Source organism: Corylus avellana, chromosome ca9 (assembly GCF_901000735.1).
Source record: "Corylus avellana chromosome ca9, CavTom2PMs-1.0".
In the NCBI taxonomy this organism is placed as follows: domain Eukaryota; kingdom Viridiplantae; phylum Streptophyta; class Magnoliopsida; order Fagales; family Betulaceae; genus Corylus; species Corylus avellana.
Genome location: NC_081549.1, coordinates 6,531,045 through 6,662,596, shown reverse-complemented (window position 1 = coordinate 6,662,596; position 131,552 = coordinate 6,531,045). Strand labels below are relative to the sequence as shown.

The 131,552-nt window shown below is 35.8% G+C and overlaps 12 protein-coding genes and 1 pseudogene across 15 annotated transcripts; 8 read left to right on the top strand and 5 right to left on the bottom strand.

The window, feature by feature from the left end:
• The first annotated feature begins 14,804 nt into the window (after window positions 1-14,804).
• Window positions 14,805-20,287, top strand: LOC132191463 (eukaryotic translation initiation factor 3 subunit C-like). Its single transcript, XM_059606484.1, has 4 exons — window positions 14,805-14,902; window positions 15,894-15,964; window positions 16,083-17,873; window positions 19,060-20,287. Exons 2-4 carry the CDS (start codon window positions 15,938-15,940, stop codon window positions 20,059-20,061), a joined length of 2,820 nt encoding a protein of 939 aa, XP_059462467.1. The 5' UTR covers window positions 14,805-14,902; window positions 15,894-15,937; the 3' UTR covers window positions 20,062-20,287.
• A 2,217-nt stretch (window positions 20,288-22,504) lies between these two features.
• On the bottom strand, window positions 22,505-24,800 carry LOC132191953 (uncharacterized). The gene is made up of 3 exons (XM_059607098.1): window positions 24,651-24,800; window positions 23,561-24,496; window positions 22,505-23,002 (listed from the first exon to the last, which is right to left on the bottom strand). The coding sequence occupies exons 2-3, from the start codon at window positions 24,482-24,484 to the stop codon at window positions 22,757-22,759; spliced, it is 1,170 nt and encodes a 389-aa protein (XP_059463081.1). The 5' UTR covers window positions 24,485-24,496; window positions 24,651-24,800; the 3' UTR covers window positions 22,505-22,756.
• Window positions 24,801-24,947: 147 nt separating this feature from the next.
• LOC132192188 (mediator of RNA polymerase II transcription subunit 7a) lies at window positions 24,948-29,341 on the top strand. 2 transcript variants are annotated; one of them, XM_059607450.1, is made up of 7 exons: window positions 24,948-25,139; window positions 25,254-25,412; window positions 25,778-25,847; window positions 26,645-26,811; window positions 26,895-26,968; window positions 28,919-29,026; window positions 29,121-29,341. In XM_059607450.1, the coding sequence occupies exons 2-6, from the start codon at window positions 25,278-25,280 to the stop codon at window positions 28,977-28,979; spliced, it is 507 nt and encodes a 168-aa protein (XP_059463433.1). In that variant the 5' UTR covers window positions 24,948-25,139; window positions 25,254-25,277; the 3' UTR covers window positions 28,980-29,026; window positions 29,121-29,341. The 2 variants fall into 2 exon arrangements, with proteins under 2 accessions (XP_059463433.1, XP_059463432.1); XM_059607449.1 differs by having other exon boundaries at window positions 28,919-29,341.
• Window positions 29,342-30,724: 1,383 nt separating this feature from the next.
• On the top strand, window positions 30,725-49,740 carry LOC132191418 (uncharacterized). Of its 3 annotated transcripts, XM_059606417.1 has the most exons (15): window positions 30,726-31,093; window positions 34,565-34,699; window positions 34,859-34,938; window positions 35,074-35,157; window positions 36,069-36,156; window positions 36,587-36,747; window positions 36,894-38,898; window positions 40,183-40,493; window positions 41,441-41,756; window positions 41,961-42,116; window positions 42,308-42,449; window positions 46,414-46,490; window positions 47,475-47,593; window positions 48,552-48,660; window positions 49,138-49,740. In XM_059606417.1, exons 1-15 carry the CDS (start codon window positions 30,923-30,925, stop codon window positions 49,336-49,338), a joined length of 4,155 nt encoding a protein of 1,384 aa, XP_059462400.1. In that variant the 5' UTR covers window positions 30,726-30,922; the 3' UTR covers window positions 49,339-49,740. The 3 variants fall into 3 exon arrangements, with proteins under 3 accessions (XP_059462401.1, XP_059462400.1, XP_059462402.1); XM_059606418.1 differs by lacking the exon at window positions 41,961-42,116 and having other exon boundaries at window positions 30,725-31,093; XM_059606419.1 differs by lacking the exon at window positions 34,859-34,938 and having other exon boundaries at window positions 31,003-31,093.
• Window positions 49,741-51,002: 1,262 nt separating this feature from the next.
• On the bottom strand, window positions 51,003-52,333 carry LOC132162113 (F-box protein CPR1-like). Its single transcript, XM_059572369.1, has one exon. The coding sequence runs from the start codon at window positions 52,166-52,168 to the stop codon at window positions 51,056-51,058; it is 1,113 nt and encodes a 370-aa protein (XP_059428352.1). The 5' UTR covers window positions 52,169-52,333; the 3' UTR covers window positions 51,003-51,055.
• Window positions 52,334-54,435: 2,102 nt separating this feature from the next.
• On the top strand, window positions 54,436-55,759 carry LOC132162227 (strigolactone esterase D14-like; annotated as a pseudogene).
• A 311-nt stretch (window positions 55,760-56,070) lies between these two features.
• Window positions 56,071-83,368, bottom strand: LOC132191428 (rRNA biogenesis protein RRP5). The gene is made up of 40 exons (XM_059606441.1): window positions 82,969-83,368; window positions 82,160-82,365; window positions 81,199-81,339; window positions 80,870-81,043; window positions 79,923-80,022; window positions 78,966-79,084; window positions 78,747-78,869; window positions 78,579-78,650; window positions 77,851-77,943; window positions 76,987-77,100; window positions 76,763-76,885; window positions 72,338-72,523; window positions 72,066-72,140; window positions 71,495-71,631; window positions 69,947-70,081; window positions 69,504-69,649; window positions 69,347-69,412; window positions 67,757-67,863; window positions 67,551-67,631; window positions 67,373-67,447; window positions 67,168-67,269; window positions 65,494-65,662; window positions 65,258-65,406; window positions 65,046-65,129; window positions 64,845-64,945; window positions 64,276-64,429; window positions 64,003-64,077; window positions 63,753-63,897; window positions 61,909-62,539; window positions 61,226-61,286; window positions 60,445-60,590; window positions 60,169-60,352; window positions 59,673-59,771; window positions 58,988-59,373; window positions 58,704-58,880; window positions 57,473-57,569; window positions 57,224-57,379; window positions 56,917-57,147; window positions 56,746-56,829; window positions 56,071-56,641 (listed from the first exon to the last, which is right to left on the bottom strand). Exons 1-40 carry the CDS (start codon window positions 83,153-83,155, stop codon window positions 56,534-56,536), a joined length of 5,799 nt encoding a protein of 1,932 aa, XP_059462424.1. The 5' UTR covers window positions 83,156-83,368; the 3' UTR covers window positions 56,071-56,533.
• Window positions 83,369-90,293: 6,925 nt separating this feature from the next.
• On the top strand, window positions 90,294-95,234 carry LOC132191825 (serine/arginine-rich SC35-like splicing factor SCL33). Its single transcript, XM_059606935.1, has 6 exons — window positions 90,294-90,461; window positions 91,467-91,624; window positions 92,976-93,053; window positions 93,665-93,829; window positions 94,218-94,295; window positions 94,530-95,234. The coding sequence occupies exons 1-6, from the start codon at window positions 90,330-90,332 to the stop codon at window positions 94,699-94,701; spliced, it is 783 nt and encodes a 260-aa protein (XP_059462918.1). The 5' UTR covers window positions 90,294-90,329; the 3' UTR covers window positions 94,702-95,234.
• Window positions 95,003-96,669, bottom strand: LOC132191824 (F-box/kelch-repeat protein At2g44130-like). Its single transcript, XM_059606934.1, has one exon. The coding sequence runs from the start codon at window positions 96,234-96,236 to the stop codon at window positions 95,208-95,210; it is 1,029 nt and encodes a 342-aa protein (XP_059462917.1). The 5' UTR covers window positions 96,237-96,669; the 3' UTR covers window positions 95,003-95,207.
• Window positions 96,670-109,509: 12,840 nt separating this feature from the next.
• LOC132162225 (uncharacterized) lies at window positions 109,510-111,474 on the bottom strand. The gene is made up of 2 exons (XM_059572488.1): window positions 111,394-111,474; window positions 109,510-109,746 (listed from the first exon to the last, which is right to left on the bottom strand). Exons 1-2 carry the CDS (start codon window positions 111,472-111,474, stop codon window positions 109,510-109,512), a joined length of 318 nt encoding a protein of 105 aa, XP_059428471.1.
• A 5,121-nt stretch (window positions 111,475-116,595) lies between these two features.
• Window positions 116,596-117,000, top strand: LOC132162224 (uncharacterized). The gene has a single exon (XM_059572487.1). The coding sequence runs from the start codon at window positions 116,596-116,598 to the stop codon at window positions 116,998-117,000; it is 405 nt and encodes a 134-aa protein (XP_059428470.1).
• A 2,880-nt stretch (window positions 117,001-119,880) lies between these two features.
• Window positions 119,881-122,179, top strand: LOC132192109 (uncharacterized). The gene is made up of 3 exons (XM_059607326.1): window positions 119,881-120,201; window positions 120,497-120,838; window positions 121,472-122,179. Exons 1-3 carry the CDS (start codon window positions 119,983-119,985, stop codon window positions 121,997-121,999), a joined length of 1,089 nt encoding a protein of 362 aa, XP_059463309.1. The 5' UTR covers window positions 119,881-119,982; the 3' UTR covers window positions 122,000-122,179.
• A 3,355-nt stretch (window positions 122,180-125,534) lies between these two features.
• On the top strand, window positions 125,535-131,090 carry LOC132191883 (histone-lysine N-methyltransferase ATXR4). The gene is made up of 7 exons (XM_059607004.1): window positions 125,535-125,903; window positions 127,093-127,148; window positions 127,983-128,109; window positions 128,642-128,711; window positions 128,820-128,999; window positions 129,995-130,066; window positions 130,862-131,090. Exons 1-7 carry the CDS (start codon window positions 125,535-125,537, stop codon window positions 130,978-130,980), a joined length of 993 nt encoding a protein of 330 aa, XP_059462987.1. The 3' UTR covers window positions 130,981-131,090.
• The last annotated feature ends 462 nt before the right edge of the window (window positions 131,091-131,552 follow it).

The following is a 131,552-nucleotide window of genomic DNA, read 5'->3' as shown; positions in this document are numbered from 1 at the left end:
ATTAAACGGATGATCTCATCTTCATTTATTGTCCAAACTTTCCTTAAGAGAAATGCATTTAATAAAACTTTAAAAACAAACCATCTCTGCTCCACAAGAACTGCACAATCTGCCAGCCGCCTCCTTGTTCGGAAACTCTTGTACACTTTCTGCAACTTCAATGCAGCCTGGTACCTATGCTTTGTTGGGCCTGACAATGGTGATTGGTGAGTTTTCTCAGACAATCCATCTGATCTTTGAAATTGGTCTCCAATGTCTTCAGTCTTAGAGTTCACACATCTACCAAATACAGTGTTTTCCATTTCTGCAGAAGGAGTTTTGACTGAATCACGGCCATTGAAACTGACTGAATCACGGCCATTGAAACTGACTGATCGCAGCTGACTCCTTACATCTCCGCCCCTAAAACTAATTGATCGTACAAGAATAGCTTCAAAGCGACTATCCACATCATCAAGGTCAGCTAATGGACAAGATAAGGATATCCCCATCGATCAAAATGGGATGCCTTGTATATCCAAATGACCAAGGTCTCAATCAACAAGTTCTAAGGGGACTAGATACCTGTTGAAATATATAAAAGTCAAAAATTAAACACCAGAAATCTGTAAATTGGTACCTACAAGAGACAATCAAATGGTAAAGAAAATAACACTTCGAGGGTATATGATTGACTTCATGAACACCTGCCCATACTTTGTTTAATGAAAAGAAGAAAAGGAAAATGCCTGAAAAAAGTTAGCCAATGTTGAGCATTTCATGCCTTCCCCACAGTTTGTTTTCCCCCATAAACGAATTAAGTTCCCTCAAAGAGCATACCTTTTAAAATAAAAAATAAAAAGAAAGAACACAAAAAGGATCGTACAGAATCTTGAGCATTTGAATAACTACACATTATGAATTCCTCAAGCACATCATAGACAATATTATAAGACCATATATCATAAAAGAACTCCAAAATGCACAACTCATATTCCTGGAGTGCATTTTTCTTTGTAGGCCAAAAATACTTCTTAATATAAATGGGAAAACAGGTTCAGACTCTCATTTCAATCAAACAGCACAAGAAGAAGAAAAAACACCATTAACGTAGTTGATCTTTTCCTCTACAACCCAACTTTTATATATACATATAAATACATATCTATTTTTTTTTTTCTTTTGAATATGTGGGTAAACTCTACAGGTTTCATCAAGGATATATCCCGGAACGGAAGGGCCTCTTCAAACCTACCCATTTCAATCAAACAACATGATAACATAACCCATATGTCGTTTTTCAAAAATTCCTCTTTCTCTTCACGGATTTATCAAGAAGTTTCAATAAAAAAGGAAGAAAACCCAACAACATGAGAATGAAAAGTAGGAAACAGATATGAAATGAAGCCGTATAGAAGTCTAACCTTAATCCATCGGAGACGAAGTGAGAAATCAGAGATGCGACTGGCTTCAACACACAATCGAAATGATAGGTAGAGACACAAGAAAACCAAAAAGAGAAATGGCCCAATGGGGATTTGTTGGTGGCAATGTGAGAGAGAGCGAACAATGTGGCGGGGTGGTGAAAGAGGTTTTTGTGTTTGTTATCCAGAGGTTCAAAGATTACCCCTCTCTCTCTCTCTCTCTCTCTCTCTCCCTCTCTCAAAGCTTTCTCTGTCTCTGAAGCTCTACCACGTTGGCTATGTGTCATTCTTGCATACGTATATATAGAAGAGAGAGAGAGAGAGATGAGAGTGAAGTAACAGAAGCATCGGTCGCCCTCCACTTGTGCAATTGACAATGAAAGAAATGTTTTTCTTTTTTCTTTTTTTGTTTAAAAAAAAATAATTGTCCAAAACCTTTTTTTGGTTTAAAGTAGATACTAATGAGACTTATTATTAATTTTGCCAATAACATTGACAGCTCGAACGGTTGATTCGTTTGGTTAATACTTCGTTTTGAATTCTCACTCAACTTATATATATGGTTTTTGTGGATGAAATTGTGTATATTGAATTTACCCAATAAAAATAAATCGCTTTATAAAAAAATAAATAAATAAGTCGCGAAGTTACGCTACCTTAAACGTCTTTCACTTTATTAAAAAAAAATGACTTATTAATTTTTGTGATAAAGTTCATATAATTTGAATTAAAATGATAATAAATTGTAGAGTTAAATCACCACCTCCTTAAAAACTTTAACTTGTGTGTATCGTCTCCTTCACCCTGGCCACTGCTGCTGTTTGCTGATTATTTGTTTGTGTTTTTGGTTTTGAATAAGAGTTTTTTTTCCTTCTAAATCTGCCTTTATGAGCGATCTATGGGGCGAGGAGGATTAAATCTATGATAGATTTTCTCTCAGGGTCGGAAAATAAAGATTGAAAAATATAGCTACTTATGTCTTAGATCTAGTATGCCCAAGAGCAGGTCTGTGCATTAACTGCAATTATACATAGGTTAACGAAAAAGTTAAGGTCATAGATAGTACGTAATTGTAAGATCTGTATTGTATCTATGACGTTGTAACTTCATAGCTTTGGGCTATGATTTTTCAAAGCTTTTATACTCTATGATGTAAGAGTTTTATGCCCTGAATCTTATTATCAATGAAATTACAAAGATTCCCCATTAAAAAAAAAAAAAAAAAAACTTTAACTTATGAGAAATAAATAATTTAATTATTTAACTAATATTTTAACCCATTAAAAATTTCTATTAAAGTACAAGCAAATGCTGCTACTTGAATTAAAAAGAGAATAAATTGTAAAGTTAAAGTTTAAACTCAAAATTGACACTAATCATTCTCAAAAACTTAAGCTCATAAAAACAAAAGGAGATAATTTAATTATTTAATTAATATTATAACAAATTAAAAAATTAAAACTACATAAACTCTCATTACATATATTTGTAACACAAATATTGCACTGCTTCTAATTGACTTCACGAAGAATAGTATGTTGGAAAATATTTTTCAAAATGGTTTTTTGTTACCTAGTAAAGACCAACATTTATTGACGGTTCATGCCCAAATTGAGGTGCTTGACTTCCGTCTTCACACGATGAGTCTTGAGATTGACATTAAACGACCGTTTCAAACAAACAAAAAGACTTCAAACGACAGTGAAAGCATTACAAGTCTATCAATGGGTAGAACTGGTCTATAAAAGATGATGCAAGCATCTACATGTTACTATCAACTTTGGACCTTTGGTATATATGACTATATGAGCAAAGTCTCAAGTAATCCTACTTTTGGTAGACTCTGAAATGTACCAAACTAATATTTCCTCTAGTTTGAAATTACAATTTTATCCTATAATTGTTGACATGGCAATTGTTAAAACAATAAATAAAAATTTGTTAGAAACAGATCTTTTCTATTTCAAATCTGTATTCGCGTTGGTTGGACATTACTCTACTTGTTTACGCTGATTGTTGAATAAATATTTGAAAGTTAATTGGCTTCAGTTCGGTTTCGATTAGAATTGGATCCGTTAAAATTGAGGCATATGTCCTATAATAAAACACAAGAAACACGTGTTTCAATTTTATTTAGTCTATTTTCAAATGAAACTGGACTCAAGAATCAACCTATATTACTTGTTTAAACTAAATTTTTTGAAACAGAAATATGATTGAGATAAGTGAAGCCCCTAAGTGGTTGCAAGGCTTGGTAAAGAGACCTTCAATATTTTGTGGTAACTACCCTTAATGAGTAAGTGCCAAACGCGCAATAAATATATATATAGGAAACGGATTATCTTTATTTCAGTTAGTTATCCAGTTACGGTTTATTTGGGATTGCGGTTTTAATAAATGCGATTTTTAAAATTGTGTTTTTAAAATCGCTACTTATTAAAATTGCAAAAGCGTTTGATAAAACATGTTAAATTTTTTTTTTTTTTTTACCAAATATTTGTTATGCGAAATTGTAATTTTGGTTTAAAATTGTGTCTTTTCAAATAAACACCCCATAAGAAATCGCAAACGTTTTTTCCTATTTTAGATTAAGTGTTTTTTAAATCGAAATGTCAAGTACCTTACGTTTTGCGATATTTTTTAAAAATGTATATTATTATTTCAAAATCGCAATCCAAAACGCAGATTATTCAGGACAAAATTGTCATTTTATTTTTATTTTTACAAATTTACATCATTTTTTTATAACTAAAATCGATTTCTCTCGATTTCATTTGAAATATATATATATATATATATATATGACGATTTGATATTAAAAGCCGCAGAAGGGAAATATGTTTTTGTAGGTAGCTTGGGCATACTATTAATTGTTTGAAAAATCTTTTGTAAACTGATGGGGGCCAAAGAATCTTTTAATGGCCACCAGTTGTGTGATGATTAGAGACTTTTGGGTACCTACCTACAAGGCTACAACTATATTAATTAAGGTTTAGTTGAGCTAATTGTGTTTTATATTCTGGGTGGATAAGGAGTGACGTGGCTTTACTCTAAAAGGATCACTTCACATTTGTCAAAATGTAGTTTATAGACTTATACTTAAATATTATTTTTTTTTATAAAAAAAAACATGGATATTTGGTACATTAAACATTGACTTTTACAGTGAAGAACCCTTTGGTAATATGATAAAATAATAATAATAATAATAATAATAATAATCTCCTAGTAGATCAATTAAAAAAATAAATAAAAACCTCAAAGCTAAATGTAAGTTAGGTAGATTACACCTCATTCAACTATTTTATTTTATTAAACCATGATATACATAAGGGTGAAGTTAAACAACACGCTGGCGTGCGTGGCACGTCAATGTAAAAAGATTTTTTTTTTTATAATTAAAAAATTTTTTAAAAAAAAAATTTACACTAACGTGCCATGCACGCAGCGTGTTGTGTATCATGGTCCTATACATAATACATGCACAACTTGTTCACTCCTCTGTCTTCCTCAGATATTTTATTTAGGAAACCAAATGACTCTTGGGTGAGGACCATAGGCCCCCAATAGCCTTTTGGTCCCATCTTAAATTATGCACATATTTTAAAAGGATTTTTTGGTCTTAGGGTAATATTATTTTTTAAAAATTAGGTGAGAGAAATAATGGTCAGTTTATTTTTTTATTTTTGTAAAAAATAATATACACCTATGATAGAAAGACAATAGGAGAGTACCTAACATTTCTCTTTTAAAATCAAGCGAGTCACGTTCGGCTCAATAAATATTTAACTAAATTTTAACTAACGAATTAATTTTTTCTATTTTAATTATTCACTTTTTCAAAATACGTATATTCAACTCAGTATTTTAATTATTAACTTTCACTTTTCAATTTAAAATATTATTTATTTATGTACTTTCTTGATTTTCAAAGAAAAAAATATACCATTAATTACACTTCACCCTCCCAAAGTTTGAGCGGATTTTCAACTTGACTTCTAATGTTTCAATTTTTACAGTGTACCTTATCAAAGTTTCAAAAAATTTCAATGTGGCCCATCCATTAACAATTTTCGTCCAATTTAACTGAAAATTGGTCGGGGGCCAAACACATGTATTTTTTTGTCTTAAATTTTCAAAATGTCCCTATGTATTTTAACAAATTTCAAAACTGCCCCAAGGCAAACAAAAAAAAAAAAATTGGGGGTGGCTGTACCTTTGGCCATTTTTGGGGTAGCCCCCCATCTAGCCAGATTGGGTGTGGTCAAAAGTCGAAACCACCCCCATTTGGCTCCTGGCCACCTCCCAAAATGGCCCGAAGGGCAAAATTTTGAACATTTTTTTAAAAAAATAAAAAATAAAATTAATAGGGGCAATTTAGTATTTTTTTTTTAATTTCTGTTAGAGAAAACTAAAATAGTTAATGAATGGGTCACACTGAATTTTTTTTTTTTTTTTAACTTTAATGTGGTGCATTATAAAAATTAAAACATTTGAGGTCAAATTAAAAATTAGCTCAAACTTTGAGGGGTAAAATATATTAAACCTAAAAAGATAACATTATTGCTGAATTTATTGAATTGCAGTTCTCAACAAATTTGCTAAGCCAAATAAATTCTTTTCGAGAAATTTTTAGTGATTTTATTGAGTTGCAGTTCTCAACAAATTTACTATTTTGTCAAGTGCGTGCTCGTGTATAGACTATATATTTCATTCTTCTTTTATAATGGATTTACTATATTTTCGAAATTATGGTCAGAAAATAATAATAACATCCGGTTGACCTTGGAGTCAGTGTTTTACTAAACTGCAATTTCCTCGAACCTTCTTTACGACAATGCAATTATCGCTCTTGATGAGAAAAAGTGACCACATTTAACTCTAATCATTACTTTCCAGCTATTTTCATCTATTTTCTACAAAATCCTGCTTCCCCACTTTCAACAATGAACGGCTCCCAATTTCAAGAAAACTTCAAAGTAAACTGTTTTTTTTTATTATTTTTTTTATAACCTTTTCTCGTGTTGAATTAAAGTCGGTTTGAAATTACGTTTAAAAAATATAACTTTTAAATAAAAAAAATTTCTGAACAAAAACTTTATTTTTAAGCTTTTGTTAAAAGTGTGTTTTAATTATTTTTAGACTTTTTAAACTCTTAAAAGCGCTTTTAATTTTTTTACTAAACAAGTATTTTTTTTTTAAACAAGCTTTTTTTAGTGTTAAAAACACTTTTAAAATTCTCAAACGCAATCTCAATCAGACTATTAAAAAAAGAAAAAAAATATCTAAATTTTATAGCTTTACAAAATATCTAATATATATATATATATATATATATATATATATTTTATTTTCATATTCATTTTGATTTCTTTTTCTTTCTTGGGTGGATTTTTTCCAGATCATTTTTCCTTCTTGGAAATGGGATGGGTGGGGTGTCGTTTGTTAGAGCGTGAAAATCACGCGCATTAAAGTGAATTAAGGTTTTCGGAGATGAAAGTCAAAGCATGTGTCTTGGAAAATTTTGTCATCGCCAAGTTGCCAACTGTCGTACTCATATCCCAAGGCAAGCAGCTTCTTTGTACGTTGTCGCGTACGAACCTCAAAAACATGCGTGGCGCGAAAACCGAGGCCCACGTTTTTCACTTTTTGCATGATTTTTTTTTTTTTTTTTTTTTTTTGTGTGTTTGGTTGCCGTTGGTGAAGACACCCCTCCAACTTATATTGACTAAATCACCCTTAAGTCAGTTGATAGAAACTAGATTAGAAAACAAAAAACAAAAAAACTAGTACCTATAAATGTCATTTGCCTTTTAAAATGAGAAAATAACATATTCTTCCATTCATCTTTTGTTTAAATTAATTACTGGATTTTTTTATATCAATTTTACAAATATTTTATAAACTTATGTAATAAGATTTTGTAATTATTAAATGAGAGCCCCTTCTGTAAGAATGTGGTGTAAAACTTATTTTTACTGCTTTTAATAAAATATGACACATTAAGTAAGAACATCAAATATAATAGGGATAAAAATATCGTATTTTTAATTTAAATTAATCCCATCAACTTTTTTATTAATTCTAACCCAATACTCACCACTCATCATCGAAGTCTCACCAATCAAAACCGATCAAAACAGTGGATCCAATGGTTTATCAAATGTTAAGAGAATAAAAATTATTTGGTACAACTAGTTTTATTATTTTTTGGTGTAAAATTTCTAGTTTATACCATATCTTGATTGAAGTTATTCTCTTATTAAATTGATTATTTTTTTTTAAAAAAATATTGAATGACTATTAAACCCAAGTCTCCTACCACATGAATATATTAAAATAAAAATAGGATAGAGACGTGGTGCAAAGCATTAGTCGTATAAAAAAATGATTGGTATTTTAAGTTTAGCTAAGCAGCATAGCGGTGAAGAGTGGACCTTAACGCTGTTCCCGATTTGCCAATACTGGGATTTGCTGGAATTTGATTGGACAGCGCTTTTTTGGATGAGTGGGATTGCGTACAGCTGTACTTTTCCCTCGCAGAACCCGACCAATTAGATTAGGTGAAGACCATCCTCTTCCTTTTATGTCCAACGCGCTTGTTTCTGAGCTCAAGCACCGACACAAATAGAGAGTTTTTATTTATTTTATTATTAGTTTTTTAATTTATACGACCGAAAGGGATTTAACAGTATAAATCAATTTTTAATTTCATTATTATATCATTTTATTTATATAATAATCTATTAAATACAGCAATTTGGATCGATTAGTAGACTGACCAATTCAACAACACGATGGTTGATCGTTGAAGGACATCTTTGTAAAGGCAGAATTTGGATTTTAGTAGCATTTGGATTTAAGAATTTTCTATGAATAAACAAAAGATGAGTTTTGAACTACAAAATTAAATAAATAAATGAACACAATATAAGATTTGAATGACCATTCATGAGTAGTGGAGCAATTATAAAGATTTTTAGGACCTGGCCCTTCAACCCATATCATGTCTGCATTCATATTAGACTGTTAAATTATCGATTTTTTAAAAAGTTTAAGTTAATAAAAAGAGATAAATTTAATCACTTAATTATTATTTTAACACTTTCCTACACACGTGAAATATTTAATTGAAATATAGTGAATTGACCGAGTCAATGTTCGATTCTAGGACCTTTGACTATGATATCATGTTAAATTTGAAGAATTTTGTGGGCGTATCATAAAATCGGTTCAATAAAAGAGGGTTGTACACTCCTTATAAACATGCACAGGGTTTTGTCCACAAGCAAGCAATGTGAGATTATTCCTCAGCACTTCCCTCACATCACGTGCATGCCAGTATCTTTCCTAATCCTTGTTACAGAGTAAGTAGTGTGGGTCACATTCATCTTGTGGTAGGCTTTGATACCATGAAGAATTTTGTGGGCCTCGCCTAACTCATCTCATAAAATTGGTTTAATAAGAAATGGTTGCCAATTTCTTATAAACATGCCAAAGATCTTATCATTAATCCTCAACAAAGAAATTTAGATATATAGGAAGGAAAGAATTCGAGAATCTCATTCAATGGATTAAATAATTATTTCGTATTATCTTCGAAAGAGATTCTAGAAGAACAATTTGATTAATTCAACACATGAAACATTTTTTCAAACCAAAAAAAATAAAAACACCCATTTGAAAGCATATTTTATCCCCCCCAAAAAAAGAGAAAAAATTGGTGGAGGAATTTTTTTTTTTTTTTTAAAAAAAAAAAGGAAAGAGCGAAATATATAAAAACAAAAAGATTTTTTTTATGCAAGTTCAATGTCCGTTGGAACGATTCATAGACTCGAATTCAAGTCAAACTCGAAATAGTGGATCCATTTTGATTTCTATTTGTTGGTATTTGCATAAGCATACGCGTAAACAATTATTAATTTATTATATGTGAAAAATAAAATAAAATAAAAAATAGAGGAAAAAGGAAAAAAAAAGTTGCGAGCAATATAGGAGGAAAAAGAATAGTAAAAGGGAATTCCAAATTCCAAATCTTTGACGTATACTTTCTGTCCCAGCGACTCTCCACGACTCACCCAGAAAAAGCCTTTTCCCCTTGACCCACTCCGTTATACGGGCGGTCAAGATAGGGTAATTGACTAATTGGTCTGCCCCCACAAAACACCCAAAAATGAAAAATATTAAGTCTTTTTTCAAGAACTTTCCACCATTTTTTCTTGAGTTTCGCTTTACCTAATCTGAATGAATCTTATTGAGATTTTTCCACAATGACTTCGTCAATTCTGTTATTTACTTAAAATGAGATATGCTTTTTGTATCCTGGCTAGTATATTTTTGTTAAGTTGGCATGTTTTATCTTCTTTGTTTTTTTTTTTTAATTAATGATAAATAGAATATGCCAACTCAGCAAAAATATACATGAAATGAACATTAGAATGCAAAAATCCATTCGTCTTAATTCAATGAAGACAGTGGCGGAGTTAATGAACTTGTACATTTTTCTAATTTTTTTCTTCTTTTCTAATCACTAATACTTAAATACAATGAGAAATTGAGCTTAGAATTGTATCAAATTCTTCAATTAAATGTTTAAATTCTAACAACCAATATTCTCAACATTTAATAACCAAAATATCCAAATTACAAGACCACTTATATTAGGAATTGAGCTTAGAGCAGGAGAAAATAAAAAGAATTTTTTTATTATTATTATTTTAGGGGGTGCCATGTGGAACTTTGGGTAGGAATTTTTTTTTTTAAAAAAAAAAAAAAATCTTTGGCACCCCCAAAGCTTAACATAGCTCTGCCACTGAATGAGGATGACTCTAGGTTGTGGTGAGTATCGGTCCGGTCGGTGTCAGTAGGGACATTTTCACGAACCGAAATGTGGAAGTCAATTAAGTGGATTAATTAACCGACTTCATACTGACAATGAATAGTTTCAACTTTTTTCGGTTAATCAGTTAGGCAGCTAATAGGAGGTCTAAAACATATGCTTTATAAATGAAAAGAAAAAAGCAAACTCATAGAGTACTGACTAAAAGGACAACTACAAATTAACTAGGCAAAACAATAAGAAAATTGATCTGATAAAATTCAAATTTCAGTTGAAAAATTGATTAAGTCAATTAATGATATTAATGGATGATTATTATTATTATTATTATTATTTAATTTTCTACCACCTACAAAACCAAGTTAACGTTGAAACAATATTTTTATTCTACCTACCAACTGCTGATAATCGGTTGCCGGTCAGTGACGGCTTAGTAACGGTCGATAAACGGTAAACGATTAATCTATTGATCCCTAAGTGTAGGTTGTAGCATTTACTTCAATCAATATTTTGTAATTAAAAAGCAAAATGAGCAGAAACAATAGAAGGATGTAAATCCTCTGAAATTTTCTGCCCGAATTCTAAAATGTTCGGGCAGACAGTGAAAAAGAGGAGCTCGAGCTGTTGAAGGTGAGATCAGCCATTACGTGCTTGAAGACCAAAAAAAAAAAAAATCGAACCAGCAATAGGGAGATTAGTTGAATAGGTACAAGGAGAAGTCAAATATAAGAGAAAGAAGTCCCAAATTCTGAAGAGAAATTGTCTGGAAACATGGAGTTCATCATATGAAACATTGAAAGCTGCTCAAAATAAAGACATGGTTCAACAGTACAATTGTAGAGAGTTCACAAAGGTGTAAAATGAAGTGTATTGACGACATGTAGGACACATTCTCTTCCATCAAACCATGATATATTTTCCAACAATTTTATTTTTTGAATTGTTAACCATTCCGACAGCAAGTGTAAGTGACTTTTTATAAGGGTTTATTTGTCCAAATAAGGGACTGTTTGGTTTGCAGAATAGTCATCTAAAATAAAATGGCTATTCATATGGAATAGTCATTCTTTTGGTTGGTAAGGGTCTATCCTAAGAATAATTATTCCCGTGTGAATCACTAATCCTTTATACACAGGAATTGATATTGCTGTAAAAAAATGAGAAGAATAGCTATTCCTCTAAAAAAATAAGAGCTACTCATGAGGAAATGGACAAAGTTTTTCAAAAAAAAAATCTTTTATATATATATATATATATATATATATATATATTTTTTCTCTCAAACTTAAAAATAAAAAAATAAAAACAAAAAATATATATATCATGTGGGTGGTCGGCCGCCACACGTTCAACCTTTTTTATTTATTTTTAATTTTTTTATTTTTAATTTGAGTTTTGGAAAAATTAGAAATCAAATGGGTTTTTTTTAGTAATTTTGGTTTAATTCCAATTATGAAATATGTGTTGGTACAAAACTAAAGAATTTGAATAATTATTCAATTCCAGCATCTTCTATTTTCAATAATAACTATTTATTTTTTTAATGAATACCCGTAAACCAAACGGGGCCTAAGTTTCAAACAACTTGCTTATAAGTTATTTGCTTGAACACATGAGTCTCGTAAAGACTCACTCACATATTATGTAATAATGGGCCCGAGAATAACATCCAACTCATACTTGGGTGGGCTTGGTTCCCGGTGGTAACATGGGCTTGTTCTATGTCATGCATTTGAGAAATATTTGGATTTTAATGCCTATTTCTCAAATGCCCAATGTGAATGTTAAGGACATATACCCAAAGAGTAAGCCCAATATGAATATGTTAAGGATAATGACTAATAGAGTAAAGCAATGCCCATGTACAGAAAGGGTAAGCCCAATATGAATGTTAAGGAAAGGAGATTGAACAAGGCTTGGAAAACTTTGGCGCGCCCAAGAGAGGGATTTGGCTTGCATGCTGTTATTTAGTAACAGTATGTATGTTGTAGTTTAATCAATGGTCAAGATTGAATTTCTCAAAATCTCTCTTCATTTTCTCTCTCCTAATAAAAGTTTCTAAAAGTAAGTCAACTTTAAAATTTAGTATTAACCGTTGATTAAACTACAGCATACATGCTGTTATTTTAATAACAGCATATAAGCCGAATCCCCAAGAGAGAATGGCCGGACCTTGTACGCAGAGCAGACTAAGAATGGGCGACGAACGACTTCATTTACTATTTATATAACTTCTTGTAAAAATATTCATTAATGGTGGGATACAAATTTAATTTATACAAACTAGTCTTTGAAATGGAAGACAATAGACTTGACATAAACTAAAGGGATAAATATAAAAAAACCCTCCAAATTATTAGTCGGTTGCAATATAGCCTCCAAATGTTCAAAAGGTACTAGAGTAGCCCACAAACTACCAAAATGTATCAAAAATGTCACTTATTTTTTTTATATTCCTATAATACCCCTATTCTTTTAACAAATAAAATAATAAAATAATTGTAAAAAAAAAAACCAAACAATTTTTTAAAAATACAAGAAAACCAACTGGCGAATAAAAAAAAGAAAAAAAGTTTTTTTGGAATAAATAATAAATAATTAGTCACTGTAGTTTACCTAAATTACAAATTGATTCATGTCGTATTAAAGTAAAATTAAAGGTACGGTTCTTGAGATGTTCTAAAAAAAAAAGTACTAAAGCCCATCAAACTACCAAATTGATTTTGCTTTAATAGGACATGAAGCAATTTGTAATTTAGGCCAACTACAGTGACTAATTATTTATTTATTCCAAAAAAAATTATTTATTTATTTATTTGTCCATTGTTTTTTTTTTTTTACAATTATTTTATTATTTTATTTGTTAAAAGAATAGGAGTATTATAGGAATATAAAAAAATAAGTGGCATTTTTGATAAATTTTGGTAGTTTGGGACTTTGGGAGCTACTTTAGTACCTTTTGAACATTGAGAGCTATATTGCAAACGACTAGTAGTTTTGGAAGGGTTTTTTTATATTTTTCCCAAAACTAAACCTTTTGTGCGTGGTAAAATCTTGTGTTTTCCTTTTAATATCATTTGGAGCAATATACTGATGTGTTATTTTTTATTAGAGGGTACAAAGGATTTGATTTATGCTAGGTTCATATAAAAGTTATTCTCTTATTGGACACAAATTTCCTCAAAACTAGTTTGAAGAAAATTTCCTTCAACCTACCTTGATAAGTGACAAGTGTCATTCAACATATTTGAGTTTTAAAAAAATTAATGTCTGGGTTTCTATGTTAGTATAATGTCAATAAATGACTGTTAAAAATATTATAAAAAACTAGGGGTGTCAACCAGGTCCGGTTTCCCATTTTTTGGCCAAAACCGGAACTAGAACCGGGACCCCGGTTAATAGGGGTCCCGGTTCCTGGCTGGTTCCGGTTTTACCCGGTCCGGTAACCGTTTTTTTTTTTTTAAAAAAAATGGTTTTTAGGCTTATTTTAGGTATTGAGCCTAAAATAAGCCTTTTTTTTTTTTTTTTCATAAGTTGACCTATTTTTTAAAAAATCTATTAGTCTTTTTGTCTAAATTAAATTGGCTTTGTTGTGATTGTTCCAAACAATTAAAAAATAAACCTAAAAAAGTCCAAAAATCCTAAAAAATCAATATTTTTGCCTATTTGGGCCTTAGAAATAAAAAATTAATTTTTTAAAATACCCTAAACCTAAACCTAAGTGTAAAAAATATTAATATATATTAAATAAAATGGAAACCCGGTTCCAGTATTCCCAGTAAAAATCGGGTATCGGAACCGGGGTACCCAGTTTTTGGATTTTTCAAACCGGAATCGGAACAGGGACCCCGGTTTCCCGGTTTCCCGGTTTCTGGTTTCCTGGTTTTTCCGTTCCGGTTCCGGTAATTTTTGACACTCCTATAAAAAATATGTGAGAAATGACATTTGTCACTTATTAAAAAAAAGGTTGGAGAAAATTTGTGTCCTTCTCAAAATGGACATGCATTTTTTAAGCTATTAAAAAAGTATGTGAGAGACACATGCTATTAAAGAAAAAAAACTTCTCACATACAATGGACACATTCACTTTTAAAAGCTATTTGTAAGTAATTTCTTACAAACTATGTCTTCATGGTTCACATGACGTGGACATAAATTTCCTTCAAAGAAATATCCTTGCACTCATGTAAAATAGTGTCAAGTGTCTATGAACATTTAAAATGCACATTAAATTTAGTGTAAGTTAGTAAACTGCTATTAATGAGGTTAAGAATTTAATGTACATTTTAAATGTTCATAGACACTTGGCACTATTTTACATGACTTGGAGGATATTTCCTCCAAACTAGTTTGGAGAAAATTTATATTCCACATGACGTGGCACATATGATTTTAATTTCTTTTATCGTATTTAAGAGATTATGTTATTTAATTTCAATCCAAAAACAGTAAAAATTAAAACACGAACAAGAGGGAAAAAAAAAAAGGTTCAGGTCGGTTAGTCTTGGGCTTCATAAGCCCGGCCCAATTGTCCCTTCCCTGATTTTATACCATCACTCCAATCCCTCGTCTCCCATCGCACGCTCTAAGCCTCTAACGAAGTCTCAAGATTCCGTGCGCTCAACCTGCGACCTACTGCGGCGCTGCTTCTCCTTCAAAGGTCTCTCTCTCTCTCTCTCTCTCTCTAAACCTGCGGCCTGCTGCGGTTTTTTTTTTCTTTCTCTGCGTTTTAAGGATGAGTGCTCATCTCTGCGAGCTGGCTTGGGTGATTTACAAAATACCTTGCGGATGCAAAGGGATGATGTTCTTCTACGTTAAGAAGCAAGACGTTTTGGTGTAGATTTGGGTTCTTCTGATTCCAGTTTTAGCGCAGAGATTGAAAAATAGTTATAGTTTGAATGTACTAGTTCAATTGGTTCTTAAAAGGACTTGTAATTGAGGGGAGTTCGCATTGTTGCATTATCAATAGAAATATTTATGCATTTGAATCTCACAGATCGCATTGTCAATCCTTAATGGGTATCCGGCCTCACCATGACCAAGATACAGTGATCTATAACGAACCCTTCCTTTTTAGTTTTATGGTTTGGGTTCCCTTCGTTCGATTTGTTAGATTTTGCTGTATGTATGCATATATCGTCAGCAATAGCTTAGCTCTTGGTTTTATTTGATTCTTTTTATCAAATAATTATTGGTTAAAAATTTGAATTTAATTTTTGTTGCTGAGAAATTTGTGGATTTTGGATTTCACTGAATCGGTTTCATATGAAGGATTACTCTGATTTTAGCTTTTTATGCTCTGAAGAACAAAAATTCATCTTCGCTAAGCCAAGTGGCTGCTTAAGGTCTAGTTCAGCGTGTTTGTTTGTGTTTGTGGGTTCTTTTGTAACTTGTAAGTAATAATACATGGTATAAAAGTATTAACTTATGCAAATTTACATTCTTTTCCTGACACCCATTTGAGGTTTTTAGGGTTTTAGCATCCTTCTTGTGTGTTTTTTCAGTTTTGTGGAGTAATTACTTATCTTGTTCTGTTATTGGATTATACAAATTGGTACTGACAGAGTTTAGGTTGTTTTCATTGGGACACTTAAATTTTAGATGTCAATTCACTGAAGATGTAACAATTTTTGTTCTGTGTTTAAATGCAGTTTCTTGAGGTTTCTGATCTGTTGCATTTAACTTGTTCGTGAGAATGGCTTCACGTTTCTGGACATCCCAGGTTCTTACCTTTATTTCAATACCTTATTAGTATCAATTATTGGATTCTGTATTATGGTTGAACTTTAAGAACTGCCTTTGTTAAAGGATTTTATAAAATGTTTTTGTGTTATTAACAGGGTGGCAGTGACTCTGAGGAGGAGGAGAGTGATTATGATGAAGAGATTGAGAATGGACCCGGCGACTCCACCACTGAAGCTGGGGGAAGCAGATACCTTAAAGAAAATCTAAGTGATAGTGATGACTCTACTGGCCAAAAGCGGGTTGTTAGGTCTACAAAAGATAAACGTTTTGAGGAGATGTCAGCCACGGTTGACCAGATGAAGAATGCAATGAAAATAAATGACTGGGTGAGCTTACAGGAAAGCTTTGACAAGATAAATAAACAACTGGAGAAAGTAATGCGCATTACAGAGTCTGAAAAGGTTCCTAACCTTTACATTAAAGCACTTGTGATGTTGGAGGACTTCCTTACTCAGGCTTTGGCCAACAAGGATGCGAAGAAGAAGATGAGCAGCAGCAACGCGAAGGCCTTGAACTCAATGAAACAGAAGCTGAAGAAAAACAACAAACAATACGAGGATTTCATAAATAAGCATAGGGAAAATCCTGAGAGCGAGGAGGAAAGAGATGAGGATGAGGAGGATGAGGATGAAGAAACTGATTCTGAGATTGAGGAGGATCCTACAAAGATTGAATTCAAAGATTCTGATGATGAAGATGATGGAAAAGGTGGGGATAGTGAAGACGAAGATGGTGGAACGTGGGAGAAGAAGATGAGCAAGAAAGATAAGCTCATGGATAAGCAATTCAAGAACCCTAGTGAGATCACATGGGATACAGTTAACAAGAAATTCAAGGAGATTGTGGCTGCTCGGGGTAAGAAAGGAACTGGAAGGTTTGAGCAGGTTGAGCAGCTTACTTTTTTGACAAAGGTTGCCAAAACCCCTGCACAGAAACTTGAAATTCTATTCAGTGTTGTCTCTGCACAATTTGATGTCAATCCGGGTCTCAATGGCCACATGCCCATAACTGTATGGAAGAAATCTGTCCAGAATATGCTTGTGATATTGGACATTCTTGTCCAGCATTCCAACATAGTGGTGGATGAGATGGAGCCCGATGAGAATGAAACCCAGAAGGGGCCAGACTATAATGGGACAATCCGGGTTTGGGGAAACTTGGTTGCCTTTGTTGAAAAGATAGATACTGAGTTCTTCAAGAGCTTGCAATGCATTGATCCCCACACTCGTGAGTATGTTGAGAGACTCAGGGATGAGCCTATGTTTTCAGTTCTTGCTCAAAATGTCCAGGATTATTTAGAACGTATTGGGGACCTGAAGGCTGCTGCAAAGGTTGCGTTAAAGCGGATTGAACTCATCTATTATAAGCCACAAGAGGTTTATGATGCCATGAGAAAACTGGCAGAGCAGACTGGAGATGGAGATGATGGAGAAGCAGGTGAAGAGCATAAAGTAGTTGAAGAAAGTAGGGGTCCATCTGCATTTGTTGTTACTCCAGAGCTTGTTCCTCGGAAACCCACATTTCCAGAGAATACTAGGAGCTTGATGGATTGCCTGGTGTCCCTCATTTATAAGTATGGAGATGAGCGGACTAAGGCCCGTGCCATGCTCTGCGACATTTACCACCATGCTATCTTGGATGAGTTTTCAACTTCACGTGATTTGCTGCTTATGAGTCACTTGCAAGATAGCATCCAGCATATGGACATATCAACACAGATCCTTTTCAACAGGGCAATGGCACAACTTGGTCTATGTGCGTTCCGGGCCGGATTAATCAACGAAGGCCATGGATGCCTTTCTGAACTATATTCAGGTGGAAGGGTAAAGGAGTTGCTTGCACAAGGTGTTTCACAAAGCCGGTATCATGAGAAGACTCCAGAACAGGTACTGATGTTTGTGTTCTTGTCTCATATGTAGATTAATCCTTAGTTGGTGGTGTTCATTTTTTTTTCTTCTTCTTTTTCTTTCATTGTTGGAAGCTTGTAGATCTGCTGAAGGTACTGATGTTTATGTTCTTGTCTCATATGTAGATTAATCCTTAGTTGGTGTTGTTCTTCTTTTTTTTTTTTTTTATCTTTTTCTTTTCTTTTCATTGTTGAAAGCTTGTAGATCTGCTTGGATATTCCAAGGTTGATATTTTCTCAAAATTCCCATCTAGGCTACTTCACTGTTACACTGTATGTGCAGAACATGTGGGTTATTATGTCCTTTGAAATAGTTTAATTGAAGTTTTTTATAAGAAATTATGTTGCGAATAAATTAGCTGAAAGATGCAAATTCTGTACTTTCTTTTATGTGCAAGTATGCTATCTTCAGTTTACAATAAGGTGTGAGAAGTGGTGCTGAAAATTTAAAATATAGCAGGGAGTTTTACTGATGACGTGTTGTTGATGCTATATTTTTTCAATGACAGAATAACATGTTGGCATTATTAACTGACTGATTGTGCTTTTGAAATTATATCCCAATTCAAGGTCTTTGTATTCATTCGATCTTGAAGATGATGACTTGTTTTTTACTTCGTCAGGATTAAATAATTACAATCTATTGCTTTTTTTTTTTTTTGTAAATTGTGAATGTGAACAAGTAAAGAAGGATTGCTTGTGTGTTTTCTCTCTCTGTGGGTTGTAAATTGAGTTGACCATGGTTGATACAGTACGACTGACAACAATTTGATGGGGATGATGGAGTGAAGCAATATACTATGTTAGACATGATATCACCATTACATTTTTCATGGACAAGAAAAATATGAATTTAGATTTTGCTGTGAGGTTAGCTTGTGTTTGTTCTGGTTAATTTTATTTCATCTTGTGTAAGATGATAGTTTTGTGAGGACAAAAGCCTGTTAGTTTCTTTAGAATGTGCTGTGTGACTAATTTTTGATGATTTGCCATTCAGTCTAGAATCAAGAAATAGAAAGACCTTTATGTTTGCATCTCTTTTTGTAAATATTGTTGTTGGGTTAGGTTCAGTGCATCTCCTATGCGATTTAAGTAATTTGCATACTTGTTTATGTGTATGTCCAAGGGCTCACTATTGTAAATGCTTCTCCTTAAACCCAAAACAGGAAAGGATTGAAAGGAGACGGCAGATGCCATACCATATGCACATAAATCTTGAGTTGCTGGAGTCTGTCCATCTGATATGTGCCATGCTGCTAGAAGTGCCCAACATGGGAGCAAACACCCATGATCCAAAGCACAAGGTCATAAGTAAGAATTTCCGACGATTGCTTGATGTGAGCGAGAGGCAAACATTCACAGGTCCCCCAGAAAATGTCAGAGACCACATAATGGCTGCCACCAGGGCCCTTAGCAAGGGAGACTTTGAGAAGGCTTTTGAGGTTATCACGTCCTTGGATGTGTGGAAGCTCCTTAGGAATCGAAAGAATGTCCTTGAGATGCTCAAGGACAAGATCAAGGAAGAGGCACTGAGGACCTACCTATTTACCTACTCCTCTTCCTACGATTCTCTGAGCTTGGATCAGCTCACCAAAATGTTTGACCTCTCAGATGCCCAGATTCACAGCATTGTTAGCAAGATGATGATCAATGAGGAGCTTCATGCAAGTTGGGACCAGCCAACCCGGTGCATTGTTTTCCATGATGTTGAACACATTAGGTTGCAGGCTCTGGCATTCCAGTTTACAGAGAAGCTTTCAGTCCTTGCAGAAAGTAATGAGAGGGCAATAGAAGCGAGGATAGGTGGTGGTGGTTTGGATCTACCTCCAAGGCGGAGAGAGAACCAAGATTATAATGCTGGGGGAGGTAGGTGGCAAGAGGGCTTCTCTTTCACTCAGGGAAGGCAAGGTGGTGGCACTGGGCGTGCTGGATATGGTGTTGGTGGAGGGAGATCTTTGGCGGTAGGCCAGGGTGCTGGAGGTGGGTACTCAAGGGATCGGACAGGTCAATCCCGAGGCAGCAATGCTAGCTATCCGGGTACACGATACCAAGATGCTGCATATGGAGGGTCAGGGAGGAATTCTTATCAGAGTGGTTCATCTGTGAGGGGATCCCATATGGATACTTCAAACCGCATGGTCAATCTCAACCGGGGGGTTCGTGCTTAGAAACATAGTAGTGAGACTACTGGCAGAGAAGACAATACTGATTAAAGTACCTGCGTTACAGATAGAAAGCTTTTTGGCTAAGATCTCTGTTGCTTCTGAAATTTGACCCAAATTTGTTTCATTTTCTTGCAATATTTGAATTTTATGTACTTGAACCTTGAAAGTTGATAATTTATGCCATGCTATGCTTGCTGCTGCTATGACGGCAAGCGTACTCCTTTCATCATGTTTTGTTTCATCAGTTGCCTGTAGTATTAGTTTTCTTATACGAGATAATGGAATGGGTTTTTTTGTCAGACTTGAAATCTTCTGAGTTTTGCTGAGTTGTTCTTCCAAGTTTGCTTAAAAAAGTACCACCCGTGTTGCTGATCCAGATCATTTGGGAGAAGGCTTTGTTAAGTCGGTTGAATTAATCTGTCCTCAACTGTCATAACATTTTAATTATCTCGTTTTGAATTAATGTCTCCAACTTTGATCCGCAGGTAACTTGATAGGGCTGTCAGAAAATTTCACAGGGCCCAAGGGGTTCCAATGCAACTGTTTCTGGATACTAGCAAGTTTCACTTTGTAAATAGTCATAACTTGCTAAAGGAAAGTGCGGAAAGGTTGCCTCTTCCCGTGCAAAAAAGAAAAGGATAGAGATTGCTTCCGGCGAAAAAATTATGAGCAATCTAATTTGTTTCTTGAAAAAATAATTGGAGTTCTTCCTCAGTTATCATGAGCAATTTAATTTGTTTTTTTCACATAACTCGGAGAGAATAATTTCTATAAGGATTTGACACAAAGTAGATCATTTGTGCCTTCCAATAAGAAAATTACACATCAGCATATTGCACCAAATGAAGACGAAAAACACACTTTCTGTTTTCGCCTCTCTCCAAACATCGGCATATTGCTCCAAGTGTTTTGTTCTAGTGCACATGTTTCAATATATTTATAAGCTGCTCATTTTACTTTTCTTATTTTAAACGCAATAGTGTTTTAGGATCTACATTCATCCTCCTTGCAACGTGTTGAAAAAATTGAAGAACTTCAGCCTCATGTTTATGTTAGATTGTCATTAGCATATTGCTTGGAGAACTATTTCCCCCTGTAAATATTTATAAATATACACTTTTACAAATTTTGGATAGAATTGATGTTTGAAAATCCGCTTGCTTAAGAGCTTATATTATAATCGTAATATACTACCACGTTCTGCAGTCGACGTCCACGGTGATCCACTTGATCAACACTGACCTAAATGGTAACCTTTTATCTTTTGACGGCTTCACTCATCTATCAACATCTAATAACTTAATATTATACCCATAAATAGTATTTAGACATTTTAATCCAACTTATAAGTAGCTCATTCTGTCGCTCAACCACAAAATTGCAACTCATTCTATCTCATACTCGACAAAATGTGCATGATCCCATATTTGACGTGATAACTGACTTTGATACCAAATGATACAAACATTGGATAAAACTCACCCTTAAAAATGGCTTGCAAGAAGAGAATATCTAAAAGCTTATATACACATAATTAACATTACATGTAACTCATGTGAAACACTTAAAATCGTAACACAAGCACTCCCATCATGCTGGTAGACTGGAAATGGGTAGGCAGAAGGTGGGTACCTTCCCTATGAAATATTCAACATGCACTTCCTTAAATCCCTTTTTTATTTTTTATTTTTTTATTTTTTATTTTTATTTTTATTATTATTATTATCAATAAATGGCTTTACCTGGTTTTCTGGAATTATTTCGAATGTTCAGTTTGAGGATGGTAAACTTAAGTTGTCTAATGTGTATTGTGTGGTAACGGGTGGCAATATTTGTTGTAATATATTTCTGGGATCTATGCTTATTAACAGCTTCTTTGGTCATACTTTGTTTCCTGAACCTAAAGGGTTTTATGTTAAGAATGTTACATAAAAAATATGTTTCATTTTGCTTTCCCGGAAGAATGATGCCATGATTCTTCTCTCAAATTTACCTGTCTGATATGTTGACAACCTTGAAAGAGATTTCCCTGTTGAAAAACTTCTATTCAGCATGTAAGTCATTTGAAAATGTCTGCATAATTGGGCCAAGCCAAATTCTCTCATTAATAAGAATATAGGTCTCTGTGTATGGAGGGGGGGAGGTGGGGTATATGAAGTCCACTCATCACATACTTCTAACCCTAATAGAATTATAGGCCTACATACTGTTTAAAACACCCAATAGAAACCAAATTCCTACTCAGCTAAGGTGTATAAAGCCCTATAACTCAGTGATCACTCAATAACATTTGGGCATATCATTCTATGTAGCACCCCACATAAGAAAAATACAAAAAAAAAAGAAAAAAGAAAAAAAAAAAAAGATAAGAAATTAGAAAGTTAAAAAAACAAAAAAGAAAAAAGTGAAAAGACATTGTCAATAGCAGTATATCTGCAGACTGAAAGGAACAAATTTCCCCAATTGATCAAATTCCATGGGTAACATGAGGCCATCATTGGCTATGAAATATGAAAAAAGAAACAGGTACACGAGGGAAAAAGGAACATCAAGATCTTAAAATGAAATAGTTATGGACGTAATGATGTTAGACGGTACAGAAAAAAAAGAAAAAGCAAGGTTGTTTTCTGGCAAGGTAAAAGATTTTCATTTCATGATGTATAGGATTGTCTGTAAACAAAAAGCATGATTGTCAGGTCTAACTTGGACTTTCAGCTTCCCTCGAAGCATTTACTAGATTTAAAGTCCCCATTCTCTCTTGACTGTCCTTGTTGATATGGGCTTCATCCAAGGCATTTGATATATTTGAAATCTCCACATTCTCTTCACTATCCTTGTTCTTGATGTGAACTTCCAACGGCCCTAGCTTTGCTTCAAGATCCTTGACTTTGGAGGTTAAAGATCTCACCTCTCGAGCTTCAGCTAGCCAACTAGAGGATGCTGCCTGGCACATTGCACAGAAGCTTTTTATCTTAAATAGAAGGGAGCAGTTGGTATATCTATCATGTCTGAATATTACAGCATCTTGAAAGTAAGGGAAGCTGAAGACAGAATGTAAACGTAGTTGTGATTTATTCATAGATTATTTTAGAGATAACGTGACCGAATATTTTGGCCTGTCTTTCAAACTTAAGCCCATAAAAAAGCCCAGCAAAAACCTAACCTTTGATATGTTCTATTATCATTTCTCACTGAAGCTGAAAAATGGTAAAACACAGAAAAAAGAAGAGAAAATTTGTGTTTGAATTCATTGAAGAACAGAACAAAAAGCATAGGAAGCCATTGAAAATAAAACATTTCCTTTCAAATTTTGAGAAAAGCTGACATACAAAATATATAATTTCTTATGCATGCCACTGACAGATAACTTGTCTTTATCACATAATGTCCAGCTACTATTTGAATTAAAAAATTTGTAGTCTTTATCACATAATATCCAGCTACCATTTGAATTCAAGAATTCGTCCAACAAAAACATATCAAAATACACCTTAAAGCTCACCTGTTCTAGTTGCTCCACCCGTCGTTTCAGATCCTCCTCAGATGCTTCTTTGTGAATAACTTGAAGAACATATAGCAAGTGAAAATGGATAGTATCTGAACAATGTTGTTCAATCACACAGTAAGGTACAGCGGATTGACAACCCAAAGCATAGAAAGGGCAGTTCACAAGCTTCATTGGACAAACAGTTATGCAATGCCTGTCCATCTCGCGTCTCATGATGCTGCCGGAGCACATCTGCTCACATGGAACTATTTTGAAGGGACAAACTGAATCATGCTTCTCCAAGTGACTGGCACAAAATCTGGCATTACAGCCCTCATTTGTGCAGGTCAGAGATCTAAAGCTGCAGAGGCAAACATGCTCAGCAAGCCCTTCTGCGGACATGAATTTCCCGTTACAGTGAAATGCATTCTTGAAGTCAACATTCTTGAGCAAAGTATGTGCAATGGCTTCTCTCTTATCTAACAACCAAAACCCATTTATCTCCATCTCTTGAACAAAATCATCTATCTTGTCTTCCCTCTTTTCACTCAGTAGCCATCCTGAAACCCGGCTGAACAAGTTCCTCTTAGAACTAGCAAAATCATCAACAAAATCAGAAACAATATCGTAGGGATGGTCAGATGCTTCTGCCCCTGGACCAGCTTCTAAGATAACAAATTCAGCAATAAAACTTTCACTTCTCTGAGTAAGATAGTCCACCAGTTCTTTTCTCATATCAACGGCTACAGAAGCCGGGCTCTTGAAGATACCACCTGATGTGTTATCAACACAAGCTGAAGCTAATCCTGGGAGGAACGCTTGGGCTATCTTGTGAACTATTTCTGTATCAGATAGATCACATTTGAATGAGGGGCCTTCCTCTTTCCCATCTTCAATCTTCTCCGGTACAAGTTCTGCATCATTTGCAGGAAGATCCATCCCCAAAGATGCCTGCAAACAATTTCAGCTACAATGAAATCAAAATATATATATATTTTTTTCAAATTAAAATCATTTCCAGATAGGAGAAGTTTGATTATCTAAATCGCGAGTTTAAGGGGTCGTTGGAACCCTACTTCCGCAAAGAATTCTGCGCACTGCTTACCCCAATCAAGTTGGTTGAAGATTGCGAGATTAGCGATGGCGATGATGAAGGGCTTCGGAGACGTCGGCTTTATCGGGGAGGAAGAGCACCCGGACAGGGGGTGCAATGATCCATGGCGCGGAATCCATGTCCATCGCATTCGCATCCCCAACTTCCTTTCAATCCACGTGGTAAATTTATACTATTAGGATATCCTATTCAACAGTAAGACAGCCCAACACGCGCAGCCAAACAGTCGACTTTCTTAAACCAGAATAAGAGAAGATAGACAGATAGTCACCTGTAGCCAAACGCCCTTCTTCTTCTACAAAGAACACTCACGATCGCTCTCACGCCGCACCGTGCTCCTCTCGCTCGCGGCACCGCCGCACGGCTTTGCACGGATCCTCTCTCTCGCTGCACCCACGCTGCACTTGGCACAGCGTTACGCACTCTCAGGCCGCCCGCGTTCGAGCCTTCGCTACGCACAATACACCACTTCGACGCTTGGTACTGGACCACCCTTGCTTCCAACACAAATTTTTATATATGAGCACCTCATTGTCATTTTCTGAAACTGCTTTCACTTTAATTTATAATTTAATTGAGTTATTTGATGTTTAGGGTTTGGTTTAGAAAGAGGTGTTAATGGCAACAGCTACATACCCGCCACCGCCGCCGTATTACAGACTCTACAAAGATTACTTACAAGATCCGACATCGGCTCCGGAGCCTCCCCCTCCGATCGAAGGGACATACATTTGTTTCGGCGGCAACTACACCGTGAGAATTCCCCATCTTTTCATTCTCTTATGCAAACTTTATGTGTCACAGTTTTGATTTCTCAGTCCTGTCTTGCGAGTGCAATTTTTGGTCCTAAAGGTTTAGGTGTAAGTTAATTTATGTTGAACATAATGAAGAAATTTGTCCCTTGGTTTTTCTCAAAGAAAGAGAAGGAGATTTCCTGTTTGAGTTTGTTGGTCTCCACTGCATGGATTGTGGTTTTTCTTGCAATGAGATATGTGGATTTTACAAATTCCTTGAGCTTATGTATGATTGAATGATTGAGACCTTCTTGTTATTTATAATTCCATAATCAATTTTCTTATGGCCTTTTTTGTTTGTTTGTTTAAATTTCTTTAATGTAGACTGATGATGTGCTTCCAAGCTTGGAAGAGCAGGGAGTGCGCCAGCTATACGCAAAAGGGCCAAATATTGGTATGATCCTGGAGCAGTTTTGCTTATGTATCTTTTGCAAGTACTAATTTTTTGTAGAAATACTGTCCTTTTTCCAAGAATGAAAGATCTTTCATATGAAATAAGGGTTGGTTGGGATACTAATAGTGCCTTTTTCACTCTTCTATATCGTACTTCTTGAATATGTAGTAATTCCTCCCTACCAGCTTATTGATGAAAACTGTAAAATACAGCATTTTTAGGGGAACTCTTTCCCTTGTCTTTGAAACTGGTTTCATGGTTTCCCTTACTGTTAATCTCTTGAGCACATTATCTACCTATGGGGCCCTTCTAAAAATTCTGCAGAGACTGAGGAAATTGTTTCAAATAAAATGGACAGTTGTTTAAATTATACGATGACTGAGATAGTTTGTAAACATATATACATTAGTGTGTTTGTACGTGTGTGTGTGTGTAGGAGAGAAAGAGATTTTGTAACTCTGTGACAGCTGAATATCTACACAGTTCATCAAAATTACGATACAATAGTTGCTAGGGGAGATAAACGGTTGGTAGTGTATTGTGCCCTTTTTTTCTTTGATGGGTGATATGGTGTGAGAGAGAGATTGTAACTCTAAAACTGAATATCTGCTTACCCATGTATTTCATCAAAATATATTGCAATAATTGGTAGGGGAGATAAATAGTTGGTAGCGTATTCTACCTTTTTTTTTTCTTTGATTGGTGGTACAGTACTCTGTCATGCTTTTCTTTTCAAGTTTTTTTTTTTGGCTACCAAATTCTTAAGTTGCTGTCTTTGAAATATTTATCTTTTGTAGATTTTAAGAAGGAATTGAGGTCACTTAACAGAGAATTGCAGCTGCACATTTTGGAGCTTGCGGATGTTCTTGTTGAGAGACCATCACAATATGCAAGGAGAGTGGAGGACATATCCCTTATATTCAAGAACTTACACCACCTTCTCAATTCATTGCGCCCCCATCAAGTAAATTATTTTTTGAGCATTTGAGAATCTTTTTGGTTGCTTTTCGTTATCCACTTCAACATTTAATGTCTTTTTCCCTACAGGCCCGAGCGACTCTAATTCACATTCTAGAACTCCAAATACAACGCCGTAAACAAGCTGTGGAGGATATAAAGAGGTATGACCACTAGAAAATGTAAATATTCTGCTTTGTTTTCCTAGACATTGGAAATGAGCTTGTTTTGTCCTTTGAGCATTTCAAATGAAAAATTTGCTTTTAATTAAGATCACTGAAGTGATAAGTTCATTTTACCTACTGAACACAGTTTTTAGTTCCAAAAAGGTTGAAATTGAACCCTATGATAGTCGTGTGGTCTTGTGTTCTATTCTGTTTGTGGTTTTGGGCCGGGGGGAGTAATGGTTGGGAGAACATGGAAGAAGGATTTTTGGGGGTGTAGGAAGGATTCTTAGGGTATGAAGTTTTCATTCTTATGCCATGTATCAACTCTCTGTGGGACTTGTATTTTAACATGTACTTTTACAAAATACATGCAAGAAAAACAAGCCCAGCTCTATCCTATTTTGGTCTTTGCTCATTTATCTAAGTATGATTATGAAATTATTAGCTTATGCTCTTCTTTAGAAACCGTCAAAGTAGGCCAGTATGAGATTGTTTGTCAGACAAAAAAACCAAGCTCTGCCCTGCTGTAGAGCTCTAATACTCACTGTAACCTCGAGCAGTCTACTCCTTGACCTGGCTCAGCTGAATTACAGTGCCATAATCCTTGATATGTTGACATGAGACACAGGAATAATGAGGTTGAAGTGTTTTTTTTTCTCCTCTTGAAAAAGACAATGTTCATGACCTCGTAGACTGGTACAATGTAGTAGTGGTATTAGAAAATATCAATAATTTTGAATGTGGAAGCACAGGAAGATTGATGGTTGAAATGAGCTTCTCTTGGTGCTCAGCATGACTCTTAACTGCCAGCTTTTTCTTGAAATTAGAAGGCAACTTATGTTAGATAGACCAATTATGTATGAACCATTCCCAATATAACCCAGTTATCATGGCCTCGGTTAGAGTTGTGCATGCGGGCGGATACTAACCGCAACTAGCCGTTATCCGCAACTAGCCATTATCTGCAATTATCTTTTATCCGCATATGCGGATGCGGTTAGCAAAAACCACTAAACGCACATGGGGATGCGGATAGCGGTTTTAGGGTATGTAGATGCGGTTTTAGGGTATTCACCGCATCTGCATACCCTTTATATATATAAAAACAAATTCACCAAAACGGAGTTGTTTTGAATTTGGTATAGGGTTATGTTTAGGCTTTTTTCTTTCTCTCATCTCATATCTTACAGACTCACTCACGCGTGACACAACACTCTCATTGAGCCACTAACATCTTCCTCTCGCGACGATATGGATTTCATCTAAAACACTTATTTAAAAAAAAAAAAAAAACACTAAAATATGTCCAAAACACTAAAAACAGGTCCAAACTATTTTCAAAATCGTTTAAAATAGGCTCTAATAGAGACCCGAAGAAGGCCCATAAACTAAAATAGGCTCAAAAGGCCCATTACCTGATATGCAGATAATGGTTAATAACTGTATTTAATAACCGCAATAACCACACAGATATTACATGATGTGGGATGCGGATGCAGTTACCTAAAAGTGATAACTGCATTATGCGGATGCCGCATGTACAACCCTAGCCTCAGTGATGGCCCTTGCTACAATGCAAATGTCCACTTCAAAGATGATGTTGTCTTCCGAAGCAGATGGGGCTATAAACTTTCAAAAAGAAAGAAGTTGATTTTGCTCTTTTGGAATTGTAGAATAATTAAGGTAGTCCGGCAATATATGCCTCATTTATGTTATATTATGCATTACTGATTACTGAATATTTTTAGCACTATACCGCAATGGTTGAAGCCTCGTCTTAAGCATAGTGTTGCTATATTTTCCTCTTTCTTTAACTGACAATCAAATGGAAGTTTCTTCCCAACATTTGGATTCATTAAAGCTATGAAGTTATAATGTCATGTCATAAGGCAGTTTGGTTGGGTGGTCAGTGACTCAGAATGATAGTTGTCTCATTTGCTTGTCCAGGAGAAGAGAAGAAGCTCAGAAACTTCTGAAGGAATCCCTTGCAACCTTGGATGGACACTAAAATCCGCATGCAGCTTACTCAATGAGAAAAGAACAAGGAATATCTAGGTATTTACAATGGCTTTAAGAAATATGGGCATCTCAAAAAGTTCTTGTTACTGTTCAAATTCCAGAGATCTAACTGAATGCCAATGCGACTCAGCAAAGAGCCAATGACTATGAATGGCTGGATCCCTAAAGTTGGTGGAACGTTGAAGCTGTGATATGTCCTTCTGATTTAAATACCTTTCTACGATTGACTGAGTATGTTTCAATTATTAAATTGAATTGATTTTCTTGCTCCCATCACCCATGTATATTGAACTTTGGAGGTTGGGATTCCTTTTATTTTCTTCTTCTTCAAGAAACTATTTAACACTTCAATCTCCTGTCACTGTTAAACATAATTGTGTGTCTACCCATAGAAATATCTTTTCGAGAAACTATACATTTACCCTTTTCTTTTAAAGCTTCTTTGACTTAAAAACATTTTTTTTTTACCCAAAACGTTTTCAGCTGAAAAACAATATATATTTTTTCTTTAGAAAAACTATTGATTTTTCGATTTTCATTTTTCCGCTCTGGAACTAATGGGGGTTGGTATTGGAGGGAGTGGTGGTGGTGTCTATTCTAAAGTGTACTATAGTGTGGTGGGGGGGTTTGAACTTGAAGTGATGAGCTGTTGAAAGAAAATGTTTTACGCCTTAAAAAAAATAAAGGTAAACCATTTTATTGAAAATATAAGTATTTTACGGTTTATCAAAAATGGTTTTTGTTGACCAATTTTTAAGCGTAATTAAACACCCAAAATACTAAAAATAGCACGTTGAAACAAACAGATATAATTAAATGTCTCGTTTGTTAAAATCTTTTTTTTTTTTTTTTTTTTTTTAACAAAACAAAAATATTAACAAACAATTCCAATACAATATATGCTTACAAACATACAAATATTTTTCACTTCATGCCGTATCATAAAACCATTTCAATCTAATGTTACGTTTGTTTCGCCGTAAAATATTTTTTGAAAAATGTTTTTTCTTGTTTTTAGGTGTTTGACACAACCGAAAATTGTGGTCAAATTGAAAACATTTCAGTTAACCAAGTAAACTTTTTTCAATTTCTGTAAAATGGTTTTCCTTTTTAAAATCATAAATTATTTTAAAAATTTGAGCTTCTCCTTATTGCACATATTTTCTCACATTTCATTTTTTGTTGACGCTAGAATCTTTCGCTGTTCGTAGCCACTGATATTCCTTGGAAGTTGCTAGCCGTTTTTTGTTACCATTGGAAGTTGCCGGCAATTGTCCACCATCGCTAATTTTTTGTACGAATTGAAAAATAAATTTGACTTATGTCGAAACAAACAAAGTTTGAATAAAAAATACACCATCTAAAATGCATTAACTAAATCAACCTATCCATTGTTTGAAGAAGACGAACATTGTTCTTGCCTTTCATTCATAAATACAAAAGGATATAAAGGTGTAATTTTTATTTTTTTTTTTGTAAGAGAAAGTGTAAAATTTGAACCTTGTCATTTGTTGTATTCAAACAATTGCTTGACCACTAATCAACGAATCATTAGAAACTATAAAGTGAAAACGACATTCAAAACCAACTTTTCAAGTATAATAACCAACGTTGAACAAGTCCACATCACTTAAATCACTTGACCAGAAAGGACAGGAATATGGTAAGCAAAGGATTACTGCCACTGTCAGCAGCTTTAACATTTTATTTTTTATTTTTTATGGCCGTTTTTTCGTTCTTTCTTTCTTTCAGACCCTTTTGGGATTTCTCTCTCTCTCGTAGTCTCTGTAATGTTTGTATGGCACCACATGGACACCCGATGCATATCTAAATAGAGAAAGGAAAACCTTCAACATCCCTAAGAAATTTAATTTTTTTCCCGAGAAACAAACGGAAAACCCTAGCCCTCGCAAAGGTACAAACTAATCTTCAATGGCGGTTTCAGAGGAGGAGTGTTCCTCCGCCAAGTCCCGATCGTCTTCGTCCGCTTCTAGCAGCAGCACTCACTACCTCGCAAAGTGCGTTCTCAGAGGAAGCGTCGTCCTCCAGGTCCTCTACGGGCACATCCGCTCCCCAACCTCCCTCGACGTCGTCTTCGGCAAGGTCCTCCTCTTTCTTTGAATTTCGTTTTTCATTTTCGGTTGAAATCATGTAATTGTTTTTCACTGATGTTTTATAATAAATTGCTTCAATTAGACTTTGGTCTTAGATTTGAATTTTTACTCATTACTTGAACGCACTCCGTATGCTTTTCCGATTGCTAATTCTTTGCTACACTGCTATTTTAATGAATGTAATCGAGACCTACTTTGCATTTATTGCTTCTTATTTTCCTCTAATCTGGTTTGAAGAGCGTACGATTCTGTTCCCCGACACCCCTTATTTGAATAGTTTTGATAATGTGCAGCCTTACTATTTTTTAATCAGTAATTGGCTCGAAGGGGAGGGGAAGGGAAGATTCAAACTAATAACCTCCATTTCATAAGGTGTGGTTGCTAGCGGATTGAGCTACTCCTTAGGTGTAGCCTTTATATACAGCTTTGTAGATGTAAGATTTTTGAAGTGGGGATTTTGTTGATATGGCTTGGATGAATACAGTGAACCTATATAGGGTTTATATAGAACAGAAACAAATAGTACAAATTTAACCTAAAGCTAGAGATAATTATGGAGATAATATCTCACCAACCCTAATCAACTCTTGAAGGTTCTCTTGCATCGACCAAATCTCCACTAAGTCATACTAGATTTGAGGTGGGAGATGGCACCAAGATTAGATTCTGGCATGATCTATGGTGTGGGGATAGGGCTCTTAAGAAAGCCTTTTCGGGTTTATTTGGTATTGCACGCACAAAGGATGCTTTTGTTGTGAATCATATGGATATTTCTGGAGGTTCCATTCAATGGAATGTGAGCTTTGTTAGAGTGATTCATGATTGGGAGGGGGATGTCTTTGCCTTGATCTTCCTGGTGTTGTATTTAGGGAGAGTGGGACAATGAGATGTGGTGGGTCCCTTCAAAAAGAGGGTTATTTGGTTTTAAATCTTTTTACAGTGTCATGACTTGTAATGACGGTTTTCGCTTCCTTGGAAAAGTGTTTGGCATACTAAGGTTATGTTGAGGGTGGTCTTTTTGCTTGGTTGGCGGCCCTAGGAAAAATCCTTATTATGGACAATTTCTGGAAGTGGCGCATTGGTTGATAGGTGTTGTATGTGCAAGAGGAATGAGGAGTCTGTGAATCATCTTTTTCTTCATTGTGAGGTTGTTTGTGCTATGTGGAATGTTTTCTTTAGTCGGTTTGGGTTGTCTTGGGTTATGCCTAGATGAGTAGTCACTTTGTATGCTTGTTGATGGACCGCCAACAACACTCAAAATCTTGTGGTGTGGATGATGGTACCTTCGTGTCTTTTGTGGTTTCTTTGGAGGGGAAAAAAAATAGAAGTTTTGAAGACCGAGAGAGGACTTTGGAGGAGATTAAGTCTTTATTTTTCAACCATGTATCTTTGGACAAATGCTTTTTGTTTATTCTTTAGTGATTAGTTTTTATTAGTTTCTTGTTCTTTTTGCTCCTACTAGTTAGAGGTGGCTTCTCGTGTATACTCTTTGTGTACCTGGGACGCCTTATACTTTTTATAATATCCTAATTCTTAAAAAAAAAAAGGAACTCCACTAATTTAGATATATGATATACCAACTATCCATGCAACACTTTGATACATACTTTTCATGCCATCTCAAACATGTGATAATTTATCAAAAAAAAAAAAAAATTGGTAATTTACAAAGTTACCATGAAAAGAGATTGATAATTGAAAGAAAGGGAAAACAAGAGGGTCTCAGCACTGGAAACCTAGTTCTTAGAGCATCTTCAAGAGCTCTCTAAAATCCACTTTTAGCCAAAATTTGATTAATTCTACAAAAAAGCAAGCTCCATCAAGCTCTCTATTCCCCTCTCCATTTTAGGGCTTGTTAGACCTTTTCCCCACATTTGGAGAACAAAATCCTTTCTCTACTCCATTTTTTTATGTTTTTATATTTCCCCTCACACTTTCTCACTCCCTCTCGAGTTCTCTCTCTCTCTTCCTCATCTCTCCCTTCGCCATGCCTGTAGTAAAATCAAAGACAATTCCAATGATACAAGACACATGAAAAGTGCCCAAGTTTCAATACAATAGCTTTTCATGAATAACAAGACAAATGCACCAACACCCAGAATAGAAAACATTGAACCAAAGAAAACCCAGAAGCGCACACCTCTGAAAAACCTTGAAAATGGATGCGTCCTTCAAAGTTTTAAGCGTCGTAACACACACACAATGCACACCACAAAGAGAGAAACACATGCAGAGAGGCGGAGAGGGATCGAGAGGGAGAGAGAAAGTGTAAGGGGAAATATAAAAACGTAAAAAATGGGGTTTGTTGTGTTGTTTTGGTAGTAATTCTTTGGCTTCTCTCTGTTGTTTGGGAGGAGTGATTTTGGATTGAGAAATGTTTATGGGTTTGTGGGGTGCTTTTGATAATAAAAAATGAATGAAGATAGAATAAAATTATATTTAAATAGAATAGAGTAAAATTTAGAGAGTTTATTATTTAGTACTTTTGTATAGCTGCTAGTTAAACTTGAAAAAGTGAGTTTTTTAGCCAAATTTTAGCTAAAGAATAGAGAATTCATTGAGAATTCTCTTAGCCTCTTAGGTGATGGCTGCCATTGAAAGGTTTGCGGCTGAAAGAGTGATTGCTGAAAATTTTACGGTAGAACATATCAAGATACAATGCGTTGGATGATAGGAAACAACAATAGTGAAGACATTAGTGAAAATAAAAGAGAATCAAACGAAAATATTTTCAGCTGAAGGGGCGTTGTGGGGTTGCTTGCTAGAAATGTGGAAGCTCTGAAAGACTACTCATAGGGATTAATCAACTTACTCTGTTGTAAGACATTGTGAATAAGGATTTTCTTGGTATGACTTAGATGATTATAATGAACCCATAAAGAGTAATTCAAATTCAAAATTCAAAATTAAACCTAGATGTATTGTGGAAGTAATATCTCGCCAATCCTAATGGAATCATAAAGATTCTATCTCACCAACTAAATCTCCACTAATTTAGATATGGTACATTGGTTATGATTCAATGCATTTCACCTTATGATTTATGCATTTTTAGTAGATATGGCTTTTATTGAGACCAAGTATGAAAAGATAGGGTGGAAATATTAGCAATTTAGATTAATATATCAGTTTTGACGTCTGTTTATAGTTTTATTTTTATTTTGCTGTAATTTTCATTGGAGGAGTACTGAATAGTATATGTTAGTAAAATTTTTTATGGTTTATCTTGGTGGTGTCAGCTAATTAATAGCTTCCCATACTAATATGGTGAAGTGTGAAAAAAAAATTCAGCTGACTTTTGGAATCTCTCCTGATCTATTTTGTCTGATTAAAATTTTTGTCATTTGTACAATGCATTTAACCTTTTATTTTCTGTTCTTATTATAAGAGAATTAGTAATGGATCTCTTATTTTCACCTAGCTTAATCCACCTCTGATTCATTGATGGCATTTTGTTCAGGAGACATCCATAGAGTTGGTAATCATTGGTGAAGATGGAAGTGTACAATCTGTATGCGAGCAGCCTGTATTTGGCACAATTAAAGATATTGCCATCCTTCCCTGGAATGAGAAGTTCCAAGTACGAAACCCACAGGTTTGTTAGTTAATTCCCCTGTATTCAAAGACATCTGCTGCTGAATTGTTTTTTCCTTGTCTTGAGAGATAAGTAAATATATTGTATGAATACAAGTTTACATGATTAAAAGTAATTCTTTATGTTTGGAATACCAATTTTTTGCCCTTTCTTTTCTAGATGCTGGGTAAAGACCTTGTGGTTGTTATTTCTGATTCGGGGAACCTCTCATTTCTCACATTTTGCAATGAAATGCACAGGTTTTATTTATTCTTGCTTAGTTCGTTCTTTCCTGGTCAAAAGAAAGAAAGGACTTCGCTACTTCTTTGTTTGATTTTTTTACGGTAGGTTAGTCCTTATTAAGTGTGCTTACTGTATATTGGTTGTTGATATAGGTTCTTTCCACTAACACATGTTCAACTTTCCAATCCTGGAAACTCAAGGCATCAGCCTGGAAGAATGTTGGCTGTTCATTCCAGGTAAGCTGCATTTGTGGTTAGACAAATTGGAAATGATACTCTATTCATGATCAGGCTGATTTGTTTAAGCCAGTGTTCGGCACTCCTTTTTTTTTTTTTTTTTTCTTCCATAAAATTTAAATTTAAATTTTGTTTTTTTACTTTCCCCTTTTGCTGGACTTAACTGGAGTCCTAGTGCTGAATTTGTGAAAAACTCTTAGAGCCCTTACTGTAGAGTAGTGCAGTAACAATTCTTGTTACTACTAGCAAATTATTTTTTTGGCACTGGTGCTTTTATCATATGGGAAATCTCTATGAAGCTACGTGAACTCCTGTCCATGCATTTTTTGGATGATAAAAAGGCAGAAGTAGTATTTTTTATTAAGCAATTTGATCAAAGTACACAAGGAAGATTCAATGAGCTAGGGTGATTGCTGATTAGTAACTCCAGAGTGTGATAAATATAATATATATATTTTTTTGATAAGTAATCCAATCTCATAAAGAAGTGCATAGGGGCACAACCCAAGTTTATGGGAAGTATACAAGAGAAACAAGTATGATATTTCTTATGTCATGCTTGTCTAAAAGGAAAGAAAAAAAAAGAAAAGAAAAAATGCATCTTATTTTATGTAGGATTATTTTTTTGATAAGTAATCGGAAAATATCATTAAAAGCGTAAAGGCGTCCCCAAGTATACAAGATTATGTAGGATTATATTATGGTACACATGCTTAATCTTTTGAAGGCTAATTCATTAACTGTATTAAGTAGGATATCTATTGTTTATGGAAATAAGGCCCGAACTTCTGTTTCAATATGTGTGTTTGTCTCTTCTTTTCACATCTCTTGAGTTTCGGAAGAAAAAGAGAAGTATCTGGAATACCTAAGTATTTTCCTAAGTTCTAACTTGTATGATTTTCTTTTTACAGTGGCTGTTTCATTGCTGCCAGTGCATATGAAGATCGCTTGGCTCTGTTTTCCGTTTCAATGTATAATGGCAGTGATATCATTGATGAGGTTAAAAGATATTTTAACTTGCTGACGTATAAGAAAGTGGTTTGTTGTTCTGTATGTATGAAAGAAAGCAATATATCCCATATGAAACTACTCCCTTGACTAAATAATTGTCCCACTTTTAAAAGGGACATTTTTTTTTAACTAACATTAAATGTTATCCCACCTACTTAAAGGTACCTTTTTATTATTACCCAATTTTTTTTATTGAAAAGTGAATTAGTATTTCACATGTGATGACAAGGTGTACTGTGGAAAGTGTAATATATATACATATTTGAAAAGGGACAATAATTTTAGGACATCCCAACAAGGAAATGTGGACTATATTTTGGGGATGGAGGGAGCATTTTATTTAATTTACTCATTTATTCTGATGACATGTGAATTTTACATGGAGTTACTGAGATGTTTTCTTGTCACACAAATTCAGAGAATAATTTACCCTCCTGAAAATGAAGGGGATGCAAGTGTTTCCAGAAGCATCCAGGAAAACAGTATACAGGGTACTATATGGAGCACGTGCTTTATTTCACAAGATTCTTGTCAACCAAGTAAGGGGCATAATCCTGTACTAGCCATTCTTCTAAATAGGTATGGCAACTGAGTATCTGTCATAGGGGGATATAGCCTTATTTTTCATTGTTATGTGGCTTTAGGATGAAAGTTATACTCTATTTCTATTCTATCAGTGTTCTGTTAAGGTAAAACATAACTACAACCCAAATTTTGGACTGCAGGCGGGGAGAAGATGGGAATGTACTTCTGTTGTTGAGATGGAATATCAGAGAATGTGCTATATGTGTTATCTCTGAGTATACTGAAGCTGGACCCTTAGCGCATAATATTGTTGAAGTTCCACACTGTAATGGGTTTGCCTTTCTGTTCAGGGTTGGTGATGCTCTCTTAATGGATCTTAGAGATCCGCACAATCCCTGCTGTCTATATCGAATGAGCTTAAATTTTTTACCCAACGCAGTGGATGAGCATAATTTTGTTGAGGAATCGTGTAGAGTACATGATGTTGATGATGAAGGTTTATTTAATGTTGCTGCTTGTGCTTTGCTGGAGCTGAGGAGGGATTATGATCCTATGTGTATAGATGGTGAGAATGGAAATGTGGTTTCAGCCCGCAAACATGTATGCTCGTGGAGTTGGGAACCAGAGCATCATAAAAATCCAAGGATGATTTTCTGTGTGGATACTGGAGAATTTTTTATGGTTGAAATTTCGTTTGATACTGATGGCGTTAAAGTTAATCTATCAGAGTGCCTTTATAAAGGTCTACCATGCAAGGAACTTTTATGGGTCCAAGGCAGATATCTGATTGCAGTTGTGGAGATGGGGGATGGGATGGTCCTCACACTGGAGAATGGAAGACTGCATTACACAAGTACTATTCAAAACATTGCACCAATATTAGATATGTCAGTTGTGGATTACCATGATGAGAAACATGATCAAATGTTTGCTTGCTGTGGAGTGGCCCCAGAGGGATCATTAAGGATTATTCGCAGTGGTATCAGTGTAGAAAAATTGTTGAGGACTGCTCCTATTTATCAAGGCATAACTGGTACTTGGACAGTTCGAATGAAAGTAATTGATTCCTATCATTCTTTTCTTGTGCTATCATTTGTTGAAGAGACCAGGGTACTATCGGTTGGCTTAAGTTTTACTGACGTGACTGATTCAATTGGTTTCCAGTCTGATGTCTGTACTTTGGCATGTGGCCTGGTAAATGACGGTTTGCTTGTCCAGATTCACCAAAATGCTGTCAGGCTTTGTTTACCTACCAAGGTTGCTCATTCTGATGGCATCCCTTTGTCCTATCCAGTTTTCACCTCTTGGTTCCCAGACAATATTAGTATAAGTTTGGGGGCAGTTGGACATAATATGGTTGTTGTTTCTACCTCTAATCCATGCATTTTATATATCCTTGGGATCAGATTTCTATCAGCTTATAATTACGAAATATATGAAATGCAACATTTGAGACTACAAATTGAATTATCATGCATTTCAATACCTCAAAAACCTTTTGAGCAAAAACAATCAAGTTCTTCCATCAATCTGGTAAATAGTAGCCGTGTGGATGCCTTTCCAGTTGGAGTTGACATTGGTAAAACCATTGTTATTGGGACACATAGGCCTTCAGTAGAAATCTTGTCCTTTACACCAAAAAATGGCCTACGAGTCCTTGCTTCAGGGATGATTTCATTGACAAATACCATGGGAACTGCTATAAGTGGCTGCATTCCTCAAGATGTAAGGCTTGTATCAGTTGATAGGCTTTATTTACTCTCTGGTTTGAGGAACGGAATGCTGCTTCGGTTTGAGTGGCCTGATGCCTCCAAAGTGTCTTCATCAGAATTGCCCAGATACCAATCTCTTAGTTCATCTTTAGAAAATACATATACTGCCTTATCAGGTATTAGAGTGCCAACTTCTTTTAGCCCACATCTGTGCGAGGCTAATCTATTTCAGAAGACAGACGACCTTCCTGTTAATCTTCAGTTGATTGCCATTCGTCGCATTGGCATTACTCCTGTTTTCCTTGTTCCACTGAGTGATTCACTTGATGCAGATTTAATTGCTCTTAGTGACAGGCCTTGGTTGTTGCATACTGCAAGGCACAGCCTCTCTTATACATCCATCTCATTTCAACCTTCAACACATGTGACCCCTGTATGTTCTGTCGAATGTCCAAAAGGAGTCTTATTTGTTGCAGAGAACAGTCTACATTTGGTGAGAACTCTTTTCTACGGAGTCATATTTTGTGGGTGTTTGGCTTTCAATTTTAAGGCTATTCCTTTTCAGCTTGTGAAAAATTATGCTTTCTTTTATACCGAGTAAATAGGGAAAATATTACGAGTTTCCTTTGCATTATATATCATGTTAACTGTGACTTTCATCTCGTTTAAAGTTTCTACTCCTATTTTATTTATAGAACTTTTGAATTGTTATATTCTCTCGTTTTTAAAATGCATTTATTGAGGTTTCTCTTTTTTTTGACTGTGGATATGTGGATAATGTGTGTGGAAAGTGTCTTATACTATAAAATTGATGATGGTTGAATTTTGAATCTTTCTGCTTGGGAATATTGGAAATAGGAACCAATACTAGTTTTATTTATTCATTCCAAGAGGATGTATTTTTATTGTTGGGTTTCATGGGACAGAACTGGGTTTTTGTGCTAATAAGTGAAGTGGATATATATTAATTTATCATTACTCGCTGCCTCAATAGGTTACATATCTCTGATTCTATTTTGAAAAAAGTGAAAAAAGAAAAGAAAATGAAAACGGGGTGTATATATGATTTCATGGGATTACTCAACAACTGAATAAGCAGGTTGAGTCAGTCGAATTAATGCAAGCTAAAGGAACCCTTGTTAATATTATGGAAATAAGAGTTCTACCTAGATAAAATCTGGGGTATCTGATCTCCCAATTTGAATTTTGTTCTCTCTCTCTCTCTCTTTCTTCCTCTGTGTGTGTGTGGACATGTAACAGCCTTGAAATGACGGCTTTAAGTGTATAGAGTGCTGAATCATGAGTAATTTTGACTTGTTCTTCTCTCTTACTGGCTCGATACTCTTTTATGCGTCTTTTTTGGCTGATTTTGGTCAAGATATATCTCCTTTGAGAATATTGGGCTCTCAAGCATTTCATGAAAGGGTAATATCTGATGTGTAGTGGTAAAAAAAAATTATTCGACTTTGGTCAGGTGCTTATTCTTATGTGCTGGAACTTAAAGCATTCTAAAAGTTGTCGATGACTCGATAATCAGCTGATGGTCCCATTCAATTTTATAAAAAAAATAATAATAATTTGCAGTCGATGCTGTATGAAGAAAATTTATTTTACTGATGATCTGATGGATATCATGTTATTTATGACTTTTTGTTTCTTCTCTTTTTCTTTCCTTCTTTCCCTCTTAAATTATGGTCCTTTCTCAAACTTGGATATATTGGTAATAGTTAGTGTGGCATATGCTAGTATTTATGGTCTTGATCATTTGATTCTCTAGGTGGAGATGGTGCATAGTAAGAGGCTTAATGTGCAGAAATTTCATCTTGGAGGCACTCCACGGAAGGTCTTATATCATAGTGAAAACAGGCTATTACTTGTAATGAGAACTGAATTGAGCAATGATATGTGTTCATCCGACATATGTTGTGTGGATCCCCTTAGTGGGTCGGTCATATCATCTTATAAACTTGAACTTGGAGAAACAGCAAAATCCATGGAGTTGGTGAGGGTTGGAAGTGAACAGGTCCTGGTGGTTGGGACTAGTCTGTCCTCCGGTCCAGCCATAATGCCCAGTGGTGAAGCTGAGAGGTGTTCATCTGCCCCATACCTTTGTTTTCCCAGCTTTGCCATACTTTTAGTTTGAGGGTTCTCTGTTTTGTTTAATATCAAACTGCTAAAAATTTTCCCATTACAGTAATGTGCAATAGCTTAAGAGCATCTCCAGCAGTAGTGGCTATTTTAGCTACCAAAAACACACATTTTTTCATTTTAACTATTAACTTTTCAATAAAAATTCCAATGAATTATCTATTCCTCTTTACTTTTTTTAAATATTATTTTTCAATGTTTTGAGGGAGAGAGAAACCAATAAAAAACAAAAAGCGAACTATTACCCTCAATATTATATTCACTCATTGTAGCAAATATTTTTCTTTGAAGCATCTGTTGGAGAGCCAAAAGGACTAATATTAGTTAAATATAGCTAATATGAGCCCTTTAAAGCATCTATTGGAGATGCTCTAACATTTGAGGGCTTGATTGGTAAATTGTAGTTGTGGGAGAGTTGAATACGAATGTAGTTGTCCTGGTGGGCATCCTGCGAATATGAATAAGTTGTTTGGAAATGATAATTGTTTTTTGGGGAAACTACATTTACTCTCCTCTAACTACCATGATTTTTGGAATGTCCTTCAAATGTTTTAATATTTGCAATGTCCCCCTAATCTACCATTGGGGTTGCAATGTCCCCATTCCGCGGCTCATAATGACAAAAATACCCTCCCATAGGCTAAAAATTCAGAAAAGGGTGATATTTTATCTTATCAATGGTATTTTTGTAATTTTGAGTTGCTGAAGGGACATTACAACCACAATGGTAGATTTTTTTTTTTTTCTTTGTGGAGAGGGGGGAGGGGCGGGGTACATTGCAAAATCGATGGTAGTTAGATGGGGTGTTAAATGTAGTTGACCCTTCTTTTTATGTCATATATATTTAGTTCCATACATGTTATTTTAACTGAAATTTTCTTTAACAGTACCAAGGGCCGTCTTATTGTCCTCTGCTTTGAACACGTGCAAAATTCAGATAGTGGGTCAATAACATTCTGTTCAAAGGCAGGATCAGCTTCTCAACGAAATTCACCATTTTGTGAAGTTGTTGGGTATGCCACAGAACAACTATCAAGCAGTAGTCTCTGCAGCAGCCCAGATGATACTAGCTGTGATGGAGTCAAACTTGAAGAGACTGAAGCATGGCAATTGCGCTTAGCTTTTTCAACTACATTGCAGGGAATGGTCCTTGCAATATGTCCTTATCTTGATCGTTACTTCTTGGCATCTGCCGGTAATAGTGTAAGTTGCATAATTCTTTCTTTCTCTCTTTCTTTCTTTACTTCTGTTATTATTATTATTTTTGCTAATTGTCTTTTGGTCTTCAAGCAGCAAAGCCTATGTATTTATGCATATGCTCTTTGCTGTTTAAGATGTTGGTCCTCTTATCTCAGTTTGGTTTATGTATGTATCCTCTGCTGATTAAGACGTTGGTCTTTTTCTCAGTTTTTTGTATGTGGTTTTCCAAGTGACAATCCTCAAAGGATGAAAAGGCTTGCTGGAGGAAGGACACGATTTATGATAACATCTTTGACTTCATATTTTACTAGAATTGCTGTTGGTGATTGCCGTGATGGTATTCTTTTCTATTCTTACCATGAGGTAATTAGCAAAGGCAGTTTCTCTATGTAATTTGTGTTTGATTCCTATTAGCCTTTTTTCAAAACAAGGATGGGTTCATCTGTTAATGTGCATAAATTTTTCCCTTTTATTTGTTTTTCCTTGCCTATAGCTTTAAGGCTTGTATTCTTGAAATGGTGCTGAACTTGCCTACTTTGCTTTTTGTGTGTTAGGATTCCAAAAAACTGGAGCATCTGTATTCTGACCCATCACAGAGGCTAGTTGCTGATTGTATTCTTATGGATGTTGACACTGCTGTTGTTTCAGATCGTAAAGGGAGCATTGCGGTTCTGTCATCTTCAGATCGTTTAGAAAGTAAGTTTTAGATTAAGCCGTATGTGTTAAGGCTTTGGTTTGAATATCCCCATGCATGCCAAGTAGTTCCTATTAAATGTCCTGTAATCAGCAACTGCCACTCTTCTCTGAAGAATGAGTGCATTCAAGTTTGTGAAAATCCAACTTTTGCTTTTGGAAAAGGAGAATATTACGTTCGAACTTAGAAACCATTAATGAAAGGGAAAATGTATAATAAGTCTTTCAGTCAACCCTCCAAAATTTAACTCCCTGATTTTTTTTTTTTCAAAAATTTACTCGGGTCAATTGAAATGATAATAAAATTTCTGCCATCAAAATTTTTTAACAACCGTTAGGGCCACTCAAAACGTACCGTTTTACCTAATTAAAATATTAATTTTTTATTAATTTAATTTAAAAAATTAAATCTAAAAATTAAAAAAAAAAATTGAAGGGTGGCTAGGGGTGGCAGTGGCCGCAAACCACCCCTTGGGTGGTTTGCCAACCTTGGAGTGGCTGCGGGTGCGCAGGGTGGCGGCCAAACCACCCAAGGGGTGGCTCGAGCCACCCTAGGGGTGTGGGCAAACCACCCCTGGGATGGCTTGCGGCCACCCCATAGGGATTGGAAAAAAAATTTTAATTTTAATTTTTTTAAAAAAAAATTTAGATTTAATTTTTTAAATTAAATTAATATTTTAATCAGGTAAAACGGTGTGTTTTGAATGGCCCTAACGGTTGTTAAAAAATTTTGACGAGAGGGATTTTATTGTCATTTCAATTGACCCAAGGAGTAAATTTTCGAAAATAAAAATCAGGGAGTTTTTACTTATCAAAAAAATAAAAAAAATCAGGGAGTTTTAAATTTTGGAGGGTTGATTCATGGACTTACTATATATTTTCCCTTAATGAAATTTACCTTACAGATCAATACTTCAGCAATTTAAACTTTTTTTTTTTTGGATGAATGAGTAAATCTTTCATATATCAACATTGAAGTACAAAGCACTCTAGCTATTTTTTAGCCACAAACTCCAGGAAACAACAAGCCTCCTGAACACTACAGAAAAGGCATCAGAACAAACAGAAGCTAACTACTGACAAAGCAAGTGGAAGCTAACTACAACCAAAGCAACAAGCCTCAACACTAGGAACTGTAAATCACCAAAGCAAAACTTTAACCTCAGCATCCACAATCACTCACCTCTTGTACACTAACAACAACCAGGAAATGATCAAATAGCGAAAACATAGAAACCGCTAAACACTTTACAGACTCTTCAACCGGGTCACTGATCAGATAGCAACTCGACAGCACTTGTAGCACAACACTGCTCCACCAAAGCTCATTCAGCTAATACCCAACACACTATCCGTCAGACCCCAACTGCAACACAGGTCTTCATTTTCTTTACTTCTTACTTATCAAAAAAAAAAAAAAAAAAAATCTTTACTTTTCAGATAATTCCCTTTGGACATGATTCTACTTCAACTTCCCAAATTATTCTCTGAATGATTTTCTCCTCAGTTTGTAAGGGATTCCCATGCCTTTTATTGTTCCTCTCCCTCCAAAGATTATAAACTGAGGCACTCAAAACTAATTTGATCAAATCAGCTTTCAAACCTATACCCTTCCATTCCTTAACTCCTCTCTCAACTATATCCTCCCATTTATATGGCAGATCAACAATCAAACACCTTCTTAAGTTTCCAAACCAAACTCTTCTACAAAAGCTACAATAAAAAAAGAGATGATTGCTTCCTTCAATACAGCTCCTACAAAACACACAAAGTGCATTGCCTCCAAAGCCCCAGCTCAGTAGCCTTTCACCAGTAGTAAGGCTATTTCGAATAGCTAACCACAAGATAAAAGACTGCCTTGGAATTGCCATAGGGAACCATATCAAATTCCATATCCCCATTCTAACCAAAGCTAAGTTACTTTGAATCTGCACAAGGTCATCAGACCTAGCCCCTTTCCAGTACCAATTCCCTTCTCGAATAACACTAGACGTAATATAAACTTTCATCACAAGTCCTCCCCGTTGATCATCTCTGCTCTTTATAGCTTTCATATAATTAATTTATTAAGAAAAGAAAAGATTATAATAGTTTTCCATGAGTTTAAAATGGAAGAACATACAGTTCTTATATTTGTCACACTTTCGTATCATAAATTTAACCAAAACACTTAGTAATGATATTCAGTGCTCTTCTCCTTCACTGATAACATATCTTTTCATCTTTTTCATTTGTGTTGCTTATTTCTATGCTTTGAAGCTGCTTTGGGCTTGAAGGTTTTGGCTAAGTCAGAACTAGTTTGTGTGGAAAATAATGATCATGTTGGGGCCTACTGTTGGGGCCTCCTACAAGGCTAAGCATATTTGGGACTATGTTATTGAGAACATGGAGCGTCGATTGGCTAGTTGGAAAATAACGTACTTATCCAAGGGTGGCAGGGTTACCCTTATTAAGAACACATAATCCAATTTGCTTACGTATTTCTTGTCCCTTTGTCCTCTCCATGCGAGTGTTGCAAACCATATTGAAAAGCTCCAACGTGACTTCTTATGGGGGTGGGTTAGGCGAAGAGTTCAAATATCACCCGCTTTGCTAGTCCAAGGTTTGTTCGCCGCTCTCTGAGGGAAGGAGGGAAATTCGGAACTTGTTGGTGTTCAATTGTGCTCTCTTAGGTAAATGGCTTTGGTACTATATGCATAAGAGAGAGTAGCAATGAACTCTCAATTTGGCAGTTCGTAGAGTGGGTGGTGTCCTATTGAGCCTTTTGGAGTGTTTGGGGTTATGGAAGAATATTAGGAGGGGTTGGGGGAAATTTTTATTTCACACCAGATTTGAGGTGGCAAATGGCTCTAAGATTAGATTATGGCATTACCAGTGGTGTGGGGATGTGGCCCTCAAGGAAGCCTTTCCAAATTTATTTGGTATTGCCTGTGAGAATGATGCTTTTTTTGCAGCTCACTTGGAATTTTATGGTGGTTCCAATCAGTGAAACATGAGCTTTACTAGAAGTGCTTATGATTGGGAGGTAAATGTCTTTGCCTCATTCTTCATGCTGTTGTATTCAGTTAGAGTGAGACAAAAAAGTAAAGATAAGTTGTGGTGGGCCCCCTCCTAAAGAGGGTTGTTTAAGGTTAGATCCTTCTAGTGTTCCTTGGTTTGTAGTGAAGGTTGCCGCTTCCCTTGGAAGAGTGTTTGGCTAACTAAGGCTACTTTGAGGGCAGCTTTTTTCGCTAGGTCGGTGACTTTAGGTAAAATCCTTACTATGGATAAGCTCAGGAAGTGGCACATCATTGTAGTGGACATATGCTGCATGTGTAAGAGGAATGAGGAGTTTGTGGACCATTTTCTTCTTCATTGTGATGTGGCTTATGCCATTTGGATTGCATTTTTCAATCATTTTGGATTGTCTTGGGTTCTAGACTTGTAGTTGACCTGTATACTTCTTGTTGGACTACCGTACACAAAGTGCTGATATGTGGAAGATGGTGCCTATGTGCCTTTTATGGCGTTTATGTAGAAAAAAGAATGACATAAATTTTGAGGACCGTGAGAGGACATTAGAGGAGATTAAGTCCTTATTCTTCAAAACTTTGTATCTTTGGACAACTGCTTATGTTTTCCCTTTGATGATTTTTCTTTTTGTTCCTTCTAGTTAAGTGCTTCCTCTTGTATACTTAGGAGCTACACTTTTAATGATACATGTTGATTACTTTTCTTTCATGAAAAGAAAAGAGGAAAATAACCACACCTAATTCATATTCATGCGTTGCAACCAAGAGTATTTGGTTCCTCTGGGTGTGGAATGTTAGTATGGCCATTTTTTTAAACCAAGTAATGGTCTTCCCTGAATTATGTGTTGACCTCATTATTATTCTGCTATTGACTTGCTTATCCTGTTGTTGCTTTTGTACTGTGGCCTGGAAATATAAGATTGCTAATATTTTAAACTATTGTTGCTGTGTCCCAGATAATGCAAGTCCAGAATGCAACTTGACTCTAAGCTCTGCTTATTATATGGGTGACATAGCAATGAGCATCAGGAAGGTACTCCCTTGTGCACTTTATAAGTAAAAGAGTTATCATCTAATCCAAATATTTGTAGTATTTATGTCAATATATATTGCATATGCTTTTGTTTTTATGTAATCTGGCATTTTTTGCTTAATAAATCAATTTTTTGTTTCTATATTTAGATGATATTATGCTAATTAGAGTTTTCGGAGAAGTTCTTGGTGCAATTCTAAAGGCATTTCAAGGACTAGGGCATTAGGTCGAACATGATTGTCATTAAGCAGCATCTGATAACTGATATATTATTACTTGGTTGCATGGGATTATTGGGCGCATAGATTTATACAAATTTAAACTGACTTTGACCAGGGTTCTTGGCAGGCCCCTGTCAGCAACTGGTTTCTGATGCCCGTTTCGTCCTAAAATATTTTTGGCTGAAATTATTTTCCAAGAAAACTGGCTTTTTTTTTTTTTTTTTTTTTTTTTTTTTTTATGTCGGGAGGTAGGGCCCTTCGGACCTACTCCTGCAAAGTAAACCCTGTCCTATGCACCGCACCCTCAGAAGTTTCTCTACACGGAACTGATTAAATCATTGGCTTTTCCACCAGAGGGTGTGGCCCCAAGGGATTGTTTGCACTCATGAGGTGTTGAACCTTAGACCTTGAAGGGAGCAAACCCTCAAAACCAAGGCCTTCACCACTTGGGCCAACCCCTTGGGGTTATTTTTCACTGTTTGTTTGCAACTCTGAAAATGATTTGGAAAACATTTTCTGGTGTTTGGAGTTTTGGAGTTTTGAGGGTTTATGCATGCTCTAACCCTTCCATTCACCCCTATCATCATAATATAAAGGGATACTTTCGAGCTAATCTGTAACAAATATGTATTATTGATATCTAACATGCTATTTTATTCTTTCTATAGCGGGTTTTGGATCTAATGGTATCTTTTAGACATAATTTCATAGAAGTTATTTTCTTGTAGTTCCCATAATGATTCTGTTAATTTTCTTGTTATAGGGGTCATATTTATATAAACTTCCAACTGATGACATGCTGAATGGTATTGACTTGTCACACAACTCAATCATCGCCGGTACACTATTAGGAAGCATTATAATCTTTATTCCCATATCAAGGTATGATTTTCTCAGCAAATCTAGTTTCTTTTTTTCTTTTCTTCTTTTTATAGTATATGGATATTGGTGGCTTATTGATGGTGGTGGCATGCTGTCCATCAAGATTTCTTTTTCTTGTGTAAATGATATTGAATTAATACAAATGCAAATAAACACCAAGGAATACCATGCATCATACCAAGAGAGGATTGGATCCAACAACGATAAAGCTAGACTTTTGGAGGACCCCTTGCAATCTCTTTTGATAGAAAACACCATTAACATATAAACTTTTTCTCATTTTGTGACTTTCTTTTGGTAGAGCTGATCCTTGAAGATTTAAAATATTTTATTTATAAAAAAGGACCACAAAGTGACTGTAGTTTTCATTAGGCCTATTCCATGAGTGACAACAGCTTTGGGTTGTTTGAAGCATCAAGCTTCAGTGAGCTATTCTCTCTCCTTGCCTGGCCATATCATCTATTGAGGGAAGCATTTTGAATCAGATAAATTCTAGGGCCGAGGAATCCCAACTCTTCTGTCTTAAGTCCATTGCCTCATAACATCATCTAATTTCTGTTTTACGCCTACTATCTCTTAAATTTTGTCAGAGATACAATTTCACTGGGTGGCATTGCATGGGGTAGCAGTTTTCAGAAACTGACTAACTACCTCACGAAATTTATCATCCAATGCTCATTAGGTATTTGCTCTTGGGCCTTGGGCTCAGTCAAAACATTTCAAGATCCCTATTATCTGTTGCAAATATGTGATATAGGACTTATTAGTTACAGATCGAGCAAAAGAAAAAGAAGGTAGCAGTGCTGACTTGCATATGATCCTAATTCTTATAACCTAAAATTCTTAGTGTTACATTTAGGAGTGTGTTAACATTTTGATGCTGCACCTTATTGCCTTTTGTGTTTGATAGTGAAGTCTGGCTTCGAATATTATCTTTTCAATTGTCATGTTTATGTAGGGAAGAACATGAGCTCTTAGAAGCAGTCCAAGCTAGACTTGTGGTTCATCCATTGACTGCTCCAGTTCTAGGAAATGATCATAATGACTTCCGTAGCCGCGAAAACCCGGTAAGAAAAGTTGAAACTAATTTTAATGTTACCTCTGGGAAGCACTGATAGCAACAAAGGATTGAAATCTGACGGCAGAATGGTCCTATGAGATTGGATGATCTCAGAACCATCTGGTTGTACCTTATCAGTTTAGGGCCACCTTTTTTCTTCTTCTTTCAATAAATGGATGTGGAATCTTTGTTTATCATTTCCCTTGCATCCTTTTTCTCCTATGACTTTTACCTGCACCGTGGAGAGTATAGATTTTCTGGTCAATCATGTATTGTCAATTTATGTGTGTTATTGTTCGTCCCATGCCACACCCAGTTGTTGAGGCTCAGCTTCTTGTTAGCTTTTCGTAAGGTGTGGTAAAATGGTAATCTTACCTAGCTTGAAAGAGATTTGAATGAGTCTGAAGTATTATAGTGGCTTAATGTCATTGTTCTTCTATTAATGTCATTGCCTTTTATTGTACTTCTTCTAATTGACCGACAGGTTGGGGTACCTCAAATACTTGATGGTGACATGCTGACTCAGTTCTTGGAGCTTACAAGTTTGCAGCAAGAGGACATATTGTCAGTACCTCCTGCTTCATTGGAGACTGCAAAATCAACCTCGAAACCACATTTACCTTCACCTATCCCTGTAAATCAGGTGGTGCAACTCCTCGAACGAGTTCATTATGCATTGAACTAAAAAATGCATCTTCTCTTCTTCTCTCCAATCAATCGTTAATCATGAGATGGATTTTCATTTGCAATACCAAATGTTTATGATGGTATCTTCACTTGCCCTCTTTTTGCCCGGGCAGTGGAATTTCCGACTCTAGGCCCAAAACACTGTTAGATATATTGCAAAAGTGACAAAATCTCTTCTTCTTTTTTTGCCCATCAATCTAAATGGTGGAGCAACAGCTGTACAGGAAATAAATATGTGAAATATGGGTTAGGTTTCCTTGCTGCATCTATGTAATTTAATATCTTGTTTTGTCTAATCTTGTATTACTCGCAATCTATACTATATGGAGGGACGAAATTGAAAGAAATGATTGTATATTGGCCTAATGTATTTCGAGTGGAGCTTTGTTTTGGGATGGTAGTCAATATTCTTGTATTTTTAGATTTGTTGCTACTGGCAATCATGCTTGTTTTTCTTTTAAGTGGCCCGGATGCTACGTTATTGCTGCTTTTTACGATCATTGAAATTGTATTATAATAATAATAATAATAAAAAAAAAAAAAAAATTGTAGCTCCATATGGTTGGTTTCTAATGGCTTAAATTCTAGAATTGGTATTACGGCTTTGCAGCAAATGTACCCCTGTTTTGCACATATTATCGCTGCAGTTAAAGGCAACAACCGTATCAATTGTCCTAAAAGTTTAAACTCATTAGAAACTGTGAATTTTTTAATTTTCATTTTATTAAAGCGCCTTGGTAAGCCGGCTCGAACAAGATGGTCCTCCGACCCAACCCTAGAGTCTATCCCACACTCCCCGACTTGGACCTTGGAGTCCAACTTAGCCCAACAAAAAAACTTCCCATCTTTTCTAGGAAATCATTATTAAGGAAAATGTTTTCGGCACGAAAAACATTTTACATCGAAACAAACAGAGCTTAAGATTTATGAACAAACTCTACACATGAAAGAAGCTGTGAAATTAAGGGTAAATTTGGTGAAACAAATAAGAATGAGATTATGCTATCACTTACACCTTGTTAAATCATCGATTGTCCTAAAAGCTTAAACTCATTAGAAATGGTGAATTTAATCATTAATTTTCTAACACTCCCTTTCATGTGTAGTATTTAACATGTGAAATATTTACCTGAAATGAGAGATAAACTATAAAGTCATTGTTTAAATTCAAAACCCCTACTTTGATACCATAATAAATCACCAATTATCCCAAAATTAAATTGATATAAAAAGGTGAATTTTTAATATTCTGACACTCCTAAACATGGAAAAAATGGTCATAAGTTAGCATCTTCACATTTGTAGCCTAAATTACCCAGAAACCTTTTTTTATATAAGTAATGTATATTCATTCAAAGCGCAAAGGGGCATAACCCTAGTACACAAATTGTATCCTTGTATTCCCTTTTGCAAAACTTATTGTATAAGTGGGAGACCAATATTTATCTAATTAAGAGAAAGATTCATATTGAGTTCAATCATTTTCATACGAATTTTAATTATGCTTTTTTAAATTATGTAGTTCCCCATATCAATTTTCTAAGAGAACATTCCACTGACGTTCAATTGTAGTGTCCTAAAGGTTTGAAGGTTACACATCAAGAAGTATAAAATTTCTCCATTTATTATGCCAAAAAAATTATAAATTATAAAGATCCCTTTATGCATAAAGAAAAATAAATAATCCAAAGAGGATGATCAACGCACCATTGAATTCAATTGTCACTATCACCGTCGTCGAGGAGAAGGAGGCTTTCCGCACAAGACATTATCCAATACCTCTTCTCCATAATATTCAGCAGAACTTTGACATCAGCAATCCTACATGTCTTCTTGTTTATGTCGTACCAAAAGAGTGTATCAGTATGGTCCGTCATCAGAACCTTTTCGCCGTCTTTTAAAAGGACTTGTGCTAGGTCGCGGCAACTCAAAGTCATAGGCAAGTGATAAAGCCGACTCCAACTGCTCACCACTCCGTACTCCTTCATCATCCAAACATCATTGCCCCAAACGGCATTGTCTGTAGCCTCAATAAACCCGGAAGCACAAAGCGATCCTCCCAAAACCCCCAAAACCATCGTGATTGAAAGCGGATGGGTTTGCACTCGAAATTTCTCGGTGGTGAGATCGAATGCAAGAAGAGTCGTTCCTTGAGTAGTAGAAATCAACCAATGGAAAGCACCGTTTAAGAAAGTTGGCTCCGACCAAAGAGAAATTGAATCCTTGTAAGGCCATCGATCTTCTACTCTTCTCCAAGAAAGTGCTTTTAGACTATATACCATAATTCGTAACGCCTTCATTCGATCATTAATCCACACAAATTCTATCATTAAAACCTTGTAGTCGTTGTTGACTGGATCATGCCCGAATGCAAAATTGAGATGCATCGCGGGATGCTTGATTGGTGGTAATCTCTTGTATTTTTTGATTGATGGGTTCCAAATCACAATTTCATAATTGTGGGAGGGAACCGTGATACAGTAGCTGGTGATGCAAATCAAGCTATTGCAGCAGCCTACCACCGAGGTGTGGTGGAGGTTTTCCTGACGAAAGAAGGGTGGGGAGATGCTCACGGGCTCACTCAACTGTTCCTCATTGGATGAAATAATATTTAGGAAAAAGAAATCCTTTTTCTGTTCTTGCCCAAATGTCTCCGCAATGAGAATGTTTTCTCTGTTGTTGTCGTTGTTGGGGTTCTTGAGATGGATGAAATAATGCGGGTCTCTGATTAGAGCAAACCACGGCTTCGAAAGGCACTGAAAACGCAAGAGAGACTTGACTGGGAGTAGAGCGAGTATTTGGGCGATGAAGTCTTGCGGAAATTCCATCGTTTTTCTCTCGAATCAAATAGCGCAAAAGACTGAGTAGACGTCAGGACGGCAAGAGTACTCGGTGCGGCGCTGAAAGGTGTTATGCAACTATCAGCCTTCTAGTGCCAGAGGATATTTTAGATCGCAAATCGTTTGTCTCGAATCAAATGCCTCTACATCTCCTTTTATTGGCTTAGAGTTTGAGTTATAGTGGGTTTTGGTGATGCAATTGGATTTCATAGTTGGTTTCGGTTTGTGTTGCTGGGTCACTCGGAGTTCGTATCGATAACTCAAGTTTTCTGGTAAGAACCGTAGTTCTTAGGGTCCGTTTGGGAGTGCGATTTCAATAAGAGCGATTTTAAAAATTGCGTTTTTAAAATCACTACTTTTTAAAATCGCACAAGCATTTGGTAAAACATACTAAAAAGTACTTTTTTTTATCAATTGAGTGTTTGGATAACATTAGCATATAATTACGGTTTCATGACCAAATTACCAATAAGGATGAACAAGACAAAGAGGATGAAGAAAAAAAAAAAAAAAAAAAAGAGAAAAGAAGGGTTTTAATATATTTTAGGTGGATATTTTTGGTATTTTTTTCATTCCCGTTCTAAAAAAGGTAACTATTGCGCCAAATATCTTTTTAATAGAAATCATGATTTTGTTTTAAATTCGCACTTTTTCAAATAAGCACCCTCTAATCAGCTTATGGAAATTGCAGATTTTTTTGCGATTTTAAAATTTGTGTTTTTAAAATCGCAATCCCAAACACCCTAAAATTGCGATTTGGTTTAAAATCGCAAATTATTTTTTTAAAAACGCACTCCCAAACGCACCCTAAAATCAAAGAAACACCAAAGAAAAATAAAGAAAGATATGACCTCTTCAAGGGTCTAGCCTCCATAATTTGCTTATAATAATTAATTGAAATTGTTATTAGATGCTTAGCCTAAAGGCATTTACATTGCTTTTTATGAAGTAGAAAATAAACCTAATCTTAATAGGGGTAGGATTAATAACCCTAGGAGAAAAAATCATAACCTAATAAGGAATCGACTAATTATTTAATAATAAAAAATAGAAGATTCTTAACATTTTCTCGATTTGTCACGTTCCGGCGAGAGAGAGATTTTGCCGTTCCGGCAAGAGGGAGAGAGAGAGTATGAAAGAGAATTAACCTAAAATTAAAATTAAAGAGGCACGTAATTATTTTGGAAAACAATTAAACCGGTTGAGACAAATTATTACAAGAGTAATGCTAGGTACCATTTTTTTATCATCCTAAAATTAACCTAGCATTACTCTTATTACAATTTGAGTTATAGTCGGTTTTGGTTTGTGTTGCTGGGTCGGAGACTCAGAGTTCGTTTTTTTTTTTTTTTTTTTTTAATTGGTTTTGACAATGCAATTTCATAAAGTGTCACACTGATACTTTTTTAAAATCCAACCATCTATACAATTAATAATTAATATACAATTATATATTTAAAAAATAAAAAATAATGCAATGAAATTTTTGATTAATAATCTTTATGCCTCTTAAAAAACCGGTTTTTTATTATTTTTGATTAATAATGCAATTAATTTTTTTTTTTTCTATTTTGTTTCTACGTCCTATCATTTAGTTCATCTAATTCAACTATAACATATAATATTATGTTATATACATATTAAAGTGATTAAACATAATAATACATAATAATTTGATTCGTATTATTTGTTTCCTTATTTGATTTTGACCTTAATAATACTTAATTTATTGAATAATTTATATATGGAAAACTCTTCAAATATAATTAAACATCATTAATTACGCTAATTTAATAACCGGTTTTTTAAGTAAAAACTAGTGCACTCTTAAAAAACCGATTTAGCCTTTAAACTCGCTCTTACTAAATGATGGACCAACATGTAAAATATTTAACTAAAAATGGGGAATAAATTGTGTGGCACCATAATTCACTTCTACTTTGATACCCATCAAAAATTTTGAGAAACAACCAGATCAATTTAAGCTTAAGCTTTTGAGATAACTAGCGATTGAACAAACTTAAACATGGTTCAACCAATTTTTATATACACATAATTGTTGGAGTTTTGGAGAAAACCCTGTTAAACTACCATTTTTTTTTTCACGGGCTTAAGTTGATAGAAAAAGATGAACTTAATCATTTAATCAATATTCTAACAAAACCTCCCTCTCTCTATACATATATATTCTAACTAAAACCCAGGCATTAGTTCTTGCTCATAGGAACAGACCAGAAGCTTTGGCTTGCTACTAACTTGCTTGCTACTTCAAGGTGGTGGTTTTCGACTTGGTTTTCTCGGCAAACGTTGATCCAGCTCTTTACGATCCAGAGAAGTACTCGAGCTTCAATGGCTACGTGGAAGACTTGGTGTGCCTTCTTGATCAGCTCAATTTGAATCAGACTATTTATTTGGATCACTCCATGTTTGCCATGATAGGATGCATGGCTGCATCGAAGAGACCAGAACTCTGTCAAGTTTCAACACCCTTATACTCTTCAGCGGCTCTCCAAGGTAAATTTCTCTCTCTCTCTACATGGAAGACTCAATGAAGAGTAGTCGAACCACCTCCAAATGGTCAGGAGATGGCTCGGCCACCCCTTCCGACCATATTTGGGGGTGGCCGAACCACCCCATAGTCATTAAGAGTGGTTCAGTCACCTTTTAATTTTGTTTTTTGGTTGATTGGGTTGGCTGAATCACCTCCACTTCAACCATTTTTTTAAGTTTAAAATTTTAAATTATATATATATTTCTTTTTTATAGGTGATACGTGTCGGAATTTGATTAATGGTGAATTAGTGATGTGGCAATTTATGGCTTTTGTAAAAAGATTTGGACGAAAATTGGTTGCATGACCTATTTGTTATTTTTGTATACCATAATGAGCTCTCTTGACAAATTTTTATACCACAAAGAGCTTATTGCAAATCGGTGTAACAACGTCAACTGATTTTGCATTTTTTTTTTTTTTCCTTTTGTTTTCATATAATATTTGATAGCATTTTTTAGGAACCTCAATGATAAAGGATCCAATGGTGGCTTTGAAAGATCAAACCTCGACACAATCTTCACCCAAATAGATAAAAGATTTTCAAGTTGGGTTCAAAGTTTCGCCCCAGTAGCTGTGGGTGTGAAGTGCACAAACGCAATACGTCAATTCCAAAGCAGCTTGGGGAGAATGAAACCAAAGATTGCACTCAGTGTGGCTACAACTGTGTTTCTAAGCAACTTGAGAGGGGTTCTACCACAAGTTCCAGTGCCCTGCACCATCATCCAATCCAAAAAGGACGAAGGACGTCGTCGTTCCGAGGTCCGTCGCATTCTACATGAAAAGAAAGCAAGCTCGCCGGCAGCAGTGCCAGGGCGAAAATACTAAATACTGAAGGCCATTTTCCTCTACTTACAGCTTATCCTCTGCTTTTGAAAGTTCTGAAGAGGGTACTTCCTATTAACTGATAACCGAATTAGGAAGTTGGATTTAGATGGCACTATACCTCACATACATGCCATTCATTTGTAATCCGAATTTTATTTGTTAGGATGAATAATAATTATTTTATGTTCTACGTGTTTCTAATTGCGCATCTCTAGCCTAATAGACTTGGTAGTTAACTTGAGTTGGAAAATAATCATCTTTATTTTTCTACTAATCCAGATTTTATTTTGTTTCATCTATCGGTGTAGATGATAATATATCATTTAAAATTTTTTAATGACATGGCAATATATATACTATTAGGTCGGTGAAATCTAATCTAGACCATAAAATAGTAAATTTTCATTTCATTTAAAATGAAAAGGATCCTCATCTGTAACAACACAGTACGATTAATGTTGCAATCATAGTTCAATGCCAAAAAGAACAGTTTCTAATTGCTTAGGGGGGAGAAAGAAACAACAGTTTGTAATTATGAATTCAAGTAAATAAATATTCAACATCAAGGCTGAAACAGCAGATTATAAAGCGAGGCAACCAAAAATGGATGGCATATCACATGAAACTAGAAATCCACCAATAAAATTGGACAGTTATTAACTTGTTTATACATCAAAATGGGCATTATTGAAACTAACTGACCCGCTAAATGCCTGCTTTTCTACAAAAAAAGGGTGAATGTCTGGGATCTACCCGGCCGTTATGGATGAAGCTTTGAAGGTTTTTGAAAAATTAATCCGTTAATACCTTTGGACTGTACATGGCAAACAACTGGCCTTCTGTTTGGGATTCAGGAGGCATGTGATGCAAAGAAGTCTGCACAATGGTTTGCCTCTCTAATCTCTACGGCTATGGCGAATTTCGCAATCACATTGCCACGTGCTGGATCAAAGTTGAATTTGGAATCACAAAAATCAAGCCAGTGTGGTCTCAACGTATTCCATTGCCTTCCTTTTTACTGACTCGATTCTTTCTTCATCGCCAAGAGACTTCTCATAGTCAAGATACCTTTTGAATAAGAACTGCAAATCCAGACAATATGAAACCACCCATATAAGAAGTACAGAAGAGCACAAGGCAAAAAGATTATTTTAGAAGGAAGGATAGTATAATAAGTTGTACATACTTTCATCTTTTTAGGTGGGAGGCTCAAACTGATTGCCCTCTCAAACAGTGCACGAATTATATCCACTTCTCCAAGTCGAATCTCCTGACAAGTTTGACGCAAGAATGTAAGCTGAGACAGCAGCAAAATGACAAAAGATAACAAACATCGTGTGGCAAAAAGGAATTTTACTTGATCAAGATAAACACTCCACAAGTCTGTTCTCTTTGGGTACTCTCGCAGAATTCCTTCAAACATGGATCGTCCTCTATCAGGAACCCCACATTTGAATTCAAGAATAGCTGTCTGTGAGATGAACTTGATGTGCTTATGGCGTGGAAGGCTTAATAAAGCACGATTTACAACAGGCTGAACCGCATCCTGCTGCTGGTTCAAGATCCTTTGAACTCGTCTTAACCAAATCTGAAATTCAATACAACATACAAATTAAATATTTTGAGGAAGGAAAGAAAACAATTGTAGGAAATAAATATGGTACCTTGCAAGAATGCTTGAACTTCTTGGTCATTTTGTCAAGAAGCTCGTCAATTAATTTATGTTGCTCTGTCCTCTCATACATTCCCAGAAGTGCAACATGGACCTTTTTGGGATCGTTATACTGCAAAGCTCTTTGGAATACTTTCACAACAGCCTCCTGAAGAGAAAACTAAATTAACAAAACTCCCAATTCGAGGTACAGTGACAATGAAAGCAAGAAAAAGAAAAATTGTTGTCTTCTATCTAGTACCTCTGGAGGATTTCCATATTCATTTTCCAAATTAAAATAAGCCACCCAAACATTAAGCTTCTCCTTCTCTTCTCGGAAGCTTATTGTTTGCAAAGCCCTTCCAAAAGCAAAGAGAAACAACATAGTTAACGCATCTGTAAAACACATTTATGGGAAACACAATATCCTACCATGCGCTTCTAGAAAAAGCTACTATTATCAATCATATATATTGTACTTATTCAACATGGAAAACACAAGTGTCACCCTTCCTTTCCCCTTGAGGAGAGGGGGAAGGTGGAGGGAAGGGGAAAAAAAGAGAAAAAAGAAAAGAAAGAATTGAATAGCCACTCCTATCAAAAGAGCAAAACCAAATAACTAAATGACCTCTAATCATTTACGGTTAGCGCCAAGAAAAGTATAAAGAGAGATAATTTGTTTGATTACACACCCAAAAGAACTGTTATCAAAGCAAAATTTGGCTATTATGCAATAACAAAAACTAATTACTTTTCTAAGTGAACTTTGCTAATTTTCTTGGGAGAAATTCTGTTTGCCTATGCTTGACATTCTAGCAGTGATGCTTTAAGAGAGTTTCTTGCATCATTTTCCATCTTAGATCAACTTTATCGCAAAGAAAAAGATATTAAAAAAAAAAATTGCTTTTCTTTTTTTTTTTTTTTTTCTTTTTTTCGTTTATAAGTTGTACATGTACCAAGTGGGGTTTGAACCCATGACTTCATCCTTCATCCCAAGAAAGTAACAATTAAGCTAGAGCTCATTGGCAAGCAATCTTGAAAATCAAAAAGCAAAAAGACTAACCAAATAGAATCTTTAAGTATTCAAACAAGTATCTAGGAAGCAGTGCCTATAAAGGAAAACTAGTTAGTGGCTATGGTGCAAATTTTACCAGATGTTATGTTTTTTGTTATAAACGTGACTAGTTCATCCAGAACTCATGAAAAAGTGGGTCCATATGCTTCCTTTTAATTATATACACAGGCTGATTCCAATTAAAACCAGCAAGGATCAACTAATTTCATCTGGTCATGTGGCAGACATTACAATATTGCAACCGGACAACTAGCATGAGACAACTTGAAAAGGGGTAGGTCCAGGTTCAACCTGTGGGAGAGGAGGGTCTTGGGTGGAGGCATCTCTAACGAGTTTCAAAGGGATTGCATATAAGGGATGAGGCCGGCATCTAAATTTGAAAAGCAAAGGGCAACAAGCAAAATAGCTCAAAGAATACCTTTCAGCAATAGAACGGGCTTTCTCGACATCAGCCATAGAAAGTGCGAAAGCCATGTACTTTATCCAAACAAAGCTGCTATTGGGAGAGCTTCTAACCAGCTTCTCAAATTCATCAGCAGTTCTTGGTATATCATTCTCCAGTAGTCTATCCTCAGCAGCCCTAATTTCTTTCTCCCTGCACAGGGTAGTTTCCCAGTTAACATGATTAAAACATGAAAAGTATAGAACTAGCCATTGAAAAAAATGGACCAAGAACTGGACAAGTGTGAGAATTGAATCAACCTTTCTTCCTTCACTTTTTTCTTTGCCTGTCTTGTGTTCCTTTCATGTATGGTGTCTGCCTCATCAATACGCTCTTGATCTTGACTGACTAAATTACCCATATCAGGCAGATCTATGTCATCGAGACTGACCTCAAGTGGAGGAATGGAAGCCCTTGATTCAGCCTGTGCAAGAACTGGGAACCCTTCTTTTTCACCTTCAATATCCATATTTTGGACTCCAAGCAAACTGCTACTTGGAAATGAAACCAACGTAGTGTCATCACTAAAACCATTTCCTCTCTTGGCTTCATCAGGCTGCTGTTTTGAGGGTAGTCGAATATCAACATCACTCCCAATATAAGAATCTTTCATTCCAAGAGATATTCGGCGTCTTTGTTCATCCACCTGATAAACAGGTGAAAATACAGAAGAAAATCAATGCAAGTAATAAAACCATAACAGGATCTTGGTGAAATTAGCTTATCCTTCGATTGCATGATTTGGCAGAGTAAGACTATGCCAGATATATAAACAGACCATCCATCAAGTTCTAAAATGAGGTTGAACAACCCGCTGACTGCATATCAAAAAATGCAGCCATAATATGATCTAAAGATGATCTGAAGTATCATATCTTTTTTTAATGAATACATAAAATTTAAAACGCCAGAGGAAGTGTAACTCCAACAATTCTTCATTAATACCTTTAATATCTTCGCTGTCACTCTCTCCCCTGCTCTGTATTTAGTTTCGATGTTGTCAATATGATGATCTGAAAGCTCTGACACATGGCATAGACCCACCTAGGCAAATAAGAGGACATGCATAAACACTTAGTCACAATGCATAAATGATAATACAAGGTAAAACCATCGACTTAAAACTGCATAATTTTTAAGTAAAAAAACAAAAAAAAACAGTAAAACATACAAGCACTTCTGTATAGATTAAAATTAATGAGCTTCATGCACCATCCAACTAAAAACATTGTGATAAGAAAAGATAGGTTGGCTGTTAGCATCAATTTGGGAAGTAAATTTCCTGCGCGGACATTGCCCATCTTAAGCCCAAAAAAATTGACTCAATTGCCACATATAGCATGTTTCAAAATAGCTTTAAGGAAAAGGGTACTACTATTCAAATCCCCAACTTTTTCAGTTTTTTAATAACTGACCTTTAAGTGAATAACTTATTACTTACCAAGTTCGAGTCGTCAATTGTGATAAACAAACCATATGATTCTATCCGCTTAATCCTGCCAGAAATAATATCTCCAATGTGCAGGGCTCTCAAATCATTAATTTCAGATTTTGGTGCACTGCTTGCACTCGATGTCTTCAAGGTAACTTCTACTCGCTTTGATAAAGGCTCCACAGACAACACCCTGCACTCAATCCTCTTAGTATATTGCTGCGTCTATTCCCACCTCTACATATCACTTTAACCAACAAGTGAAAAGATGAACAAAGGACTTACCTGCCGATTAGAAGTTTTCCAATAGGGAAATCTTTTTCGGGGTTGTCAACAAATCCGTCAGATAAATTTGAGAGAAGAACCTTGGCATCGATCTTCCGGGAAAGCAAAATGAAACATCCTTTTGATGTAACATTCTTAACATAGCCCTTTAGATTCAGAAAACAAAGTACGACCAAGTAAGCTGTTAATAAGCATAGATCCCAGAAATATACAACAAATATTGCCACCCATTACCACACATTAGACAACCTAAGTTTACCATCGTTAAACTGAGCATTAGACATATAACTCCAATTGTTATTGCTTAAATTTAAACCAGGAAGAAGTTGAAAATGAATCAAATATTAAATTATTGGATTATGAATTATATATAATTCCAGAAAACCAGGTAAAGCATTTATTGATAATAGAAAAGAATTATTTAAAAAAAAAAAAAAAAAAAAAAGGAAAAAAAATGAGAAGTACATGTTGAATAGTACATAGGAAAGTAACACCTACTAACCACCCCCCAAAAAAAAAAATTTAAAAAACAAAAACAAAAACCGCCATCAGAATATCCCAGTGGAAAAACAAAACTGCTGCTTTGAATATGGTAGTATGCCATTAATTAGTCTAATTATTATATTTTACAACACAAACAATTCACCGAAAAATGAGGCTGTAAGTACCTGCAATCTCTCATTTGAAGTATTAAGTAAATAAAAAAGACTACAAGAGAAGACAAAGTAAAGGCAACTACATTCAGGAAAGCTTAAGATGAGAATACAAAAATATCCAGTACCTGTACAACAACATTAGGCTGAAGTTCCTCAATCGTTTCAACATGTTTGCAAGGAGGATGCCTGTAGATCATAAAACACTACTGCGTTAAAAATAAAAATAATATATATATATAATACAGAAGAGTAAGACGAGAACCTTTTTGAATATCATGAAACAAGTGCAAGAATACAAAACACTTCGAGCTCTAATAACTCTCAAATGTAAGGAAAAAAGAAAAGAAATTAAACACAAACCCACTTGAATCAATAATGAATAGAATAAGCTGGTTGTCATTTGATGAATGATTTTTGTTTCTTTAATTACATTGCTCATAATAACTATATCCTTGTTTACTTTACTACTTTTCGTTATCAAGCAAGGAGAAAAGCAGTAAACATGCCAGATAAACATTTAAAAAAAATGGTCCACATTAAAAAATGCTAAGGCTTTTAATAGAGCTTAATAACAAGATCAGCAAGAAAGTTCTTCATAATGATTAATCTATCCAACCTGTCCACAACAATTTTCATGCATGTTTATAAGGCTCGTACTTCTCCATTACTATATGCATATTTTCTGGAGAGACATTACAGCAGATCATTCATAAACTCTGTCCTAGAAAGTTACTAATGAAGAGACACAAAATAATAATAATATAAACAGGTAATTTTGATACGATGCAAGTTAGTAATCCCCACATACCCGCCAATTTCTGCAGACGATTGACTAACCATGCCATCTAAAGAAGAACGTAACGACAATTCAACATGAGTGGTGCCCCTGACAGTGCGGCTGACTTCCAACACCTTGCACCTGACAAATTGCCCCTCATGATATCCGGATAATGGGTCAGGCACCCATGAGTCTGTAAGTTCCATAAAATGAACCCTACCATATAGTTGAGGACCAATTTGCACGAGCAATCCACCAACACCTGGAAGTATTTTGGATATTCTCCCACCCACAATATCTCCTTCATGAATATGAGCTGTGACCTCACTCAAATGATCATCCATCTTTAAATCTTTGCCATCAATATTTCCATTAGAGACAGCAAATGATGAATTAAGAACCAACCGTAATAGATTTTTCTGTGTGTTAATACTTAAAATGTGACCAGAAACACCTTCTCCTAAATGAAAGCGCTTTGAAAATTCCCCTAGTTCACTAGGTTCACATGAACTGTCAAGAATAAACAGCTGAGCTCTCACATCTCGAGATATTGTTAACCAGACCCAATCACTGTCTACTTTATACACGTAACCTGTGACATGTTGTCCAGTTGAAAAATCAACATCGTCGGTCATAAGCTTGTCCCCTATATCCAATAATCCTGTATTCAAATTGCAACTTAGATCTCATAGGTGATAAACTTTAATGGACGTGGACGCAAAGGTAAAACATTTTGCAAATACAGATGATAAAACTAGTAATTCAAAGCACATGACAGATAAATAAGCAAGCACAAGAGGAACAGTCCTGAAAGATTAATTTGAACGTGCAGATACATATATCTTTGGAGGTAATTTCCATGAAGCTAATAAAGGTACGATATGTCTGAGTTAAGATGCCAAAATCATTTCCTTTAACCACAGGAAATTATAGTAGTATCAGCGACTAAAAAGAAGAGAATGGGAAGTGTTTGTAATGGAATTAAAACATTGAGTCAAAAAGAAGATTAGGCAAGCCCTCAAGCATACAACCATTTAGCAAGTTATAGCAGCAGGACGTCAACATTTCAATTCTAGCATATTAACAAAACTTTATAGAGGGAGGGTGATTGTGGTGGTCAATGGTTTCTTAATAGGGAAAAATGTAGAAGAAAAATATTGACCAAAATACAATTTGGAGGATATATAAGAGGACTACAGTCAAGCTCAATAGCTTTACTGGGCTGAAAATGTTGGCACAAATCAAAAATAATTTATGCCCCAGATGCAACGAACATAGTTATGATGATAATTACAATGAGGTAAACTTGAAGTGACACTGGAAATTACTTTGTTCAAGAGAATTCCATGTAACCAAGGCTGCATTTATTCTGGCGTAAAACATTTTATTGGAAAATAATTCAGAATAAAAACATTTTCTAGGAAATCACAATTTTTTTACTACTTGGTTGAAAGCCTAAAAATGATGCAGAAAATGTTTGCTCCTATTGCAAATCATTACCCACCATTGCACCCAAAACAAAAACCGGAAAGAGATTGGAACCGCTGCATCTCAAAACCAAACAATTCTAAAAAACACCAAACTTTCACCTGCGATCAAACCCAAAATAACCCAAAACCAGAAACCACCACAAACATACAACCCAATCACAACAAAACTGCACCATTTACCATACCCACACTTTACCATCAACACAGACCACACAAAACCATCACAAATACATCCCCTTGACACCAGCAGTCCAAAACCTAAACACTGGGAAATGCAGAAAATGATTTCCAAAAAAGTTCTAAACCAAAACAAACACAGCCCAAGATACTAATAGGTTTAAAACAGACCACCAAAAGGGAATTTAAGTATATCTTTTTTTTTACCAGTAAGCATTTTAGGTTTCAAGGACAGTTCCCATTGGTAGATTTTTTTATCCGATTGCTTAGCTTTTGCAACAATCCTTGCAGTCACTATTTGCCCAATCCGTAAGTTACCAAATGGATCTTCCAAACCATTAATGTCATTCACCTGCCCACAGAACAAATAAAAATTGTATGATAAACAAATTACAAAAAAATATATATATATATCACACAAATGGTTATAACATATGCCTAAGTTATTCAAAAATACCTCTGTTATATGAACTCTTCCACGAAAACCGACTCCAAATTTCAATTTTAGTTCAAGAGGCTTAATTTCAGTAATCTGAAAAGCAATAACAAGAAATAAAGTAAGGAAAAAGTATCCTAAACCAGTGTACACACACATATGCATAAGCATGCCTCTAAACAAACCAAACACTAAACACAAAAGAAAGCCAGAACCCCTCATGGTTCTATCCAGTTGTGAATCTTTAATATCAGAACATGATTAGAATAGTACAAAGTACTCTAAACTATCTACCTCAGCCTGAACCAAAGACCCCACTTTGTAGCTAGACTTCTTTTTGGCTCTTTTTGAACTGGATGTATCGGTGGCTTCACTCATTGAATTAAGAAGCAAAAACAACCTCCCTGGTGTTGAAGGGCTTGGAAGAGCCATGACAGTGGCAATGACACTGCATCAAGCAATCAATTTCAAGTTGCATAATTAAATTCTAAAGCGTCAATAATAAGCAATTAGACTAGTTTCTTTTATTTCTTGATGAGTAATAATCAGCAACTGCACATATACTTATGCACAAAGGAAGAATGCATTTTTAAAATTCGAAAAGCAACCAACAAAACTTGCGCAAAAACTGACCAGAAGCACCAGAAAACTTATAAATTATAGAATAATGCACACTTTTAAGGCCAGTTGTCCTCTCAAGAAACATGAAGTGACTAAAATTTTGAGGAAAGAAATTAATATAGAGGGTACTATCAACCTCAAAAAAGTTTTGGAAGAGACTCTGAACAATTGCAATGGCCCTATGGGATGAAAAACCAAAAGAATATAGCTTTAAAGGAGTAACCATCAAAATTAGTGTTCACCTTTGTCCAGTCAGAAATTGTTTCTGGGGGAACTTTTGAGTATTATAGTCAGATATCGATGCATATCCTATAGCATAGTTACATTCTGGCACTGAAAGGACCTGCAACAGGGATAATGAAATTCTGAAACATAGGAGATTAAGAATGTATATGAATTATAACACCAATCTATTAACATAAACAATAACGTCAAATACTTGCCAAGTAATTCTCTTTCACAATTTCCACAATTGCATTTACTGTTTGATGCACTTCCAAGTCCTTGGATGTTTCTTTTTTGCGTTTCTGAAACCATAATGTAACAACAGAGGTAATAACATAAAAACATCATACATTAAAAAGAAGTAACACCTACATGACACCACACAGTCAAAGTGGTTAAGTGCACCTAGATAAAGAGCATAGAATTTAACCTTCTTATGAGATTTGCTTTTTAAACTTTCTCCTCTGGATTCATCCAAAAACTCTGGCTTTAGAGATAGATCAACAAGGCGTTCTGATGATGCAACATCAAGAACTACAGCTCGAACAAGCGAGCCAGATTCTGCAATGGTTCTGCCTACTGCAAGGATTACATTGCAACGGTAACTGAAAGCTAGAAGGCAACAATAATCAACCAAATAACCAAAATATAAGGTGAAGAACTTACACTGATAGTGTGTAATAAAACCAAAAACATCATGATACTTCTCAAAGCTGACAACAACTCCAATATCCTTTGTCTCCTCAATTTTTCCCTCGATGACACTACCAATGCTAAATCTTTCAACCCAATGTAACTCAGATCCTCCGGAGTCCAACGATTGCAACTTAGCAATCTGATTAGAAAGAAGACAGCCAATGGTTAGAAAATATTTGAAAATCTAGCAGATCTCTCTAAGATAGTAGCCAATCGCATAAATATGATTACATGAGATTAGAGGTTAATTATGATCTCAAAAAGTAATTATATCATAAAACTATAAGATATAATATAGCACATAAGCAACTGGTAAAAAAAAAAATCAAAATATAGAAGTAAAAAACACAATGATATTGACACAATGAAAGACAGCTTGGACTCGTGTATTGCAAATAAATACTATAGTAAGAATGAAAGGAAGCATAAGCTGAGGAGAACAGCAGCACAGTATCTACGACCAGAACCGTCGAACGTCAAACCACCAATCTTGTTACCACCGAATGATCCAAAGTAAACACTTGCACCACAAGTTAGACACGTTGTTGAGAAAGCCTCATCAAGTGGGACAACAGACAATACTACATGGCTTAAATCTAAGGTAATAGTATGAGTACACAAGACCAACAGTGCAGCCGACAGGTTGTCCCATAATTAGGTCAAACAAAAATGCCAACAAAAATTACTGAGAAACCACCAAATAGATAAACCACAAGCGGAACTTAAAATCTCTGTACTGTTGAACTCTGCAGAGCCCAAATTCTCAAGGCTGCACCAGAATGAAGAACTCTATGGCATAACCATTTGATAACAATTAATCTCTTACAACTTAGAAATGACTGAGAAAGTTAGGAAAACATTACCACAAAAATACCAAAACCAACAAATTACCCAATAAAAGAGGCCCATGTAGGAGATTTAAAAGAAAGGGCAAAGCCTAGTACCTAATATTTAGGGAAGCTATGTAAATCAAGTTTCAATATGTTATTTTAGGTTCATATTCTCGTGTGATTTGAGCGTTAACTCATTAACCCTCATCAGCTTCCTCCCATTCTTGCAACACCGTGCAACTCAACCCATCAATCCATTAATAAGTATGCCTACAACACTGCAATATTAACATCAAAATAAGTGGAAAACGTTACTGTTTGTACTGACATAGATGCATAGTCCACATATGAAGACATAGATTTGGGTCAAACTGTATATATTTATGTAATCTTCCATAAAACCTAACAGAAATAAAATAAATCTACCAATTTAATGGAAAAAACAAACAAACAAACAAACAAATTTAAATTTTTTTAAAAAAAATATATTCAAATTGTCACCCCTATTGCCATGAATTTGATGTAATAAAGGCCAAATGCTAAAATTTAGTATCTACATTAGCGCATGTCATTTTCCGGTTACTGCGTTTTCACATGAAAGAAACAATTTTCCATACCTCTAACCACCCTCTACACTTCACTTATAAAATAAGGGGAAAGCGGGGAAGGGGAGAGAGGGAATAAAGAGACATGCACCAAAAGTCATTTTGTGATGCAGCTAAATACACATTTAGATAGTAAATACATAGAAGCACAAAGATTAACAGATGATCATAAAAATCAAATTTTTAATAAGATGCCAATAATGTTTTACCTTCTCCTCCAGAAGAAAGTACTCTTGAATGAAGGATGCATCCGTCGAATGGCAAGATGACTCCTTCAAAGAGACTGTTATTCTACCTGTGTCATTACTGACCTGAAAGAGAAAGGGCGGAGGGGGACGAGTGTGTTAAACCAGACTACATAACTGTTTCAAAAATCATAATTGCAGAAGCTTCAGTCTCAAGTAGTTCACCAACATCGAGAATATTACTGCGAACAGATTGTCCAATGTAAAAGGACTCCGAAAGTTCAACTCTTTGGTCATCTGTTGCCTACAGAGAAGAAAACAAAATTTTATCGCACAAAAATTGTATAAACATATATCAGATTCAAATATACCAGGATTGTATGGACAGAAAAATGAAAAATTAGAACCTTGTGTCTAGGGGAGAAACCGGTCAAACGCCCAAGAAAGCGGACAAAGCAACCCGTCTCAATTAAATTACAAATGTACCCCTGGTTTGCACAAATAAAATTATTATCACTGCAATTTGAAAGCATATAAATACAAATTGAAAATGTGCTTCCCGCAAACAAAAAGTGTAGCAACAAATCATATAAGTAGAGAACTAACAACTCACATGGACTACTGAGTTAGGATGAATCTGACTGAGATTCAAAGGAAGCTGCTGAGCTGAATTGATCAGAGAATGTTTTGCAGAGAGTACCAAATGGTTGCCCTCAATATCTATAATGATGCAAGAACAAGTTTCAAAATCATATCCAATTAATAATGTTAAAGATAATAAAGCTTCCATTTAGCACTAAGAGAATTACAGCAGAATCAACAACAAAGCATTCACTTGGAGGAAAAGAGACGGAAAGCAAACATCAAAAAGCATGAAAGCCACATCTTTGTCAACAAACGTTTTCACAAGATACATGATGATGACTCAAATCCTAAATAAAATGTTAAGTAAAACTTTTGATATGACTGATACATAAAACCCAGGCTAAAAGAAAAGGCAAAATATAAGAAAACGGCAATGACAAGCTAGGCCTTAATATATCAGCAGCTTAGGAAAATCCAAACAACAGAATAATGGCAACACTTCAAGAAGCAAAAAATAGAGTTGCTTCTCCCTTTACCGTGTATGCTAAGACTTGGTCCAACAGAAAGGACTATAGGGATTTGATACTTTTACATTGATCCGGACCTTTTGAAGTGAAAGGAACACAATTATTCTTGAAAATAGCAAGCCATCAACAAATTGGGGTTTTTGAGGAGGTCCCAATTCACATTGCTCAATGGATTAGCAACTGAGGAAGTATTTTAAGAGGTTGCTTTATTTACATCTTGAAAACTTGTTCACTTTCATTTTAGTTTTTTTCCCTTTAGTTCTTTTCTATTTTATGGCCCACAAAAATTGTATATCCAATTTACAATATTGGATGCAGAGTATACGGTAATAAGGAGGAAAGCATTTGACTATCTAGCAAGACTTGCAAGAGAGTCCAAAAGAATGTCTCAAACTAAAGTTTTATAGACAAATCCCTTCTACTTATGTTTTTTTTTTTTTTATATAAGTAATCAAAATATCATTAAAAGTATAAGGTGCACCCACGTACACAAGAAGGGAAAACACCTAGCTGGCTAGGAGAAACAAATCCCTTCTATTTATGTGTGTCAGCCTTAGCCTTAAATATGCCAAAGGGAAACATAGTTGTGTCAAGCTCCTGATCTAATAGGAGTAAAAGTAAGATGGGTACGATGGGTAACACAACTGGTCAGCAGAGTAAAAGCTTTACAAGACAATTTTATCCTCTACAAACTTCTCAATAGGCGCCACCATCTACCTGTACATCACATACACACACAAAACCCCAACACAGCAGCAGTGTCTATCAAACTATTAGAAAGGAAAAGGAAATATAAATTATTGATTTTCATTAAAAATGAAATGAAATGAAAGATGTTGGCAGTTAATTAAGGACAAGAAAGTGAATTGCTAAGGAGAGGAGTGCTGAAAGTAGCGAGAGAGGAGAAAAAGGTGGTCAACAACAATTTAGGTATTTTTTTTTTATTTGAATACTCTTGTCTCACCCACAATAACGCCAAAAATTGAATTATCTCTCTTTTTTTTCTTCTAACATAGCTCTATTTCTTACCCAAAAATAAGCAAATAAAAACCACATTTTAAAAGAGAGCATGGCCAAAGATTGGAGAATACCTAGTACCAGCAGTTGATCAAACTCATATCCAGCCTTCAAGACTGACTTCATCATAGTAGCATGCCCTGAATAAAAAGAGACTCAAATCAGGAAATTCCAATAAATAAAAAAGTGCAGTCACAAAAAATCCTTATCAAGCCCAATAAACTTCTATACCGTGGTGATCTGCCAAGTGTTCAGTTGAAATTGTACCCTCCAAGTAACCTTTTGCATTTACATAGACTACAACACCATGGGTGGTTACTCTGTCAACAACTCCAGAAACAAGGCTACCTAACTTTACCATATCCTCTTCAGAAACCCTGCCATTTGAATTCTCAAATTAAATAGAATAAATTATGAATGAAATTTACGATAACCATTTTTTCTTGCAGAGTACAGATAAGGACTCTATTACAATAACTTGATAACATTACCTCCCAAACTTCACAATGGTCAAACCATCTGAGCCACAATTCATTGGAAATATTATCTAAAATGAACTTTCAGGGTCTTTTTCCAAGTGTGGATAAAAGTTTCGTATTTTACTTTCATATTGAAGTTCACAGGCAGGAAATATAAAGGCAAAAACCAACATCAGAGAGTGTGGGGAAGCAAACCTTGTAGGCTTTATTATGAAACTAAGGTTGATCCTCCTCGAAGCAGGGACTGAACTCGTTATCCTACACTTGACAACTTGTCCAACATGGTAATTTGTACTTGGGTCACATCCAGGTTCTAATCCGAGTTCAGATCTGGTTTAGAATGGGACAAGATGAGTAATCAAAATATCATTAAAAAGTAAGCAAATTAGAACTCAGGTTTACATAGATGATGTTTTAATATTTTCTGAATCAATAGATCATTAAAAAAGGCAAAAGACGCAACTCAGGTATACAAAAAGTATACAAGAGGAACACCTAACTAAAAAGAAAAGAAAAGGTCGATAAAATCATGAAAAGCAAGCAAGTCAGGAAAAGTTTAAAGCAGCTACACAGTGGAAAAGAGTATTGAAGGACTTTAAACCCACCACTGTCAACCATTAAGTATCCTTCCAAACTACCAATTTAGAATTAACTCTTAATCCAGTAAAATGACATCATTTATCCGCAACAAAGCCTAAACTATGGGACAACCGCGTCTTAAATCAGTCTAATAAACTCATCCATAACCAATAGCACAGCATTGATCAGCCCCTGCCTGTTTGAATTGTAAAACAAACAAAAAGTAAAAGGAATATCCAAAGTGGCCTTGGCAGCAACAACAACAACTGCCACAGCGAGGGTGGCTGGAGGGGAGCTCCGGTCCTTCTGCTAAAGACTCATTGTTGATCATTGATGTAAAACCTATTATAATAAGAAACTCACTTGTGATTTCTCCCCTAGTCCTTAATCTAGCCACTGTTCTATCATACATATCCTTAATGGCATTGATACACTTCAGAGGATCCCTTCTAAACTTCAAAAGAGGAAGAAAACAAAAAACCACCAAGGAAAGCAAACTTTAAAGGTTCTTAAAGATACCAAATACTAAGCCAAAATTGACTAGGAATTTAATGATCTAACAATAATCCCAATGCACATTCCTACTGCATTCAGCCTGCTCTAGTTCCATAAGCAATCCGTTGTGGATAACTGATCCTAGATGACAAAAATGGTCACCTTTAAGTATCTCTGGCTAATGGCCATAATTAGGTAAATGATCCTAGACACCGGAAATGGTCATCTTTATGTATCGTCCAGCCATAGTTATGGTAATTGATCATAGACACCAGAAATGGTCACCTTGGGCATCTTCTGGCTAATAGTCAAATTTGCAGCTCTTTTGGCTATCAATTTTCATAATATTCTCACTTTTTTCCTAATTTTCTAACATAACATTTCTTATATTCTAACTTCTTTTTTCTTTTTCCTTTTTTTTCTTTTGGGACTATTTCTGCATTCATCGCTATTTTACCAGAAAACAAGATCGGAACATCTTAAAGGAGAAAATCAATAACCAAGAGAGAGAGAGAGAGCAGAAAATACGTATATAGATTACAACGAAGTACCATCAGAAAGAAAAATTGACATTGCATTAGTACATCATTTACATATCAATAACAATGATCAAGCGAAGTCAAATATAGCAAGTTACTAAAACTGTTATCTAGATGACCAGAGACTAGCCTGGGAGCAAATCCTTGAACTCCATTGTAAAATCGTACAAAGCATCCATGTGTCTCAATCTTTGTGATCCATCCATGTGTTACTAAACCATCAGTAGCATCAGCGTATGAACTAAGAATTCCAAGTTTCGATTTCACCTGTAAAAGCATCAGCAAGCAATTTCTGAATCAGAAAAAAAAAAAAAAAAAAAAAAAAAAAAAAAAAAAAAGATTCTTTGAAGACAAGGGGAACTGCTATATGGTTTAAAATCCCAAGGTGTGATTTCAAACCAAGAATATATGATAAAGTGGATTGTAATGAGTAACAATTCCACGTGATCAAGCTTAAAGAAATTAACAACTAAAAGCTATAATCAAAGAATGTGACATCTACTATCAGAATATAGAACATGTAACAGATTTTGTTAAACTAAATCTTGGATAAGCAGAAACTGGGGATTAAAGAGAATGGACATAGATAAGCATTGTGTAAGAGTGCTAATGCAAAATGATTGTTATCGAAATTACAAGTTATTGGCTCATTAAGAAAAAAAAATACTAGTCATGGGAGATTCAGAAAAAAGAGAACGTACAAGTGTTTTCTTGTTTGTAACAGTTATTCTCTTCAATTTGCAACCAAGCACACGGAATACCAGCTCAGCCCCAACCTGCAAAGTCATACGTACAAAAGGAGTCAATAGCCTCAAAATAAATCAGTTTAATAAAAGGAACCCAAAAAAAAAAAAAAAAAAAAAAAACATAATAAGATGAATCATCCTTGCCCTATCATAGTCCACCAGGAATACAGTAAACATAAACCAAAAATGGAACTAGTTCAAAAAGCATAAGCTGCTAGGACATTGACCTTAAATTTTTTGCCAGGCTTTGCAACTTCAAATTCAGACATATGCTGGACAGGACACTTTGCCTTCAGACCACCAGGAAATTGCACAATAGCACCAAAGTTGTCAACAGCTATAATTTTAGCCCTCACAACCATCCCAGGCTTGACATCCTCGTGGGTGAATACAGGGTCTTCAAAAGCCCCAGCCTGCTTGAAAGAAAAAGTGTCAAAAAAAAATTAGACCTACAAATGCTCTCAAATCGTTAGGGCAAATCTTCATTTTGTGCAATCATTAACTGAAGGTTAATGAAGCCATAAAACATAAAAAAAAAAACATACATGGAAAAGGAGAAATGTTAAAGCCCTCATTACACAATTAATTATTAAGAAAAAAAAAATCCTCGTTACAAATAAGGACTGCAAAATTGAGAACAATTCAATATCTTCCACATTGTCAAGAACGATTAGGAGTTAGTTGCTAAAAGGAAAAGAAAGCCATTGAGCTCCTAGAAAGACATTAAACAAGGTATATCGAATGACATCTAACATTACAAAGCTCCCGGTATATTCAGTAGGCAATAGAAAATTATTCACTTCCCATAAATATCAACTATTTCATTAATGCAATATATACCAAAGTAAAGATCAAGCACATAAACCTTTTAAATCACTTAGAGAGCCTAAAAAGTCACATCTAATTTACCTTAAATGAGGTTGTGGTGAAACATAGGAATGAGATTATGCTTTATCACTTACACCTTGTTAAATCATCAATTGTTCTAAAAGCTTAAACTCATTAGAAATGGTGAATTTAATCATTAATTTTCTAACACTCCCTTTCATGTGTAGTATTTAACACGTGAAATATTTAACTGAAATTAGGGATAAACTATAAAGTCATTGTTTAAATTCAAAATCCCTACTTTGATACCATATTAAATCACCAATTATCCAAAAATTAAGTTGATATAAAAATGTGAATTTTTAATATTCTAACACTCCTTTTTTTTTTTAATAAGTAAATTGTATATATCAAAAAAAGAGCGCAATGCGCCTCTAAGTACACGAGAATATACATAGGTAGCCCAAAATAAACCCAAACAACAAACCCCAAAAGAAACCCAACCCAACTAGAACCACAACCAAACGAAACCAAAAAAAGAACCCCAAAAAACCCAGAGACTGAAGCCCACAAACCCACCACCAGCCCTAAAAAAATACTAAACCCCTAATGCACCTCAAGAGGAAAGGAGAATGCATTTTTGGTCCCAACACAACCCCGACGGCGATAGTACCGCTTCGGAGAAAGTCTCTCTCTAGCCTCATAGTTGATGGAGCATTCTAAATTCTTGATTTCCCGCTTCCCTTTTGCCTTAGAGGTAAAGGGCTCCCGCTCCTCTTCAATATTCGAAAAGAGATTCAAAAGACTTTTCTCATCACCTCCTTCACCATTAGTCAGTCCCACACTGGAGGCTAAATTCACCGCATCTATAACCACCTCCGAATAGTTCCCCACCCCCTTCTTGGAGGGTTCCGCTACAACCTCGGCAAACAACTCCTTGTTCTTCTGCAACTGCTTAGCAAGCTTCTCCTTTACCCTCCGGGCATACCCTATTTGAGAATTGGAAACAGAGGAATAAATCGGAGCACCACTCTCTGACATTCGAGGAAAAGGTTCGCTTATTCTCAAACCCAGCTCAGCCGCGTGCTTTTCCGAAATAGAACAGGTCTGTGAATCTTCGACTACAACCTTAGAGCCCTTTACCGACGAAGGCAGAGAGGAAGAAGAAACAATTCTAGACCCTAAAAACCCCCGACGTAGCAACCCTTTCGCCGGAGCAGTCTTAATGGGTTCAACCTCCTTCGCCGGAACAGCACCAGCTCCCACCGGAGGAGCAAAGACCACCACCTGAGACAAAGGAGAGACATGGGTACTCACCGGAGTCAACAGCCAGTTCTAGGTATTCTCCGGCAACAGAGCAGCCTTCGTCGAAAATACAGGGACCGTCGCCGTTTCATGAGACACAAACCCCGACGCACAAACCTGTTGAGTTGACTCCAGATGCACCTCCGCCAACGACAGCCCCACCAACGCAAGCTCGGAATCATCGCTGGAAACCCCGGCGAGACCACCGGCGACCGGCGCAAATACCTCAGATACGCACACCTCCCTACGATCGGCCGGAAAATCAAACTCTCCCGGCGAGGCAGATCCACACTGTCAAGACTTACGCAAACTCTTAACACAACGCTTCATACCCCTGCGCCAACCTGTCTTGAAATACCCAGCGAGTTTGGGCTTAAGGAAAGACCCAAACTCGCGGCCTTGTAAGCTTTCTAAGAAAGCAGAGAAAAGCCATTGTTTTCTCCTAAAAGGTAATACACCCAGCCCATCTAAAAGTCCTTTAACTAACCCAGCTAGGACCCGGCCCAAAACAGAACGTAAAAGACCTAGCAACGTCTTCTTCTTCTTCTTCGTATGATCCGCCGCCGAGATAGAACATGTGACAGGATTAGCAGGATCCGGCGACTCCAACTCCAAACAATCCACCATCACCCGCAACTCATACTCACCGTACCCGGGCTCGAAAGAGTCCTTCACCGGGAAAAGATCAATGAGTTGCGAAGATCTTACCCTCCTCCCAACGAAAGGCTCCTCAGAACCAACCGCCAGTCGAAGAACCTCCGCAAAGGAGCGCCTAGGGTGACATCCAGAGATGGATTCTCCCAAACCAAGCTTGAGCTGCGTCCCTGGAACAGGGTGCGCAGGGGCTGGTGGACCCAACAACCTCCGCAACTCATTTGCAAACCGACGACATCCCCTCCCTCCATGGCCCACAGGTAGCCAAATGATTCCTTTACGACCTCCCTCAGCAAAGACGGCCACCTCCAGGAAACTACCTGCCTTATTAACACCCCCATGCACCATCAAAGCCTTATCGCCCTCGCGGTATGACTTGGCAATATCAACCTTCAATAGAGATTGACTCGCCTCCTCGACCATATCCACCAACCATGAAGCACAAGGTTGGCTCACGAAAATTACCCCTACGAACCCTTTTCTCTTTTCCTCCAAACGAAGATTAGGACACCCTTCCTTCGATGACAGGCAAAAGGATTTCGCTTCTATGGAGAAGCGCCGTTCCATTGAGGCTCACCAGAGCCTAGCGCACAACGCCGCCGCTAGGGCAGAAAAACTATCTTGCTAACCCTTTCGTATAGGATACTTTGTCAATATCAAATCTAGAATGCAAGGCAGTTTAATTCCATCTCTAATATTCTAACACTCCTAAACATGGAAAAAATGGTCATAAGTTAGAATCTTCACAATTGTAGCCTATATTACCTAGAAACCTTTTTTTATACAAGTAATGTATATTCATTCAAAGCGCAGAGCGGCATAACCCTAATACACAGATAGTATACAAGAAAATCTCTAAATCATAGAAAAAGAAGAATATAATTCCAAAACCTGAAAAACAATTAGAAAAAGGCAAACTATTCCATGCCACTCTCCATATATATACAAGGATTGTAGCATCATCTTCTTCATTTCTAGCAATCCATTCCCACGAACTTCAAAGCTCCTTACGTTTCGCTCTCTCCAAAGACACCACATTAAACACAAAGGAGCCAGCCTCCATATGTTCAAAGCATTATAGTTTCCCAATTGTCCCCTCCAACTTCCAAACAAATTGCTCACCCTTCAATTCATAACCCAAGAAACACCAAACAACATAAGAAGCACACTCCACAACTATGTTGCAACCTCACAATGAAGGAGCAAATGATTTAGAGACTCCCCACATTTCTTACACATACAGCATCACTCCACCGAAATAACATTCATCTTTCGTAAATTATCTTATAAGTTAAGATTTTCCATAAAGCAGTCGTCCACACAAAAGAACGCCACTCTTGACACCTAGAAACCTTATGATCCATATAAGATTTTTTGGGCTCAACTCGATCAATATGGAGGACATTTGATCTCACAAAAGGTTAAGTCAAGCTCATGAGCAACATGGCTGAGTTCAAAATAGTTCAAACGTGAACAAAAAGAGATAAAGATTTGAGAGTCTAGTTCTCATCTTCGACAGTTTCACTTATGCATCTCTATTTTATTTCAGTTCAAAAAGTCAATGTACATGAGAAAAGATAACTTCACTGAAAGCTGATGTCACTATATCCTACTTTCAATTAAATACAAAATTAGTTTTCCTTTTGTATATTCTCCTTCAACTTTGGCAAAGGCTTCTTTGTTAAAGGTGCCTGGACATCATGCTTTGAGATTGGCTTGTGTGAAAAATAGGCAGACAAGCCAGGCCATTAGCTAAGTTGAGACAAAACAGGCTCAACTCATTTGCAGCCCAACTATTAGCGCAATATGGTCATCATATTATATAAATCTCGTACAAAAAAGTAAAGTTGAAGTACAAGGACAACCTTCAAAATCCCTGTAGCAAGCCCCTCCAAGTGCCTAAACCCTAGAACTCGAACACGAACATGACTACCTTCCTTAAACGTTTTTTCAAGCTTTCGGACTTCCTCTTCAGCCACATCAGATATCTGTAGCCAACATAAATTGAAAATTACCATCAAGACAATGAAATTGAATAATTAGAACAACCCAAACAAATTATGCCAAAAAAAATGATGAATTTACATACGCTAACATATGCCGGAGTTGACATTGGAGTAGATGGTATTTCAAGCAGTAGGCCCAATCCTTTATCAACCCTGACTACTCTTGAGTTGTCATATTTATCTCCAACCTTAACATGCTGCATATCAAAATCCAAAAGTGTTAGTCTAGCACGAATTATGCCCCTTTACCAAATTAAAAAATAAAAATAAAAAATAAATAAATAAATAAAAAAAGAGTACCCAAATAGAATATTCATGTCACTTCGCAAGAGAAGAGATGATGCAAGTGGGAGAAAGGAGGTGACTTAGACAAGAACTTGTAAGAAAAGCAAGTCCACTCTTTAAAGCAGGGTCAGCCCAGTTAAGCAAAATGATGGATGCATACTATCATGAAATTACTTAAAACAAAGCTCTAGTAGAATCTGGATATCATCTTATCAGTCACAAGTATAACATGGGTTGACCAGAGGCACAGTTTTACATCAACAAACAGATATAACATGGGTTGACCAGAGGCATAATTTTCCATCAACAACACTAAATCATTATTAAATGCATTTAATTGGTTTGAAAGCCAAACTTCAACTAATGCAAACTAAGGATGCAGCAGAACAAGCCTATGAACAGAATTTGTAGCGAAACCCCTCTCATATCTATCCTGCCAAGAGCCAAATCAAAAACCCAACAACATGCACACTACCTGAGCTTCATTAAATTGTGGTCAGGTTCAGCTAATGTTCTACCTACTCTAAAATAGACAAATCACATTCAATTCCAAAAAAATAAAAAATAAAAATTATAGGATTACAGGATCAGAGAAATCCATCTCACAGACTGATATATCCATTAGGCAAACTTAGGAGTATCACAAATGTGTAATAACTTACTGAAGGAATAGCCTTGTTATGAACAAGATGTGCATTCAGGGTCAATCCAATAGCTCTAGTTGAGGGATCAATAAATAATATCCGAGCATTAACCTAAACCAAAAGAACAGATAGTTTCGTTAGTAAGAAGCAAGAACTCAAAGATGCAGAAGAAAAAAAAATTATATATATATATAGTGTCAGTACAGAGATAGTTGGCCATATGTCATATTTATGGAAACATGTTTGGTATAAACCACAAACTTAGATAGCAAATAAAACTGCACAATCATTACGTTAACAGATTATGCACGCAACCAAGATTTGCAATAATGCAAAACAACCAACGACCATGGAACCATGGCACATCAAAAACTATTTCACCCAAAAAAAAAAAAACAGAGAGAGAAAGAGAAAGAGCTTTGCGCCAAATTTGTCGCAGAGAATGCAAACGGTTTCATAAATTTTCACATCTCGCAAATCTTTAAACGACTAAAACTCAATCTATTAGCAAGTTTCAATTTTCACACATTTCACACGAGTTACAAAACTAAAACTCAATCTATTAGCAAGTTCCAATTTTCACACACATGTTACAAAGCTCAGCAACATATAAAGATAGCTCCTTAAGCGTATGGAGCCGACTTGCCGCTGAAAAACAGCAATCAAGAGCATTGAGCATAAAGCTTTTATAATTAGTGCAGTGGAAGAGCACCAAGATCAATAAAAGAGTAAGTTCAGGCAGTTACCTTCTTGTTTTGATTGTATTCATCCTTCCAATTTGTAGTCGGGTAACTATTTTCCAAATGAAATATATCAACCTGTAAAATTGAAATGGAAAAAAAAATGCAATCAATAACAAAATAATAATTCTAGTAATATCATAATAGAAGCATGACAAGAGCTAGCAAGCTTACAGTTCCAGTAAAGTATGTAAGGAATGATAACATAACACCATTTTCAAGAATTGACTGTACACGAGCATTGACCATCATGCCTGGAACAAGAAGATCAATCGAAATTCCCTTAGGATCCTTGGTCTGTAGACAGTGCAACACAAAAATGTTTCATTAGAAAGAAACAGTGGAAGAGAAAGGCAAATCAAAATGACAATTCCATGTAAGGCAAGGGCATACCACACATTTGGACACTGTATCCGGGTCACAGTTCAGATTCACAACTTGACGAAGTTTGTCAATTCTTCCAACAACCCCTTGCAGAAGTTGCCCAATTTTCACTTCAATCTCCCCGCTTACTGGAAAGATCATAAATGAAGTGGGCAAGATGAAGAAACAGAAAGGGACTTATAAAAAAAAATAAGAAAGAAACAGAAAGGGTTTACTAAATAAATCAGCAGAATTAGAAACTACATCAACATAAGATTTTGGACCCTATGTCCAATGGCAAATTGGTTGCAAGTTGCAGCATAAGTGAGCATGACACAAAAAGGTGTTTTTCTTGTATGAATGTAGCAAACCACGGAACGACCTAGATAGCAAATTTTAAGCACACACAACTACTTCAGAGCCTAACAATTAAATAGTCCATGGTCCAACAAAGAGAACTCCCAAAACCAACCACCAACAGAAACGTATACATAACATGATGACCATCAAACCATTGGTTTTTTACAGAAGTAAAGGCATTGGCATGCTGAGTTAGCTGATGGGAATAACCAGAATATATATATATGAAAGATCAATGAACCTCTAAGTATTCACCCCCAAGATAATCAAACTGAATAACTGGAATACACATAAAAGCCAATAACTGAGCTCTTTCGAACAGCCAACTGGACACCTAAATGATCAACCGTGGACTCAAGAAATGTCAATTATCTTTGGTCAGTATGCAAGCATTGAATTCTAGACTAAGCCTAAAACCTATAGATCTGGTTAGTTGAAAATTATGTCAGGGGGTATCAAGGACATCTAATGTGAAACATTCTCTTATTAATTTACCAGTCTTACTAGACAGAAAAGACCAGAAAAGAAACAAAAAGAGAGTTAATTCATTCGTTCAATTATGCAAGAAGACATTAAAGATTAATTTGTACATGGTGAAACTAACAAGAAACACTATAGTTTACTTACCAGCTTGGTTGTTTTTTAACAAGAACCCTGTGAACGAAGGCAATCCAAAATGAAGAATGTAGCCATGGTCTTGAATACTTTTAACATATGCAGTAAGCACCTGTAGTTATACAGTCAGAAAGAGATTCTAAGTTCGCTATAGCATATCCAAAATTATCCGGGCAAGTGATACTTATAAGGCCTTACAAAGAGGAAGCTGAAATTTTTTTCTTATATAAGCAAGCTGAAAAAATGGTCATTGCAGGAGATGGGAGATAGATCATCATAAACCACATAATAATAAGACTAGGCAAAAACAATGAAATATATAAAACTCTACTGTACAAGATAACATTATCTTCTTGTAAGGCATCAGTTTTTTTGTAAGTAATAGACAAATATCATTAAAAGCGTAAAGGTTCCCCTAAGTACACAAGAAATATACAAGAGGAAGCACCTAGCTAGATTGAGCAAAAAGAACAAGGAAATCACTACAACTAACAAATGTTGATTTTCTTTGCTAGTATATTTTGCATTACTCATAAGTACTGCTAAATAAATCTTCGAAGTGACATTTATAGTAATCATGGTAAGCACCGATACAAATATGAGGTATCAGGCATGCTTATAACTTTAAGGAAATTTTAAATACATTCAAATCTCTTCTCATTTATATATATATATATATATATATATATATATATATATACAAAAAATAAAGCCGCGCACACAAGAGAAAAAGAAATATGTAATTCCTATCAACAATAGGACATGGGATAGTAATTCTCAAATGCAACGCCTTCAAAGTAGTGGGACTAGAGAAAGAAATAAGAGAATAAATACACAAATAGCCTTTCCTCACTCTACAATTCATGTGAAAATTAAGTAGTGCTCAATGCAACAGAAGAGAAAAAGAAATATGAATATCTGATCACATTCATTATTTATACACATCTGAGCAGGCATACCATCCCTTCTTGAACAGCATCCAAAGTGAAACCCTTGTGTAATAAAGAAAGACGCAAAGAAAGCCAGATCTTGTGTTTCCCTTTCTCTTTTTTATCATCATCTAGCCGCAACACGACGCAAGAAACAAGCTGCCCAACATGGAATCGGCTAGGAAGGATATTACTTTCAATGTCCTGGTAAGAGTAAAGATGAATATGCTAACATTGCATAAATAAACATGAAAAAATTATCTCCGCACAAACCACAAAGCATAGCAATGAAAAATTAATTAAGGAAACAATAGCAATTTGTATGGGTAATTGCAGGAAGGAAAAAAATCTTGTACTACCGTAATTTCACTTTTCACATCAGGATCAAAAGCATCAGGCATACGAACTAATCCACGTAGACCCCCAGGCAGACCAATTACAAGGTCCTTCTCATTTACTTCAGCAATGACTCCCCAAAGCTTCATTCCAGGAGATATATTCTGAAAATACATAGGAGAACTAGAAGTTTAAGTACATTTACAATTTCAAAACAACAGAAGATTACCCTACTATAGAAGATATCAAGAGAAGAAAGGAGAGAAAGAAACAAACCATAAAAGTAGATGCAAATTATAAAAATAAATAAATTAAAAATTAAAAAAAAAAAAAAATTTCTCTTCTAGAAGCTAGAGATGCTATATTTCCACTTTTTGAGGAAACGTGACAGGAGACTCAAATCAGAACTGAAATTCAGCAGCAGCATGAGGGGGAGAAAAGCATAAGAAATTCAACATAAAAAGACTAAGTACTAAAGATTCTGATATGTCATAGAGCACAATCAAACTCAGGAGTGTAGCTTGAAAGAAAGTCATGAAAAATGTTCAAAGCCACATCTGTTGACAGAAGATACAGCCTAATAAACAAGTAATCAAACAACATTACAGGATTCGACAGCCAACAGCACAAATGGGGGATTCTAAGAGCTTAAACAATGAAGATGACAATGAGAATGATAGTCACTGAAACAGGTATCACTAAGATCAAAGAGGCATAGATACAAATGAAATGTACATTGTAGAAACAAAGTTTTAATGGGGCACTTAAGAGAAGCAATGAATATATGCCCTTCAGAGAAACCAGGTGATCTCATTATAATCGAATTTACCAACGCCCTTATCTTAAATTGGTTTCCACTTGCATGAAGAAGCTCGGTGATTTATATATATATATAGAGAGAGAGAAACAATCTTTGTGTGTAAAAGCAGGCTCAAAAATGTGTGTGTTTGTGTGTAACAATTGTGTATATTTTCGTTTCAGTACCTTGAAAGTGATCTTATTTGCGTATCTAGGTAATTTTCCAGTGATGCCTTCACCAAAAAGTGAACCCAAGTCGTCCTCCCTTGCCTGAGTCTTCTTCTGCGTCTTTTTCCTCTTCTTCTTCTGATCCCACTGCTCGGCGTCAAACTCCGCATCAACTTCAGCATGGATTTCATCGCGTTCATGTCGGCTCAGAGAACTTCCTCCACCTGAATATTAGAGATAACTCATTGAAACAAATAGAGCACACATAAATCAAAGCCAAATAACAGTGAAAAATTATAAATGAGTAAGAAAAAATTATAAATGTACGAGCAAATGAATGCAAAAACCGTAAAGGTTGACACGGCAAATGCAAGCATATCTACTCGCATCAGTACCCAGAAGCACTGACAACAATTTCGGCAACGAAAAGGACTGAATGCGCTACAAGCATATGCGCAAGCGCATCAGTGACGCTCACTGATTGCCTTCTTCAACTTAAAACCTTCCCACAAAACACCCAACATACAAACCAGCAAAGAACATGACCCAAGAAAGTTAAAACCCCAAAAATTAAAGAAAGATCTTTCAAAATTAATCAAAACTGCCATTTTTATTAGTCTTCGAAATCAACACTGATACGAACAAAAAATAACGACACATTCAAGACCACATTTTCTTTTCTTTCCTCATTTTCCAGGCAACCAAACGGAAAGTATAAAAGTTTTAGAAAATTCGAACCACGGCACATTCAAGACCACATTTTCTTTTCTTTTCCTCATTTTCCAGGCGACCAAACGGAAAGTACAAAAGTTTTAAAAAATTCGAACCTCTGGGGAAGTCAGGGACTTCATCTTCGAGTTGCAGGGATAGGGCTTCGGGCTTCAGAACGGTGGCGTTTGAACCCTTGGTTGTTTTGAAGGATTGCTTGGAAGCTTTGTTGAACTTGGGGCCATCCCTACTAAACTTATCTTTCTTCTTCTTCTGGTCATCCTTAGATATCTTCTTCCCTCCCATCTTTCAGCAAATTCGAACAACCCTTTCGTGTATAGATGATGAACTTAGGGACTGCGGCGTAGAGAGAAAGAGAGAGTCTACTTGCTGTTCATTCCTTTTACGCCTATCTTCCGTTCAGGAACAATATAACGCCGATTGTGTTCACGTAAAAGTCCCCTTGTCTTGTATATATGCACGCAGGCCGTGTTCTCTGCTAGGAGCTTGGTTAAGGGTTTAGAAAAGGTTCAAGAAGAATAAAAGGAAGTACCGTTAGGGTTTTGTGGGTTTAACAATTTTTTTTTTCTTTTTTTTGTTAAGAACATTTTATTTTTGAGATAAATGATAAATTAGTTTATAGTCATGGGTTTAGCCAAAATAGCTTAAACAAAATGCTCCACATTTTTTTTTTTTTTTTAAACAAACCAACATTCATTAAAGCATAAGAAAGTTACAGGAAACACACATAAAGATAAAAAGCTTATACATATAAACCAAATCTAAACAAACTACAAACTCCTCAAAGCAAGTGAAGATGGAAGTCATCTGTGAATGCAGCCAGAGAAAACTATTGTCGCAGCGCAATCTGATGGATACTATCATCGGGAGTACGAATACTCCTATCAAGCATCTAAACAAACTTTCAAAAAAGCCATGGAAATTTAGATGCACAGTAACCGTATAAAAAAGGTTTCTAAAAGGAAACCACAAAAAAAAACCACTTCACTTACAAATAGTCTAAAATCTAACCAGATCGGGTTTATCATAAAGTAACATAAACAAGTTACAGAAAATAACCACAACAACATTACATAATAAAAAGGCAAGCTAAAAATAAAATGCTGCTAGTCAAATGCTCCACATTTGACTAGCAATATTTTATTTTTTAGATAAATTGGAGTAGTCGCATTGAGCTAGCCAAAATAGTTTTAAAAATATTAAAAAAATGCTTCATGTCGGGCTCAACAAAATAGTTAAAGATTTGCTGAACGGTTATGGTGAGTGGAGCTTAATAGAGAACCAGACCTATATGGAAATAAACCCCACACACCAGCCACACATCAAGCAATGGCTACAACACACAAAGCAACCCACAAGCCAGCCACAAATCAAGCAACGGCTACAACAGATAAGGAAACCAAAATCGAATCAAGACAAGCAACGGGCAGAACATTCTAGAATCATTCTCTGTGTATTCCCCTGCCTATTTTGTAACCTCAAATATTCTGTATATATACCTAAGTGTAACAATGAAATATACAGGTCAAAATATTCACAAAATCTTGTCATCTATATGGTATCAAAGCCATAAACAAGCGACCCAGGTCGTGCCTTGCTACTGATTTTTTTTTTTTTTGTTCATTGAAACCTTTTATCAAACACCTTGCAGCAATGACCTCCTCATCTACCATAGCTAGCCCAACCACGCCCAATCTCATGCCTGATCTCACCCCAACTTCAACCACACCCAATATCATCCAAACAAAGCAGCCCATTCCCACCACCCAACTCTTAAGTTTTGCCCAATCTATTACCAAACTCAATAAAGGAAATTACCTGACCTGGCGTGGCCTTGTAGAACCCTTCCTCAAAGGTGACCTATATGGTTTCCTTGATGGCACCAAAACTCCACCAAGCCCACAAACCTCCACCTCTCCAAACGGCACACCCATTGTCTCCACCGATCCAGAAACTCTATGGTGGCTTCGTCAGGATCAATTGATCCTCAGCATGCTCATGTCATCCATATCGGATGACATGTTGCCCCAAGTCCTTGGTTGCAAAACTGCCCAAGACTTGTGGAAGACACTTGATCAAACCTTTACATCCGAGTCACAAGCCCGCACGTTGAATCTTCGTCTTCAACTCACCACGGTCAAGAAGGGCAACTTGAGTGTCTTCGACTATTTCTACAAAATCAAACAAATTGTCGCAACCCTTGCCGTAGCCGGCCACCCAGTCAGTGACTCTGAATTTACAGCCTCTCTACTCGGCGGTCTGGGTCCTGAATACGACCCCTTTGTGACCTCAGTCACCACGCGTGTAGAGCCCCTCTCCTTGGATACACTGTTTGGGCATCTTCTTGCCCATGAAGCTCGTCTTGCTTAGCACCTTCAAACTGATTCCCTGTTCCCCACAACCAATATCGCTTTTCGGAGTTTTACTTCTCATCGTGGCCGTGACACAACCAGACGCCTCCCACACTCCTCCGGCCAAGATTTTCGTTCAAGGGGGCGTGCACCACCTTCGGCTTCTAGAAATAAGGGAGGAATGGGTCACTCCTCAAATTATATTCCCTCCATGGGCCCTCCTAGATCCAGCCCCCATATGGGCTCTAGACCCACATGCCAAGTTTGTGGTAAAATGGGTCATTCAGTCCTAAATTGCTACCATCGGTTTGATCAAGCCTACCAGGCTATTGGCCCAAATTTGACAGCATACACAGCTGCATCATCCTCCTATCGGGACCTAAATTGGTACCCAGATGCTGGTGCCACCCGCCATGTCACCTCTGATCTCAACAACTTAAGCCTTCACTCGGAAACATATGATGGGCCCGATGAGATCCAAGTGGGCAATAGTACCCGTTTGGCCATCAAAAACACTGGCATTTCTAAACTTTCTCCTCAATTTATTTTACGTCATGTTTTACATGTTCCTAAAATTACTAAGAATTTACTTTCTGTTCAAAAATTTACTGCTGATAATAATGTTTCTATGGAATTTCACCCCTCTTATTTTTTTGTTAAGGATCGCAAGTCCGGGAAAGTACTACATCACGGTCCGAGTAGAAATGACTTATATCATTGGTTCCCCCCTTTAGCTGCACCACCACGTGTATTTCTTAGTGAACGTACCACCTTTGTGAATTGGCACGCCCGTCTTGGACATCCTGCCGATCGCATTGTTCGCCATGTCGTCTCAAATTTTAATCTTTCTACTACATCCAATAAGAAGCTCATTATTTGCCCTGCATGCCAGTGCGGCAAAAGTCACCAGCTTCCATTTCCTTTATCTGAAAATAAATCAAGTGTCCCACTTGAATTAGTGTTTTCTGACGTTTGGGGACCTTCCCCTCTTTTATCCAATAATGGTGCACGCTATTATGTGATATTTGTTGATCATTTTAGTAAATTTACTTGGTTTTACCCAATTACATGTAAATCTGATGTTTTCTCTATTTTTCCCAAATTTCAGGCTTATGTCGAACACCTTTTTGATCGTAAAATCAAATCCAAAAATTACGTCACCTCTTTGCCTCTCAAGGCATTCATCATCGGATTACGTGTCTACACACTTACCAACAAAATGGGTCTGTGGAACGTAAACACCGACATATTGTAGAAATGGGCCTCACTCTTCTAGCCCATTGCTCAGCTCCACTTACTTATTGGGCCGAGGCTTTTCGGACAGCATGTTACCTTATCAATCGCCTCTCTACACCTGTCCTTAACAATACATCCCCCTTTCAAAAATTATTCAACCTTCGGCCTAATTACAACTTTATACGAGTGTTCGGTTGTGCTTGTTGGCCTCATCTTCGGCCCTATAACAAGCATAAACTTGATTTTCGCTCCGACACATGCATCTTTATCGGCTATAGTTCCTCTCATCGTGGCTATCATCAATGCCTCCACCCACCAACTAGACGCATTTATATTTCTCGCAACGTCATCTTTGATGAATCATCATTTCCCTTCACCTCCATCTCCCCTCCCCCACACACGTCTCCTTCTCCCTCACACACTACTATCTACCCTCCCCTCCTTCCACACACCCCCATCATCCCATGTCACCCACTCTCACCAAATCACGAAGATCCAATCTCCTTGCCTGTCTCCCCGCCTACCCTTCCCACTCCTCCAACTTCGAACCCTACTAACACCACTTCTTCTCTCTTGCAGGTTTTACCCGATCCTTCGGATGCCCCACCTATGTTGCCTCCCACTCAACATCGCATGCAGACTTGCTCAAAGAACAACATCTTCAAACCAAAGGCTTTTCCCGACGGCCTCGTTCGCTACCCGCTCCTGAAAGCTCTCATTGCCACTGCTGGCCCAGATGACATTGAACCTACCTCCTACACTACTGCCTCCAAGCACCCAGCCTGGCATGACGCCATGAATATTGAGTTTGATGCCCTCCTCAGCAACGGCACTTGGACTCTCATTCCTCCCACTTCCGACATAAACATTGTTGGCTGCAACTGGGTTTTCCGTCTCAAACGCAAAGTTGATGGCTCTATTGATCGTCACAAAGCACGCCTAGTTGCCAAGGGTTTTCACCAACAACCCGGCATTGACTTTGGCGAGACCTACAGTCCAGTTGTCAAACCCACCACTATTCGCTTGGTCCTCTCCCTTGCCATATCGGTTGGCTGGCCCATCCGTCAAATTGATGTTCACAATGCCTTCTTACATGGCTGGCTCTCCAAGGATGTGTATATGGCCCAACCTCCTTGCTTCATCCATCCTCAATTTCCTCATCATGTCTGCAAGCTCCACAAAGCACTCTACGGCTTAAAACAAGCCCCTCGTGCTTGGTACTCCCGTCTCAGTGATCGTCTTTTGGAGCTTGGATTCGTTGGTTCCCACTCCGACTCTTCCCTATTCATTAGTCGAATCCCTCCGGAAATCACTTATGTCCTCATCTATGTGGATGACATCCTCATCACCAGCTCCCTTCCTCAAGCGACAGACTCACTCCTGCAATCCCTTCGCGATGACTTTGCCATCAAGGACCTTGGACCTCTCAACTACTTTCTCGGCATGGAAGCCATCTCCACCTCCGATGGCATTATTTTATCTCAACAACGCTACATCCTTGATCTTCTTCGCAAGAGCAACATGTCCGAGGCCAAGCCTGTCAAAACTCCCATGTCCACAGCCCACATCCTCACCCTACTATCTGGAGATACATTCATTGATCCGTCTCCCTATCGCAGCCTTGTCGGTGCCCTTCAGTATTTATCCCTAACTCGACCCGACATATCATTTGCCGTTAACAAAGTTTCTCAATTCATGCATCGGCCAACCTCCCTTCACCTGCAGGCTGTCAAGTGCATCTTCCGGTATCTTAAATCCACCATCTCCTATGGCTTGCTCCTTCGCCGCTCTCCCTCTCGCACCCTCCAAGCATATTTAGACACCGACTGGGTTGGCTGCCCCGATGATCGCAAATCCACCGGCGGTTTTTGTATCTTTCTTGGGCCTAATCTCATTTCTTGGTCCTATCGCAAACAACGCACAGTCGCCCACTCCAGCACTGAATCTGAATATCGCACTCTTGCTACCACTGCTACTGAACTCATTTGCCTTCAATCTCTGCTCCGCGATCTTGGTATATTTCTTCCTTCACCCCCCACCCTTTGGTGTGACAACATTGGTGCCACATACTTCTATGCCAATCCCGCCTTTCATGCTCGTACCAAGCATATTGAGATTGACTTTCACTTTGTTCGTGATAAAGTTGCCGCCAAAACACTAGCAGTATGCTTCATCTCAAGCAAAGATAACTTAGCCGACATCTTTACCAAATCCATTGCATCCTCTCATTTTTCCCTCATGTGCACCAAGCTCAACATAGTATGCCACTTGTCTCACTTGAGGGGGCGTAATAGAGAACCAGACCCATATGGAAATATACCCCACACACCAGCCACACATCAAGCAACGGCTACAACACACAAGGCAACCCACAAGCCAGCCATAAATCAAGCAACGGCTACAACAGATAAGGAAACCAAAATCAAATCAAGACAAGCAACTGACAGAACATTCTAGAATCATTCTCTGTGTATTCCCCTGCCTATTTTGTAACCTCAAATATTCTGTATATATACCTAAGTGTAGCAATGAAATATACAGGTCAAAATATTCACAAAATCTTGTCATCTATAGAGCTCAACAATCTTTAATTTATATTGACAAAAAAAAAAAAATCAATATGATTATCTCTTTTCTTTTGATAACAAGGAAAGTAAATAAATAAATACTTTAAATAAAAAAATAAAGTGAACAACTAAAATGTTGAGTCGAATTTAAGTACTTTGAGAAAAAATGATAGCTAAAATGTTAAATCGAATTTGAGTACTCTTAAGTGGTTTTGAATTATGAGTCAAAATAGCTTGGAGTGTAATACAAGAGTGATATATAGCTTTAATAGTGGAGGATTGACCTATGTTGAATGTTTGTTTGATCGAGTACTTTAATTATAAAGTCGTAATTCTTAAAGTGTTTCTTGATTATAAACATTTTTTTTTTAATTATTATATTACTTAGTCTGAACATAATGCATTTTTAGTTGTACAAAAGAAAATAAAATAATTATAAAAAATATAAGACTTTGAATTGTAATACTCGTACCGAACGTGGCCACTTGTTAAAATAATACGCAAGGTTTAAGATTAAAGCTCTTACCACTTGAGTCAATCCTTTAAGATTATTAAATTCACCTTTTCTTATCTGCTTAAACTTTAGAACAAGTTGTGATTTAAAATGGTATCAAAACGATAGGTCATGATTCGAATTGTGATTCCGTCAATTCAGCCAATTTAAATTAAATATTCTATGTATTGAGTTCCATCTATTAAGTGAAAGCAAGCCTACACGAAGAGGGTTAGAATATTGATTAGCATTTTTCTTTTGGTATTAATATTTAGGGTCCATTTGGCAAAGCTTTTTTGTCATTTTTTGCTGTTCAGGAAATTTTTTCCATAACAATCGACATAAAAAAAATGATTACTTTTTATATTATATCATTCATTTTTTACTATTATTTAAATAAAAAAATCACTACAAAATATATATATATATATATATATATATATATTTTTAATATAAAAAAATTCAAAATTTTATACCGCATCAATCCACCAAGGCAAAAATGCTTTTGCTAAACGGACCACTTGGGTCGGGCTTTTGGGCCACTTGGCACGTGGGAATGGGCCGGCATTCAAAAAATGATGAACGTAAAACGTGCTTGGAGATCTCTATCGTATACAACGAGGTTCACAATAGTCGATTGAGTTTGACATAAGAAAACACTACACGCGTAATTTCCGATGGCTGCCCTTTAGATCCAATGGCTGTGCTTTAGAGAACAACTTGAAGACCGATAGCCTCGCGCATTACAATAACAAACTCACCTTGAGTAGAAGCTTCTCGAACAGAACATTCAGGCGATTTGTGGTGCTCTGATGCAGAGAAAGACTGAAAGACAAAGTACCAATTTAAGCTTAGGATCAGAGCAGAGCCTCAAATTCCCTTTCGTTGTTCGTGAAAGAGAGCCGCTCCAGCGAATCAGAGATCCTTCTTTCATTGCTTCTCAGGTCTCTCTCCTTCTTTCTTGCTCCTTCTCTCTCTCTTCGAATACTTGAAAGTTGAAATTGATCTATCAGGTCCTACATCGCTACACATATATACACTTCTTCTGCATTTTGAGGGATTATTATTAGATTTAGATTGTATAAAAATTGTGGATAGTTTGCTTTTTAATTTCATTGTGTTTGTTGTTTGTTGTTTTGTTTTCTTGTTTTTGGTTGTTGCTAATGTTAGGTTTAGTTAATTGCATACATTTGATTTAGTGTTACGCTCTTGATTACTAGAACCTGAGCAGAAAAAAGTAAACAAAATTAAGAATTTGTTTGTTCCATTTGATACATATGATTGTGTTTTATTACCTCGTTTCCGCATTGAGAAATTGGAACTTTTCTCTTTGAGATCCTGTATTTTGATGGAAATCTTTGTTATGGATTTTTTTTTTGTTCTTTTTCCCGGAGCTCTTGTTTGTTTCCCTCCAAATGTGTGTGTGTGTGTGGTTTTTTTTTTTTTTTTTTTGTAGCAGTGAGAATTACTTTCTTCCTCTCTTATTTTATATTGTCAATTTCTTCTTACAATTTCAATGGGGAAATTAATTCTCTGGAAAAAATGATCAGAAACGGTCAAACGGGTATAAGTTAGTCGTTTACTTTTAAACTGATGAATGTGAAATAGTGGGAGAGTTTACCTGTGTTGGCTTTTCAAAACTATATTGTTAGCGGAACGAGAAGCTTTCTACATGTGTTTTTTATTTAGCTTAGATTTTTTGTTACTTATACTGCCGGATGTGTAATAATTCTGTTTTCATAATAAGTATATATCTATATGAACTCTGAATATGTATCTGCACTGCATTTATTTCCACCTGAGTTGATGAGCGATGGCAATGGTGAGCCACTGGTACAATTCTTTGGTACCTAAAGCATGGTTGTAGGATTTATTTCCGTCTTATTTTTCATTTCTATGACATGAACATATTATTTTTGTGATTATTTGTTTTCTTTTGGTGGCCACAGGAAAGTGAAATGAGGGGTAGAAGTTACAGCTACAGCCCTTCACCACCTAGGGGTTATAGCCGAAGACGTCGTAGCTCTAGCCCCAGGGGCCGCTATGGAGGTCGTGGTAGAGATCTTCCTACAAGCCTTTTGGTTCGAAACCTTCGTCTTGACTGCAGGTTTATTATCTTGAATTTTATGCTATTTGCCTCTAATTGTATGGAATGTGTGGTAAATAGGTTGTTTGGAGATAGGATATGTGGTATCAAGTTCATTTGGGTCAAAATTCACTGTTTCTTAAGCTCCGTTTGCTGACTGGAATTTGCATTGATTTGGTATTCAGTTCCATGTCCATGAATTTCATGGATTTACAACTTCACTGAATTATTAACCTAGCTGTTTGGATTAGTCTGGAATTCATTTGGAATTCTAAGTTCAAATGGATGGCATGCCTGGTTAACATGAAATGATAGAGAGGGATAGGGATTAATGGGGCTAAGTAACCTTTTTAGTATTATTCATGTAAATAATGATAGTAATGAGTGTGTTTTGGAGGGACCCCATAAGTTTTTCTCTAATTTGGTGTCTCATTCTCTAATAAGAAATTGGGATCCACGTGCCCAAATTTAAATTTGATGTCTATCAATTGTCACATGACATGCTGTTCTAGAATTCCAAATTTTTAACTTTTGTGTAGAATTGGATCCATGGATCTGGCCCATTTGGATTTGCAATTCAATGCCAATTCCAAGATCTTCTTAAAGATCCAAAGAATGGATTTGTAACTGGAGGGGTTCAATTTATATCCAAAGTCCAAATCAATGAAGGATTCAAACATGTTGTTAGTAGTTTTTCCTTTTCAAGGAGAAAACTAATGATGAATGGGGAGTAGGTATAGGGAATGAAAACATATGAGAAACAAATATTCAAAACCAATTGAAATTTCCTAAAGAGTTCAATTACTTTTATGCATTTAGGTATGCAATTATTATAGTGTACGCATGAATGACTACTATGGAATATTAAATAAGTTGGTGACTTATCAAAAGAAATTATTAAATTAGTTGGCGTAGAATGGCTCAAGAATTCTTTATCTATCTAAACTGTGTATACTTGATATTGCTAAATGTTTATGACTTGCTATTGATAAAATTATTGGGTCTTTGTTGGTTTCTCAATTGGGTGTTCTTGCAGTTACCTGGAGCAATTATTTGTGCAATAATCTCTTATTTATTGTTGCAATAGGCATTATTCTGTTACAAATAGCTTTAAAAAAGTACTTCTCATAATAAAGATTGTTATTTGTCAAACATAAGAGGGCCTCTGGTGATTGTGTCAAAAGGATAACTATCCTAGTAGCATGGCTCAAAAAAGCTCTTAAAGTTATGGATGTGTTTCTTGGAAGGTCAAAAGTTACATCTTTACTTTTATGGAGGCTGGGTTAGGACTATAGGTTATTATTATTTGTTTTTTCTCTTAGTTCTATCAAAATTGATGCAACGAAAGCTTATCATCTGAATATGGTTGCAGGCCAGAGGATTTACGTCGGCCATTTGGGCAGTTTGGCCCCCTCAAGGACGTTTACTTGCCTCGAGATTATTATACTGGGTGAGCATGCACTGTATTACATGATATGGTTTTTTAATGTTGAAAAACCTTCTGTAATTACTTATTCTGTTGGGTTTTAGTGAACTTCCCTGTTTTGAAATTTGTCCAATTGTGTCTTAATACTGTCTTGAATGTGATGATGGGATCTTATCCACATGCTTTCTTTAATTAATATATACAATTGGTTTATGGGTACTTGGTTGTTTTTATTGAAAGTGTTGAAGACACCAATGAAGTAATAAGAGTACTGTGTTGAAGACAACTATGAAGTAATAAGAGTGTTTTGTTGAAGACACCAATCAAGTAAATAAGAGTACTGTTCAAGATGATCTTAATGTACATGAAGATTCGAAGGAAGTTGGGTTTGAATTCATTGAGAAGAAGTTCAAGTGTTGAAGAATTTCATCTCAATTTTAACTTTGGAATCCCACAAGGTTAGCAGCCACTTGGTGTTTTCAGTCGAATTGTATGAATCATCAGAAATTGTGCTTATCGATATTTACATGTTACTGGACTTGCTGATGATTTTCGCAATCAACATGCATCTTTGGATCACATGTGAATATGTATGTATCTAGTTTTTGAGATACTTAACAAGTATCATGGTGCAGGGAGCCACGTGGCTTTGGGTTTGTCCAGTATGTAGACCCTTCCGATGCTGCAGATGCCAAATATCATATGAATGGTCAGATTCTTCTTGGTCGTGAATTGACTGTTGTTTTTGCTGAGGAAAACAGAAAGAAGCCTTCAGAAATGAGGAACAGAGAGCGTTCTAGGTAAGATTCTTTTTCTCCAACGGTAATGATTTGGGCATCAGTCATTTTTACTCCGGAAGGTGCCTGTTTTCAATTGATGCCATTGTGATTGAGGACTTGCTGAATGCATAATTAAATGCCCCACCCCCCCGCATTTACCGGGAGAGGAATCTTCAGCTCACCAATTTTTCTTCCAATGATTTAGGGTGATTACGTTCTTTTGGTTCCTATTCAATTTAAGATATGCTATCTAAAGCACTAGATGTGGCAGCTGGGCTGTCATTCTGTACTCGAATAGTATTTGAAATTCTGTTCTAGGCTGTTTTGCAATGTTTCAGACATCACATGTCCGAAAGCAATTATGTCCTTTGTTCGCCGTTTCTGATTTGTGTATGATGATGTTTTCAAGGGGTCGAGCATATGCACGAACTTACTCTCGAAGTCCAGATTATTATTCCCCTCACCCTAGACGGAGGCGTTATTCGAGGTTTGTACTTTGCAGCGTCATCGATCTCATTTTAACTAAATTTAGAGTAGAGTAATGTTATATATTACATCTTTATCTTATCCATTATTTTAACAATGGCTAATGGACACCGCAGCCGAGTGAGATAGGGGTGGTGGGTGGGATGGGATATAATATGTAGGGTTACTCTTAAATTTGTAGTGGACATGGCTTGGAAGCAAGAGGTGTAAAAGATGTCTCTTATTGTAAACACAGGTCGATTTCCCCCAGAGATAGAAGGTACAGGGAGCGATCATACTCGAGGTCACCTTCTGGGTCACCCAGGGACACAAGCTACAGGGGGCGATCATACTCGAGGTCAACTGATGGGTCAAGGAATCGCAGCCGCAGCTTTACTAGGAGCCGCAGTCGAAGCCCGGATTACTAACTCATTAGTGATTAGTTAATACTTAATAGAGGTCGTCTATGAGCTAGAATTTTATTGGAAGCCAGGTACCTTATTCTAGAAGTGGACTTTTAATTAGCCTGGTTTGATGTACTAATAATTTGATGCTTGTGACGATTTAGAACCTTTTTTTTTTTTTAGGAGGTGACGATATAGAATTGTTACTTTTATAAGTATTTCCCTCAACGCTTCTATTATTATGGGAAATTTATTAGATTTTTCCATATTTTTAATTTGCTAACGTATCCATTACGATATGACTTGAGCTCACAAGACTCGTTCATCATATTAAACAACAATAATCATACTCAATATTATACATTGCAATTTTATTTTATTTTTTCTAAGTACTGAATATGTAGTTATGTCAACCAAAACGCATAACATCCACCTCAGCATCCTCATATAAAATCTACAGCTTGATCTAGTCGACAGCTAGTGCTCGACATACTATAATCGCTCGCTGCTACGTCTGTCAACACAGCCGATTAGATCTCCACGCAGCAGCCTGATTGCACGATTCCCAAAAACTCCTCATCCACTTCTATCCTCTCCAGTTTACCATTTTGCCCTTCCATTACAAAGAACCCCTGTGGCCCGCCTTGGTACGCCGACCCGGACAAGAAGGTCCTACGACCCAACTCAACCCCGCACGCCCCGGCTCGGACCTCCGAGGCCAACTCGGCCCAACAAAACAGCTTCCCATCTTTTCCCACACCGACACAGGACTTTGGACACTGAGTCGCCGTCCACGCGTCCTCTACTCGCCTCCACTGACCCGTCCCCAAGTCGTAGGACTCCGCGCTTACCTCGAAGCCGCCTTGGCTCTCGGTCTTGTACCCGCTCACCACCCAGAACTCGGAACCGATCACGACCCCTTCGCACTCGTCTCGCTCCTGACTCATCGAGGTCAACTCGGCCCACTCGTCCCTCCTCACGTCGTAAACCCAAGCCGACCGCAACGCGTTCTTGCTACCGTCGTGCCCACCGGCGATGATAATTCGCCCACCCAACTCACCGGCGGCGAAGAACGATCGAGTCTCCGGCATGTCCTTGCCCCTCCTCCACCGCCGAAACGTGAACTCGAACACGAAGACGTCCTTCACCGGCTCGTAACTCGTCGGGTGCCATCCTCCCATGACCACGAGCTTGCCCTCCGAGCTCGTCACCTGACAGAACAACGGTAGCCCATCTGGGTACTTGGGAACCGGGTCGATCCTGTCCCAATCCCCACTGTCCGGGTCGAATACGGACACCCCAAAACCTGGCGGTCCAATCGGTTTGGACCCATTACAACCGGATCCAACCGGGAGTGATTGAACCAAGCATGCCGCTTTACGGGTATACCCGAATTGCTTCCTGTGGTAGTAGAAGCCTCTGCTGTGCAGAAGCTGCCTCCATCGGCGACAAACTTGGGCGGAGACTCGGTGAGTCGAGTAGTGCAGACGAGTCAGGCACTCAAGCGCGAGCTCTTCCGGTAAGCCAGGAATCAACTCAGAAAACTCACTCAAATACATTTCAGCGTTGAAAGACTTTTAGAAGCTGAATCGGGCGGAATCCCCAATTAGATATTTATAGAAAGAGACGATGACAGACAACTGCCCTAGATATCGGATAGAGGCATCAGCATGTGCCACGCGCGCACACAGATTCCGCTGATTACAAAACCCTTCTAGAGGCATAGAGAGAGGACGTTGACTGGCCGTTTAGAGAGTTTGGGCGGGTATTGGATAAGGAAAGGACCCATGTGGGCCAAGTGGGTGGACAAGTGGATAGAGATAGAGCAAAACTCGTGAGTTGTGAGTGATGACTCGGAAGATCTATAGGCCTTCTGCTTCCAGATAAAATCGAAGGGGACAAACCTTGTGAACTGTGATCGATAAGAACAATGATGAATGGTTGACAGTGATGGAAAAATTGGGTATTCTTTTATTTATAGATTTTATCCTTCTGTACAGCTATTCCGTTAAGAGATGTGTTGAAAGGACAAAAAGTCTTCTTGTAAATTGGGTGGAAGGAAACTTCTGTAATCTAGTTTATTATTATATTACATCCCTTTCTTATAGCACATTAAAATACATGTAATGTTAATTATATTCATCACGGGTGTGGAATTTTAAGTGAATAGGGAATGTACTAGGATAGGGTACGGTGTAGGTTTAATTTTCGCAACAGAGAATCTTCACATATGTCTCATTAGTACTAGCCACTTTAAATTTTTATTGATGCTTTGATGAAGCTGAGTCAGGCTATGGCTCAGACTTGAAGGAGCACATGCAGCTCCTAATAGGTAAGTGCTATTATGATCATGCTTAGGTAGGATAGCTACAATTAGTATCTCTTGACCTGCCCTTTTGAATAAAATATATATATAAGAATTGTATGTGAGTTTAATAGATTGAATTAGGTTTGTTTGTTAAATCATTATCTTTTTTACTTCTTATTTTTTTTTGTCAAAAAAAAATAATAATAATAAACAAACGCTTGATTATTATTGTTTTTGGGGTGATGATTTTTGTTTCAAAATTAGAACATTTTTTCAAAAAAATAAATAAATAAATAACATACAATTTGGAAGAAAATTTTGTCCACGTGTCAATCAAATTTTTTTTAAGAAAATAAAAAATCACTAACACATTCATTATTATTGTTTTTCGCATCATGGCTCTTGAATTAAATCATCTCGATTTTATAATTAAGATTTTAAGTTGGTGCATCAAACTGTACATATAAAGTCAATAAAATGCTCTCCTTGAATGTATCCAAATTTGTTAGTTTAATCATCATTAAATACTAGAATTAAGGGGAGAATATATAGTTGGAGTGGATTGCAGCAACAAAAAAGCTTGGAGAATGAAGAGTAAGAGAGAGCAAAGGATGTTGAATCAAGTTTGAAGCAAAGGTATCCTGAATTGGATTTTGGACAAACTTTTTCTACAAATCGTTACCCACGAGCCCAGTTGTGTGGAAATCCCCACCATGTGAACGTAAATCACATGGCCCACTTCATGAAAATTATTATTGTCTGACTTTATTTCCCTCTAATTTCTTATTCACCGAAAGAGAGAGAGAGAAAACAAAGGCTTTTTTTTTTTAGGACTGGTTTGAAATTGTGTCTGAGGGGCTAAAAGTATTTCTAATACTTAAAAATGTCTGTTTGAAAAAAAAAAAAAAAAGTACTCGTTTGGTAAGAAAATTAAAAGCGTTTTTAATAGTCCAAAAAGCCTAAAAATAGGAAAAAAAAAAAAAACACTTTTGGCAAAAGCTTAAAAATAAAGCTTTTGCCCAAAAACTATTTTTGACTTAAAAGCTCTATTTCTCAAACGCAATCCCAAATAAACTCTTAGTCTGTTCTAAAAAGTATCTTAATCGAGTTTATGAAAATCTTCCATTGGTTAATGTGTTTTACTTTAATATGATATAAAATGCATAATTTTAAAGACTAAAATGCGATTTTAATGGTCAAACTGCGATTTTAACAAACGCTTAACTGCATTTTTAAAACTTATATTTTTCAAATCACATAATAATTTAAAATCATGTACCTAAACGAACCCTAAACTTAGTGCGTACTAAGTCATGGAATTATAGAATTCGTGTTATTTTAATCTTAAAAAAAAAAAAAAAAAAAAAAATTGTCCAAATGAATTGGACCGTGATCAACAGAATTAACTAACAAATTTATTAAATGCATGAATGTGCACCGATCAAAGAACGGGGCCTTTTTATGTGGCGTGTATAAATACATAGTCCTTAAGACTTTCATGTGATGAATAGGCCTTTTCTGTCTCGTCAAATAGGATTATTAAAGATATGGCTTGCCAATTATCAAAGGGAGACAGCTCATCCTTGCATTGAGGAGAATTGACATAACATTTTGTTTTCTTAAAAAAGAAACAAATTTTTTTTTTAAAAAAAAAAAATCAAATTTAATATTTAAGTGTTGAGAAGTGTTTAGTTTCATATATATATATATATATATATATATATAATTGTTCATCTTCATACAAAAATACACAAATCTACCATTTAATTTGTGGAGCCTATATAGATAAAAAAATATGTAGGAGAATGAAACCAAACATTTATCTTAAAAAATTTTGATTACCAATTTTGCTAATAAGAATGTTTGTAGCGATACTACACATTTTAGTATTTTACTGTATCTTTCTTACAAAATAATATGACAATCCACTTGACACATATCACATGAACAATTAAATTGACATGGCAATCCACGTGGCTTGGGGACATAACGTAAGCGCTAAAAAGAGTTTTTAGGGCAAATTAAGAAGCAAAATAACTAAGAGGTGGCTGGACCATCTCTCGTTTTACCCTTTGAGGGGGTCGTTAGCCATTCCATGTGATTAGGATAGAAGCTCCACTTTAACATAATCTCATTTCCAATAACAGTTATTATTATTATTTTTTTTTGAAATGAATCAGTTTAATCTCATTCATTGATAAACGAGCATAAACTTCAAATAACATAGAGCAAAAGTTACAAGCGTTAAAGATGATGTATTACAAGTCAGACTCAAACAAAATCCGCTAACATATGATTAATTTTCAAATTAAACAGCAGATCTACACCAAATAGACTCAAACCAATGTATAGGTAGCTCTTATTCCTCGGCATTGAGGGTAGAGAACCCCAAGCCAAAGCTCATCTTTCTCAACCCGAAAGTCAGGATAAAGTTCACATCCACAACCCAAAGGTTTGGACCAAAGCAACAAACTCGAAGGACATCAAGCCGACATATCAAGAGAGAGGACCGAACATTATTACAAGCAAAAACAAAAATGATTACAGGAAAACAAGACAAGACAAGACAAGACAAGACTAGACAAAAAAAAAAATAATAATAATAAAATAAAAGAAAGTCATTTTGTGTACTGCAATTTCACCTAACTAAGGAATAAGTTAATTTATTACACCATGCATTATGCTTTCAATTTAATTTATTTAAGCCCATTCATAACTCTTAAATGTCAATTTTATGTGCAAATTTGATGGTGTCATGTCTTTTTCATGTTTATTTGTTTTTCGATAATTTGATGCCTCTTTTTGTATCACTTTTTATGTATGCTTAAGAGTATGTTTGAGCTTGCATTTAAGGGGTTTAAAAGTGCTTTTAACACTCAAAAGGTCTATTTTTTTAAAAAAGTGCTCGTTTGGTAAAAAACATTAAAAGCGTTTTTAAGGGTCTAAAAAGCTTAAAAATGCTCAAAACACACTTTTGACAAAAACTTAAAAATGAAGCTTTTGCCTAAAAGCTCTTTTTGATTTAAAAGCTCTATTTCTCAAATGCGATCTCTAACAGGCTAAGAAAGGTATATGAAATGAAAACAGAAATTACCCAATGATTATAATAAAATCTCAAGGGTCATGAGATATGAACAGAAACCAAAATTCATGTTATTCAAAAGACATCAAACATCACCAAACTTAAACAACTCTTGGCTTAAATAAATAAATAAATAAAGGAAAACTTTGATTTTTTTTTTAAAATATAATTAAATTTCAAACTATGATATCTATAAATTCAAAGTGTCTTCATACATTATGGAGATCCCAAAAATAATTACCTCAAAGAAAATGAGATGAATTATGGATGGAAATACTATGAAAAGACTTGTAGTGATGATAATGTTGTCGGTAACCCTTTTTTTAGTTATGGTGAATGCAGAGGAATATTGTCCCTTTTCCCTTTTTCACAGCTCCCACTCTCATCCCGCTCGATTTATGTCTTTCTCTCCAATGCAAAATCAAGAAGGAAGAATACTCCTCAAGGAAGTAGTGCTTCTATATCAAAAAAGAAGAAAACTCCTAAACAAAGTAATGATTTTAGAGAGCTTAATGAAGAAGAAAAAAAAAATTAAGAAATTGTTATGAAGATTGCAGAAAGGACAACAGGTTTAAAAAGGGAATGGGACTTCCCTTTGCCTTCCGTATTCTTGGTGAATGCAAAGAAAACTGCGGACGCAAACTAGGCTTTATAGAAACATAAACCTTTATGTCATTTCCAAATAAATATTCAAGGAGAAAAGCATTCTTAGGAATCAATATTTCCTAATGTTTCTTATTTACAGCTTGCTTTTATTCTAGTATTATAAAGATATTATGATATTATTCTCTTTAGAAGAATATCATGTCCATTTCATAGAAAAAGAAATACAAAATTGTTTGAGTCATTTGGAGGTAGATACCCTCATATTGATTGATTTATCACTTTATTTTCTTTATTTTATGATTTCAAGCAATAGAAATTATAGGTGAAAATGCGGGCGGATAATAATTACTAGCATCTGCTACCCACATATACGGGTAGCAAAAATCACTATCCGCGTATACGGATGCAGATAATAACCGCATGAAACTACACCAGAGTCTATAAGTGCAATTAACTTCAAATTCATATTCATTGTTGACTATGATTGTGACTTTAGAGTTTCATTTTTGTTATATTATTCTATCTATTGATCCTAAAAATTTATTGTCATCCTCAACTTGAATACTCGGGTGGTGTACGTACGTTTGTCATTCAAAGATTTTATAGACTTTTGTATCTTCTTCAGAAGATAGTTCATGTTGATCACTTTGCTTTTTAAGAAAGCTTTGATCGATTTTTATGATTGTTAATTCTTGTTCTAGCATTTTGTTTTTTATTTTTTAATTCTCTAATTTCTTGTTTAATTTGGTTTACTTCATGCTGTAAATCTTGAAGAGTTACATCTTTTTGAGTTTTCTTAAATTTGTCTAATATTTTGTTTAGACAGATTTGAGGTTCCGTAATTTTGTTTTTAACTTCTTGTTTAGTTAGAAGACTTTTTAGGAGTAATGCTACAAGTCCTTCTTGTATTTATAAAAATCACCATTGGGCTTGTGATTAATTACTATTGAATTTTAACTAAATGGTAATTTCAAAAGCCATCTCATTTTTTGAGAGACACCAAAGTGACTTGTAGAATTACTTGACTTTTTAGTTTCGTAAGATATTGAGCTTTTAATTCAGTATCTTCTACTTTCTCTATTAAATCTAATAAGAGCTCTTCTTGTTTACTTAAAACATCTACTGATTTGGATTTGCAGCAATTACCTTCACAGTCTAACCTTATTTCTGAATCGATCACTAGAGTTTCCACTTGCATATTGGAATTATGTTGCGTTACTAATGGTGAAATTTTCATAATTTTCACTTGAATCAGTATGTTTCAATTCTAAAGTTTCAAATAACTTACTTCTCTTTTTATCCACGAGGGATTTGTAAATTATTGACTTTTTCTTTTACTTTACATTAGGTTTTGTCATGACATGTTTTTCCGCATTTAAAGCATTTTATTCTACTTTTATCTTTCTTGTTAGTTTTCAAATATTTTCTGACTTTTTATTCTTTTGATAAAATTTATTAAGTTCAAAAGTATTATTTTTCTTATAATACGTTTTTTTTTTTTTTAATCTTTTTATTTCTTTATTTTTATGTTTTCTTCTTGACGGGGATACGGGGTAAACTATATTGTTCCAAAAAATTTCTCATTTTATACTTAGCTTTTTTTCTATTACTGTTTACTTGTTTATTTATTGGGTTAAATACTTTATTTTTTATGTGGTTTAACTTTTTTATTTTTTATTCATAGGGTTTATTTTTTATCACAGGAAGTACCTCTAGTTTGCCTAAAGACGGAAATGGTTCTTCCATCTAAATTTCGTCTAAAATTTGACGAAACATCACGTCAGCACCAATAACAAATTAACCCGTGTCCATATAATTAATTAAAAAAGGCACTATTTTGGTTTGCCCTTACGACTTGATGTCAACCCCACCGATCTAGCCCTAAAAACCCACCACCTCCTAAGCCCAATGCCACCACCGAAAGCCACCTCACCTGATCTTGGTACCCTTTTTCTTTTTCTTGCTTCATTACTTTCTCTTCTCTCAATTTTAACTGCGCCTTTACGCTAATGAACCCAACCCCATCACTAGAATCCCGGCGGAGCCCACATCTTCTCAGCTTTAGAATTAGATTCTCTCAATTTTTTATTTTATTTTATTTTATTTTATTTTATTTCTTTTCAAGTTGATGCATCTATTGATGCATATGAAGTCAATAAAATGCTCTCCTTGAATGTATCCAATCATTATTTAGTTACTTTAATAATCATTATTAAATACTAGTATTAATGAGAGAATACTTGGAGTAGTTTACAGCGCTGGCAAACAAACAAGCTCCGAAAAGAACACTAAATTGGGAGTAGGACTTTTCTCGGAATCTACCCGAAAAATGTGCTAACTTTTTCGACAAGTCTACGATCCCAGTTATGTGGCAGCCCCTACCGGTACGAGTAATGTTATGCAGCCTATGCAGCAGCAAACTATCCGTAGTCCATCCGCACATTATTGGTTTAATTGAACTTGGGTTAAGCCAGCCTAATTTTAAAAATAAAAAATAAAAAATTTGAAAACCAAAATCAAAACCTTAGCAGTACCTTTTCCCTCCATCCCCACTCTCTCTCTCTCTCTCTCCCAAATTGGCAAATTCCCTCCCCCCTCTCCAAAGTCCAACCCACCACCACAGGTCCATAACCGGCCACCACCATCCAGCGCCTCCGAGCACCACGAAGCAGCCACGTTGCTGCCCACCATTGGCCTTTTCCCCTCTATCTCTCTCCCCCAAAACTTTTCCCTCCCCCCTCTCCCACCAACCACCAAAGTTGAATTTCAATTTCCCCTCATTCTCTTCCCCAAATACTCATTTTTGCTTGCAGTTTTATTTTTTTCATAAAGCAATGTTATACCTTGACCGGCCTGGATTTGATTTTCTATATTCTTGATTGCATTTGCTTTAATGCACAATTGGTAAACCTTATTAGCAAGTCTATGGTTGTACTAAATATTCTTTTTTTCTTTTCTTTTTTTTTTAAAAAAAAGACGATGTGTGCCGTAGGTAGCTGTTAAAATAGTATGGCAACAGAAGATTGCCTGTGATTATATTAAACAGATCATACAATAAATGTGGACAATGTTAGGAGTAATACATTTGATAGCAGCCACGAAATGTGAAGTGTCAGATTGGCAGCCATGTGATAGATCCAGTATGTTTAATCATGTGGCTTCATGTGGAGTTGCTATTTCTTCTTGGCTATAACAAACTGTTGAACACATGAGAGGCAGAGAGAGAGAGCGAGGAAAGATTATTTTAGCATCCTTGGAATCACATTTGTGAGCAGGAGTTCTGAATCATATAAGTGCTCTCAGCAATTGTTATTTTATACTTCATCTGTAGGAGAATGTGACAAATGCTTTGATTTTGCAACTAAATGGGTATGGAACATTTAACGTAGAGGGGTCCAGTTAGAGTAATTTTAAAAGTCTTTCTTGTGTTTCTCTAAGAATGATATGGCTCTTAAAATTACTATTTGATCAAAATTTAATAATAATAAATCACAAGCTCAATAGTGATTTTAAGAGTCACATCAATCTTGAAGGGACACAAGAGTGATACAAGAGTGACTTATAACATTACTCGTCCAGTTAAGGGAGACAAGTGATGCCAAGGGCCACAATAGGCATCCTAACTAGTTGCATTTTGTAATAGAGTAGTTTTCTAGATTGTAATATTTGGTTGTGGTTAGATTTAGTTGTAGTAGAATTGTAAGGAATAATTAATAATGTGAATTGGTGGTATTTTGCTGGTCTATATTTTGCTATTGAAGTATGTTGGTGGTATTTTGTTGGAGAACAACAAAGATAACTCAAATTTGATTCTAAATACATTCAAATTTCTCCAAACAGAATTATTATATTACTTGTTTAACAGAATAATTATATCACTTGTTTATCTCTAGAACTATTGAAGCAGCATGGGCCTTAATGCTGCCAACGCCACTGCCACTTTACATGCAAAACATCCAACCATGCCAACCACGAGTTCTTTTGGAGTCAATGTCAAGGGAAAAATCTCTAGAGCTGTACTTCACTTGGAATAATGCAACCCCAATGTCCAATGCCAGATGCAAGAAGCATCTAACACCACCAATTAAGAATGCAAAAGCAATACCAATCCAATTTACAACTCCAAACCAAACCTATCTCATAGGTACCAAAACACACGTCTATTTTATTTTTATTCAAATTGATTATTTTTTACTTGTTTATACTAACTAGATTGGGCACTGAAATAACTTACTAAAAAGTCCATTGTGATATCGATATAGAAAGCATGACCAAGTTCAAATTCATGAAACCTATCATATATATACGAGACAACACATATATATCCTAAGTGCGAAAAGAAAATATCTAGGGCCAGTTGTCATCATCACCCAATAAATTCAAAGAATTCAACAATAACATTCAAAAATAATAATCAACGAAGTTTTGCACCTTGTAATCAACAATAACATTCATTTTGTACCTTGTAATTGTCAATTTCCCTCACATACATGGACTCAGCCATCCAGGTGTCACTTAATGATTGGGCAGTACAAAAGTATAGCATGGCGTTTGGTTATGATCTTCGAGTGATGTTTCCTATGACATCTCTCCTTGGGCTTCTCACGCTTTGGGGCCAATTGGCATTTCTTGGGCCTGACAGAAAGGATTGTGATAAGAACTCACGGTTGACGATGGGACTAGCTTGGATGCATGGGGAAGGTAAGATTTTGGACCATCTAATAAACTGACTGAAGCCGGAGTTGACTTTGGGCTCGATAAGTTACCCTTCGTCAGTTCTAACTCGATTTTCTTAGCATGCACCACTGCTGAGAAAATTTGACGGTTCCAGACTAGAAAATCCTTTGGCCCAAATGTTTTCGGGGCGACCTTGCTTTCTGGCCCAAATTGTTTATGTGAACACGTTTCTCTTGTTTCGAATTTTCCTTTTTAGAATACCAATTGTTTTAACTCACAAAATAATTACCTTGAAACTGAGTCACCATGCATATCTATAGGTCCTCAAAATTCAAATTGAATGACTCTCTTTCTTAGGTTTTCCCCTAGGAAACCTTAGCTGTCTTCCCAGAGCACCGCATAGGTAGGGCAAACCCTGGTTTGGGGAGGAGGGATGGTCGTTGGCTGCCTCCCTCTTCCCTTCACCCTCTCCGGAGCTAGCCTATTTACTTGATATCCCTAGTTTCGTTGCTTCCTCCCTCCCCCTTTGGCTTGTGCGGTTTTTCCTCTTTCTCTTCCACCCCTTTCTCTTTTTTGTCCCGTTCTCTGGCATTTGCCCTTCTCCTTTTGCCGTTGTGTCCGCCTTGCCATTCTCCACCGATCCGCCTTTTCCCACCGCCTTCGGTCTCTGCCACGTCTTTTCTGGGTCGGGCTTGGCTTTGGATCGTTTTGTCTTTGCTCGATCTCCATCCTCTGTCTGGTCCCCTAGACGCGTGCCTTGCCATCCTGCTCTCCAGATCCATCTATGTTCATCCCACCTTTTGATTCGGATCACCTTTTGTGGTTTTTTTTTTTCCTTTCCTGTTTTTGCTTGTTATTTGCCGTTTTTTATCGATGTGTTTGTTTTTTTTGCTTGTTTGGCACACTTTGTGGGTGCCGCTCATGGGAATTCACTCAAACTCTCCCCTTTGCACTTTGAGTGCACTGCCGATCTCCTCCGCGCCCGCTTTGCCGCCCATTGTCTGCTATCGGTCTTTTCACGCGTCCCTCGCAATGAGCTTCCAACGCCACCTTTCGCGTTGGTTTCCGGCCAGCACGCGATCAATTTCCTACCGGCTGCTGTCATCCGCTTTGTGTGCTTCTCCTATTGTTTTTCCCTATATTGTTGGCTTCTTTTTGTTGTATTTTAGTTTTTCCCTGTATTTGTTCTTTACTTTCTTGTTTTATTTCCCTGTATGTTTTTTCTTTCCTGATTTTTGCTTGTAATAAGGCTCTGTCCTCTCTCTTTGTTCTACTCGTTTGTATCTTGATGTTTCTGTGGGATATTTGCTTTGGTCTAGACCATTGGGTTGTGGATGTGAACAATATCCTGGCTTTTCGGGTCGAGGATAATGAGTTTTGGCTTGGGGGTTCTTTGCACTCAGGACCGAGGAATAAGCGCTACCTATGCATTGCTTTGTGTCTGTTTGGTGCAGATCTGTGGTTAAACCTGTTGAAAAGCCATGGGTTAGCGGAAGATGAGGTTTTTAATTGGACTTGATTGGTTGATTGTAATTTTAGCTTCGGCTATGATTTGATTCAAATCTTTTTGCTCTATTTGTAAGAGCTCTTGCTCGCGACTTTTTATCAATGAATAAGTATGGAATATTTTCCCTACCTCCCACCCATTGTGTAGCTCATAAGCCTAAGGAAAAACAAAAAAAAAAAAACCCTTGACTTGTTTGGTTTATTTGTTTATTTATAAGCCAATATTTTCATTACAAGGATTTAAAGACAAAACGCTTCATATATATATATTTTTTTTATAATAAAAAATGGCGGTTGAGTACAAAATTCAGATAAACAGTGACAATGATGCAAAAATAATTTATTCAAAAAAAAAAAAAAAAACCATATACAATATATTTTATGTATGTAAATGAATACCAATAAATTAAATTTAGAGAATATAAAAAATATTCTAATATAACAAGAATAAATCCTAAAAAAAATATAATAAACAAAAATATAAAATATTCTATTATCACTAGGGCTTCGGAACGCACTGAAAGACATCATGAGATTCTTTTGTTGGGGCACCCAATAAATATGCAAAAATAAATAAATAAATAAAATTCTTTCGAATATTATAAAAAAAAACTATTTACACATAATTCCTTTAATACCATTAATCAAAAGCAAAATCAAAAAGTGAGAGACCAGAAAGGTAAAATTGTCTTTTAATTATCAAACAAAAATTATTACAAAGTCAGATTTTCAGTAGGAGTCTAATTAACTGTCTAATCCACATACCCACTCCACGTCAAAAGAAAATGTACATACCCACTAATCCCACTAATCCCACTTACGTGAGTTACCTGATCGTGGCTTAGCTCCAACCTATCACATCTGCTCCTCATTTTTCTTGGGGTCGGAAGCTGCTCTTCGAGAAGCTTCATTACGAGTTCGGTCATCCCAGCCTTTCTCAACTCTGATTTGGCAAACTTTCAAGGAGTAAGAGTCTCAAGATCTATGGCATGGGCGACGTGTAAATCGCAATCATCTCTCAGTTTTTGGAAAGGTTTCTCTAGGCCTACTCCCACAATCTTCAAATCATTGGCTATTCAGAGACTTGGAGCGAAGATGGGGAACAGAGTCATCGGTTTGGCTGACTTGAAAAATGAGACACTGTCGGCCAACGCACGATGGTACGGATGGTGTCAAAGGAATTCGAAATCACCATTGAATTTAATATGATTATTATTAAATTTTGATCTATTGATAATTTTAAAAGCCACATCACATTTGGGAGGATGCTAGAACACTAAGATATAGGGCACGAGTCATTTCCATATCACAATCATCCATGAGCTTCTAAGCAGCTTCCTCCATGACTACTCCCAAAAACCTCAAATCCTTAGAGGGAACACTCGTTTAAGAGGATACCTATTTGAGCAGAGCTCTCGAGCTGAGCTACGAAATGTGTTTTTAAGCTTGGCCCATAGGATCACATTAGCATTAGCATTAGCATCCAAAATATTTGTCAAAGAGGATCACATTCCATAGTTTAATGAACATGAGATATATTAGGTTAGTGGGCCTTTGGGCCCATAGTTGTAGTGGGTCTACCATATTATAGTTGGTAGGATTTATGTGTTATGTAATCCAACCGAATTGTTTTCGTTAGTAGTTGTAAGGGTCTTTATAAAAAAACACGAGAAGATGACAAGATGTATTAGATATGAGAATTCTATTGTGTTTTACTTTGTGAAAGTAGAACAAGTTCTCGAATAAATGAGGTTAGTGGTGCGTTTGGAATTATGATTTCGTAGACAAAAAGTGTAATTTTAAACCAAATGATAAAAAAATTTGTCCCAAGGAATATGTGACCAAATTGGATATTGTTTGTGTTTTACTTTTGCATGTCCTTCCTCGTACGCTTCCAATAGATCTTCAAAGTTAATTTTTCTTCGTCAATTTAAAACATTTTAAGTTGACCAATATTTCACGTACTACCAAAAACTCAAAAATAAGAAATACATTTTCCAAAAGTTATTTTACGCTGCAACAAAATGGGGCCTAAATTAATATTCTAGTAAACACAAAACAATTGGTTAGAAACACGACATGTTTGGTTTATTTATTTATTTTATAAGCCAATATTTTCATTACAAGGATTTAGAGACAAAACGCCTCATATAAAATTCAGATAAAGAGTGACAACGATGCAAAAATAATTTATTCAAAAAATAAAAAATAAAAAATAAAAAGCCATATACAATCTATTTTATGTATGTAAATAAATACCAATAAATTCAATTTAGAAAATATAAAAAATATTCTAATATAACAAGAATAAATCCTAAAAAAAAAAATAATAATGAAGAATTTAAAATATTCTACTATCACTATGGCTTTGAAACTCACAGAAAGTCATCATGAGATTCTTTCGTTGGGGCCTCAATAAATATGCAAAAAAAAAAAAAAAAAAACTCTTCCGAATATTATAAAAAAAACTATTTACACATAATTCCTTTAATACCATATTTTGTTTGATAATTTTTTAATTATCAAACAAAAATTATTACAAAGTCATATTTTCAGTAGGAGTCTAATCAACTGCCTAATCCACATACCCACTCCACGTCAAAAGAAAATTCACTTACCCACTAATCCCACTAATCCCACTTACGTGAGTTACCTAATCGTGGCTCCGCTCCAACCTATCACATCTGCTCCTCATTTTTCTTGGGGTCAGAAGTTGCTCTCCGAGAAGCTTCATTACGAGTTCGGTCATCCCAGCCTTTCTCAACTCTGATTTGGCAAACTTTTCAGGAGCAAGAGTCCCAAGATCCAGGGCATGGGCGACATGTAAATCGCAATCATCTTTCAGTTTTTGGAGAGGTTTCTCCAAGCCTACTCCCACGATCTTCAAATCCTTGTTATTCAGAAACTTAGAGAGAAGATAGGGAACAGAGTCATCAGCTTGGCTGACTTAAAAAACAAGACACTATCGGCCAACGCACGATGGTACGGATGGTGTTGGAGGAATTCGAAATCACCATTGAATTTAATATGATTATTGTTGAATTTTGTTCTCTTGATGATTTTAAAAGTCACATCACATTTGAGAGGATGCTAGAACACTAAGATCTAGGGCACGGGTCACTTCCAAATCACAATCATCCATGAGCTTCTACGCGGCTTTCTCCATGACTACTCCCACAAACCTCAAATCTTTATAGGGAACACTTGTATAGGAGGATACCTATTTGAGCAGAGATCAAGTTCGAGCTGAGCTCTCGAGCCAAGATTTCGAGTCGAGCTCTCGAGCCGAGCTACGAAATGTGTTTTGAAGCTTGGCCCATAGGATCACATTAGCATTAGCATTAGCATCCAATATATTTGTCAAAGAGGACCATATTCCATGGTGTAATGGGCATGAGATATATTAGGTTAGTGGGCCTTTAGGCCCATAGTTGTAGTGGGTCTACCATATTATAGTTGGCAGGATTTATGTGTTATGTAATCCAACCGAACTGTTTTGGTTAGTAGTTGTAAGGGTCTTTATAAAAATGGCCGAGAAGATGACAAGATGTATTAGATATGGGAGTTCTATTATGTTTTACTTTGTGAAAGTAGAACAAGTTCTCGAATAAATGTGGTTAATGGTGCGTTTGGAATTATGATTTCGTAGATAAAAAGTGCAATTTTAAACCAAATGATAAAAAATTTTGTCCCAAGGAATCTGAGACCAAATTGGGTATCGTTTGTGTTTTACTTTTGCATGTCCTCCCTCGTACGCTTCCAATAGATCTTCAAAGTTAATTTTTCTTGGTCAACTTAAAACATTTTAAGTTGACCAATATTTTACATACAACCAAAAACTCCAAAAATAGGAAATACGTTTTTCCAAAAATTATTTTACGCTGCAACAAAATGGGACCTAAATTAATATTCTAATAAACACAAAAGAATTGGTTAGAAACCCGACATGTTTGATTTATTTATTTACTTTATAAGCCAATATTTTCATTACAAGGATTTAGAGACAAAACGACTCATATATATCAATTTTTTTTTTTAAAAAAAAAAAAAATTGCGGTCGATAAATTTCAGATAAAGAGTGACAATGAAGCAAAAATAATTTATTCAAAAAAATAAAAAATAAAAAGCCATATACAATATATTTTATGTATGTAAATAAATACCAATAAATTCAATTTAGAGAATATAAAAAATATTCTAATATAACAAGAATAAATCCTAAAAAAAATATAATAATGAAGAATTTAAAATATTCTACTATCACTATGGCTTTGAAACTCACAGAAAGTCATCATGAGATTCTTTCGTTGGGGGCCCCAATAAATATGCAAAAAAAAAAAAAAAACCTCTTCCGAATATTATAAAAAAACTATTTACACATAATTCCTTTAATACCATATTTTGTTTGATAATTTTTTAATTATCAAACAAAAATTATTACAAAGTCAGATTTTCAGTAGAAGTCTAATCAACTGTCTAATCCACATACCCACTCCACGTCAAAAGAAAATCCACTAATCCCACTTACGTGAATTACCTGATTGTGGCTCCGCTCCAACCTATCACATTTGCTCTTCATTTTTCTTGGGGTCGGAAGTTGCTTTCCGAGAAGCTTCATTACGAGTTCGGTCATCCTAGCCTTTCTAAACTCTGATTTGGCGAACTTTTCAGGAGCAAGAGTCCCTAGATCTAGGGCATGGGCGACGTGTAAATCGCAATCATCTCTCAGTTTTTGGAGAGGTTTCTCCAAGCCTACTCCCACGATCTTCAAATCCTTGTTATTAAGAAACTTGGAGAGAAGATGGGGAACTGAGTCATCGGCTTGGCTGACTTGAAAAACAAGACACTATCGGCCAACGCACGATGGTACGGATGGTGTCAGAGGAATTCGAAATCACCATTGAATTTAATATGATTATTATTGAATTTTGATCTCTTGATGATTTTAAAAAAAGTCACATCACATTTGGAAGGATGCTAGAGCACTAAGATCTAGGGCACAGGTCACTTCCAAATCAGAATCATCCATGAGCTTCTAAGCGGCTTTCTCCATGACTACTCCCAAAAACCTCAAATCCTTATAGGGAACACTTGTATAGGAGGATACCTATTTGAGCAGAGATCAAGTTCAAGCTGAGCTCTCGAGCCAAGATTTCGAGTCGGGCTCTCGAGCCGAGCTATGAAATGTGTTTTGAAGCTTGGCCCATAGGATCATATTAGCATTAGCATCCAATATATTTGCTAAAGACGATCACATTTCATGGTGTAATGGACATGGGATATATTACGTTAGTGGGCCTTTAGGCCCATAGTTGTAGTGGGTCTACCATATTATAGTTGGTAGGATTTATGGGTTATGTAATCCAACCGAATTATTTCGGTTAGTAGTTGTATGGGTCTTTATAAACAAGGTTGAGAAAATGACAAGATGTATTAGATATGGAAGTTCTATTGTGTTTTACTTTGTAAAAGTAGAACGAGTTCTCGAATAAATGAGGTTAATGGTGCGTTTGGAATTATGATTTCGTAGACAAAAAGTGTAATTTTAAGCCAAATCATAAAAAATTTTGTCCCAAGGAATCTATGACCAAATTGGGTATTGTTTGTGTTTTACTTTTGCATGTCCTTCCTCGTGCGCTTCCAATAGATCTTCAAAGTTAATTTTTCTTGGTCAATTTAAAACATTTTAAGTTGACCAATATTTTACGTAGTACAAAAAACTCAAAAATAGGAAATCTTTTTCCAAAAATTATTTTACGCTGCAGCAAAATGGGGCCTAAATTAATATTCTAATAAGCACAAAAGAATCTCTAATCATGGCTCAGCTCAACCCAGTCTCATTTACTCCTCTTTTTTCTTTGTGTTGGAAGCTCCTGTCCAAGAGGCTCCATTACCAATTCCGTCATCCTTGCCTTACTTAACTCTAGCTAAGCATACTTTTCAGCAGCAAGAATCACAAGATCTAAGGTAATCATCTCTGAGCTTTTGGAGAGCTTTCTTCACACCTACTTAGAAACTTCAAGAGAAGAGGGGTATAGAGCAACTTGTTTGGATGGCTTGGAAAATGAGACACTGTTGGCCCATACACAGATGCAAAGTGGCAGTTTCAAACTCTTGTTGGCTGCCAAAGGCGTAGCACCATCGGATGCTGAGTCCTACTATTAGTTTGGGGTGCATCTCCATCTTGATTTGGGTGAGCCTCTCCTCGACAATAGATGTGTCGTTGGTGACGATGGTACGGATGGTGTCAGAGGAACTCGAAAATAGTTTATACAGATAAGAAGTGTAAATCATTATTTTACGCCTCATGTTTCTTGGTCAATTAAAAACATTTTAAGTTGACCAATATTTTACGTAGTACCAAAAACTCAAAAATAGAAAATATTTTTTTCCAAAAATTATTTTACGCTGCAACAAAATGGGGCCTAAATTAATATTCTAATAAACACAAAAGAATTAGTTAGAATTCCAGGATTTGACTTGGGTGTTGTAAAAAAAATTAAACTATTTTTTAAATGGTCCAAATTTAATTTCACCTTATCTCTTTCGCATAAAAAAACTTATAATTTTTAAATCTTTAAAAAAACTACAATGCATATAATACAATTTTACAACACCTAAGTGAATTCCATAATTCTAGATGGAGCATATATTGTGGGTACCATAAATCAATGCCGGCACGGGTGATGGATAGATCCTTGTCTACTCGGCTTGATTATCTTAAAGCATTTTAGTAATTGTTCCTCATGGAAAAAATATGGGAAAAGAAGATGAAAAACATGGAGACTTTGTTCACTAAAAAAGAGGGGGGAAAAAAAAAAAAACTGTATACATTAGATGAGCAATTGAGTGGTGACTAGTTTGTTGGGAGGATAAACTCATAGTTTCTAGATGTAGCTAATATTTATTCAATTTTTTTAAGGGAAAATTACAGTTTACCTCTCGAAGTTGTGTACCTTTTTTTTATTCTATCTCTAATGTTTAAAATTGACAATGTAACCCCACAAAGTTTTTTTTTTTTGGTGCAATGTGGCCATTCCATTATCAAATTCCGTCTTTAAGCTCCAAATATGCCAAAATTACCCCTATAATACTTCAAAATTACCCAAAGTGTCTCGTGTTTTTTTTTTTTTTTTCAATTTAAAAAAAAAAAATTCAAAATTGGAGTGACTGGTAGCCACCCTATGGGCATTTGGTGGTGGCAGCCACCTCCATTAGGCCATGGGGTGGTGAGCCACCCCCATTCTGGCCAGAGCCACCCCTAAACTCTTTGGGGTGCTTTCAACCACCCCCATTTGGGCAAAAGGGTGGCCAACCCCTAAATGGCCTTTCTTTTTCTTTTTCTTTTTTCAAAAAAATAAGGGTATTTTAGATTTTTCATACTCTAAAAAGTCACGTGAGATGCATGTGTACTCCTAACTATCCAAAAAGATGGAATTTGTTAACGGAATGGTCATATTTCAAAAAAAAAAAAAAAAAAACCTTAGTGGTGGTACATTGTCAATTTTTGAACATTAAATGTTGAACGCATAAGAGAGAGGTTGGAAAAGGACCCCGTAGCCCAGACCCTGCTGAAAAACGTGAGCAGAATAAAAAAAGGCACACAACTTTGAGGGGTAAACTATAATTTTCCCTTTTTTTTTTTAAAAAAAAAATCATAATTAAATTTATTCTACAATTTCAATGATAGATTTGGAAAAGAAATATATATAAGAGCCTGTTTTGGGATTGTGTTTGAGAAGCCTAAAAGTGCGTTTAATATTTAAAAAGTCCGTTTGAAGAAAAAGTACTCGTTTGGTAAAAAAAATTGAAAGCACTTTTAAGGGTAAAAAAGACGTAAAAATGACCAAAATACACTTTTGGCAAAAACTTAAAAATAAAACTTTACCAAAAAAACATTTTTTTAACTTAAAAACCTATTTTTCATACACAATTTCCAACAAACTCTAAATAGAGTTTCATGGAAGTTATACAAAAGAAAGCAGGAAAAATAACATTTCTATTAATTAATATATTGGAGATGCTTAGAGTTAGATAGATAGGTGAGTAGTCTGAGCATGAGCGCATCAGTGAAGGATATAAAATGACCATAAGCCCCCACAAATCCTGATTTTCAGAGAAGAGAAACAACAGTGTATCCCCATGAACATTAAACTCAAGAATTCTGGTTTGATGTCAAATTTCAAATGATATAAAAATGTATGTCGTCATTAAAAAATTTTAAATGATACGCCAGCATGTAAACTTTTTAGTCATAAAAAAGAAAAGGGAAAACTTTACTTTGGCCCCTTAAACTTCTACTTGATTTTACAAACCCATCTGAACTTTCAAATAACTTATTTTGGACCCATGAACTTTCAATGACTCAATGTGGACCCTCCATCAGATTTTAAACGTTACATGACGTTTATACCCCTGACTTTTGTATAAAATTTCAACTTCAAAAACATTTTTTATTTTAAAAGAAATGAAAATTAAGAACATTTTAAGTTTTTTTTTTTTTTTGTATTTTTAACGGCTAAAATTAACGGAAGGGTTCTAATTGAGAGTAATTGAAAGTTTATGAGTCCAAAACGAGAGGTTTGAAAGTTCAGGAATAATTTGTAAAATCGAGTAAAAGTTCAGGGGGACAAAGTGAAATTTTTCCAAAAGAAAAAGAATATAAATCATTCTCTAAATAATCTTTTAACCACTTCTAATATTCTATAAGAAATGTTAAATTTTGTTAGCGATATATCTCTTAAGTAAATTTTATTGTCAAACACGGTTTTACATTCTAGTATACTCGAACTCATATTAGTAGCACTCAACACGTTTTTTTTTTTTTTTTTTTAAATCAATCATTAAATTTATAAGATCAAAGAAAGAAAAAAAAACCCACAAAATATGAAATATCATTTGTCAAATTTTAATTCTTGCCGTGCCTTACAAGCCATGACTTTATGAACACACTCTCCGTATGTCGGACCATATTGAATAGGTGCAGTATTCATGCCCACTCAATGGTGCCACATGTGGAAATCTGGTCAGAATATTGATTGTGTTGTAGACTCCATCAAAGATGTAACTATCTATCACATTTGTTGCTCATCTGCCAAAAAAAACAAAAACAAAATTCACCAAAACATTCATTTCCTAACCAAAACCAGACAAGCACTAAACATAAACAATGGGTTTCCAGTTTTTTGGTACCACCAAACTACCAGAAAAAGGCATAATTAATTGCAAGTAGGATGGGAACGCGTCACCTTCTTTTCCGCTACATTCTTTGCCTCCCTTAAAAGCTCTTTCCTTTCTTTCTATCTATCCCAACTAGACGTAGAGTTGTAGAGAAGCCATGCCCCACGCGCCATGGACATGTAAATATATTCACGTATTTGCAGTATTTAGAAGGAATCATAATTTATGTACCTGTGGGCGTGGGGTCCATATGTTCCATGTTCTTTGGCAAAGATAATTTGATCGGTTTAGATACGAATAAGTTTAGGAGAAAAACAAAAAAAAGAGAACGTTTTTAGACTAATGTTAAAATATGATATATATGGTCTTGGTTTTTTGTTGTTTTAGGTGTAAAATTTTTTGATAAAATAATATATGAAGAGATGGCGAAACCAAGGAGAGAAAGAGACACAAGAATTTTATAATGATTTTGTGCTAAAAGCCTATGTTTACTAATAAATAGTATATTGTAAGGATACATGTTTATTTTATTGAATTGATTTACTTTTGTGGAGGTAGGATGAAAGCGGACTGGGATATTGCTGTGAATTTAAATGGTAAACGTATTGGGATAGGGGTAATTATTCGGGATTCCAAAGGTTTGGTTATTGCTGCTCTAAGCCGAACTGTTGATACATGCCCAGCTCCGGTTATTGCTGAATCAATGGGAGCTTTATATGCTTCGGAATTCTGTTGTGATCTGGGTGTGTTGGATGTAATATTGAAAGGAGACTCAATCCAAGTGGTTAAGGCTATCAATAAAATGGGGGATCAATGTTCGAGGTATGGCCAAGTTATTGTGGATGTGCAGATGGTCCTCTCGAGTCTTCGAAGGTGGGAAGTTGTGCATGCTAAATGTGAGGCCAACTTTGCAGCACATGGTTTGACTAAGATAGCGGCTCAAGAATTTACGAAAAAGATATGAATGGAAGAGATTTCTAATTGTATTTTTGATGTAGTTCTTTTAAGAGCAATTTGCTCTAGTTGTTTAGAGTTTTTATACTCTAGATAAATATCATATCATATTATATCATATGATATCATATGAAAAATAGGATAGCTTAAGTCAGTTTTTTTTTTTTTTTAAATAGAATCATAGAGATGTGATTACTGACAAATATGCTAAAAATTTAAAAAGAAAATAAACACAACAATAATAATAATAAATTATATATTATAATGCTAGGATAGTTTTTTTTTTTTTTTGTAAGGCTAGTGTTTACATTTTGTTTTTTTGTTTTTTTTTGGGGGGGATTGAAGTGTTTAAATAGTACATAATATCATAATTCACGTCTACATGAATTCTTTACACTAATCTAGGGGTGACAATTTGTATTGAGTGTCGGGTTTAGATTTGGGTACTGACAAGATATAGGTATAAGACTATATAGGTTAATCATAACTCGACTTTTCTAATTAAATGAGTCAACTCTAACTTATTAATTTCGTATTGGGTTCTTTTTTGTTGGGTTTGCAGAACATATCAAAAATTGTTAGCTCTTATGTTGCGTGTCGGGTTTAGGTCATGACGGTATATGTATATTACACTATATAGGCTAACTATAATTCGACCCACTTAATTAAATGAGTTAAACCCATTAATCTTAATCCAATACTTTCATATTGAATTCAGAACGAATTTACAAATTTGTTTTAAACATTGTCAATCCTATATTCATCACAGGTTGGACTGTTCAAATTTTGGTTTTACAAGATTCTTGAGAGCAATTGAAGGTGATCGTACAACACTGTCAACACCCATATTTTATTTTTATTATTTTATTATTTTGTATTTTTTCTTCTTGCTAATAGAAGAGAAATCCGTCAAACCAAAGAGGATTAATTTAGGCAAACACCCCTGTAAAATAGTGAGGCCATTTACACCCTGTACAGGCTGTGACCCAACTAACAAATAAACTTAATCAAAATTTCATAAAAATATTTTCTTTTGAGATCTTGATGAAAATATAATGCATGTGGTACTTGATCTAATCTCAGTGGGAGGAACTGGGGTAGATAATATAGGGTTGTAGGGTGCATGTGAGTGTGACTAACCATTTCCTAAATCTAGGTTATTACTTTATCTAAAGTACTATCAATTAGCTTTGCAGCTAATTGGCAAAAGGCTGTTAACCTTGTACCTTTCCACCATTATTATACTACCTTTTGCTAATTGAACATCTAAACTCTAGTTGTTTGCAAAAGACATCATAAAGTTCAACCTTTTTAAGGAACAAAAAAATAAAGTAAACAGGAAAAGTAAAAAAACAAAGTGCCAAAGTGAACTTCCTTATGCACCCACCTCAGCATTTCCACAGGAAAAATGTTTGGACTACTTCATCATAATTGGGTTGGTTTTAAATTAGAATAATATTAAATACTGCATTCTGTTTCACTAAATTAATGTGAAAATGCTCATTAATTTTTGCATTAGTTCTCATTTTCTTAAAAAATATTTAAGAATTGATAAATACTGTCACATCAGTTTAATAGGTTAGAAGTGAGATGAAATATAATAGAGTAAACCTCCTATGCGGTCGGGCTGCAAAAGTAGTCTTTTGCAGCCCCCAATAGAACATTGACACATAGGAAAAATGTACAAAACTATCTTACACCTAAAACACTAGATTCTTCCTCCCATTTCTTCTTCTCTCCTATTTCTTCCTTCCTGCCGACAACTCCTCTTCTTCTTCCTCCCATTTCTTCCTTCTTCTCTCCCACGTTGGCCATGGGTCACGCCAGATTGGGGAAACAAATATTCTCAACAATCAACCCATTAAAATCCATCTAAAACCCATTCGGCCAAACCATCCCCATCCCAAACCCATTCGGCCAAACCATCCCCAAAAGCACTACTACAAACCAAACATCAACACCAATTTCACAAAGAACATAGCACTACCCACTCGATTAAGAACACCCAAAATCAAATACCCAACTTAATTCAAGAATCAACAGCAAAGGGGATGAATTTTACCTTTGAAGAACCAAATCATTTTATCCGACCGAAATGGGGAAAAACAGAGGAGGAAGAGAAGACCTGCAATCAAAAATGACATTCAGAAGAAAGTCTCTGGCGCCGTGGGATGCTGCTGGCCGGCGCCGGTAGTTTGGTTGTGGGTTTGCTGGCCGGTGGTGTTTTGGTTGTGAATTTGCTGTTATTTGGTGTTTTGATTTTATTTTGTCAAAATGAGCTTGGTGATGTGTCACTATAAGAGTGGATGCTGCAAAACAATCCTATTGCAGCATGACCGCATAGTAGGGGCTCCCAATATAATATGTAACATTTTGCTTTAAAGTAATGTTATTTTTCACATCCACAGCACTAGCAGTAGCAGTAGATGCCTATATGACATTTCCTTTCTTATGTTTAAAAAAAATTATAGAAAAACCACAAAAACCTACTCACATCATATTTCTTACATCTAACCAACACTCAAAGATTGTTACAGTTTTTTTCAATGTGTAGGGAACCAAAAATAATTTTTTATACATTATTTTAATATAAAAAAAAAGTGAATGAAAAAAGGTAAGTAGATGAGATCTGTTGTGAGTTTAAATGAAGATATAATAATAAAGACTTAATAGTCAACAAAATCAACTGGTAATTAATATCATAACTAACTCTAAAGTCTAAACCGGCAGTAAGTTGCAATTTTCCAATCAATCGTTATTTGTGATGCTTATTCATTCATAGAAAACAGGAAAATATTAAATAAAATAAAATAAAAGAACTAATGAAGTGAAGTCAAATGGGGTGCACGCGCCCAAGCCGCATGTGCACAAAGTGCATCACAACAGAGAGCACTCAGCACTCAGCACTCTCCTTTAGGAGCCTTCCACTCATTTTCCTTCATAAATCTCTCCCTCTGTTTCTTCCCTCTTCCGAATCTCTCAAAACGCTGAGATGGGTCGGCTTGCGCCATTGTCGGAGGAGCCCGTCAACCAAGAAGACGACAGCTCAAACAGCTCCAAGAAAGGTCGAGGTCTCACATGGCGGAACTGGATCAAGACCCACCTCTCCCTCGTCTTCAACAAGAAATCCGACCTCCGGATCCTCCTCAGCGTCCTGGGTTGCCCTCTCTTCCCCATTCCGCTCCATCCCAAACAACCCACCACCACCGAGGTACACCATTCACGATCTCTGCAATCTTTCACATTTTTTTCAAAACATATTTTTATTTGATGATTTGAAGTTATCAGATCAAACACTTGAGTAAAAAAAAAAAAAAAAGAGTTATTTGATGATGTTGTAACCGACTAATGTAGGTTTTCCAGAAATATGACACTAGTGGATGTGATATCCACTATGCAGTATCCAATCAAGTTGCATACTTTTGTAAAAGTTAAAGCAAAAAAGGACCACAACTATATTTTCGTAAAACAGATGCATAATGGTTTTTGTTCTTGGCCTCCGGCAGGTCTCCTCCTCGGCACAATATATCATACAACACTTCACGGCGGCGACTGGCTGCCGGAAACTAGAGGGGACGGTGAAGAACATTTTTGCCACCGGAAAAGTGTCCATGGCCATGGTGGATGAGCCGGGCGCTGGCGGCTCGGCTGCCGGAGCCACCGGAGAGTCGCAAAAAGGGTGCTTTGTAATGTGGCAGATGGTCCCCAATATGTGGCTGATTGAGCTCGTTGTGGGTGGTCACAAGGTTGTAGCCGGTAGTGATGGCAACATGGCTTGGCGCCACACGCCGTGGCTCGGCGCGCATGCCGCCAGAGGCGGTGTTCGTCCTCTCCGGCGAGCACTTCAGGTAAGTACTATGAATCGATCTATTATCATTATTCTTGTTGCTTAAGTAATCCTTACTCCAAATTTTTTTTTAACAACAGAAAAAAAAAAAAGAAAAAAAAAGGGGTTTGTTAAATTTCCAAGAAACAAACATGCCGGAAAATTTTGTCTCAAGAAACATGTGACAAAATTGGGTATTGTTTGTGTTTTACTATTGGGTATTGTTTGTGTTTTACTTTTGCGTGTTCTTCATCTTACGCTTCCATTTGAAGTCTTCAAAGTTAAATTATTGTCATAGGTAGGTGGCTGTTGGCTAATTTCATAAACTTTTGGTAATCTATGATCTAAGATGTGACAATTGACGTTGAATTCTGTAACTTAGTTGATAAAATACTTCTCTGAATAGGAATTTCTGGTTAATATATATATATTTTTTATAATTTAGTATATAAAAATAATTTGTGTTTGTTTATTGCTTTGCTTGAAAGGATGACTACAAAATTATGAAAGATTTGTTTAGTATAGTAAATTAATCAATTAATATCTTAAATCAGTGAATTATTAAATTAAACTGTAGTAAAAAATAATAATCTTAGCCTTCTTAGGAATGTTTTATTCAAATCCGTTAGATACTAATATATATGAACATTTGTAGGGACTAGATCCTTTGGCCATAGCGGCCGTATTTTCGCCAGCACAGCACTTGGGAGAAAAGCGAATTTCAGGCGTTGATTGTTTTGTGCTGAAATTGTCAGCTGATCAAACGGACCTGGCTGAACGTGGCGACAACACTGCAGAGATGATAAAGCATGTTATATTTGGCTACTTCAGCCAAAGAAGTGGGCTCCTGGTATATTTAGAGGACTCTTACTTAACCAGGATTCAATCCCCTGGGACGCACCCCATGTACTGGGAGACCACAATGTCAACAAAAATTGAAGACTATCGGACGGTGGAGGGCGTGATGATCGCTCACGCTGGCCAATCAAGTGTGATCATCTCACGGTTCGGTGACAACTTGAAGGCGGGCCCCGCGATCACACGGATGGAGGAGAAATGGGCCATCGATGACCTCTCATTCAACGTCCCTGGCCTCTCCATCGATTGTTTCATTCCTCCTAACGAAGTACAAACGGAATATCCAGGGGAGGATCTTGCTTGGAGATCACCGATAGATGAATGATCATGATTTTGATCGGGTGGTGCTAATTGCTTCTTGAAGAGTGCTTTATATCGTTGACTTTGACCACAATAGGTGACCCTTAAGTTTTATGTACATATATCATGTGGATACAATTTTTCCTCGAGGAATTCATTGTTTATCAAATAATGTTTTGTTTTTGTATACAAAAAATACATGTGACTTGTCCAATTAAAAGTGTTTGTCATATATATATTTTCTGCACTATTTGGTAAGAAAAAGAAAGGGGGTAGCTTTTTTATTTTTATTTTTAATGGTATCATTGAATCTTCAATCCAATTCATACGTGGACTTCGTATTAAATACTTGAGATTTTATAACCTTAATATATGTTTATATTTTTCTCATATATAATATGCAATATTTTTTTACCAAAAAAACAATAATAATAATAAGAAAAACGGAAAAAAAAAAAAAAAAAACAACAAAGACCAGAGCCCGAGAGGGGAAAAAATAGAGAGGATGTCGTTCTTCCCTCCTCCCCCCTTCCCTATTCTTCTCTCTTTTTCTTTCCTTAGTAGCAGTATCTGGTGTCTTCTCTGTAACCTCTTTTGATCTCCCTTTTTTGCAGCTATATTTTAGAACTACTTTTTTCGAACTTAGATCTACTCTTCTATGTTAGCTACGCGCCCCATCACCATCCTAGCCAGTTTCTCCCCTTTCCATCGAGCTACGCCGATCAACCAACGGAGTCCCGCGTGCCGACGCGCGGATCGTACGCACCGACGTGTCTTTTTGGGAATGTCTACGATACCGTGCTCCTCCGTTGCTGCTTATGTTGGGGTTTTTTGTTATTGTTTTTAGTGTGCTTCTGCTTTGTTTTGATTTTTGTATTTTGTTTTGTTCGTTTTGTCCTGGCCTTTGGGTCAAGGAAGATTATTTTTCTCCTGACCTTTGGGCCAATGAGGGTTAGATCATCATGGGAGATTATCTCTCACGGCCTAAAAATAAGATTAAGGGAAATATGGGCTGCTTATGTCTAAGATTTAGTCTGCTTTTAGAGGCCGAAGTAAATCTGTTTTATAAGTGAAGTTGGGCAAGGGTTAGCGGAAGCTGCTGTCATAAATAGACTGTGTAAAAAATTTCTGATTGTATTTATGACATTGTAATAACATAGCAATTGGTTATGATATGTTAGAGCTTTATGCTCTATGATGATATATTTGCTGTTCACTATATCTTTCATGAATAAAATTTGAAAGATTCCCCAAAAAAAAAAAAAAAAAAAAAAGCAATAAATTAAAATGTAATTTTTAAAGTTTATCTCCCATGCACGCCCATGTCGAGAATTGAATTGTGGCCTGCCTTGTGGGAAGCCCGATAGGGGGCAGATGATATTGTTTTTTATTCCTGCCATAATGCCATTTCATATGAGTAAACATGACTATCTTTCTTCTTTGTACGTATGGCTTAGAAGAACAAAGAAAAGATCAATCTTTGAATTATCAACTGCCACCACTATTTTATTATGCGTGACACTATTTCAAATAAGTAAACATATTGGTGATTCTGATTTAAATAAGATACATGTCACAATTTTATTAACTTTAACGTGTTACCATCAAAATCAAATAATCTAAAGACGAAATTTGATTATAAAGAATAAATCAACTGATTTTACATCTTTCCCTTTAAATTTGTTAAAAATGATATTTTAGATTTTTTTTTGACCTCCAAAAAAAAATATTCAATACATTCTAGTCCCATACAAATTTTAATTTGGTTGCTGTCGGAGCGGCTGAACCAATACCACCTGACCATATTCACAATCACTTCATATCAGCAGTGCTGCAGTAGCGTCCGTATCCAGATGGAAATAAAACCAGTGTCGTCAACATCGACATCTGATGAACCATTCAATGAAGTTGTCGGTCCCGGCGGAATCTGTCTACGATTTTTCTTTGGCCTTTTCAAGGTCGCGTGAGAGATAAGAGATTCACTGTATCAATACGGAAGCTCTACAATGACAATTCAGGCAACACAGTAAGTCAGTAACGCTAGTGCAGTATTACTTCTTTTGCCATTGCTCGGAAGTTTCTGATCATGGGGGAGGAACTGAACTTTACGTCATTGAAAAATCCTTCTTTTTTTTATTTTTTTATTTTTTATTATTATTATTATTGTTAAAGATTCTCTCAAATTTCAAATCCTCTTAATTTTACCATCCGAACTTTCAATTTGATGCAATCTAACCCATTTCATCAATTTTTAGACGTTAAAAGTGATGAAATGACTTTTATCCCTCTAAAACTTTTATAAAATTTCAAATTGAAAAAAAATACACAAAAAAATTTGAAGGGTAATTTAGTTTTTTTAGTGGTTTCTGTTAGGGTTTAACTGCAAAAATTGAGAGTTTTTGAAATTTAGTAATGTCTCCTCAAAACGCGTTGTAATTTAAGGGTCCTCCGTGAAATTATCCATTTATTTTTTCTTTCCCAAATTTATAAGGTGTTTTTGTCTTATTAAAAAATTATGATAATTTTTTTTTTTTTTTTTTACGGGACAAAAAGGATACATTGCAAATTTTTGATAATTTGAAGGGAGAATTAGTGCAATCTTTAGTTTGGGAGAACTTTGTAAATTGAATGTTAGTTAGAGAAAAGGTATTTATGAAATTATGTGTGCGGTTTTAAGATAAAGTTATTTGAAAAAACAATGAAGAATGTGGTATATTATCAAGGATAAATCAAATCTGTTTAGGCTCAAAAGGTATTTATGAATCTCTCCAATAACAATGAAAAATAGCCTCTAAGCCCTCCAAAAATTGTGACTTATGAGGTTTATATAGATGGAGTGAAGAGTAAAGTTTTTAGGCTAAGTCGGCTAGGTTTGAAACAATTTGTTGCAATCTTAGTCGAACAAGCCATCAATAGAGCTTCTTGAGTATCAGTATTGAGACTTGATGCACTGGTTCAATCAACTAAACTTCAATCAGTGTCTTACAAACTTCCATTCTTTAGTTTGTTGACAATTTATTGTGAGCTAGTAAATATTAGAATTGAAAAATGGTTGTCAAATACAAAGTTTATAATCTGTTAAATCATCTTTCCAATGCTACTAAGCTTGCCTTCATATATGGTCATTATTGGAAAACATTCGTAACTTTATTTTTTTCATTTTTTTTTAACGACTTGATCCTTTACTCAAACATAAACATTACAACCTAACATTCATGTTTTTTGACACATGAATTTGTAAACACAAAAATAAAACCCAACATATTGCAAAGAGAAAGAAAATCATTAAGTGTACGATGCATAACAAGACAGCATAACAAGACAGTCCAACAATCAAAAAGATTCATGTAAAAATAAAAAAACCAAGTTAAATTTGGATCTCTCCAATTCATTTAAGGGATTCAGCTCATTTGAATGGGAGGAAATTCAATTGGTTTTATTTAAAGGGTAAAATTATTAAAAAATTTATGTGGAATGACAATTTTGTCCTTATAAGTCCTCCCGTTCACAACTAACTATTAAAACAAATGCATAATCACATCGTAATTGCATTTGGGAAAATGTCGGCCTTGGCCTTGGGCCGTACTAGCCGTTGCGTTTCACGGTTCAAAACATTGTATTCCCAAACGAAGCTTTTTCTCGCATCTTCCTCCTTCTCATCCACCAGCACAGCCGATAAGGCTGAGGATACGGGTCGACCAGCGCCGCCTCCGATCCGGGTCTCGCTCACCGGGTCCGCCGGGCGAGGCGTGTTCGCCACACGGAGAATCGGAGCCGGAGATCTCATCCACACCGCGAAGCCGCTCGTTGCTCACCCTTCGCTTTCCACCATCCACAGAGTCTGCTACTTTTGCCTCCGGAAGCTGCAAACTACTTTTCGAACTCAAGTTGTGCAGTACTGTAACAAAGAGTGCGAAGAGCAATCTAAGGTTTATATGTTTGAATAAATACCCACCACATGTTTGATGTTTTTATTGTTCGAAGTGAATATCTGTGGACTGTGGTTATATAATGCAGTGTTATTCTTTAACTGTGTGTGATGCCTTGTTGAAGTATGTAAATGGGTAACAGGACTAGGACTTCTAACAAGCATTTCTTTAATCAAATATATGCTTGTGTGAGCTAATAACTTAAGGGCTTCACTGGACTTTGCTAAACTAGAGAATGTGTTTCAGTGATTTAACACACTATTTGAACTAATTTCATTAGAATAATGTGTTTGCCGCAACACAGTTCCAAATGCATCTCTCTGTGAATGTCATTTTCTGCTGCCAAATAAGGATATTTCGTAAATTCATAAGCTTGTCCTTTGGATTTCATAAATTATTAAGTCATTCACCACCATCATATGATGTGAAACATGATATTGATTGATGCTACAGTGAATGTTGCTTTGAGGGGAATGCAAAATTGAGGGTTCTTACTTCTTTGCAGTTGAAGATTATCAATTTAGTATATAGATATATATGTTTAAATATTTGTGTGTGCGTGCCGCATGCATGTTTATTCTATTGGCTCCATCTAATAATTTTCTAAGTGTCCATTTGAATTTTTTGATTGTCGCAATGTGTCTGATAATGATCATAATCTTAAAAAGCTTTGAGGACCATATAATGGTGAAGGGGCTTATGATTTCTTTCTGTATGAGATGTACCATATACTGACCATAGTTATGCATTTCTCTCTGGTTATAAAGAGTTGCAGAATGTTAATGAAGAGGATTGGAATCTGCGAAAGTTTACGGTTTAGAAGTTAAGCATGAGTAGGAGAACCTTGACTAGCACTCTATGAGCGCTCTTTAATTTACATGCAAGAGCAAAGGATAATTCTAAGTAGAAAAGTCTTTGAGATTTATAAGGCATAAATTGTGCATCTTGTGGAGAACTTCCTTTTTACCTAGGTGTCATGTCTTTGTAATATGTTATTATGAAAATTATTTTTATAGTATTTGCATGCATCAATGTAATGTTTCCAGAATACAAGTTTGTTATAACCTGCAAAGCTCTCAAATGTAACCAGTTGGTTTGAGTTGTGAGTCATTTTTTTTTTATAAGTACTATGGGTCGTTTTTTACTCCAAATAAAGATTAACTTGTGATTAAATTTTCATGGATTTAAGGTGTTTTACGATATTGAAAGGAGAGCGAATTGGTCAGCCTATGATGATTATTGCCGGTATGGGAACTTCTCAAAAACTCTTCTGCTTGATCTCTTGATATTTTATGCCATGGTTTATTATGAGAGATTTTTCTTTGGAAGTTGGAAGTACATCTTAAATAGACAAACATAGTGCAAATAATAATCTTGAATGATACACCTGTAGTGTTGCTTTCATTTTCAGGATTACAAGGTTAGCTATAAGCTGAAAGTATGAAAAAGATTTTCCTCCTTACTGAAGCTTTGGCTCCTTCACCTTTTTCCTCTAGCCATACTTGTTAGTTGTTACTGTCATATGATGGAGAAAATATTATTTATGATAAAAGATTGCAATATCATTTGTTTAAGTGAATGCACGATACACATTACTGTTACATTAATGTTACACAATATGTGCACATTTACAGTTTCTGAAACTGTCAAAATCAACTTATAAAAAGTTAGTTTTAGAATTAAAAAGAACCATACTGAACACTCATTTGAGATCAGAAGAAAACCGTTAAAGGCTCCTCTTTGGTTCTTTTTGTTTTTGGCTATTTATATTAGATGGCCCCCCATTACAAGGATAAATAAGAATGATAACAACACCAAAAAACCTAGCCAATATTTTTCTACATGTTGCTGGAAGCATATATTTTTTAATATTTTATGTATGAGAAGGATGCTTAACACATGAATTTATTAATTTGCGCTTACTACTGCGTTTCACTAGACTCCAAAAAGTAATTGTTTTGTTTCATTTTTCAAAAATTACTTTTTGTTGGTTTTAATTGATTTGTCAACACACTCATCAGAGTTTTGTACTACTTTCAATTATCTAGACTTCTTACTGTTTATTATCTCTTTCTATAGGATAGAAGGTTTGAAGTACCCACTTCTGGTGAAACGGTTAGCTTGTATGGTCATATCAGGTGTTGCAGCTGCTGACAATATTGACATACTTCAACCTGCTAATTTATCTCCTCCAATGATTTCAGAGGTCAGAAAATTAATTTTTTGGGTTATTCGTGCTAGTTAATGTTGGGAGTACAATGAAAATTTAGGGAAGAAGGATTCTTCTGATGTCTTGTTTGTATGCCTTTCTTTTGAGAAAACTAGAATATTGTGGAAAACTTCATTTTTTTCATTATTTTTTGGGTGAGAGGAGAATTTTGATTCAAAAAAAGGCCAGGGGAAAGAATCCCCCAAGTGGCTTTATTTTAATCTTCTTACCTTTTCCTCTTACGTATTTTCCCCCAAAATTTAATCCATAATAATTCATGGAAGTTCCCTGACTGGAAAACAATCCCAAGACATGTATTTCAGCTCCATTTAGTAGTTTTCATTGAAGATCTTTTTATTTGGTTTTTGATGCTGCTGCCAGGCCATTCATACTTGGTTGCTAGCACACTTGAGAAAGTGTGTTATTTAAAAGAAAAAATGGAGAGTTCATTGACAAATAGCTACAATAAATCCATTGGTTTTGGCATTTCCCATTCTTGTAATGATCATTCTATATAGTCATTTTCCAGATGGAAGAGGGTTTTGGCTTACTAAGGAGTGCCTTCATAAAGGCAAATACCACAAATGAACAGATAGCTTGTATCCTTTGCATGGCAGAAATTTATTTTTTAGTTTCCATTCTGTTTTCTATTCACTTGTTCAGTGCCGATCATTCTCTGAGGGAGTAAATCTCTTTGACATCACAAGTTCTAACTAAGATATGGTATACTAGTGTTCTGGCACGCATTCGTATTAATGCGTTTCGTATTGAATTGGTCGGAGGATTGTATGAAGATCTTCTTTCATCAGCGGCTGCATCTATAGAAGCCGAAGCTGCTGTTGGTAATGCCGTTTATATGCTTCCATCATTCTACAATCATGATTGTGGTAAGCTCTCGTTTTCTTCAGATTTACCTCAGCACCTGAATTGTATAAAGGACTCATGCACATAATTTGATTTGATTGTGTATGATATTTCTGAGCAACGCAGTTTGGTTTTATGTACAAATCAGGATCAAATGCAAATAGAAAAAGTTCATTTCCAACTTCTATATCTACTGTGGATGCTCAGCTTATGGAATGGAGTTGTCGGTTTGATAAACTTTTCAAGAAGTGTTTTCTCTTTTCAAATATTGAAAAACACTTTTTTGGACCATAGTTACCAAACTGATTTTCAAATATGGCCCCACCTCTAACATATTTTTCAAAATAAACTACAAAACAATTTTCAAAAAAACAAAACGTAAAACACAAACTACTTTTTAGAACACTTCCCACACCTTCATATAGGAATGTTTTGAAAACACTTACTTATTTTTTAAGGTGTGGAGGCTGGCCTTGTTACTAATAAAAATAAAAAAATTTAATTTTTCTTTTAAAAAAAAAGTGGAGGTTGGCCTCCACCGGTGGCAGCCACTGAATCTGTCTAGCGGCCACTTGTGGAGGCCAACCTCTAGCAGGCTCAATTTTTTATTTCTTTTTTTGTTAAGCACTTCAAAGTTTTTTGCTTTACCAAACAATTTTTCTTTTGTAGACCCCACAACAACACTTTTTCAAATGTGACCCGATCAAAAACACTTATTATTTCTTACTTTTTCAAAAACTTTACCAAACAGGCTCATCAATTTTTTGCTCTTTCGGCAAAGAATCTTGAGAATTATGAGGTCATTTGTCTAAAAACTAAACCTAACTAAATTCAAATAGATGATAAGACATTAAAAAGATATTTTTCTTACTAGAAGAAACAAAAATCAATGTATTATTTTTGTTTGCACCCTTGTGCAACTTACAAGGGATAGTAAATATTCATCCTTAGACACCTATACAACATTATATAATACCCATGATCCAGAAAGACTGAAGGAGATGTTACTTCACTGCAGATCCCAATGCACACATTTTGTGGATAGAGAATGCAGATGCCAGATTGAAGGCCCTTCGTGATGTTGAGGCAGGTTTGTCTCATGTACTACAGTTTCTGAAATTTTTATTTGCTTTGGGTTCTTTTTTCTCCCTTCCAATGTGGTCGTTTTCTTTTCTTTTTTGCTTTGTTTTTGTTTTTGGAGGGGTTGGATGGGGGATGACTTGCTAATGGAGAGAATAAGAGACTTGAAATGTGTTGTAAAGATAGGGTGCATAAGGAGTGCTACGCTGGTTGGACATTGAGACCATCACTTTTGCATTGGTAGTAGGTTGATAGTTTTCTGATCACCAATTCATGAGACTTTTTTATCACGAAGAAGAAGAAAAGAAGAGAAATCAATATGTAGTTACATTCAACAAGATTTGTGCTGTCATCTTCATAAATTGCCTTCACATCCCACTATTTTAATGTTACAAACTAAGGCTGTTGGTTTATGTTAAATGAGGCATGTGATATCATGCTTGTATGATAGAGACCATTTGAATTGAATCTATGAGATTTGGAGTGTGTTATTGCAAGCAATGTATGAGATGCATGAGATGAGGGTTAACTAGATTAAACAGTGCCCTTTACCAAATGAACTTAAAAAATAAAAATAAAAAGACTAAAAAAGAGAAAAGGATAAATATGGAAATCATTTTCTTGTTTCTAGCTCTTAAAACTGCTACCTAGGGCTACTTCTGTTGGCTCTGCTGCAATGTAGTTTGTCACTTGGGAAGGGAAACAGCTTCAAGCTGGTTTGTACACACGGTGAACTTGACTTTGCAAATTCTTTAAACAGAGCTTTAACATCGATGCAATACAAAATTTGTTTGGTATTCTGCAGGTGAAGAGCTTCGGATTTGCTATATTGATGCAAGTATGGATCATGATGCTCGGCAAACTCTCTTGTCCCAGGGGTTTGGTTTTCAGTGCAATTGTCTTCGGTGTCTTTCTGGTGATTAGGTGAATCAATTTTTTTTTCTTTTTCTTTTAATGAATATGATAAGACCTTGTGTGAGTATATTTTCTATTGGTTAATACTTTAATTAGAAGCAAGTCTTCTGTTTGTACTATGTATCTTTTCATAAACACTAGAAGCGCCTATTTATCTGCAAGATCTACCCAAATAACAAAATGTTGGGAGATATATGTGTTAATTTACTTGCACCACTAGGCTTCCTTTTAATAAAAGGGAATTGTCCTAAAAAGTCCCTTAATTTTGCCTAGGGATCTGAATTTTTAGTTTTGACAATTCGCTAGAGTGTTTAAATAGGTTTTTCCATTAGAATTTTCCTTTTATTCTTTAATGAAAAAACTTGCTACCTTTCATAATGTCCCCACCCCTGCACACCTCCAGGGGATGGCTCTCCACCTGCACCATCCCCTTTGTGACATGGACAAGGGTCGAGCAACCCCCCACCACCCCCTTATGGGCGGAGGCTCCACCCTCCATCTCCTCCCTTTGCGTGGTGGAGGGTGGGAGTAGGATAGATCTCCGTTTTTTTTTGTTCTTTCTATTTTTTTTTTTTTTTGGT

What these genes read in the sequence shown, in the direction of transcription:
- LOC132162224 (XM_059572487.1), top strand. Translation starts at nt 116,596, where the DNA reads ATGAAAGCGGACTGGGATATTGCTGTGAATTTAAATGGTAAACGTATT.
- LOC132191418 (XM_059606417.1), top strand. Translation starts at nt 30,923, where the DNA reads ATGGCGGTTTCAGAGGAGGAGTGTTCCTCCGCCAAGTCCCGATCGTCT. An exon ending in CTAGCCATTCTTCTAAATAG is followed by an intron (nt 36,748 to 36,893) that starts GTATGGCAACTG and finishes TTTGGACTGCAG; the next exon opens with GCGGGGAGAAGATGGGAATG. An exon ending in ATCTTCAGATCGTTTAGAAA is followed by an intron (nt 42,450 to 46,413) that starts GTAAGTTTTAGA and finishes GCTGTGTCCCAG; the next exon opens with ATAATGCAAGTCCAGAATGC.
- LOC132191883 (XM_059607004.1), top strand. Translation starts at nt 125,535, where the DNA reads ATGTCGGCCTTGGCCTTGGGCCGTACTAGCCGTTGCGTTTCACGGTTC. An exon ending in AGTGCGAAGAGCAATCTAAG is followed by an intron (nt 125,904 to 127,092) that starts GTTTATATGTTT and finishes CATGGATTTAAG; the next exon opens with GTGTTTTACGATATTGAAAG. An exon ending in CTCCTCCAATGATTTCAGAG is followed by an intron (nt 128,110 to 128,641) that starts GTCAGAAAATTA and finishes GTCATTTTCCAG; the next exon opens with ATGGAAGAGGGTTTTGGCTT.
- LOC132191825 (XM_059606935.1), top strand. Translation starts at nt 90,330, where the DNA reads ATGCAGAGAAAGACTGAAAGACAAAGTACCAATTTAAGCTTAGGATCA. An exon ending in AGGAACAGAGAGCGTTCTAG is followed by an intron (nt 93,830 to 94,217) that starts GTAAGATTCTTT and finishes GATGTTTTCAAG; the next exon opens with GGGTCGAGCATATGCACGAA. An exon ending in AGACGGAGGCGTTATTCGAG is followed by an intron (nt 94,296 to 94,529) that starts GTTTGTACTTTG and finishes TTGTAAACACAG; the next exon opens with GTCGATTTCCCCCAGAGATA.
- LOC132191824 (XM_059606934.1), bottom strand. Translation starts at nt 96,236, where the DNA reads ATGTATTTGAGTGAGTTTTCTGAGTTGATTCCTGGCTTACCGGAAGAG.
- LOC132192188 (XM_059607450.1), top strand. Translation starts at nt 25,278, where the DNA reads ATGGCAACAGCTACATACCCGCCACCGCCGCCGTATTACAGACTCTAC. An exon ending in CGCAAAAGGGCCAAATATTG is followed by an intron (nt 25,848 to 26,644) that starts GTATGATCCTGG and finishes TATCTTTTGTAG; the next exon opens with ATTTTAAGAAGGAATTGAGG. An exon ending in ATTCATTGCGCCCCCATCAA is followed by an intron (nt 26,812 to 26,894) that starts GTAAATTATTTT and finishes TTTTCCCTACAG; the next exon opens with GCCCGAGCGACTCTAATTCA.
- LOC132162113 (XM_059572369.1), bottom strand. Translation starts at nt 52,168, where the DNA reads ATGGAATTTCCGCAAGACTTCATCGCCCAAATACTCGCTCTACTCCCA.
- LOC132162225 (XM_059572488.1), bottom strand. Translation starts at nt 111,474, where the DNA reads ATGAAGCTTCTCGGAAAGCAACTTCCGACCCCAAGAAAAATGAAGAGC. An exon ending in TGGAGCGGAGCCACAATCAG is followed by an intron (nt 109,747 to 111,393) that starts GTAATTCACGTA and finishes CTGAATAACAAG; the next exon opens with GATTTGAAGATCGTGGGAGT.
- LOC132191953 (XM_059607098.1), bottom strand. Translation starts at nt 24,484, where the DNA reads ATGGATCTTCCTGCAAATGATGCAGAACTTGTACCGGAGAAGATTGAA. An exon ending in GGGTGGAGCAACTAGAACAG is followed by an intron (nt 23,003 to 23,560) that starts GTGAGCTTTAAG and finishes GCAATGTGCCAG; the next exon opens with GCAGCATCCTCTAGTTGGCT.
- LOC132191463 (XM_059606484.1), top strand. Translation starts at nt 15,938, where the DNA reads ATGGCTTCACGTTTCTGGACATCCCAG. An exon ending in CACGTTTCTGGACATCCCAG is followed by an intron (nt 15,965 to 16,082) that starts GTTCTTACCTTT and finishes TGTTATTAACAG; the next exon opens with GGTGGCAGTGACTCTGAGGA. An exon ending in ATGAGAAGACTCCAGAACAG is followed by an intron (nt 17,874 to 19,059) that starts GTACTGATGTTT and finishes AACCCAAAACAG; the next exon opens with GAAAGGATTGAAAGGAGACG.
- LOC132191428 (XM_059606441.1), bottom strand. Translation starts at nt 83,155, where the DNA reads ATGGGAGGGAAGAAGATATCTAAGGATGACCAGAAGAAGAAGAAAGAT. An exon ending in CAAATAAGATCACTTTCAAG is followed by an intron (nt 81,340 to 82,159) that starts GTACTGAAACGA and finishes ATGTATTTTCAG; the next exon opens with AATATATCTCCTGGAATGAA. An exon ending in ACACTTGGCAGATCACCACG is followed by an intron (nt 69,413 to 69,503) that starts GTATAGAAGTTT and finishes CTTTTTATTCAG; the next exon opens with GGCATGCTACTATGATGAAG.
- LOC132192109 (XM_059607326.1), top strand. Translation starts at nt 119,983, where the DNA reads ATGGGTCGGCTTGCGCCATTGTCGGAGGAGCCCGTCAACCAAGAAGAC. An exon ending in AACAACCCACCACCACCGAG is followed by an intron (nt 120,202 to 120,496) that starts GTACACCATTCA and finishes GGCCTCCGGCAG; the next exon opens with GTCTCCTCCTCGGCACAATA. An exon ending in CTCTCCGGCGAGCACTTCAG is followed by an intron (nt 120,839 to 121,471) that starts GTAAGTACTATG and finishes GAACATTTGTAG; the next exon opens with GGACTAGATCCTTTGGCCAT.